The following is a 144,179-nucleotide window of genomic DNA, read 5'->3' on the forward strand; positions in this document are numbered from 1 at the left end:
GAGGGTAGAGGCCAGGGGTGCTGCTAAACATTCTACGAGCACAGGACAGCCTCCGGCAACAAAGAACGATCTAGTCCAAAATGCTAACTGAGCCTGTTTTCTACTTATAGCACATCACGATTCAGATTAGTGGCTCATCAAGTTCTCAAAAGCCACATGCAGCTGATAGCTGCCATACTGGACGGCACAGCTCTGTAACCTAAAACATCTGGACATGCACTTGGAAAAGTCAAGTTTTTAAAAACTTGGGTTTTAGTGAATTTGTTTCCCTACTCATCCCACAATAACTGACTGAAAGAGCTGTGGCTGGGTCACCAATCGCTGGCTGACTAAGGGCAGAACCCATCTGTCCCTAGCTGGTTAGACCCTTCTTAAGCCACCCACCCTCCCCAGGGAGACTGAGCCTGGAACAGACAGTGAACCCTGTTGTTCTTTTCTGGGGAGACAATGCTGCAGGCCCTGCTACCTGCCTGACAGGGCCATTGTGGCTAGAGGAGAAAAGGGCTTTGTCAGGACAGCAGCCGAGAAGCCTGCAGTTCAATGGGGCCCTTTATGTCTACACTGGCGAGATGCTCTGATGCCAGCCCTGTTGAGGCCCAGCCCCCTTTTAGAACAGATGGGGAGCCTGAGGCCCAGTGAGGTTGTGAAAGTCCCTGCAGTGGATCCTAGCCTCCTTCACCTCGTGCCACTGCCCTAAAACATGAGATTCTCCTGACTCTGAAAAGGCCCGTCTTGAAGCATAGGATAAACTCAATATTGCCCTTAACCCCTGACAAGAGGCCCCTGCCCTGCCCCTAAAATTTAGAGGTTCCACAAATCACAAACACCTACAAAAATAAATGTATTAAAGAACATATATGTGCATCTGTCTCTCAGGATCTGGGCTCAGCTCTGGCAACTACAATCTGAAACATCCTCTCTTGTGATTTAAAAAGTCAGGCCACTAAGAGAAGCCACTATTTAAAGTGTTCTCAACATACACGCATGTACACACATACACGCATGTACGCACATACACACATGTACACGCACACATGCACAATATAACTAGGTGAGGTGATAGATGTATTAATTAGCTTAATTGTCGTATCATTTCACGACGTACACCTATATCAAATCATTATGTTGTATATCTTAAATATATATAACTTTCATTTGTCAGTCATACTTCAATAAAGCGAGGAAGAAAAAAGGTTGGACCAGAGGGAAATACTCCAAATCTCTCACCCTATGTTCTTGGAACAAAAGCAGTCAAGTTTGAATGCAGTGAGGGTTTGAGGGCTGTACCACTCCAGGTTCAGTGCTGACTCTGTTTTACAGCACAAGGAGGAGCTGAACAGCAGAAATGCTTAGGGAAGAGAAAGATAAGTTGAATTCTCTTGTCAAATTCCCCCTTGCAGGTAGCATGGACACATATATTTTTTCATCATGAAGTCTCACTTTCAAATAGGGCCAATCTTCTAGTGTCTTGCTGCTCTGTGTTCAAATTCATACAGTCTTGGAGGTGTTCACTTCTACCTGAACGGTGGTACCACACATCTCCAAAGTTAGAGGTGAGCCTGGGCACACTCACCCGCAGACTTGGATATATTCTGTTGGCAACGGCTATGACTTGTGTCAACTAAAAGAAAATCAAGCTTTTAAGGAATTAAAGTTAGTTTTATTCAGAAGTCTTACTGAGGGCCTGTAATCCCAGCATTTTAGGAGGCCGAGGCAGGTGGAACACCTGAAGTCAGGAGTTCAAGATCAGCCTGGCTAACATGGTGAAACCCTGTCTCTACTAAAAATACAAAAATTAGCTAGGCATGGTGGTGGGCACCTGTAATCCCAGCTACTCTGGAAGCTGAGGCGGGAGAATCGCTTGAACGTGGGAGGCGGAGCTTGCAGTGAGCCGAGATAGAGCCACTGCACTCCAGCCTGGGCAAGAGTGAGACTCTGTCTCAAAAAAAAAACAAAAAACAGAAGTCTTACTGAGTACTAGAGACTGAAGACAAAAGTCTGGGAGGAGTCTTTCAGAGAGGTTCTGTCCCACTGCTCTGAAACAGTGTTTTAGCTCATAGCTGATATACAGGTAGCAGAAGTGCAGTATGGGCTCAAACATTACATCAAACTTGCTCAGAAGTTACAGTAAAGCAGAATCACATGAAAGTCTGTGTGCAAGAGTATATCTGGTTATAGATGATAGGGGCATAGTCACTAACCTTGTCAAACATTATCCTATGTGTAGGAATAGGCAAGGTCTAGGGTCGTTTATCTTTTAAGAAATACAGTGTCTCAGGCAAGAGATGTGGGGGCCTTGTGCTGTATCCTGTTTTGTTTTCAAAGCATTTTTACAGAGAGGTGCACATCATTACAGAATCAAGGGCTTGTGAAATTATGCAGCAAGTAAAATGAGCAAACGTGGCTTGTTACATTCACTGTGTCTCACATTTCCCTCTCTCTTTTAACCTCTCCCTTCCCCAACCCGATCCTGACCCCTTGGAGAAGGGGCTGTTGCATTTGACAAGGAAATTGATCCTTATGTAGAGTAAGCAACTTGTTTAAAGTCGTCCAGCAAGTTAGAGGAAGCCCCATGCTGGGGCAACCCATCCTTGGAGGCCCAGCTAGAGGTCTGCAAGTAGACAGTGGAGGGTGGTAGCTAGGAGGACAGGCTTGGGGTCACAGCAGCTCGGTTTACACCTGGCACCCTCGTTCACTAGCTGTGCAACCTTGGGAGCAAGTGTCTCAGAGTATTTAAAGGACAGTTTTTTCTATTCCTATACAAGAGGTTAACATTAAGAGAAGCTGGTGACAGGTATATGGGAACTCTCTATACTATTTTTGTAATTTTTCTATAAGTCTAAAATTATCTCATGATAAAATTTTTAAAAATAACAGTTTCCTCTCATCTGTAGCATGGAAAAAGTAAGGATGTCTGTCTCCTAGGAGGCTTTGATGAGACAGTGCCTGGAAAGGGGTTAGCACAGTGTCTGGCCCATGCTGACGACTCCATACATGACAATTCTTAAAAGCTGCCTCCTCCAGGAAGCCGGTGACCACCACTGGCAGAACCAATCACTGCTTTCTTAGTAGCCCCACACCCTCACTTCCCAGGAGCAGTTTATTTCAGTGTAAAATGCCAGGCGGCTTAATGTGACCACTGACAGCATGAGTTTGATCCTGGCTTTTCTGCTTCTCAGCTGAGATCCCCAGCAAGTTACTTGAGCACTTCGTGCCTCAGTTTCCTTTTGGTAAATAATAAAAGTCTGTACATTATAAGGCAGTCATGAAGATTAAATGAACTGGAATTTTTCAGCACTTAGAACTCTGCCTGGCCTATAGCAAACTCTACACACATATTTTTATGCTCCAGGTCAGAGTTTTTGTAACTTACTTTTTACTGTTACCCATAGTAATAAATATGCTTTCCATCACAACGTGTGTATGTGTGTGTGTGTGTGTGTGTGTGTGTAAATAATTTTAAAGTGGTAATTTCAAAAACATTGGTCTCTAAGAGATGATCACATTTTGTTTTCCCCATTAAAATATAAGGTACTTGGGGGACAGGGAATAGTCTGACTCATTTTGATCTCCAATCACTTCATTCCCTTCTTTCATTTAATTTACCAAGCTCCTATTATCTATTCATTAGACATAAATATATATTGAGCATTTATTACGCACTCACTATGTACCTGTTACCTACCAGCACAGATCAGACCTAGGTTGAATCAATGAATGGGTAAGGCAAGGAAAGGAGGTCACAGGGCAGAAGGAAGGGAGGAAGGGCAGGAGGGTGGAGGGGAGGAAGGAGAGGGGGAGGGTGGGTGGGTGAGAAGGAAGGAAAAGAAGGAACCCAGGTTCCCAACTGGCAGCAGTACCCACTTCCAACTCCTACGTTGCCACTTTCACCTCGGCAGGAAAGTTGCCCCTTCTCCAGCCATCCAGGTCCCCTGTACTCTTTCACTGGGGATGGAGCTGGGTGCCGGTGCAGGCATCGGAGGGCCGGTGCCGGGGAACCTGCCTCCTCACCTCTTGCCCCTGGCACGGGGCGGTGACTCCAGAGCTGGGAGCCTGGCAGCGTCCTCACCCCGGGAAGGCACGCGCCCGAGCCCTGGGCCCCCTGCCCCCGGAGTTGCCCAAGACGCCGGGTGACTCCTCCCCGGAGACTCGCCCACTCTGGGACGCGTCACTCTCCCCACCCCTGGGTGGGGACCCCGGCGGCTTCTCGCGCGCGAGCCACGCGGGGGACAAGTCGCGGCCACCTGCTCCGAAGCTGGGGAGCCCGGGCGCCGTCCGCCCGCGCGTCGGTTGGTGTGCCCAGGGCCCCATGGAGCTGCGGGTCAGCAACACCAGCTGCGAGAACGGTGCGTACGGCAGGGCTGGGGACCAGGCGGGCTCCGTGCTTCGCGCCTTCCCCTCCTTGCCACCCCTCTCCCTCGCATCCTGTCCTCCCTGGGGGGCCAAAGCTGGGGAGGGGCAGGGCCAGCACGAGGTGGCTCCCACCCAGCTTTGAAGATCAGGGTTCTGGCTGAGACTTCACTTTCATCTTCGCAGCTGGGGTGGCTGAGAGGAGTCAGGGAAGGAAAGTATGTCCCCTGGGTTGAGACGGGGGGTTAGTGGGGAGCAGGCATTTTGACGACAGCAGACACCCTGAGAGGTGGTGAGGGCGCGGGGAGGATTCTGTGTTTTTAATGTATAGTTGCTTCAGGTTTTAGTCCCTGCGCAGTTCGCGCTTTCTCTGTGGGTCAATGGGAGGACCACCACAGGACGGGCTTGTCTTTGGAAAAGAAAGAGAAAGAACCACAGGGAGGGGTAAAGAAAGACCTCTGGCTTCCTATTGCGTTCTGGCCATAAAGCAGGTAGTGGACTAGGCCCTTTACCTGCATTATCTCACTGAATCCTTAAAACAACTCTAGAAGGTAGGTAGGCATTATTATTTTACTATCGTGCTATCCCCATTCTAAAGATCTAGAAACTGAGGCTCTGAGCAGCTAATAATTTGCTCAAGGTAATACAGTGAGGAAATGGAATATAGATCCAGGGCTGGTGGACAGTAAAACCTCAACTCCTTCCTTGGTGTGGCTCCACTTTCCTACCTTGTCTTGGAACTGCAGGCTGTGGGATGTCCCTGTTTCTCTAACCTCTTCCCTTCTACAGTGAAGCTTTCAAAGTCAGCCTGTTAAGTGTCTGACTTTGGTTTCCTGAACAAGACAGGCATTTTCAACCTCACCTTTTCTCTAGGCCAGAATGTGTTCCCCAGTCCTAGCATATTCTGGAAGAGATGACAGGAATCATCTGTCCCATGCTCAGAATTGGATTACTTTGGCCATCAGCCCTCTGTCTTTTACTTTTCACTGCAGTGGGAGAACTTGACTCAATGGAGGGTGCTGAGCCCTTGGGTGCTGCAGGCTTTACTGTGACAGCCAAGTCCATCCACAGAGGGTTCTTTGGCTCCATCTGCTAGAGGTGCACTTCAGGGAGCAGGGGAAGGGCGTGGGGATGAGTTTGGTCTTCCTCTCAGGAGTCACCTCCCCTAGCCCATGTTCTCCCAGGTAGGTTCTGGCTCATTTCCTGGGCTCAAGGAACTCCCCAGATTCAGCTCTTGGGCAAGGAAGCCTGAGCTGGAGAAACAGGAATGAGCAGTGCAGAACAAGTCTGATTAGGGACTGAGATGCCTCTTCTCTCATCTTCCCTTGATTGTGACATGAGTTTTGGAAAGAGAGATATCACACTGCAAAAGACACATGGATGTGCCCTAGTGGGTGCTGGATCCAGATCTTTCACCAGATGTTGGGCTAACTTAAGCAAGCCCTTCCCTTTCTCAGGGCCTCAGTTTCCCCAGCGAAAATAAGAATTTAGACTGCTTTCTAAGGGCTCTTCAAGCTGTTATTCATGGGTCTGTGTCACGGAAGAAGGGTCAACATTGCCCTTAGTCTGTTCCACCAAGATGCCACTCTGCACTGCAGATGTGCCAGAGCCAGAGCTGCTTGATCGTGGACTTTGGGGCCCTTCCAGGCACTGGCTGGGAGTTCTAGGTTGGTAGGAGAAGTACTTGGTTGAGGCTTACATCCTTGGCATAGGGACCTGGGCCCTGGTGACACACAGCTTGAAAAAGGCTACCTCCAGAGGTCACAAACTCAGATGCCTACAAAGGCCAAGCACATGCTAGAAATTACTGAAAGGAGCCAGATAAGACTCTTGGGGAACTGCAGAGAATATGTCCTATTTTAGGGGGCAACACTGCCCAGCTTCAGCCAGTTGTTGCCTTAGAAGAGGGCCCAATATGGTAAGCAGATCTGATTTTTCACCGTAGCCTCACATCTGAATTTTCATGGAAAATCTCCCAATTTTTAAATGTTTTCTATTTTAAAATACCTCTTAGGGCCAGGCACGGTGGCTCACATCTGTAATCCTAGTGCTTTGGGAGGCTGAGGCAGGAGGATAGCTTGAGGCTAGGAGTTGAGACCACCCTGTGCAACATAGCGAGACCCCCATCTCTACCCCAAAAACAAAAACAAACAAAAAGCCTCTTAGGAGGCCACATGCTACCTGCTTTATTGAGGTGTGTGTGGTGGTTAAGAGCCTGGGCTTTGGCATCAGATAAGCTTAGACTCTGACGCTGGCTTCACTATTCAGTACCCATGTTTTGGCTTTGGGCAGGTTACTAAACTTATCAGAGCTTCGGTTTCTTCAACTAAAAGCCTAGAAAAGATTGTTGTGCCTGCTTCCAAGTGGTCATTAGAAACCCTCCTTGAAAACCCCAGAGCAGAGGACCATGTGAGTAGTAGCACTGGAGAATTATTGGCTATTCTTTGCTGTTTCATTAAACTTGTGTACTTCTTCTGACTGAGGGTCTGCCCTTGTGCCCAGGTTTGTTATCTGACACGTGGTGGTACAAATTTGTTGTGGTCATGCAAAGAAAGCCCCTAACTAGCATAAGCACTCACTGAACATAATTATTTTTAGGTGGGGGCACAGTATATGGGTATAGCCCTGCAGTAGCGGAAGCACAGGGTTTGAAACAGTGGCCAATTCCAATATTTTAAAAGTGTGCAAATGTCCCCAGTGTGACTCTCTCATTGTGGTCTTCCCATCCAGGTTCCCTGCTCCACCTCTACTGCTCCTCCCAAGAAGTCCTGTGCCAGATTGTCAATGACCTCAGCCCTGAGGTGCCCAGCAATGCCACCTTTCATAGCTGGCAGGAAAGAATCAGGCAGAACTATGGCTTCTACATCGGCCTGGGCCTGGCCTTCCTGTCTAGCTTCCTCATCGGCAGCAGCGTCATACTCAAGAAGAAAGGCCTCCTGCGACTCGTGGCCACGGGAGCCACTCGAGCTGGTAGGTTCCTGGGCCAGGAGAGGATAGGGCACAGGGCAGCTGAGCCCTCATAAGGTCCAGGGCTACAGTCTAAGAGGATGGCCTCAGCAAGGTACAAAAGGCTCATTGTCAACCCCGTCCGTAATCCCACCTGCCAACAGGGTTAGGGTTTAGGGTTATAAAGGAAGGCCTCCAATAGGAGGTCTCAGTTTAGAGAGCCAACGGGAGGCCTTCCTTTAGAATCCAATCTTTCCTGAGACCTTCATGATGTGTTTATTAGAGGAGGGACGGGACAAGTCTCAGGACCAAGAATCAGATATGCAGGTCTGGTCTTGGTCTTACTTCCCACCAACATTATCACAGGCAAGTCACAGCTTCTCTGCAAAATGGGAATAGATACTTCTGCTCAGAACAATGTGAGACACTGGTGTGACCTCACTTAGCATCCAGCTGAGCTCCCTCCTGGGCTGCCAAAAAATGGTGAAGTGTCGGACCCCAAGGGATTTGCTTGTTTGGAAAATAAGATGTTTTTCTGCGAAACAGTGCTTGAGAAAAGGAATCCTGTGCAAAATGACTCATTCATTTAATCACCATTTATCGCATGCCTGCTGTATGCCAGGGACAATGCTAGACATGGGGATTCAGTGTCCTCGTGGAACCTTCAGTCGAGTGGAAGAGACAGATGAGTCAATAGGCAGTTGTTTTATCATGTGTTAAGTGCCATCATGGGGAAAACACAGCCTGCTATAGGGGAATATTTTGGAGGGGTGTGTAAAGCCCAGACTTGGCGGGATTAGGGGAGGTTTTTCCAGAAGAGATGATCTCTAAACTGAGACCTGGATGATGAGGAGACAGCAAGGTAAAAGGGGAAATAGGGAGACAGTGTTCCAGGCAGAAGGAATAACATGTGCAAAGGCTCAGAGGTGAGAGAACTTGAGTGATACTAGAAATCGAAAGTCATTCAGGATGGCAGGAGCAGGAGGGGTGCACGGTGAGTGAAGGGCCAGCTCATGAAGGGTCTTGTAAATGGAAGCACAGAGCCTGAGTGCAATTGTTAAGTGACTGAATGGTTTTAGGCAGGGGAGTGACACAGTCTAATTTGCAATTTGAAAAGATCCCTGGTTGCTGGGTGAAGAATGGATTTAGGGGACAAGCCTGGAGCCTGGGAGGCCAAGTAGGTGAGTGAAAGGACAGAACTTGGGCCCGGGAGACGGAAATGGGAATGGAGACAAGTGGTGGATTCCAAAGCTAGTTTTTGAAGGTAGAACTTACCAGCTTTGATACAGACTGGCTTCAAGCTAGGGAGGAGGGGCAGGGGAAGGAGTCAAGGATGACTCATGCTTTTGACTTGAGCAACTGGGGTGATGAAGGTGCTATTTCTTGAGATGAAGAGTGTAGAAGGAGGAACAGGTTTATGGGAAGATGATGCATTCAAGTTTGGGCATGTTCAATTTAATGTTTCTGTGGCATGTTGCACTTTGGAAGCAGACTATTAGGGTTCTAATTCTGGCTCCTCAATTCCTGGTGATTCAATTCTGGGCAAGAAAACTATCTATTTCTATGCCTCAGTCTCCTCATCTATAAAATGGAAATAAGAACAGTACCAACCTGAAGGGTTATAAGAAAATGCAACATAGTTAGAATCATACCTAGCACAGAGTAGCACCAGTATTGGTATTACTGTTATCTCAGTGAGAGGTTCCCACAGTTAGGGGTACTAATGCACAGACTAGCACTAGTATTCGTATTACTGTTATCTCAGTGGGAGGTTCCCACAGTTAGAGGTACAGGTCTAGAGCCCATGTCTGCTGCAAAATGAATAGCTGTGAGGTGCAGAGATGAAGTCGGGAACAATGGTTATTGCCATTCCACCCTTCCCTTCTAGACAAGTGTTCGAAAGGCCAGAGACCTCCCAGAGTGCCAGGGAAATTTCTGCTTGTGCTCAGAGAAGGTATCATTGACCATTCAGAAAGACAACTTCCCTGGAATCCATTTTTTTCTCCAATCTGCTATTTCAGTATCTTCTGTGATTTCAACCCTTAGAGTAAATTGCTCTCACAGTTCTTAATTTTTATGGGAAATTCTGACCTTTTTAGGAACCTGATGAAAACTAGAGACCTTTTCCTTAGAAAAGTGGGCATTCCCAAAGAGCAATATAAATTTTTGGATTTTTGTGCAACTGTCTCAAACCCATCTATCATCATCCATCATTATCATCATCCTTGTTGCTAATGTTATTGAGTATTGACTATGTGCCAGGTCCTGAACAAAGCAGACACAATTCCTGGCTTTGTGGAGCTTCCATTTTACTGGGGGAAATGTCATAAAATAAGAAGATCAACTAAAATTATAAACAACAATGCCATGAAAGAGAAGAGCTGGGTGTTATGGAGAACCCCAGCTGGGCGCAGTCACTCACACCTGTAATCCCAGCACTTTGGGATGCTGAGGTGTCAGGATCACTTGAGTCCAGGAGTTTGAGACCAGCCTGGGAAACATAGCAAGACCCCATCTGTACAGAAATTTTTTTTCAATTAGCCAGGCATGGTGGCATATGACTGTAGTCCCAGCTACTCAGGAGGCTGAGGTGGGAGGATCCCTTGAGCCCAGGAGTTTGAGGCTTCATTGAGCTATGATCGTGCCACTGCACATTCCAGCCTGGGTGACCGAGCGAGACCCTGTAGTGGGGGAGTGAGGGAAGGAAAAAGGGAAGGAAGAAAGGAAGGAGGAGGGAGGGAACGAAGAGAGAGAGAAAGGAAGGAAGAAAGGAAGGAAGGAAAGGATGGAGGGAGGGAGGGAGAGAGGGAACTCCAACAGGAAATAATAGAAATCAGGAAGTCAGGGATGGCATCGTAGGGGAAGCAACATTCACACAGCAACCTGTAGAGTGAGTGTAAGTTTAGGCAAATAATAGAGTATTCTGGACAAAGGGAAAGCATGTGCAAAGGCCTCGAGGCAGAAAAGAGCTCATCGTTTTTGGAGAGCTAAGAGAGAGGAGAAGAGTGGCAGGAGATGCACTTGGACAGGTGAGCAGGGCCAAAACTATGCATGGTCTTGTTAAGGATTCTGGTCTTTATCCTGAGAGCACTCAGAAGCCATTGGCCAGCCATAAGTTGAGGAGTGACATAATCTGATTTGCATTCTTAAAAGACCACTGGCTGCCATGAAAAGAAAAATAGGTTATTAAAGGGCAAGAGTGGAACAGAGTAACTATGAAGGAGGCTGTTGCCTCAACCTGGAGCAGGGATGACAGTGCCTTGGCGTAGCAGGTGGCAGCGGAGTGGACACATGCGAGATGCTTTTTGGGGACAGAGTTACCAGGATGGACTGGATGCAGGAGGGAGAGAAGAGTCAAAGAGCAATACCCTGGTTTCTGGCTTAAGCAACTGGATAAATGAGAGTGCCACTTACTATGTTTCATTTGGCAGGTGGGTGGGGAATATTTAAAACCAAGAGCTCCATTTAGGACAGAAATTGAGATGCCTGTGAGAAATCCAAGAGGAGATGTGAAGTAAGCAGTTGGATACACACCTGGACTCAGAAGGAAGGTCCAGGCTACAGATACAGCGGCACCAGATATAGATGGTATTTAAAACTTTAGGAACAAATGAACCCACCCAGGAGAAGGCCCAGAACCAAGCCTCAAGGAGCAGCCCTTAGAGGCCGGGGAGTGAGCAGAGAGTTAGGAAAGGTGCCTGAGAAAGTGTGGCCAAGTTCCATCCTAATTTTGTGTCCATTCCCTCCACAGTGGACGGAGGCTTCGGCTACCTGAAAGATGCAATGTGGTGGGCTGGATTTCTCACCAGTAAGTGGGTTGTTTGCTACTAATAACAGTGGCCTATTGATAGCAGGGCTGGAGACAAAGGGAGGGGTGGGTGGGGCATTTTTGTCTCTAGTATGGCAAGTGTGAATCTGAGGCCCAGATTCCCAGGGGAAAACCTTGACAACCTTTGCAGGGAGAACATCTTACCATCAAAGCCAGTCTTCATCCATGAAGCGTCTACTCCCAGAGAGGTTTGCACAGAGCTGGCAATGATGAAGGTGTATTTTCGCAACTTCCCTTTAAACATAGCTCGATAATATCACTGCCTGTTGGTAGTGGACTCTTGACTTCTACATGGTAGAAGCTGGAACTCCTAGGCCAAATTCCCCCAGTCCACAGGCAGTTAATGTGTTGGCCCACTTAGAACATAGCTGGTCCGTTACTTAAAGTTTGCCCAAATTTGCATGAGTACTCACACATTTCCCCCAATTCCACCCACCCTCTCCTGCTATCAAACCCTGACTCTTTTAGGTGGAAAATTAACCAGGTTTCTATTCATAATCCCCCTATGTCAAGTTTTGATCCTCATCTCAGCCAGAGCTATCCCAGTGACCACCTATTTTTAAAGGGGAGACCCAGGTGGTTCTCTATCAGCAGAGAGATGGAAAAAGACACTTTTCTGATAACCACACACAGCTATCACATATTGAGGGTTTACTGTCTGCTAAACTTTCTAAGTGTTATCCTGTGTATTAACTCAGGAGTTTACAAACTGGAAACTCGGATAGGGAGAAAGAACTTAGACCCCTTGGGAATGTCAGGTTTTTCTTTTCCTGTTAATTAATTAATTTATTTATTTATTGAGACGGAGTTTCGCTCTTGTTGCCCAGGCTGGAGTGCAATGGTGCGATCTCAGCTCACAGCAACCTCTGCTTCCCGGGTTCAAGCGATTCTCCTACCTCGGCCTCCCAAGTAGCTGGGATTACAGGCATGCACCACCACGCCTGGCTAATTTTTTTTTTTTTCTTTGTATTTTTAGTAGAGACGGGGTTTCTCCATGTTGGTCAGGTTGGTCTCGAACTCCCGACCTCAGGTGATCCGCCTGCCTTGGCCTCCCAAACTGCTGGGATTACAGGCATGAGACACCGCGCCCAGCCAGAAATGTCAGATTTTTCTAACCACCTGCCTCTTAGTCCAGACTGTTGAAAATTCCCCTGGAAAAGAGGGGAAAAGAGGGGTCGATGGACCAATTGGTACCTGGAGAACCAATAATTGTAACTGTTTCTTCCTTTGATAACTAACACTTCCTAGAATTTAAATTAAAAATCTAGTCCAAAATACTGGAAGTCCCTGAGACAAATTTAACTGTGCCTGGACTAGAAGCCAAGAGGCCTAAAGAACAAGAGGGCTTCTACCCCATAAGCATGTCATGTGACCTTGGGCTCGGGGCCTTAGCTTCGCCATCTTTAAAGTGGAAGGATCTGATCTGGACAGACTGGGACTGACCTTCGATCAGACTCTCCAGAGAGAGAGTGTACGGATCAGGATTTTAAGGAATGCTGGTCTGGGATTCTCCAGCTGGTTGTACACGGAATGATTCGTCTGGAATGGAGATGGTGCTTCTGCGCCATGCCAGCCTCTTTTCTCCCTTCATTTCCTAGTGGCTGCTGGAGAAGTTGCCAACTTTGGAGCCTATGCATTTGCACCTGCAACAGTCGTCACACCTCTGGGAGCACTGAGTGTCCTCATAAGGTTGTTGTCCCCTCTCTAGCTCTCTCTTATTCTGTTCCATTTTCAGTTTGTTGAGGCCTGGAATTGCCAAGTGGGATCGACTGCCACTTGGCAATCAGGGACCTGGGTTGGTCTCAGCCTCCAGAAAGAGGCAGCGTGCTGTTCAGAGCTATAGACCCTGGGAATGTTTGCTGCCTCTTGCCCCAGCATCCCCTTGATTGGGTAATAGAGAGGCAGGCCAAGCCCAAACCAGTTGGAAGGGCTTCCACCGTCACCAGGGTGAACAGTGCATGTCACTACTTTGGTGCCACGATAGATGCAGCATACAAGTTAAGAGCATGTGCTCCGGATTAACGCTGCCTGAGTTCTAATCCTCGCTCTGCCACTTAGTAGTTATGTTACCATAGGCAAGTCATTTAAGCCACTTAGTCACTCGAAGCCTCATTTTTCCCATCTGCAAAATGGGGATGCCAATAATATCCACTGGGGGTATTGTTCTGTAGATTGAATGAGATAATGCACAGAAAATGCACAGTACAGAGCTGGGACCAAACAATAACCACGGCTATCACATAGTGGGGGCTTAGTATGTGCTGAACAATCTGAATGTATCATGCATATTAACTCATTTAATTTTCACAGCATCCCTAGCTGAGCCCAACATAGGTTAAGCAACTTGGCCAAAGTTACCAGCTTCTAAGAGGCCAGGCCAGGATTCTAACCCAGGCAGTGTTAATTCCAGAGTCAGTGGGCTTAATTGCTGTGCCACGTTGCCTCTCAAGTAAACACTCAACAAATATTTGATAGTTTTAAAAATAATTGATAGTAAATGTCTGTGCTTCCCACTGCCCCTAGTCCCCCTGAGCTACAAACACAGAGCCAGTTCCTCTGTGGGGGTCCTGGAGCCCCATTTGAAGGAGACTCTGATTGTTGGCCTAACCTTGGAACGCTGGTAAATAGTAGCAGACCACACCCAGTACCCATAATTTGTTTTACCGTCTTGATGAAAATTTTGCAACATTTACACACTCAAAAAACTAATAGAACTCATGCTGTACAACTCGCCTGATTCATGCTGTATAACTGGCCTAACACAGCTGATGTAGCTGTGATATCATAATTGCATATCTGATTAGTTTGCAAATTCCTACCCGGGGGAAGTTGGGAGAGCCATAAAATCCTCCAGTGTGTGGCCCCTGCCTGCATGAATAATCTCTTGAATGGGACATTGTGGCCAAAATGTTTTTGGTAGTTTCAGAGGAAAGATGGAAGACAGACAAGAGAGCTTAGATATCAATCTCCTCTCTCCTGACAACTCGAACCAGGATTTTTGAGGCTAATTGTGTCCCAAGATAGCCAATAGGTTTTTACCCTAAACTAATGCCACCTTCGTGAAGAGACAGACGCATGCCTCCGTGATCACACGAGGCTTGCCCGTGATTTTTTTCCCTTCCTTTCTCACTTCTGCTGGCTCGGCTCAAGGATGTGAGGGGAATGGAAATCATGTCACCACGGTGCAGCAAGGAACTGGAGATAATTTGCCCAGAAATTGAAGACTCAGGGAAGTCACAAGGATCCTCTTCAGTGAGGCACAGAAGAAAACCCATGAGCTTTATAATTAGAAAGGACTCAAGCTCAATTCCTGGTTCCACTGCTTGCTAGTCATTTGACCTTGCCAAGTCATTTTAACTTCTTTGAGATTCAGTCTTCTCATCTATCAACTGGAGATAGTATATTTCACTTTGCAAAGAGTTGTGAGATGCTAGTGTGATAGACGGGAAGTTCCTAGCACCATACATAGTAGGTAATAAATGCCTAAGACATGGTACCTGTAATTGTCACTGAGGTTGTTTACATTGGCTTATACAAATGAAATAATAGATGTGTTATGAATGACCTGAGGAGCAGAGATGGAGCAAAAAATAGAAATTACCAGAAGGCATATTTTTGGTAAATGATTAGAGCAAATCTACAACGGCCTCATTTGGCTTGTGAAGGGGTGGACTCCCTGCCACCAGAGGTATCTATAAGCCAAAGCTGACAGCCATCTGTTGGCAGTGCTAAGAGAGGATGTGTCCATTGGGAAGGCAGTTAGACAAGAGCATTTTGAAGTGTTCTTCCAACTCTTCTGTTTGGGAATAGTTTCAGTCTCTAAAATGGAAGAAATTCACCTGCATTTCTATTCCTCCAGCAAATATTGTAACACTCCCAGAAATGAGTTTCTATATCAAATATTTTTTGACCCCAGCTCAGGAGGACTGGGGGTGGCGGGAAACACAGATATTTCATATCAACTATTTTTAAAACTATCAGACATTTGATGAGTGTTTATTTGAGTGGCAACGTGGCATAGCAGTTAAGCCCCCCAACTCTGGAATTAGACTACCTGGGTTAGAATTCCGGCCTGGCCTCTTAATACCTGGTGACCCTGGCCAAGTTGCTTAACCTCTCTTGGCCTCAGCTAGGGATGCTGTGAGGATTAAATGAGTTAGTACACGGGATACATTCAGAATGTTCAGCACATACTGAGCCCTCCATATGTGACAGCTATGTTTATTCTTTGGTACCAGCTCTGTACTGTGCATTTTCTGTGCATTATCTCATTTAGTCACTGAGAACAATGTCTCCCGTGGATATTATTAGCATCCCCATTTTGCAGACGGGGACAATGAGGCTTAGGGTGGTCACATGACTTGCCCATGGTAACATAAGTTTTCTTGGAAGAAAAATTTCCACGTGAGAGAGTAGCAAGTTCTGGTCTGTTGTTCTCTGTGAGTGCTTGCTCAGGCCCCATTTTTCTTTGGGACTCTGGGACAGGCATGGCTACTCCAATCTCCTTCTCCCATTTCCACGTGCAGTGCCATCCTCTCCTCATATTTCCTGGGAGAGAGTCTGAACCTGCTGGGGAAGCTGGGCTGTGTGATCTGTGTGGCCGGCAGCACAGTGATGGTGATACATGCCCCTGAGGAAGAGAAGGTCACTACCATCATGGAGATGGCTTCCAAGATGAAAGACACAGGTAGACTCCAAGCCCCTGAAGAGCAGGAAAATACTTGAGGTTGAACGCTCCCCACTGTCCCATAAAAGTCAGATTGGGTTCTGACCATCTCAGGTGCTGCCACCTAGAGGAGAAGGCAAGCTAAAGCAGAAACGTTAATGGGCTGGTACTCGTTAGCAAGGCTAGCTTAAAGGCTTCCTGGCCCGTTATGTATGGGTACCATTAATAAGTGTTTATTATGTGCCAGGCACTGTTATGAATGCTTTATATACATTATCTCACTGAATCCCACAAAACAGCTTTATGAGGATGATCCTATTGTTGGTCCTCTTTTACAAATGGGGAAACTGAGTTTTGGGGGGTTTAACAACCTAACCAAGTTATTAGAAAGTCATGAAGCTGGGACTGGAACCCGTGTTTGTCTGACTCGAGAGCCCACGATCTTAATGCTACCTCCCACTGCCATGAGTCTGGGCCCTAGATACTGCCTGCACCCTCCACAGCCGAGTGATCCTTCTCCCTCTCCTCCCGAAGGGTTCATCATGTTTGCTGTACTTCTGTTGGTGTCATGCCTCATCCTCATCTTTGTCATTGCCCCACGTTACGGGCAAAGGAATATCCTCATCTACATCATCATCTGCTCTGTGATCGGGGCCTTCTCCGTGGCTGCTGTCAAGGGGCTGGGCATCACCATCAAGAACTTCTTCCAGGGGCTGCCAGTTGTCCGGCACCCACTCCCCTACATCCTGTCCCTCATCCTGGCACTGTCCCTCAGCACTCAGGTCAACTTCCTCAACAGGGCACTGGACATTTTCAACACTTCCCTGGTGTTCCCCATCTACTACGTGTTCTTCACCACGGTGGTCGTTACCTCGTCCATCATCCTCTTCAAGGAATGGTACAGCATGTCTGCTGTGGACATTGTGGGCACCCTCTCAGGCTTTGTCACCATCATCCTGGGCGTGTTCATGCTGCATGCTTTCAAAGACCTGGACATCAGCTGTGCCAGCTTGCCCCACATGCACAAAAACCCACCCCCTTCTCCCGCCCCAGAACCGACTGTCATTAGACTGGAAGACAAGAACGTCCTTGTGGACAATATAGAACTTGCCAGCACCTCATTGCCAGAAGAGAAACCCAAAGTATTTATAATCCATTCTTGAAGCTTGGAATATGTGAGTGAGAGGATGAGTCCGATGGTACAGCCTGACCTCCCAATTTCAAAACCACCCGGTTATTTTCCAGTGCAACTGTTACCAATGGGCTCTCTTTTCTTGAGAAGTTCATTTATACCTCATTACTGTTTCCAGGAGAAAAATCTCTACCTAAATAGCAGTGGTGGCAGAACTTCCTGGAAACAGACTCAGTGACCAAATACCCAAGGTTACATCAGTGCCTGCAGGTCCCCTGGACCTCCCTTCTCATTCATTCTTTCAGTGCCATCTCTATGCCATTGGGAAGAAGATGGAATCTGACCCATTGAATGTAGCACAGTCCAAGGACTTCCCTGAGATATTAGTCATTGGGAGTTCCTTCACACCAATTCTCCTCCTGAGATGGAATCTCCATTGTTGTTGTTGTTGTTTTCTAGCCCAAGGATGACATAGAGCTGGCTCCCAGAGGCCCAGAGAGCAATTGGCCATGCCTCCCTATCCAGAGCCGACATGGACACAACCAATGTAAAATATCCTGTTGCTCTTGTCACTTCCTCTTTGGAGGCAGAAGCAAGACCTCAGCTGACCTTCTTACTGTGAAAGCCACTTGATGTCTCAGGGAAAAATTTCAACCAGCTCATTCCCCGAGGACTCCAGCCTGGCAGTCAGCACCTTGGCATCCACCCAGTCCATCCTACCATCACCCCTTCCCCCTCTACTTACATCCTAAGGAGTCAGTCACTGAGACATAAAGGCAGTAATCGCAGAACTGGAAACAAAACAATAATAGAGCCACAGCCAAACTCTGATGGCCAAACCCAGTGTTTCATTTTGTCTGACTCTGAAAGAAGAACAGCAAATTCACTGCTTCAAAGTGGCCTGGCTGCCAAGCGAGAATTTGGCAGAATGCACTTTTCTATTCCTCAAGGAGTCAACCAACCTATGATCTGGGGAGGTGGGAAGAGGATGAGGAGCAAAGTCGGGATTTGGCAGAAGGCAGTCCCAGGCTCTCTGGATACTAGGGGCTAACTTTTGTGTTGACTCTGGTGCTCATCTGGGAACTTAGGAGAAAAGAGCTCAGGGGTAATTTCTGGGTTGCAGCCTTAAAGACTTGGACAGCTGTGAATCTCAATGGCCAACTGGAGGTGCAGACTTGGCATGGGGTGCATTCTAGCTGTTGACCAGATTGCTACCGAGTCCCCTGCTCCACTGATGAGCTGCCCACACTGGGAAGCAGCATGCCCTGACTGTTCCAACACCACCTGCTATGGGGAGTACCTTTGGTCCCCTCACATTTGGCCAGAGGCATACAAAACACCAGAGCAGCTGGAGAGAGAGATAATTACTATTCCTTCCCTTCCCATCTCCTTTCTAGCCACAAGAGTGTGGGAGTTGGAGAAGAACCATTAGAAAGGGAAATTAGTGGGCTGGTATATCTGGAAAGAGGGAAGACTTGATCCTCAGCCCCGAGGTTGGTGCAGGGCCTCCCCTGTGTGACTCTACCTGCACTCTGTGTTTATATCCTGTGCCCTAAGTGGGCCAAGCCCAGGTAAATTCCTGCTGGCCTTGGAGCTCCAAGGTTTGGCTGACCAGCAGACTGGCTCCCTGACTCTTCAGCCTCAAATCCCCAGTTTTTGATGAATGTGGATTTCCGTCTGTAATTAAAAGCAATGCAACAAGTTGGATCTTGAGAATGGCAGTAAATTGAGGGCCCTAAGAGTGTGGTCTGCAGGGTTAAGAATAAAGATTACAGATTATATTTATTTGATACTTGTGTCTTGACCTTCCTTGAGCATGGAGTGATTAAACTGATTTTTCTAGGGCTGGAAGGACAGTCTCCAATCTCTGAATGAATGTGACTGCCAATAAAGCCTCTACTGTGTCTGTGGTAGTTAACACCCTTGGTAGAGTGGGTAAGATACTTTTAGAAATAGAGTCAGTTCAAGACAACTCATCCCTAGTTAACACCTGAGCCCTTACCAGGCACCAGGCATAGTAGGTGCTTCCTGTGAATTCTCTTTAACTCCTCACAAATCCTCAAGTTGGATATGTTTTTATTCCCATTTATAGATGAGGAAAGGAACTCAAAGAGGTTAAATAATTGCCCAGGGTCACACAGCCAGGAAGAGCAAAGCTGATATCTGGCTTAACCGCCAGGCATAACGTGTCTCTCCAAGACTAACCTTGCCCCCAGTTGCATAATCTGTTTTGGTTTTTTGTGTTTTGAGACAGGGTCTGGCTCTGTCCCCCAGGCTGGAGTGCAGTGGTGTGATCCTAGCTCACTGCAGCTTCAAACTCCCAGGCTCAGATTTGGTAAAGATGAGGCCTTGCTATGTTACCCAGGCTGGTCTCAAAACTCCTTTCCTAAAGTGATCTTCCCACCTTGGCCTCCCCAAATGCTGAGATTTTAGGCCTAAGCCACAGTGCCTGGTGCATAATCTGCTACTACTTTATTCATTTATTTTCTTGTGATCTGTGCTCTTTCCCCATCTGGATATAAGCTTCATGAGAGTTGGCTTTGATTTACTGCTTATCCTCAGTGCCTAGCACATCATAGGCACTAAAAAAAAAAAAGAAAAAAAATTGAAGGAACAATATCACAGTCCCTCCTTGCCCAAACTCTCCTGGGGACCAGCACTCAATGCAAGGCAGATCCTAATAGAACTCTGCATGTTAAGCAAAGCAACTGTGAACTGATGTAGTCAGCAGTTTCTCAGCACATAGCCTGTGACAGGCACTGATGGGGACTTTCACATACAGAACTTCATTGATGATCACAACACTTTTGAGGCAGGTATATTATTTGTATAGTGAAGAGACTCAGAAATCTGGAACTTATCCAGGCCCACTTACCTAGTGAGTAGCAAGCAGAGTCTGGACTTCAACCAGGGTCTGCCCAACCAAGCTTTCTCCATTATGCTAGTGACCAACACGTGAGCATCACCCTAGAGACTGGCTGACAGCAGGGGAAGAGTGGCCTCTTAACCAGGTAGGGATGTGTGAGTGGGAATCAATTTCATGAGCAGGCATGTTAGTAGTGAAAGCATTTGTGTTTAGATGTCTTTAGGGTCCATAGGCAACCTCATAACCATGAGAGGTTAGAAAAATATAATCAGGCTGGGCGCGGTGGCTCATGCCTGTAATCCCAACACTTCAGGAGGCTGAGGCGAATGGATCACTTGAGATCATCTCTACTAAAAATATGAAAATTAGACAGGCATGGTGGTGGGCACCTGTAATCCCAGTTACTCAAGAGGCTGAGGCATGAGAATTGCTTGAGCCCGGGAGGCGGAGGTTGCAGTGAGCTGAGATTGCACCACTGCACCCCAGCCTGGGTGACAGAGAGAGACTCCGTCTTAATAAAAAAAAAAAAAAAAAAAGTATAATCAGAGAGCAAGAAGCCTCTCTCAGGGTTTTTGTGAAGATTAAATGAGATAATCCTTATTTGTAAATAGCATGCCGTGAGTGGCTCACGTATGTTAAATATAGCTGTTCTTCCGTATCTCCAGGGGATTGGTTCCAGGACCCCCATGGATAACAAAATCTAAGGATGGCCAAGTCCCTTATATAAAATGGTATAGTATTTGCATATAACCTACATATATCCTCCCATATACTTTAAATCATCTCCAGATTTCTATAATACCTAATACAATGTAAACGCTGTGTAAATCGTTGTTATACTGTATTTTAAAATTGTATTACTTTTTATGGTTGTACTTTTTTTTTTTTCAAATATTTCAATCTGCTGTTGGTTGAATCCATGGATTTGAAACCCACGGATATGGAGGGCCGACTATACTGAGTAACTGTTACCTTCGATCATGGTTATTAATCCTCCATCTCTCTGAGAGAACCTCAAAATTGAGGTAGGGATCAATGAGAGAATAAGGGTGGGATCCTTTTATGGACTGGGAAGCACTAATGAATACGAGCTGTGGTATCACGCAGGGTTCTGGAATCAGAAAGCACACCCAACCTTATCCCTGGCTGTGCCTGCCTACCCAGCCCAAGAGACCTTGGGCAAGTGTCTCCCCTCTTTAAAGTATGATCCCTTGCCTTATAATAAGATGAGGAGGTGAGCAGAGGCTCTCAGCTGTCTTCTATATGCAGTAGTGTAGGATGAGAAAAAACATACCCAAGAATCTCAGGATCCTTGAGGCCTTTAATAAGCAGCCTGCGTCCAGGTGCAAAGACAAACAGCCCCCTCTACTGGTCATAGGAAAACATAGGCTTTGCTGTGGCTCAGGGTCCACCATGATGGCTTTATAGGCTGAACTGACCATCCTTGTGGGAACTCTTTCTGGAGTGCGCGTCAAGAATCCTATCTAATCTGAGCGGTAGGACATTACAACAAACACACAATAAAGAGTTGCCGAACCAGATAACATTGCAAATGACAAACAATTCATTTTTAATTAAATACAAACAAGGAAAAAAGGCACCATGGCCCATTCAAGTATTTTGCATAGATGTACAAATATTGTAAACAATTAATAGGTGGACAAGAGAGAAGAAGATCTGTTTTCCGTGAACAATCTCCCAAATAAAAAGAAAATTCACATTGCCCTGGATCCCAGACACATACAAACGCACAGTGGACGGTGTGAGAGGACGCGCTGGGGGTGACTTTGGAAATGTGGGCTTGGATTCTACAGAACCTCTCCTTCGCAGGGTTCCCTCAGGAAGGGGACCTTTCCAGTTGGTGTTCCCATGGCTTTCTTGGGTGTCCAGCAGAGCTGTTATACACGTGGTTAACACAATTACTGACTTTGGAACTGGTCCCCAATTTTCAAATTGCAAGTCTTCCATACCCTCTGTCAAATAAGAATAAATTAGGAAGTAGGCAGGGAGAGACTTTATTGGAAAGGCGTATTGCAGGAGGTGGGGAGGGGCTACTGCTTCAGGGGGAAGGGACTATGGCAATACAAAAAAACACTCCAACCAGAAAATCAGCAAGTCTCAGACCTTAAGATCTGCAAGTGTCTCAGAGCTGGGGCAGAAAAGGACTTTACTTTTATAGGGAGAAGTCAGCAAGGCTGAAAGGAACCTATGGCTAGCAGGCAGTTACAAGATTGAGCCAGGTGCCCAGGCTAAGGCTTCTAGAGACAGGGAGACAGCGCACTAAATCCCTTGAGGTTTGTTTTAGAGATGGCTCCAAGGCCCTTAAAAAAAAAATTCTTGGGTTGTAAAATTGGCAGGAGGTTAATTTCACTTTTAAAAAGATTTACCTACATCCCCATCTGCACAAAGAGCTTGCTAACTCACTAACCCAAACTTGAGTTAAGCTTCCCTCCTCCCCACCAGACCCTGGACTTTGGGCCACCCTCAGCCTGAGCCAGCAAACAGCCCCTCCCCTGGGGGGGGAAAAAAAAAAAAAAAGGCTGGGCACAAAGTCATTCCCTGAACGTGGTTCTTTCTAGCCATGTTTACTTCTTCCAATAAAAGAAAAGGGCTTTTCTGCCTGGGCTTTGAGATGCTTGCAGATCTTGCCGTCGGTCGGTCTGAGCCTTTTCACTGTTCCCACAAGGCCCCTTCCTCTCCATTTTGCCATATTCCCTTTCCCCTTCTGCAATATTCCCTTTCCCCTTCTGCAGTCATGCTTTGGAATAAGGTCTCTCCTTCCCTAAGTCCAGATTTATTTGTATTTGACACCTCAAAACAGCGTACTGGGCACTGGAAAGAAAAGGGGATGCATAACGGCCAGTCTTTCTCCTGAGCAGCCTCCCTGAACAGAGCCAGGAGTGAAGCATCAGTAGAACTGGTTGCCGAAAGTCTATCAATTCCAAAACATTCCACCATCTTCCAGTTCACAGTACAGCTTTATGGGATGGAGGTGATATGAAAATAATAAAACAAAACAAAAAGCAAGAAAACAACAACCCAGGTCTCTTTCTGGTGTGGTTCCAGGGAGGGTGGACTGCAGGTTCAGACGGCTCATGCAGTCACTATGGCTGTGGCACTGTCACTTCAGAGCTATCTACCTCCTGATGTGAGGGAGAAAGGCTGGAGAAGCCACAGGAACCTCTGCGAGGCATGGGGTTGGGTTTTGAGGATGTTGCTTGTTTGTTTTGCAGAGGGGTGAAAGGGGATGTTTTCACCTTTACTTTCCAGGAACCAAGCCTTGAGGAAGAGGGTGGCACATTTAAATAAAAGGTTGGGCCACAGGAAAGGTGGGGAATGGATCTCCACAGCAAGGGTGACCCACGGCAAGGACATGGGGAACCTGTATCACAGCCACCCTGAGGGAAGAGAAACTCATTTTCCTGAGATCTTTCTAAACCCAACCCAGGCTTTTCCCCCAGGGGTATATCCCGTATTTTCCACTTATTTCCAAACTCAAGAACATCCAAGAAGCACCTATTGTGTGCAGAGAACTATAAGGAGGCCCTGGGGTGGTGAATCAGAAGCTCAGCCTCAGCCTTGCAGTGAGGTTTTCAAGAGCAAACAATTGCTCATGGCAGGACGGGAGGAGGCCCCAGGAAAGCCTCAGAGGAGTGAGATCAGGCCAGCTCCTGTCCAGAGAGCCACCCAGCACCTTTGTGGGGTGGGAGTCAATCTCCCAGAAAACATCTCCAGGTGCTTTGCAAAAACCGTCCTGTCTAGCAAAGCACCACATGGCCCTCCTTCCCTGCTGCAGGGAAGACAGCAGCCACCGCAGACCCCCTCACCTGCTCAGAGCTCTCTTTCTGTGAGGGTCAGGTAAGGGCAGTGACCAGAGAGAGAACAAAAGGAACGGAATGACAAAAAGCTGGGTTGAGGAAGAGGCTCCCAGCTCTGACTGTTCCAGCACAGCTGTTGCTGGCTGCCTTCTCCAGTGATCTCGGGCAGCTCCCAGAAATGGGTCTGTTCTCTGCTCAGAGGGCAACAGTCCAGCCAGAAGTCAATGACCAGCCACTAGGGCAGGCTGGCTCCCTCGTGTGTACTTTGTAAACAGCTGGGCTCCCTAAGGGGGGACCTCATCTAGATTTAGCTCAGAGAGTAAGGAGGAAGACCCCCACCATGCTGAGGTCACAAAACACAATGAAAAATAAACATATGACCCCAATGGCCATGCCCCGAGTCTACTCTGGTCACACTCCTGAGAGCCAATGAGGGAAATCCAGTGGCCGACTGTGAGAGGACTCTGACTTGTAGGTCACAAGCACCTGGTCACCCGAAGGTCAGGACTGCTGAAGGTTTGCTCACCAAAGCACCACACATTAGAGGGAGAATGAGAAGGGAAGGAAGAGAGAAAAGCATGGGGCACCAGGAAAGTGCGGCAGAGAAAACAAAGAGCAACTAAAAATTATCCAGAGTCAGGAGTCGCAACCTTTGGCATCACGGCTCAGAGGAAGCCCAAGCCCGGTGCTCCTCCTGCTGTCTACACTGCCTATGAAATAGTACCTGTCTGAGTCAGAGTGACCCATGTGAATACAGGGATGCAGGGGTTTGGGGAGAGGTGGGAGGGGACTTGGCTTGTCACATGCAGCCATACAGCCAGAAGCTGTTCCCTCAACCAAGCCCTGGGCAGAGCCACAGTAGTGGCTGGTTTGACCCTTCCTTAATCCCTAAAAGCTAAAAGGGGTGGGTAAGTACCAGCCTCCGTCCAGCCTGGGACCTCTGAGGAGAGCAGAAGCAATGGGAAGCTCTCTTGCGTGCCCTGCACCCCAGGAGTGAATGGATGGCTTCTGCAAGTGAAGAGCTGGCCTGAGGGGCTTGCCAGCCTTGAGCATCTCCATCAGCACCTCGGGGCTAGGAGTCTGGAGGAGAAGCTGCCATTCACCGTCTTCATACTCTCCCCTCCCTACCTGGGGCTGTATATTGCACAAAACAACACCTAGAAGCCATCAGATCGTAGTCCCTCTGGGCTTCCGAGGAAGCCGAGGAGGCACTGAGTCAACAAGGAGATTTTTGGAGATGTGGAGGTTCCTGGAGGAGGGTGGGAGGAGCTCAGAGGTGGCCAGACATGCTTCTTCAGGGTTCCATGGCCATGGGTCCTCTGCAGTGTCCAGAGAGCTCAAGGAAAGGGAGAAGCCCCTTGGACAGGTCTAGATTTTCGAGCTAATCATCCCTCCAGACCTCTGTGATCTGTATTCTGGAAACTGGGAAGAAAAAGAAGGGAGGGAGAGAGACATCAGCTTGATGCTGATCAATGGGATCAAGGGGGAGCCATCCTCCCGATTTTAGAAGGAAGGATGGACCACCCACTGAGAACAAAGGCTTCTTGTGAAGTCCATCCATGTGTCCGCTCATCCAGACCATCAGCCCTGCAGGGAGGGGTGTGGTGGGTGTCCCCATCTCAAGCTGACCAGTCACCCCTCCCTCTTCCCTTCCCTGCTACGGCAGCAGCACAGTCCATAGTTTTCCCAATGCCTCGTGGGAATACAGGGTGGTCAGCCAGCTTCTTCACCTCATCCCTTTCTGACCTAACTCCCAAGACTGGCAAACTGAGACTGTCAGCCACAGAGAAGAGGTACGAGGAGGGGCCAAGTGTACACAGCCTCCCGCAGGCCAGGTGGCTTCTACTAATGCACTTCCTTGCTCTTCACAGCAAACTGATGGGGCTGGTACTATGCTCATCATAGCCTCTGTACAAATGAGGAAAAAGACTCAAGAGGGACTTGCTCAGGGTCCCTCCGCAGGTCAGGTGCAGGGGCAGGACTGAAGCCACCACAGCTCAGGATTCTAAGCATCACCTTTCACATGAAGCCAAAACTCCACAGTCAAGCGGGCACCAAGAAACACGAATGTTTTGCCCTTGGCTTTTGTTCTGGAAGTTCAGTCCAGATCACAAGAAGCCTGAATTGCTGTTTTCTCAACTCTACACCTGCCCCCCTGGAGCCCTCTGGTACCAGGTTTCACCTTGAGGGCTTCCCGTGGACTCACCTTTGGGGCAGGTGCTGCCAGAGGCCGGGACTGCTGAGGGCCAGCACCAGAGGGCCGCAGTGGGGATGCAACCCCTGGCCTGGGGAGGCTCCTGCGGCCTGGCACTGGGTTCGCGGGGAGTGCCTTCTGGGGCGGCCGAGGCCTGGAGAAGTCCTGGAGAGAAAGCAATAAGCCTCACTTGAAGGCCAGAGGCCTGTTTGAAAGAAAATATCCCTGATATCTTATAGGTCAAAATCAGATAGGAAAAAGTTATATACTGTATGGTCCCATTTAGAAAGAAACTGTATGTATAATGTGTTTATATTCTCAAGAGGAAGTCAGGAGAGCAAGCTGGCAGTATCTATTAAAATTACAAATAACCAGTGATGATGAGCTTTTTTAAATATGTTTGTTGGCTGCATAAATGTCTTCTTTTGAGAAGTGTCTGTTCATATCCTTCACCCATTTTTTAATAGGGTTGTTTGTTTTTTTTCTTGTAAATCTGTTTAAGTTCTTTGTAGATTGGGGATATTAGCCCTTTGTCAGATGGATAGATTGCAAAAATTTTCTCCCATTCTGTAGGTTGCCTGTTCACTCTGATGATAGTTTCTTTTGCTGTGCAGAAGCTCTTTAGTTCAATCAGATCCCATTTGTCTATTTTGGCTTTTGTTGCCATTGCTTTTGGTGTTTTAGTCATGAAGTCTTTGCTCATGCCTATGTCCTAAATGGTATTGCCTAGGTTTTCTTCTAGGGTTTTTATGGTTTTAGGTCTTAAAACCATAAAAGTTTAAGTCTTTAATCCATCTTGAGTTAATTTTTGTATAAGGTGTAAGGAAGGGATCCAGTTTCAGCTTTCTGCATATGGCTAGACAGTTTTCCCAGCACCATTATTAAATAGGGAGGATCTAGAACTAGAAATACCATTTGACCCAGCAATCCCACTACTGGATATATACCTAAAGGATTATATATCATTCTACTATAAAGACACATGCACACGTATGTTTACTGTGGCACTATTCACAACAGCAAAGACTTGGAACCAACCCAAATGCCCATCAATGACAGACTGGATCAAGAAAATGTGGCACATATACACCACGGAATACTATGCAGCCATAAAAAAGGATGAGTTCATGTCCTTTGCAGGGACATGGATGATGCTGGAAACCATCATTCTCAGCAAAATAACACAAGAACAGAAAACCAAACACCGCATGTTCTCACTCATAAGTGGGAGATGAACATGAAATGAGAACACATGGACACAGGGAGGGGAACATTACACACCGGGGCCTGTTGGGTGGTGGGGGGCTAGGGGAGGGATAGCATTAGGAGAAATACCTAATGTAGATAACGGGTTGATGGGTGCAGTAAACCACCATGGCACGTGTATACCTATGTAACAAATCTGCACGTTCTGCACATGTGCCCCAGAACTTAAAGTATAATTTTAAAAAATTACAAATAACTGTTCTCTGATCTAGTAATTCTACTTCTTCTGACCTATGTTAGAGAACTATTCGCACACGTGCACAAAAATGAAATTGCAAGGTTGTTCCTTGCAGCACTGTTTGTAACAGCAAAGAAACTATAAATAAGCAAAATTTCATCAGCAGAAAAATAACTAAAATTATAAAGTGACAGATGATATAGCACTTAAAAAGAATGAAGTAGGTTGATAGGGGCTGGCGCGGGGAGACGTTCAAGAGTTGTTAGGTGGAACAAACAAGCTGTAGAGGATAGTTGACATAAAATAAGTCAGCACGCTCACCACTTAGTAGAAATTGTAACAGAAAAAAGGAAGGATACAGATCAAAGAGATTACACTGGGATGGGATGCGAGAGGGGAGGGGTGTGCTCCAGGTGAACATTCCATTTTTTTTTTTTTTTTTTTGTAATGGCGTCTTGCTCTGTCCCCCAGGCTGGAGTGTAATGGCACGATCTTGGCTTACTGCAACCTCTGCCTCCCGAGTTCAAACAATTCTCTTGCCTCAGCCTCCCAAGTAGTTGGGATTACAGGCGCCCACCATCATGCCCGGCTAACTTTTATATTTTTAGTAGAGACGGGGTTTCGCCATGTTGGTCAGGCCAGTCTCGAACTCTGACCTCAGGTGATCTGCCTGCCTTGGTCTCCCAAAGTGCTGGGATTACATGTGTGAGCCACCACGCCCAGCCCTTGAACATCCCATTTTTTTTTTTTTAACAAGAGCATGTATGTGTATTGCCTGTTTAGATTAAAACAAAATTTAAACAAAGCAGCTGCTACATTTTGTTCATGTTGGTTGTCCATGTGTGTGGCACATTTCATGGATTCTGTCCTTGCTGTGTTACTATTACCTTCATGTTCTCACCATCTCCACAAGGCTTTGCCCTGACTACCTTATTTAAAATTACAACAGCCCCCACCCTGACATTCCCTGACCTTTTTATCCTAATATACCTCTTCTTTTCTTTTCATATCACTTACCGCCTTCCAACATATATAATTTATTTACTTATCCAGTTGATTTTTACTTTCTGTCTCTCCATTCCCCTCTACAGTGGAAGCAGGGTGGGGTCCGTATCTGTTTGGTTCACTGATACATCTTTGGCTTCCAGAATAGTGCCTAGTATACAGTAGGTGCTCAACATGTGTTAGTTGATCCATTGTTTTTTAAGGGGCAAAGAATGACTGTCCCGCCCGCAGGCCCCCAAGCTGTTGGGGTTTAAGGGGAAGCCAATTGCATAGATGGGAGTTCCAGTGCCTGCTCTCCTTGACTTCCTTCCCTTCTCGAGAGGGTCACTACCACGTATTAAAGTGGACAAAAGGCAAGCACATAGAGAGGGCAGGAATAACCCAAAGAGCCGAGATTTTCCCCAAGAAGCTTCATGGCATCAGAAACTAAAGTAAATTCTTAGGGCCAAAAAGCCATGTTCTTCAGCTCCATCTAGAAGGACAATGCAACCTGCCCCTTTACCACTGCCTTCCCCAGCTCAGAATAGCTGCCAAGTTGCAGTGGTTGCTGGAAGCCAGGATAGAGACCTGGGGCAGGTGACAGCTGGGTGCAGATGTCAGGTTGCAAGTGGGAAAGGCTGTGCTCCCAAGGGAGCTGTGCGAATGAGCCACTGAGGGGCTGGAGTTTGGGCAGGAGCCTCATCAGCATGTCAGCGCTGGGCCTCCCAGCGCAGCAACCAGCCACAGGCCACATCTGCGATGATCCAACTCAGCCCTACCAGAGCCCTCGCCCAGCACTGTTTTCCTTTTTCTGAAGCAGAAACAGTCCCTCAGCTACTCTGGCCCACGATCCCTTCCACAAGGGACGGCACCTCACTCAATCAGATTGCACAAGCCTGACACGGGGCGTCATGCCCTGCCAAGCAATGGATCTTCAACTCCTATCTATTTTCTCTTCTGCACATTTCTCATCAGCTTCACTCCATCAACCCTGCCTACTCCCTGCTCCAAGCTTTTACCATCTTTCTTCAGGACAACCTTTAAATCTTCTAACTAGGACACCCATTTGCTTCTAGGGTGACTTTCATTTTTTAAAACTATTTTAAAAATTCAAATATAATATACACAGAAAAAGGTGAACAAATCATAAATATACAACTAGATGAATTATCACAACGTGAATACACTAAGTAATCCCCATGCAGGTTAAACAGTAGATTAACAGCTTCAGAAGTATCTATGGACCCCTGGCAGGAACTACACCTCTCTCCTGCCCAAAGATAACCCAAAGAGCGATCAATCCTTGTCAGCAGAGAATTGCATCATGTCACCACTGTCCTCTTCCTATGGAATACAGACCAAAATTCTGACCAAGGCTACGTGGCCTGGGCATAGACGGGCTCCTCCTGGCTTTCCAGCCTCATCTCATAGCTCCCTGGGCCCCAAGCACACAAACCTTTCAAGTTCCTTCAACTCGCAGGGCCCTCTCCCATGACAGAGCCTCCCTACTAGTGAGTCCTGGGACCAGGAAAGCTCCTTCATCACTTGCCCTCACAGCCTGGTTAAGCCCTGTTCCTCCTTCATGTCTCAGCTCAAATGTCACCTCCTCAGGGAAATCTTCCTGGATTTCCCAGACTAGGTCAAATCCCCTTGTTACTCTCTTCTGAGCACCCTGAGCCTCTCCTTCACAGCACATATAGCTGTTGCAGTGACACGTATCCCAGAGTCACTGCCCCAGCAGAATGTGAGCTCCTGGAGGCAAAGCTGCCATCTGCCTTCCTCGTCATCGCCTGGCCCAGAGTGCAGGTGCATAAGCCGGTTTAGAATAGCAGAACTGAAAAAGTGATGAGGTTTCATCCATCACTTCTCCAGGGGGTCCATGTCCCCCAGCTAGGAGGTGGGGAATCTTTGATGGCAGACTGGAGACTGTGAGTGGCCCCAGGGCAGGAGGCTGTCTCGCTCAGCTGGGTGAGACCTGGGTTCAAGTCCTAGCTCCTCCACTCACAGCTGTGCAATGTCGGGCAAGTCCCTTCAATCCTATGAGGCCTGGCAACCTCCAAGAGAAATGAGGGCTGCAGAAACTCCCTTCTTGGAATGGCTGTGAGGAGGCAGGTGGCAGCCCAATGTCATCACAGTAGCCCCCACTCAGAGCAGCTGCCTCCCACTGTTTGCTTGTAGAGAGACACCCACCTAGGCCCTGGGGCCCAGGAGAAGCTGTGCATGGGAGCTGTGTTTTGGGATGCCCGCCACTGGCTGGGCAGCTTCCTGCACCCGGGACTCCTGCCAGCAGTCCCAGGGGTGCAGGTGCAGGGTACGCACAGCCTCCACCACTTAACACACAGCTGGGTCCCCGCTGTCCCTGATGCTTCCTGACCTACGGCTCAGCACCTTGGGGTGACAGGGCTGAGGCTGGCCCCGTGTTCTCTGAACATGCCTCTAGTGTGGGTTTTTCGCAACAACAGTGTGAGTGGACTGCTCGCCCAACCCACTCGCTCCTCCCTCTGCTGGCACACCTGTTCTCCTGTAACCCCAAGTCTCTACACGCCTGCTTTCTCCCTTTCTTTCATCTCTCTGTTAGGGACTGAACTGTGCACTCATCATTTAAAAAAAGAAATCATATGCTGAAGCCCTAACCCTGAGTACCTCAGAATGTGACCATATTTAGAGATAAGGTCTTTAAAGAGGAGATTAGGATAGAATGAGGCCACCTAATCCAATCTGGTGTTCTCATAAGAAGAGCAGAGTTGGACACGCAGACACCGGGGAGGCAGCAGTGCATAGGAAAGGCCACGCGAGAACACAGCAAGAGAGTGGCCACCTGCAAGCCACAGAGAGAGGCTTCAGAAATCAACCCTTCCAGCACCTTGACCTTGGACTCCTAGCCTCTAGAACTGTGAGAAAATAAGTGTCTGTTTTGAAGCCACCCAGTGTGCGGTACTCTGTTACGGCACCCTCAGCACACAAGTACGCTCTCCACCTCTCTCTCCACTCCTCCCCTCTCTTGCTTTTTTCCTTTCCTCCTTCCTTCTCTCTCCCTGTCAATCTTTCCTCTCTCTTTCTGCATGGATTTTTCCATCCTACCTCTGCCCCACACAAAAGGAAGGGGAGAGCAGCGGTTTCACAGCAGAGAAACAGAATGGATGCCCTCAGCCTTCCCAAACTGTACCACTGCCACACATCCCAAGGACCCTCCAAAGCCTGCAACCAACCCCAGAGTCCTTAGGGTCAGAGATAGCTTGGGTTTCATGGAGCTCTCTGGATTACACCCAAAGAAAGCAGTCTCAGTTGAGGGGTCACACCCAAAACACACAGGCCAGTTCCAGAAGGCACCCCATCTGGCCGCCACCCAGGAAACACCTGTGTCTACACTAGGGGATCTCCTGCAGAAGGTGTGGTCAGAGCTATCAGAGCACACACACGCAGTGGGAACAGGCTGCTGGGCAGGCTCTGCCTCCAAGAGCACCAGGGCTGGAGGCAGAGAGTCTAGACCCCACTCTCACCTCCCAGAGGCACCTGCCCCTTGGGATGGGCAAGGCATCAGGATACATCCCTAAGACTTTCCAATCAGTAGAAGGTACCAATAGGTACAATTTGGTGGGAAGAGTACTATGATGAGAGAAGTACAGTCCCATCAACCTCAGACTTGAGGAATCAGACTAGGCTTCCTGGGAGAAGAGGCATCTAGGAGCAGATCTGAGGATGAGCAGGAGCTGGCCCCGCCAAGGGCAGAAGGAGTGTATCAGGCAGAACAAGCAGCATTTACAAAGACCTAGCAGGCAGACGAGCATGGGGAACTGACAGAAGTTAATTTGGGGGTGGAAGGTGGGTAGTGGCTTGTCATAAAATAGGCCAACCCGGGAGAAAATGCCACGTGGTTTAGGAGCTGCCTAGAGAGTCCATTTCCCCACATTCATTGCTCTAACCTGCTGTGCACCCCCGTATTGACTGAATTGCAGAAAAGGCAGTCAGCTCATGGCCCCACAAGTTTCACCTTCCCCACCTTTGCCATTACCCATTGAAAGTGGCCTTAAAAGCAATGTTCCCAGCCCAAGGTTGCTGACTATCCACTTACCTGGGAAACGATGCAATTTGGTGCGGGGGGAATTGGCCGGCTTGGAGGAGGCCTCCTGGATGACTCCGTCCTCTCTATTTGAGACCCGGGCCCTGGGGAGTTCCTAGCAGCTCTGCTCAGGTGTGCTGGCAGTGGTGCAGGTGGGGACCCACCGCGCAGATAATCTGGAGGGGGCCGGGGAGGAGGCTGGGAGGGCTTCCGCAGGATTTCCGGAGTGTTGATCACCTGTACGCACAAGTCAAGGAACACCTGAGACAAGAAATCACTCAGGGCTGGCCTTGTGTGTCTCTTTGAGATAAACCAGAGCCCAAAGGGAGAACAGACACACCAATCTATTAAACCCCTGAGGATCTCAGAAGTCAGATGCAACCTTTAAAGTCATTAGGGGATGTCAGAACCAAATAACATGTCTCTCCAGCCAATAAAAGGGCTTTTATTACCAATCCCATGGGCCCACAGAGGCTCTTAGAAAAATACAGCATGGCGGCCGGGCATGGTGGCTCATGCCTATAATCCCAGCATTTTGGGAGGCCGAGGCGGGTGGATCACGAGGTCAGGAGATCGAGACCATCCTGGCTAACATGGTGAAACCCCGTCTCTACTAAAAACACAAAAATTAGCCAGGCATGGTGGCGGGCACCTGTAGTCCCAGCTAATCGGGAGGCTGAGGCAGGAGAATAGCATGAACCCGGGAGGCGGAGCTTGCAGTGAGCCGAGATGGCGCCACTGTACTCCAGCCTGGGCGACAGGGCGAGACTCCATCTCAAAAAGAAAAAAAGAAAAATACAGCATGGCCCTGAGGGATAAAGGAAAAGTAGCAAAGTTCAGTGGTGCAAAGCTCTTACCTTTCGCTTGCCCTGGGGCGTCTGCAGCTTGAAAGTTGGGTTGGCATGACCAGTCCCGCTGTTCTGAGAAACCCTGAAGGGACAACTAGAAACAAGAAATGGGGGAGGAAAAGAAAGGGGAAGATGTTCAGCAGGGGACAGTGCCTGAGTTCCCTTTGACCCAAGCACGGCCAGCAAGCAGCTAAATCTTTCCCAAGTCTGCTCTGGAGGGAGTGGGATTAGGTCTTCTCAAACCACATCTTCCTAAGTAGAAAAACATGTGGCCAATGGAGAACTCTCAAGGAAACAGAGTTGGCCTTATACAAAGCAGAGCTCTCTCAGCACCTTATCTTCACCCTTTTAAGACTCTTCCCCTGTGAGGAGACACAAGGGTATCACAAGCCATCAACCAATCCCCATCAGGCATAGATCCAGAAAGACCTGGGACTTAAAATCCCCTCCAGAACAAATGTTATTTAATAGGTGACTCAGAGACTGTACATCTTCCATATCCAAAATAATAAATCACTTTTCAAATGGGACACCAAAAGTGAGCAGGAGTAGCTATTCTTATACCAGATGAAACAAACTTTAAAGCAACAGGGTTAAAAAGACAAAGAGGGGGCTGGGCATGGTGGCTCATGCCTGTAATCCCAGCATTTTGGGAGGCCGAAGTGGGCAGATCACCTGAGGTCAGGAGTTCGAGACCAGCCTGGCCAACATGGTGAAACCCCGTCTCTACTAAAAATACAAAAAATTAGCTGGGCATGGTGGCATGCACCTGTAGCCCCAGCTACTCAGGAGGCTGAGGCAGGAGAATCACTTGAACTCAGGAGGCGGAGGTTGCAGTGAGCCAAGATTGCACCACTGCATTCCAGCCTGGGCAACAAGAGCGAAACTCCATCTCAAAAATAAATAAATAAAATAAAATGGGGAACAAATCAACTAGACAAAGGATGGCAAATAAATTTTATTTTATATTTCAACTTGATTTGGTTGGGGATATTCTGCTGAGAAGAACTCAGGAGTGACGACCAGAATCAGTAGAGTACTTACAATAAGATCAACTAGTAATGCCTGTCACAGTCACAGCAGGGGAGAGGGCAGTGTGTCCCTTGCATTTGTCTTCCCTGAATTAGTCCCACTATCACCAACACTTTTGCTAAGTACCATTTATGGAGACCTTTGTGACCCATAAATTGACCCTGAGTCCTCCATCGAACCCTGTCATACCTGAACTGTTGCCTCAGCTTGGAAGGGAGAGCTGAGGGCTTGAGTTGGCCTAGTTTGTTGTTCTGTCTGCAGCAGTAGTACATCAGCATGAGGACCGCCAGCACGAAGATAGCCACCAACACTCCAGCTACCACAGGACCCACACCTTCCAGAAACAGAACCCAAGTGGGAGATTTAGAAGCTGTCTGGGCTACAGCAGATTTCAAAATAGGTATTCGTGCTTCTTCTTCAGGCATTTGATTTGCATTTAATTTGTATCACTTATTTTAACTTACAAATTATAAATAAAAACACACATTATGGGCCAGGCACAGTGGCTCACGCCTGTAATCCCAGCACTTTGGGAGGCTGCAGTGAGAGGATCACAAGGCCAAGAGATCAAGACCATCCTGGCCAACATGGTGAAACCTCGTCTCCACTAAAAACACAAAAATTAGCTGGGTGTGGTGGCACACACCTGTAGTCCCAGCTACTCAGGAGGCTGAGGCAGGAGAATCACTTGAACCTGGGGGGCGCAGGTTGCAGTGAGTTGAGATCACACCACTGCACTCCAGCCTGGGTGACAGAGCAAGACTCCGTCTCAAAAAAACAAAACAAAACAAAACAAAGAAACAAAAAGACTCAGACGGATTTAAGACTAGAACTCTCACCCATAATCCATAACTTAACATTTGGTTTCATCAAAACTACCCCAATATTCTCTCAAGTGGTTAATGTAAATATAGAGAATATATTTGTACTAACAAAACACTACTTTTTATCAGTTTTACATATTGGGGGTTCTTCCTTGAAAGATTTTGGTGCTTTTTTTTTTTAAAGTTATTTGCTATTTTTAAAAAAAAAAAAAACTTTAGAAACCATAGTGCTAGAATCCTTGAGAGATCCACTAAAATACTATAAAATTTTCCGAGTGTCTGGTTCTCCATTTCAACTTGTGTCCATCAGAGGAAATCTAAACCACCATAATGTGTCCCAGGTTCATGATTATTTTTAAGTGCCCAAAGAGAAATAGTCACCGTGTCCCCTAAAAAGAATGGGAACATTCAATGACCTGCAGTCTCTCTTACTCTCACTCTACTAAGCGGGCTCCCCCTCCTCAGTAGAAAGGATGGGAGAAGAGAGACTGAACCATGTCCCCACACCACACTATGGGCAGTTGCTCCTCTCTCGGTCTCTCTTTATCCTGATTTCCTCTCTACAAAATCAGGACAATGAAGCTGACTCAATGTGGATGCTCTGCAACATGCCACCTGCCCCTGACGCCCATTCTTCTCACAGAAGCGGGCAGTGGCCCCAGCAGGCTGGCACTCACTCTCAGGGGGCATAGGCCCACTGTCGATACTGCCCCCATGGCCCGGTGTGTTGCAGAAGGGCGGGGCCCAGCCCGGCAGGCAGTGGCAGTTCTGGTTGTTGTTACAGACCTGGAGCGAAGAAAGGGCAGAGGTATCAGCACCCCAGAGAGCATCAGCCACCCACAGGGCCTGCCCTAATGATGCCCCCATGACACAGAGAAGCCAGAACCCAGCACGCACCCCATGGCCATTGCACTTCTTCCCACAGCCTTCAGTTTCAAAGAAGGAGGTGTTCCTGCACTGCCCCTCGAAGCAAATCTGCACGGAGAGAAAACAGAATGATCAGTGCAGTGGGAGGGATGCTGGTTGGGAGTTAGGAGGCAAGATTTTGCACTTGGCACATATGAGGACCCATGGCCCGGCCTGGTGGCTCACGCCTGTAATCCCAGAACTTTGGGAAGCTAAGGTGGGCGGATCACCAGAGGTCAGGAGTTCAAGACCAGCCTGGCCAACATGGTGAAACTCCGTCTCTACTAAAAATACAAAAATTAGCTGGACCTGGTGGCCTGTGTCTGTAGTCTCAGCTACTCGGGAAGCTGAGGCAGGAGAATTGCTTGAGCCCGGGAGACAGAGGTTGCAGTGAGCCGAGACTGTACCACTGCACTCCAGCCTGGGTGACAGAGCAAGACTCCATCTTAAAAGGAAAAAAGTATGAGGGCCCAAAAAGGCAGCCCACTTCAGGTTACTATCAAAGTGAAAAATGGAAAACAGCCCACAACGCTAAGGACAGGACAACAGCCAACTAAATTCTGCTATTACTTTTGTGATTAGGGAGAAAACAACAAATATATTGTTAAAGTATCATATTTAACAATACAATATTAAATATGTGTTATCACATTAAAGGACTAGTATGTTGATTATGTTAATTACTTGTCATTAATATGTATCAATTTTAACATTATATTTAAAAATAATGATGGTGACAGTATTCTGTGCCAGGTGCTATGCTAAATGCTTCATGTTTTCCATAGTTTCATTAGTCGATTCCATAGTTTCCATAGTCGATTATCAGAATCGACTCTGTGGGATAGTTGCTATTATTTTGCTCAGGCTTCCCTAACTCCTAGTCCATTTTTAACTCCCATGATAATTAGCAATGAGGATGAAAGTGGCACTAGCTAGGCCACCTAAGTGCTTTACCAGGATGATTTTCTTTAATCCTTCTGACAGTTCTCTGGGGTGGGTGGCTGCTGTCACTATACACGCTTCATGAAGGGAGCCACCGAGGCTCAGAGGTTGGGGAGGTGGCATCTGAGCCCCAGGCATCCTTCCCTCAGAGCTCACTTCTTAATCACTCTGCTCTGCAGCTGGCTCCTAGGTGAGCTGGAGAAGGGGACTCACATGGTTGTATCCACACTTGGTTCCGGTCATCACCAGCCCTGGGTCCAGCATGTCACTCTCCTCCTCGGGACCTCGGTAGACGTGGGTGCCCCGGCACTGGATCTGCCTCCCATTCATGATGATAGTGGTGTCGATAGGCACCGCGTTGGACTCCAGGGGCCGAGCCTCAGAGCTCTGACACTGGATCTTCCCACACTTCGCATCTCTGGGCACAAGAGACAGAGAGGGAAGGAAGCGGAATCAGAGGCAGAGGAAGAGCTGGGGCACCAGAGAGCTTCAGTCTTTCTTGACCAAGACAGCAGGCTTGCATGGGGTGGGGCAAAGGTTTAGGGCAGTCATGTGCTTTGGAACCCACCAGGAGAGATTCCATGTGGACTGACACCAAGGGAAGAGAACAGGCTCCTTGACCCTGAGCAAATCTAGACCAGAGAACTGGCCTCGAAAAGTCCTTAACTCCAAGAACAGCCACCTGAGCTGAGCAATCTTTCCCTTTTTGCTCCTTATACCGCCATCCACCCAGGAGCTCCAGCTAGAAATCTGGGGTCATCTCCAACTCCCCATTCTCCCTCACTCCTGGGCTCAAGCCATTTTCAAACCCTATCAATCTTCCCTCCTATAAATCTACCTTAATTCACACTGCCCCACCCCCCTTACCTGGTCTGCAGAAGATTGATTTCCCTGCCTCCAGTCTGCCCCATAGAAGTCTAATTTCCACACTGCTCTCAAGCTAAAGTCCAAACTCCCCTAGCCATGCATTTGAGGCTTTTCATGATCTGGTCCATGCTAAACTATCCAGGCTAATTTCTCAGCAGACCTTCTTCTTTGCACCCCAACATCATACTTTAACTGTATCAAACTGTTCTCAGTTCTTTCAACCATCAGTTTTTCTCTATTCATCTCTCTTCCTGGATTACTCTCCTATGCACCAGCACCACTCTCCACCCTGTTCACTGAGGTAACTGCTCCAGATCTCAGTGTAGGTATAACTTCCTTTGGGAAACCACTCTGACACACTAAGATGGGTTGGATGGCTCTCTCCGCATTGCCATTAACATACTATATTGTTAATTAAAAGTTCCATGCACTCGGCACAGTATCTTGCACATGGTAAATCTTCAATAGATAGTAGATAGACAGTAAATCTTCAACAGATAGTAGATGGATAGATGGACAGACAGATGGATGGATGGATCAGTGGGTGAGTGGGTGGTGGAGGATGGATAGATGGATGGATCAGTGGGTGAGTGGGTGGTAGATGGATGGATGGATGGATGGGTAGACAGATGAGTGGATGGTTGGTTGGAATGAATGATGAATAAATGAATGAATGAGTGAATTAACGAATGAGGAGCTATTCAAATTAGGGCATGATTAGAATTTGGCAGAAATGACCCAAAAGGGCTGATTCCCTGCCCTACTGTAAGATGGTCCCCAAAGGAAGCCTGATCAGCTTTCTAGGAAGCACTGCCATCCACACCCTCCTCTGACTTCCTTAGAGCTGAAAAGTGCATGGTCAAACAGGGGGCTGAGAATAGATGACTGACTTCAACTGATTGACATAAAGGTGCAGCTCTAGGGCCAGTCACGCTGCTGAGCTGGGCAGCAGTGAGGACACAGCAGAAACTGCTTGTTCATCCTCATTTCATTGGGCCTGCCCTTTGGTCATCACCTCATGTTGCACTTCCTGTGTTCACCATTCATGTCCTTTCCACAGTTTCCAAAGGTGTCTCCTGCCACATTCACCTTCTCGAAGCAGAGGTCAGGGGCAGGTCGGGCTCCTGGGTGGGCAAGCAACATCTATCAGTATACTCGTCTGTCAGAAGCCCCCAAGGGCAAAGGTATCTTTGGTAAAGTCATGAAGTTAAGAATATTTTCTGGGAGGGAATACTCAGCCTCTTCTTCCTGTTCCCTCCAGGTTACTCCATCCCCATATTCTCATCAAGATCTACTCAGAGAATAATGTTTTATATAAATTCTTTTTTTTTTTTTCAGATGGATTCTCGCTCTGTCACCCAAGCTGGAATGCAGTGGCACGATCATGGCTCATTGCATCCTCCGCCTCTTGTGTTCAAGCAATTCTCTGCCTCAGCCTCCCGAGTAGCTGGGATTACAAGCGCCCACCACCACGACCAGCTAATTTTTGTATTTATTATTTTTTTTTTTGTAGAAATGGGGTTCCACCATCTTGGCCAGGCTGGTCTTAAACTCCTGACCTCATGATCCCCCCGCCTCAGCCTCCCAAAGTGCTGGGATTACAGGCGTGAGCCACCACACCTGGCCTGTTTTATATAAATTCTTCCTACCTTATTGAGGATTTATATTTGTGTGTGGGGAGGGTTGCATGCTAAGCCTGCTCTCTAATGAAGAAGCCATGTTCCGTTTCAATATTTTAAAAAATAGGTCATACATGCATAATATTTTAAAGATATAAGTATGTCTTGGAAAATTTTTCTTGTAGTCATCCAGTTCCTACTTCTCTACATCCTGGAGGAATAGCACTTATTAACAGTATATTTTCTAAAGATACTTATATCTCTAATTTCTATATCTCCTAGGTGTAGTTCTGTGTGTATCTTCTAGAGATAATCTATCTAATAAAGAATGGAAGCATATTTTTTTTTTTTGAGACAGAGTCTTGCTCTGTCGCCCAGGCTGGAATGCAGTGGCACGATCTCAGCTCACTGCAACCTCTGCCTCCCGGATTCAAGAGATTCTCCTGTCTTAGCCTCTCAAGTAGCTGGGATTACAGGTGTTCACCACCACGCCTGGCTAATTTTTGTATTTTTAGCAGTTACAGGGTTTCACCATGTTGGCCAGGCTGGTCTTGAACTCCTGACCTCAGGTGATCCACCTGCCTTGGCCTCCCAAAGTACTGGGATTACAGGCATGAGCCACTGTGCCCGGCCTTTTTTTTTTTTTTTTTTGAGATGGTACGTCCCTCTGTCACTTGGGCTGGAGTCCTAGAGTGGAGTGGCTCACTGCAGCCTCAAACTCCTGGGCTCCAGCCATCCTCCCACCTCAGCCTCCTGAGTAGCTAGGATTACAGGTGCAAGCCACCATATCAGCCTCCTGAGTAGCTAGGATTACAGGTGCAAGCCACCAAATCTGGCTAGAAAGCATATTTTATTTGCTGTTCTACACCTTGCATTTTTCACTTAATTTTTTGTGGAAGATGATTTTATTCAGTAAATATAAGGCTGCCTCCTTATTTAGCCATAAAGCACTGCATTATATGAATGTACCAGAATTATTTTAATTGGTCCTACTGAAGGACATACAGGTTGTTGTTGCTATGGCTAACAATGGTGCAGTAAACATCATAGTAAATATATCCTCACAAACACGTGCAAGTGATAGCTGCATTTCTAAGTATATCTCCAAATTGTTTTCCATAGCGGTTACATCTACCTGTTTCTTCACACCCTCCACAACACTATATCATTATTATTGTTGTTGTATTATTATTATCTTAACTTTCAGTCTTTGCAATCTGATATATGAAAAATCTCACCTCATCATAATTATACTTTGCTTTCCCTTAATATGACTGAGGTTAAACATCTTTTCAAAGCTTAAGGGCCATTTGCATTTGCTTCTCTGTCTCCATCCTCTGCTCATTTTTCTTTTGGATTACTCTTATTCAGTTGTCCACTCTGAGAAATAAAAGCATCAAGGGACTGGGAAGGAACACTGTCCTCTGGTTCTCCCTGAACATCTACCCTGAGTCAAGGGGATGAAAGAGGTAGTATCTAGAGGTGCCATTTGAAGCCAAGGTTCCAAACTACTCTGAGGGCCAGGGGAGGCTGGCTGGGAAGTGGTGGGCTGGGGAGAGCCGTGCTCCCCAGGAGAGGCTTACCGGGTCCCCATAGCTGCTGACACTGCTCCTGGTAGGTGAGGCACATGCCGTTGTAGCAGTAGGCCTGGCCGCCTTCACAGGGGGTACCATCCATCTGGTAGAAGTTGGTAGGGCAGTGGGGAGACTTGCCCGTACAGAACTCCGGGAGGTCACACTGCCGGGCCTGCTCACGGCACAGGGTCCCAGGAGCCAACAGCTGAGCCAAGGGATGAGAGGAAAACACAGTCAATCTCCTCCCCGCCCTCAACCCTGTTGCCCAAGGGCTCATAAGGATCACTCTCATAGAACGGAATTTTCCATTACCATGATTTCACAGCACTTTTTACATGACCTCATTAGCCCAAACCATCTTCAGCCTTCTCATGTGATTACTGACAGAATTTCAAGTTGTTTTCACAAATGCTAACTCACTTTCTCTTCATAGAAGTCTTAAGAAAGAGGCAAGAAATAATACCTATACAACAATTTACAGTTTCCTACATGCTTTAATAATAGCAGCTACTTTTATGCAGCTCCCACTTAAGTGTCCAGTACAAATATGACTTCATTTAGTTTTCATGACAGTCCTGTGTAATATAATTATCCCTTCTGCAGATGATAAAATCTGTAGGCTTAAAGAGGTTAGACGATGCATCCAAAGACTCATAGTAAGTCGCAGAGGAGCTAGGCCCACTAATACACACACACACACACACACACACACACACAAAACTAGCACTCACATAACATCTGTGAGTTTACAAAGCACCTCAGCAATAATATATCCCCACTATGGAGCCAGGCACTGGGCTGAGCGTGTGACATACACGTATCTCATGGGATCCTCACAGCTTCCATGGGATAGATACTGCTATTTGCCCCACTTTGCAGATCAGTACGTTGATCAACAGCACACCTGGGGCAAAGGGCGAAGAGTCTTACAGCCTCCCTGGGTAGTCGGTGTTACTAATACTCTTCGCATTTTATAGATAAAGAACCTAGACTCAGAGAGTTAATAGGTTGCCCCAAATCACACAGCCAGGGTTTGAAGTCAGTCTCGGACACCAGGGAATCCTTTCTGAGGCTCAAACTGAAATTCTTGTGTGGAATGAAGGGGTCCACTCCATGCTTATACTTAGGCCTTGGGCCAAGACTGGAAGAACTTGACCCAGCACAGCCTCCCTGGGGGATGCACAGCCAAACCAGATGCCGTGCAAATTCCGAGAGCCAGGCAAGGAAACCTGTGACTGAGAACAGACCCCCTCCCCTGCTCCTGGGCCACTCCTCCCATCCACAGGGTCCTCCCAGGAGAGAAGGCAGACAGGCTTCTCCACTGGCCACTCTCAGGCCGAGACTGGGCCAGCTGAACAGCTTGCTGAGAGTGGATGCCCAGTCGCAAGTGTGGGCAGGGGTGGTGTATGCAGGAGGAGGCTGCAGGACACACCTCTGCCACCCAGAGGCAGGTGGAGGCAAAGAGGACCTGCCCCAGAGCCAGCCTGCCTGGGCACACATCCCAGCTCCTTAACCAGCAGCGGGGCCTTGGGCACCTGCTGTGTAACCTGTGTGTGCTCACTCACCCACAACTCAGGATAATAACCCACTCATGGGTGATTAAACGTGAGTTAGAACGAAGTATCTGGCCCCTAACGAGCACTCAGCAAGTGCTGGGCAGAAGCCCAAGCCCACAGTTCCTGCCTAAAATGATGGGGCCAGATGGGGTTCAGGCTTTTCAGATTTAGAAAGCAGATATTGTAATACATAGGTCCATATGTACATGTGTGTACATATATAATTACACATGTGTATATGGATATGGATATGGATAATTACATATGTCCGCATATATAACTACATATGTATATTACATAACCCCCCAGCAAGGCTGGGGATAACACCTTCTGATCAAACATACTAATATTTCTGTAATGCAGTATAAATATTCACTTTAGGAGTGATTTTTTTTAAAAAGACTATAATTCGTCTCATGTCAATCCAGGTCAAGTTTTGCCACCAAATGTGTTTACATTTTTTTTCAGCTTTTAGAACTCCCTTAATTGCAGAATTGTGGAAAAGTGATTGTGGTTCTACAGTAACACTAGCAGTAACAGACGATTTATCTCTCACATCAATATTAGGAATGTGGGCGCCAGAGTCAGGGAAAGCTGGATTCAGTCCCTTCCTGACTGCCTGATTCCAGATAAACCTCTTATCCCCTATAAGCTCTAGTTTCCACATCTTAAAATGAGGATAATCACATATATTTTATGGGGTTTTTGTGAGGAGAGAATGAGATAACGTACATAAGATTCCCAGCACAGTGCCTGGCATCTACTAAGAGGTCCATTAATGTCAATACAAATTATGATAATTATTATTGTTTATGAGCTCAATAAAATCAAGCCCACTCTCTCTGGACATTTCTTTAAAAAAGAAAAAAAAAAGTACCATTTCCAAAGAGGCACCACCCTCCTCTGGGATGATCTGAATTCAGTGAGGCCCAGTATAGGAATAGTAAATTTTATTCAAGGCACCTCTCCTGCTCCATATTTCTGAAACTCTGTTGCCATCACTCTCCCAGGATGGAGGCAAATCCCCAGCCATCCACCCCAGCAGAGCAGTCCTGTGGTCCCACTGTCAGGCCAGGGCCCAAGGCATGGAGGAAAGGGCCACTTACCTTACACTGGTGGCAGCAGGAGCCATGAGCACACTCTGCCCCCGGCCTCAGGGTACAATTAGAGGCATTGCAGCAGGGGTTGTTACATTCCTGGGGAGGCAGTGGGGTGGGTGTGAGTGGGGGAGGGCCTTCACCACCCCCAACATTTTCCCCACCCTTGCCCACACACCCCTGGAACCCCAGCTCTCTAGCAACTCCTTTTTTTTTTTTTTTGAGATGAAGTCTCTCTCTGTCACCCAGGCTGGAGTGCAGTGATGCAATATCTCCGGTCACTGCAACCTCTGCTTCCTGGGTTCAAGCGATTCTCCTGCCTCAGCCTCCGAAGTAACTGGGACCACAGGCACACCCCACCAGGCCTGGCTAATTTTTTTATTTTTAGTAGAGATTGGGTTTCGTCATGTTGGCCAGGCTGGTTTGAAACCTGACCTCAAGTGATCCGCCTGCCTCGGCCTCCCAAAGTGCTGGGATTATAGCCATGAACCACCACACCTGGCCTAGAAACTTTTGACCTCAAAAATCATGTGACAGCTTCATCACTAAGCTAATGTGTACTTATCACAAGAACCATATATATGCACAATCATTAGTAACATGACTTGGACACAGCTACATCATTTTTTGAGACAGTCTGCAACCTTCTCCTAGGTTCAAGCAATTCTCGTGCCACAGCCTCCCAAGTAGCTGGGACCACAGGCGCACGCCACCATGCCCCGCTAGGACACAGCTACATTTTGAGTATGAATATTTTCCCAGGCATTTTCTACACACATACATATATATTTATACTTACTTTACAAAATCATAGTATCTAGTGTTTTTTACTTAATACAACATTTGTATTTCTCCCTGTAACCATTTATTCTTCTAAAATTGACCTTTTAGCAGAGTATATGGACATTTTATGATTTGTTTTTCTAATCCCCAGTAGAACATCCAGACCCTGCCTTTCATGAGTGCCCTCCTGCCCCCAACCCTCCTAGGCTTTCTTATCTCATGAAAAGGGGCTGCCGGTGCAAGGGTCTGCTGGAACAACCTCTCCGAACAGTTTATGTCAACTCCTGGGCCTGTTTCCTTAGATTTTTTTCTCCATCTGCTTCTCTTCCTAAGCCCTTCCTGGCCTGGACCTTTCTGGAACAGAAGATCTCCAAGGGTTCCTTGCTCTCCCGCAGCCTGAGATTTTTAAAAGATGATGAGGCGTTCCAGTGACCCTGAGCGTCCTCATCACACTCTTACAGTATTAACAGGCCAATCCATCAGCCATTGATGAAAAGTGTACAGGGCTCCACACATCTCTCCACCACAGGCTTATGAGGCAGCCTTGTCCCCATTCCACAGACGGGGACGCTGTGGCTCAGGCAAGTCCAGTAGCTGGCCGAGGGACACACCTGCCGAGTTCAAGTCAGGTCTGCCTGAGGCCTGCCTCATGTTTATCAACCTTATACCCCTAACCGTCTAGGGCTTTAGCATATGGGAGAGCCACATCCCATCCCCTGACCACAGACACCTGTCCACCTGTCTCCCCTAAGAGAAGGAACAGAACACTTTCCTCCCATTATTCTCCCACCATGTTTGGCTCCAGGAAGACCTGTATCCCTGCCTTCCTAATGTACCATATTTCTTTCCACGAAGGCACAGGCTCCCCTTCCACCTGAAATGTGCCTTCCCTCCTGTGTGCCTCACTAACTCCTAATGCAGCCTTCAGATATGGGCTCCAGGTCACCTCCCACACAAGCAAGGAGGTTCCCCCTCACATTATATATGTTCAGAGCACTGTGTCATTTGTCTTCCTAGCACTTGCCATGGACTGTATATATATTCTTTTGCAATTATTTCAATATGTGTTTCTCCCACTAGACTATCAGCTCCCCAAGGACAGGAACTATGTCATTTTTGCCATCCATCCTAACCCTAGGACCAGACACAGTAGCCCACACTCAGTGTGCCTGTTGAATGAGCAGCTGCTCAGAACCCAAGCCAACTGGCCACGCCCACTCTCAGGCCATTCCTCAACCCCAACGGCCCTCCATGTTCATACCACTCTCTCCTTTCTGATGGGTCTATGTTGATCTCTCTGGGCTCATGGTGGTGGGGGTGGCATCCTTGACTAGTTCTTGTTTTATTCTGAAAGTGACATACTGGCATTAAAAAAAGAAAATCACATCATAGAGGTCACAGGCAGGGTGCGGTGGCTCACACCTGCAATCCCAGTGCTTTGGGAGGCCGAGGTGGGTGGATCATCTGAGGTCAGGAGTTTGAGCCTGGCCAATGTAGCAAAACCCTGTCTCTACTAAAAGTACACAAAAAATTAGCCAGGTGTGGTGGCACACACCTGTATTCCCAGCTACTCAGGAGGCTGAGGCAGGAGAATCACTTGAACTCTGGAGGTGGAGGTTGCAGTGAGCGGAGATCACGTCACTGTACTCCAGCCTGGGCAACACAGTGAGAGAGAGAAGGCAATCAAATCAATTTTTTTTTTCCATTTATACAGAACCTCAGTCTCACCCCCATAATTTACTGTTACTTGTTATCTACCCCAAATTGTTATGCATGTATAAACATACATATTTTCAGCCTTCAAAAAATAGAGACGAAACAATCCAGTTCTGCTTTCTGCAGAAACCACATGCATTTGTTAAAAATGACTGGGCTTTGCTGGTGCCCTCCACACTCACTGTGAAGATCAGAAGGAAGGAGAGAGTTTACACATAAACAGTTCCTCCTAGCAGCCCTTTTGGGACTTGACAGCACTTCCTACATCCCCTTTCCATCATCTCTCCTCCAGCCTAAACAGCATGAGCTTGTTATTTTAAGCATCCTCATAAGGCCCCTGTTCAAGCCCATATATCTGGCTGTGTGGCCTCCAGAATAAATTCCGTGCAGCTGGAGGGCCAAGCAGGCATGTGCAGCTCCACCGAGGAAGAGAGAGTCAACACGCCACGTGATCGTGGTTTCTGGTTAGACCAGACACTCATAAGAAGAACTGATCTTGGACACTAGCGATGCTGGCCACAAACTAGGAGAGGCAGCACAAACACTCCATCTGGAAGGCTTCTTCTCCATATCTGATTTTTCATGGGGTACTGGACAGTTATATGTAGGAAATGCCTGTGACTAAGAAATTTTCAATTGTGTTCTCTTTTGACCTTGAGCTTTGAAACCAATGCAAATTCTTCCCCTCCCGCTAGCACCACTGTGACCCCTCACCTCTTCTTCTCCACAGTCACACTCTTCCCCATCTTCCAGGTACCCGTTCCCACACCTCCGGCCTCCATACAGCATCCTGGTGTCTGGCATGTTGGAGAGACACATTCCACCGCCTGACTGCAGATACCTGTCCAGCTCCCTCCTGTTGCATCCATTGAACACTTTGGGAAAGGGGTGACTGGCAGAGGACAAGGCTGGAATTAGTTGGGGAGTCTGAGCATCCAGCAGTCAGGCAGGTGTCACTCCTGCTGTCACTCCTGCTACCCACAGGGCCGACTCCACCTGGGTTCAGACCCCCATTGTCTCACACACATACATTCTGGCCCCTTAGAACATTTACCAATACATTAATTTAGAATTCTTTCATCCTTAGTGATGAGATATTAACCATCCCATAGCATTTTATTTTTCTCACTCTGCATGGAGGAAGCATTTGAGAATCAGGAGTAGCAATTTCTGCCCATTGCATGAGGGGGCTGCAATAAGTAAAGGGTTGTGTGTTACAATAGGTCTCCCGAGCCTTAGCTCGGTTGAAGGAAACACCAGCCAACCTAAACTTTTCCTGAAGCTGATATCAGGTGAATATTCTCTTGCAACAGAGGACCAGGCCAAAAAAAGGCCAAGATCATAAGTTTTATTTCTTTCTGGGCCAGTGATCTCATTGCTGTTCTAAGGATGCAGAGGGCACTCCAAACTCAACCAGCCAACTCATAAACGCATGCTCTTTATCACAGGAGTATGGAAGGTCCTGGGTCCCACTATTGGTGAAAAGGACAAAAAGTACAACCACCTGGGTCTACAAAAGGAGAGTTATCCTGCTCCCAATTCTCTAAACCAATTAAAGGTTAAACCCTCCAAGAAACTGGAGGTTTTCCTTCAGTGGGAAGGTATGCTACAAGGAATTTGTTACTAATAATTGTTAAACTATCCAAAGTTGTGAATAATTTAAAAATGAAAGGGAATAGTAATCAATATAACTCTCAATCATTTGTCTTCAGATATGCTTTTTAGATTGAGAGAGAAAGGGGTGAGCTTAACCATGGGCTTATAGGGATCCAGGCATGACTGTGAAGTTGTATCCTGCCTCATTCTTTTTTTGTTGTTGTGGTTTTGAGATGGAGTCTTGTTCTGTTGCCCAGGCTGAAGGCTGGAGTGCAGTGGCACAATCTTGGCTCACTGCAACCTTCGCCTCCTGAGTTCAAGTGATTCTCCTGCCTCAGCCTCCCTAGTAGCTGGGACCACAGGCATGCACCACCATGCCCAGCTAATTTTTGTATTTTTAGTAGAGATGGGGTTTCACCATGTTGGCCGGGCTGGTCTCGAACTCCTGACCTCAGGTGAACCACCCACCTCAGCCTCACAAAGTGCTGGAATTACAGTCGTGAGCCACCGCACCCAGCCAACATCATCCTTTCCATGTCACAGCTGAGAAGTAATTTTTAAAAATTGATACCAGAGCTCTAAGAAAGCTGCACTGTTTCTTGGAGACATTGAAACACCATTCTCTAAGAATCATAAGCAGGCCCTAATGGTTTGGGGTGAAGAAACACAAGGTCCCGTCGTGATGCCTTCCAAAGAGCCTGGAAGAACCCAATGCTTTGTGCTGCCTGAGTCCAGATGCTAGAAGACAAGTCCTTTGAAGAAACTCCCTAATTCTCTTCAAATGCTCTGGTTTTAAAAATCCCTCATGACCGGCCGGGCGCGGTGGCTCACACCTGTAATCCCAGCACTTTGGGAGGCCGAGGCGGGTGGATCACGATGTCAGGAGATCAAGACCATCCTGGCTAACACGGTGAAACCCTGCCTCTACTGAAAATACAAAAAATTAGCCGGCCTGGTGGCGGGCGCCTGTAGTCCCAGCTTCTTGGGAGGCTAAGGCAGGAGAATGGCATGAACCCGGGAGGCGGAGCTTGCAGTGAGCCCAGATTGTGCCACTGCACTCCAGCCTGGACAACAGAGCAAGACTCCATTTCATTAAAAAAAAAAAAAAAAAAAAAAATTCCCTCATGACCACAGGGAGATGCAGCTGCCTCGCCCGGTTCCTCATGGGTAACGTGGCCTGCAAACTCCCTGAGAAGTCACTGTGGGGTGTGTGGATGGCCCTCTTCTTCAACTTGTTCTGTTACATCCGAGCTTTCAATGAAGCCTGGAATTGAAACAGCACTGATCCAACTCTCTTGGGATAGAAGAATTAAGGGTTGTGGCTATGATCAAAATGTGTCCTCATCAAAAATTCATGAAATAAAAAAGACACATATAGCCAAGCCAATTTTATAACTCAACACCTTAAAACATAAATTAAATAAATCTAGGGTTACACCAGCACCAAACCTCCTGCTGGAAAGTTAAGTTCTTGCCGCACATTTGCCTTGGTCTTCTCTCAATTTCTTTGTTGTAAAAACCACATTTTTTGGCCCCATCAGAAGTTTAAGGGAGTCTCAGTGGGGCCAGCTGGGAGGAATCCCTGGGTCACACTGTCCAGGTGTGCCCACCCTCCTCCCCATCCTCCCTCTTCCTGTTTGACTCACCCAGTGGCAGCTGCCATGATGCACCCACCATCAGCCGCACTGGCCGAGCAGCAATCCGCAGAATCATGGGTCATGCCAAAGTTGTGGCCCATCTCGTGGGCCATGGTGGCAGCCACGCCAATGGCATTCTCGGAGTGGTCCTGCTCAGAAGACAGAGTTGAGGTCAAGGTCAAGGGGACAGATGCGCCTCTGCCCCCCATCCGTGCCTTATCCTTAGCCAAGTCTTGTAGATCTCCACCAATTCCACTGTCACTGAGCGTACAGACTCTCCATATGTGCCTCCGACAGCAAGGTTGAACCTCCTGTCACTAGGAGGAAATCAAATGTTTAAAAGTCCATGTTTCCTGAGTTCTCAAAGGTTGCAGACCACAACTGACCTATGGATGAACTTCCAGACCAATAAATGCTTTCTGAATAAATAAAAGAGGAAGATTTTTCCCCATTCTTCTTCTGAACATATATATCTCTCCAGACATAAGGAAATCAACATAGAAAACACCACCTTGATTCAAACATAGGGTGTACTTGGCTTAGTGTTTCCTGAGAAAGCCACACAAGACAGATACACTCCAGGGACAGCACTTGGTGTACTGTCTGATGACGCAAAAGCTAAGAAATCAAGAGGAAAAAAACCCAGCAGGAAAGAAGCAGCAGAAAGAGATTTACTAAACATGGAAGTGTGTTTCCTGCGTTATTTCATTTAATTCCCATTCCTATCCTATGATTATCAACTGTAAAACCATGTGTTTTTTACAGCTGAGAACACACATTAACTCACCCAAAATCACACAGCTGTTCTTTGAACCCAACAGGCTTAGACCCTAGAGCCTGTGGTTTGGGCCATTATGCTACTTTGTCGATAAATACAGAATGCATAGAGGGACAGACAAATAGATGGAGAGAAGTCTTCCTTGATATGCACTTCACAGGTTAGAAATGAAGAGTCAAAACAAATAGTCTCACGAAGTCAGAGTGAATTTCAAAAGAAGGCAGTAATTTCCTAACCATGACTTTGAGACAGGTTCTGGTTTCTTAATGACATATATAACAGCACACCACCTGAAATAAAAACACTTTTAACCTCTACTCTGTTACTATTTGCCAGTCCCTGGTTTGGAACATATGAGATCTAGTGACATATGCATGTAATCTCTTCAGGGTTCCTGAGCTTGAAGATAAGGAATGAACTATAATAAATGAAAATTCACCCTTCGGTACCTCCATCTGTTAGAATTTAATGACTTCATTTTAAACAATTGCCCTTCCCGATGTCAAAGTTTTTTCTGCTACAATAATAAATATCAACTTATTATTCAAAAGATGACCTCTGGTCTTGAAAGGCAGCTCAGCGCCTTCTGCAGCACACACACACGTGCTGAGACTCACCATGTTGACTCCTCCAGACTGGTACACAGAGCACATGGCCATGAGGGGGGCCAGGCCGATGGTGGTGCCGTGGAAGGACATGCCCCTGCAGGAGGCAAGGAGAGACAGTGACCGGGGAGGGGACTGAGAGGGCTGTTCCAATGTGCCCGGGAGTAGGTGGCCATCACGGGGTTCCCTGGCCCCGCTGACTTTCCCAGGTCATTCCCAAGGGGAGAGGCCCTTGTAACCAGGCCAACTGGACAACTTCCAGCTCACCACACCTCTCACTTCCTCTCACCTACTCCCTCACGACTCCAGAGGAACACAGAGAGAGAGAGAAAGGTCGTTTATCTCCCACAATATACCCAGAGCTGATTCCTTGGAAGGAAATGGGCAGGGTTTGCAAAGCTGCATTGCATTCCTGCTGCACAGGAAAAGGTCAGAAGGAGAGGCTGATGGAAGGGTGGCACAGATTCTGAGGCTGAAGTGAATCATGCCCACTTCCATCAGCTGCCGGGATCCAATACCTTATCCCTGGCTCTGTGGTGAGAGTCCCGCAGGGTAGGGGTGGGGGCATCGGGGCAGCAGCTGTGGGGCCGATGATGCTTCATTCCCACATACTCAGGGGCCAAGGAAACAGCTGTGCCCCATCAGGAGCCTCACAAAGTGCAGCTGGATGCAAGAATGAGCTGTTTTCTGCCTTTGTTTTGCAATGGGAGCCTAATCTGCCAGCAGCAAGCTGCATTTTCCCCAGTTGAATACATCCCTCTTTCAGTTATATACATCCAGGGTACGGGAGAAGAAAAAAAATACTACCAGTGTTTCTGTGCATGCCACAAACATGTAATGTATTGAAAGAATCTATATGGAAATTCATTATGTGGTATTTATCTCCACGTTTGCCTTCTCATCTAGACCATGATATCTTTGACAGCAAGACTATCCTAACTGTTTTGGGATCAGTAGAACCTAGCACAGAATCTCACACATAATGGGTATACAATAAATGTTTGCTGAATTACAGGCAGACTTATCTTCAGAGAAACAATCTGCAAAGAAATATGCAAATTGATATGAAGTCCTACTAGTTATTTTCTAAATGTTCCAAAGTTCAGGCCAAAAGTTCTAATAGCCAAAGACTCTTCCTAGGCAAATGTACCGTCACGAAGTAACTATTTACAGCCCAGGTTTTGGGGACAGTTATTTTTCCCAGTTTCTTTAAAAGGATAAGCCAAAGTTTAAATGATTATTAACTCAGCTATATTTAGGGAACAGAAGAAAAATGGTTTTAAGGCCAGGCATGTGTGGCTCACGCCTATAATCCCAGCACTTTGGGAGGCCGAGGCGGGCGGATCGCTTGAGGCCAGGAGTTCAAGACCAGTTTGGCCAACATGGCTAAATCCTGTCTCTATTAAAAATACAAAAATTGGCCGGGCATGGTGGTGCATGCCTGCAATCTCAGCTACTTGGGAGGCTGAGGCACTAGAATTGCTTGAGCCCAAGAGGTGGAGGTTGCAGTGAGCCGAGATCGCACTACTGCACTCCAGCCTGGGCAGCAGAGGGAAACTCTGTCTCAAAAAAAAAAAAGAAGAAGAAGAAGATAAATGGTTTTATTATCTATATGCCTTTTGTTGTAACTGCGTCAAAATACCTTCAGAAGTCAACACTAATAAATACCAAATAATCACCCTGGGGCACTGTCACATGTGACCCCCATCACTGCCTCTCTGGGGCTGATGAAAATCTAGCACAATCCCTCCTCAATGTCTCCCTCCAACCAAACCCTCAGTTCCTGCACTGTCTAACACTTGGACTCTCTCAGGCACTCAGCCCTGTGCCCCTTGGGAACCAAGTGAAGGACAACACAAGGAGCCCGCTCTCCTGTGCCTGTGTTGGGAGATCAGCTCATATATTAGAACAAAGTGTCAGAAATATTAAGATGAGCCTCTTAGAAACTCTAAGACTTGACCAACAGTCAGTCCCTTCCCAAATACATACGCAATTATTTCAGATGCTCAATGGAATATGGGTAAGTCTAATTTTCCCATTAGACTGTAAACATTTCTTAGGACTAATGTGACTCAGGCTTTTAAACATTCTCTGGTGTATGCTGGGTACAGAGCACATGTTTAGGAAATGCCTGATTCTCTGGACCAGGGAGTCAGAATGGCCTTGTACAACGAACACTCACCATGGGGCAAACTCTGAGCATGTGCTCGGTGGGCAGAGGCTTTGCAGGCAAGGACAACACAACATATGGAAAAAGGCTATTTACGTGATTAATTGGGCATTGTCATGGTACTTCTGGGCAAGCAGCTTGCGCCTCCAGCTGAGAAAGGACCAGAGGGTAGAGTATGGATTCTCCGAAACTTCACACATGTTCCCATGAGTCCACACTTCCAAGCCCACGAGAGCAATCCGGATGTTCAAGGATCGGTAAAACTGAAAGGACACAAAAAAACCACAGTATCTGTCAATACCACCTGAGATTTGAAAGCCCCTTCCTTTCATTCTGTTGGAGTTTGAGATTAAAAAGAAAAAAACTAAAAATAAAAAATAAAAATAAATTTTAAAAAAAAGCTCCTTCCTAGCCTAAGAACTCAGAGCACAGATACCAGATTTCTCTTCTGCCCATGGCTCCAAGGGAAGGAGGCACTGGTGTTATTGACATTTTTTAGAAAGGGAAAATGAGATCCTGAGAGAGAGCAGGACATTCTGGTGGCAGAATTGCAGTGACTTTGTTTAGAGATGACTGAGATAGGAGATAAAATTGCTTTCAGATATGAATAGGTCTATCATGTGGAAAAAGTTGTTCTGCATGATGTTCAAGTAGGGCTTAGGTCAATAGGTAAAACAGACAGGAACATAAATTTCATTTTAAAATAGGAAGAAGGCTTTCAAACAAAGCTGGTCATGAGATAGCTCAGAGCTGAGCTTTGCTGTCTTCTGTAATCAGTGCCCTTGGCCAGGCTGTCTGATACAATTTTTTTCTCCCAATTCCTTATGTGGGCCTTACCTTTCTTATGGGTATCTAAAAAGTTATCTTGTATATAGATTTTTTAAAGCCACTTCATTGAGGTATAATTTGAATACCATAATACCCACCTATTTTAAGTGTACAGCTCAATACTTTTTGGTAAATTTACCAAGTTTTAAAGCCATCACCAGCCAAGCGTGGTGGCTCACACCTGTAATCCCAGCACTCTGGGAGGCTGAGGTGGACGGATCACATGAGGTCGGGAGTTCGAGACCAGCCTGACCAACATGGAGAAACCCCGTCTCCACTAAAAATACAAAATTAGCTGGGCGTGGTGGCGCATGCCTGTAATCCCAGCTACTCAGGAGGCTGAGGCAGGAGAATCACTTGAACCCGGGAGGCAGCGGTTGCGGTGAGCCAAGATTGCGCCATTGCACTCCAGCCTGGGCAACGGGCGAAACTCCGTCTCAAAAAAATAAAAATAAAATAAAGCCATCGCCGTCATCCAGTGTTAGAACATTTTCATCACATCGGTGAGATCCCTCATGTCTATTGATAGTCATTTCCCATTCTCACCCTCAGCCCAGGCAACCATGCGTCTACTTTGTTTTTATTCTGCCTTTTCTGGACATCTGTTTTACAATATGTGGTTTTGTGTGTCTGGCTTCTCCTACTTACCATAATGTTTTTGCGATGTATCCATGTGTTAGAGTGTATCCATTTATGATTTCTCTTTATTGCTGAATAATATTCTTTTGTATGGCTATACCAAATTATATTAATACATGGATATTTTATTATAAAATGTCTCCCACTCATTTTGGAAGTAAATGAGTATAAATGACATAAAAGTGCATAGATACGCTTACTCTTCAAATTTTCTTCCCCATCCCTGGACAGTCTCAGGTTTTGTCAAGGATGGAATAAGCAGGTTGCAAGCAATAGACTACAGAGTTCCTTGGTAATCTTCAGGGTTTTGTCCAAACCAGAGATCCTGAAATTCTATATGCAAGATCTGATTCGACCTCCTCGAGGCTAGAGCTACATCTAATTTTTATGATGTGGCATTTTTCATCACATACAAATATAAGCAGGAGGAGGGTTTTCTTTAAAGCTAAACCACTGGAAGGTGTGGGTACAATGAGTTCTTTGATGGGTCTACCCTACAAATACTGAGCCAGTGCCTTAATAAAAAGCCCCATGTATGGAGAGGACATATGAGCAGGAGATACCATCTTTATCCAAAATTGGTAGGTACTGCCCCAGCTAAAAAGAATAATCATAGCACCAACATTTTTCCACCACTTTTTATATACTAGGCACTGAGGCTTAGAGAAGTTAAGGAATTTGCCCAAAGTCTCAGCAAGAAGATGGTGGAGCCAGGATGAAGGCCCAAATTACAACCTCAGAGCCTATTTGTGACCCTTTACTACTTCAGTGCTGCAGTATCTACACATCCAGATAACCCACTCGCTCCAAGAAATGCTGGTCAAGATGGGCTCCAGATTCAGTGAAATATCAGTTTATTTCAACGGAAATTTTGATTTTTCTGTTTTGTGCCAGTTCAATCGTTACAGAAAATAAAAGGTTCAGATTCCAGTTTGAATTTGCTTTACTAGGGAGCTTTTGAAGGAAGTAAACTTGGCTTTTTTTCACAGTTACAGAAAAACATTTTGGATTGGGTTCATGATTCAGCACGAGTCCAATTCACTCCAGTTTTAGTTCAACAATAGTTCAGTTCAAGTAGCTGGGTCAGCAAGCTCCAGAGAAGTGGGCGTGGCTTCTCTTACCCGCCAGGAGTGACTAACACCAGCCGCGAGGAGAGAGCCAAGACGGCTGCACAGGATGCCTGGGCCACCCAGGCTTAGGGCTTTCAGTAAGGACTGGGGCTTGCTGGTGCCTGTCTTCTCCCTTCACTTGTCACCAGCGCCCTTGGTTCCATCACATACCCCACAGAGGGGATACCCAGCCAAGTCCGCACCTGCCAGGTCTCCAAACAATAGATGTCACATGGGGGAAAGCAGGTCAGCCTCCCATATTCTCCCCAGGGAAACAAGCTTCCCTTGTTTTCCCAGATGTCGAGTGTTTGGGTTGTAGGATTATTTAAATGTTATTCTTGAGTGAGTCAGGAGCTAGAGAGAGGACTGGACTGTGTCCCTAGAGTCTGTCCTTCCAGGAAATGCCAGTGTTTGACTTTCACCTGTCACTGACCACTGACCTTTGTTTCCAGAGCCATCTAGGGCAGAAAAAAAACATGGGCATGGAAACTGCCATCTGATGACTTCAGAACACTAATACATTTGCCTGTTAATCCCTAAAACATATTTTAAGTGATCTCCTATATTCTCTAGTGTTTAGGAAAAAATGATTTTCCCTTTAGACCTGGAATTCATGAATCCCTAGCAGGCCCAAAGTTAAGTTTCATCAATGTTATGAGTATTCTAAAATTGTTCAATAAACGTTACCAGATTCTCAAAGAGACCTGTGATCCCAAACACATTAAAACCTACTTTTAAAAACAATATACTACTAGCCTACCAAGAGGCTATTGTCATCCTAGGTTACCTATTCTGCATTTTGTACTATAACAAATATCCTCTTTCATATACACAACGTATTTCCAAGTTCCAGACCAGCCTGTTCTAGTAAAATTCAAAAATGTAGGTATTTCCCAAGAGCATCTTGTAAAAGGTCCTGACCTAGGAAAGTTAACCACTGCACATCCTTCCTAAGAGACAAGACATAATTTTAGGATAATTTTACAGATGGAGACTTTATAGAGTAGCCCCAAGCAATCCACTTCTCAGACAATCCACTTCTCAAGCAACCCACTTCTCAAACAGCTCACTTCTCAAACAGCCCACTTCTCAACTTTTAAGGCTGTGTGTCTTTCCCACCCTGACCTACCTCAATTTCCTCCTAAGCCAGAGAATCCCTGGGCTTTGTATCTGGAAGGAACCTTAAAGAACCTTAAAGGATTCTTAAACTGGGCTCTTCCACACCCCAAGCTGCTCGGGAGCCACTGCAGGGGTAAGAGGAAGGGGTCAGAAGGACAGCGTTCTGGGTCCTCACCCCTGCTCCCGCTTACAGCAGTCTGTTTTCATCTAACTTTTATACTAGACATTGGCATAAGATTTCATTTTTTAAAATTCCACCAGGAAAATAAAAATAACAAAAAACACACACACACACATTGATTTATGACAGCCCTTCTATTTATAAGTTGAAAACAAAACAAAAGAAAAAAAATGCAACACAAATAAAATGAGTTACTTGCCTAAGGGTACGTAGTTCAGGGCTCTGTCATGACCGCCCTGGGCCTCTATGGCACTGCTCAATCCAGCAGAAGGCAGCTCCAGTGCCCTTGGAAGTGCTGGCACCTGGCACCTTTCCCACAAAGTACACACCTGGTCTCACCTTATCAACATAGTTGGCGATCTCTATGAGCTTGTGTTTGGTGGCATCCTGGTCTCGTCGATTCTTCTGAAACTAAATGGGACAAGCAGAACCACGTGAGATCCCAGAACCTCTCGCAGGATGCTTCCTGCGCCCCATTACTTGTCTTTGAATTTGCTCTTTATTGTCTTCTGTCTTCTATGAGTTGTCATTTTTATGCAGTTGTCTTCCCCACCACAGTAAGAGCTTTGGAGGGTAGGACCTATCACATCCATCTTCATATCCACAGCTACTAGCTCAGTGCAGCACACACAGTAGGCATGCAATAATTATGCATGGAGTAGAATTGCCTTCCTCTAACCCTTGAAGCACATCTTATTCTCCTGTCCTTCGAACTACAGGGCCTCTGGCAAACTCCCACTGGGGCTTAGGGGGACTGATCCAATCCTCACCTTGGTCATCACCCCAACATGAAGCCACCATCACGCAGATCTCACAAGGCTTCCCTACATGTGGTCAATCAACAATGGTCGAATTGTTGCTGAATGCCTGCTATGGGCAAGGCATCGTGCTTAGCACTATGTAGGACACAAAGAAGTGTGAGATCTTGGTTCTAGCCTAGAGGAGCTTCAATTAAAACAGAGAGGGCCAGAAATAACTGTGGCAGATCCTGAGTGACAGATCCTGTACTTAAGGAGTATACAAGTGAAATGGTTGAGAAAACCTGCCAGGAAAACGTGCACAGAAATAACCACAGTGGGAGGTCATGTGAATGACATGAGTGCCAACGAGGAGGACCATAAGACACTGGCAAATAGGCTTCATCTTGCACACCACTCAGATCCACTGGCAGTGCCTTCTACAGTGAGAAGAATGAGAAGAATTCTGAGACTGCATCGATTCAATCAGACATTTTTTTTTTTTTTTTTTTTTTGAGACAGAGTCTCACTCTTGTTGCCCAGGCTGGAGTGCAGTGGCGCGATTTCGGCTCACAACCTCTGCCTCCCGGGTTCAAGCGATTCTCCTGTCTCAGCCTCCTGAGTAGCTGGGATTACAGGTGCTCGCCACCATGGCCAGCTAATTTTTGTATTTTTAGTAGTGATGGGGTTTCACCATGTTGGTCAGGCTGGTCTCAAACTCCTGACCTCAACTGATCCATCTGCCTTGGCCTCCCAAAGTGCTGGGATTACAGGCGTTAGCCACTGCGCCTGGCCGCAATCAGACATTTCTAACAAAGCACAGGAAAGAAAGCTGTGTTCCATTAGAAATATCAGCCATGGGTACCAGGAAGAGGACATTTCAGTATGAATACCTCCTATTTACCATTCCTGCCTCAAAAAGATAGATCTCTCTGAGCTGCAATGATGAAGGAAAGCTTCACAGTGTAAAGAGAAAACCTGCTACAACTGCAAATTAAATTTAAAAATGATGGGCATGTCCTGTACACTGCCATTGTTACACAGAATCTGGGTCCTCTCTAATTTATCTTAGGTACCCACCATACATGTTATTTCAATTCAAAATCTTCACGTCCTTCCTCCACCCCATCCCATGAGAATGTCTAAGCAAGAAACAACAAGAACAGCCAAGTAAAACAACCTGGGGTATTTTTTTGGCCAGAGGTGTGTACCAGCCCTGATACAGGGAAGAAATCCACCATTTCCCTTTCACCACAGCTTATGGACATTCTTAGGCTTCCTTAAAACTGCCACTCACCAGAAGAGAATCTGTCACCGCTGCTTTCTAGAGTTAGATTCAGTGTGACACTGTAACTTAGACCTTTCCAAGGTGTTAATCCAGGAGTTTCTCATTATAGAGGCCTCCTGTTTCTAAATTGGTCTCTCGGTACAGACAGCGTTGCAGCATTTCCATTCATTTAGTAATATTTATTAGAACATCAGGGTCAGATTTCATTGTCTTTCAAAAAAATATTAATCTTCTCTTCAAAGAACTGCCCAATGAGACCACCATAATTTAAGGAGCGAATTCTGTTGTCCAGAGTAGTCTGAAGCAGGAGTCAACAAACCTTTTCTGCAAAGGCCGGATTAGGCTTTGCAGCCCCATAGTCTCTGCTACAACTCTTCAGCTGTGCAGGTGGCTCAGAAGCAGGCCTGTATAATACAGAAACCAATGGGCCTGGCTGTGTTCCAGTAAAACTTTGTTTGCAAAAACACAGGATAGGCTGGATGTGACCATGGGGTATAGTTTGCAGACCCCTGATCTAAAGAAAGGACTGTCTCAAGCTTACATTTTCTAGGGTGACACAGCAAGTACCACATGCAGCACCATCCTTTCCCAGCCACTTTGCACTGTGCCAGCATCGTGGAAGTCCTTTAGAGGCCTGTGTTTACAGCTATCCTGTCTACCCCTACAACAGCCCACCTTACTCTTTATCCCCACCTGGATTCCGTTCCACCTGGGGAATGAATAAACTGAGAACCACCCTAGAAGCTCCCACCTAGGCCCAGGGAGCGAAGAGCTGCCTGCTCATTTTTACCGCTGACAACTCTCTCTCTAGGCAGCAGCAGGGTCTTGCTCTCCCTATCTGTGTCTCCACTCCCTGCTCTGCATTCACCCCACGGTGAAGGCTGTCCTGTCTCTGCAGCAGGTTATAAATCATGGTAAAGCAGCCCTCCCCTTTCCTGTCTTCCCATCCTCTCAGATTAATTAATTAATTGTCAAGAATATATTTCTGTCTGCAGAGGATGGAGACAGGTGGAGAGCGGATGATTCGTGAGCCTGTGAACCCAGCCTGGCCTGTTACACCCCCACTCTAGTCCCTCAAATGAATCATTCAAAGCCTTCAGCAGAGGGGTGTCCAGGTCTCTGAGAAATGATCACATTCCCTTATCCGCCACGGCTGCATGAATCACAGCCCTGTTGGGAACCCAGGGCTGTTGCTGAGATGCTATGCTTTGTAAGAGAAAGATGGCTCTAGCTGACATCAGAGTCCTGGAGGCACCTTGAGTGGACGCTTTTTCTCTGGGGGTGTGCTGTGACTCTGGAGGTCAGGAGACAGAAGATGCCTAATCCCTGCCTCCCACCATGCTGCCCACTTCTCCAGCTGCTGGAGATTCACACCCAGTGGGTTTTAAACCTTGCACAGAGATTCCTCTGAGAACAGTGCAAGGTCAAAGGGGAGAAACACTCCACCTTTAAACAGAGCAGCTGGGCTCTATATTCTTAACTATTGGGATTCCCAGGAACTTCCATCTAACCAAAGGATTCTGTAGCTGAAAAAAAATGACTCAAGACCATTGTATTAGATGATCACAGATGCAGAACTTAAATGGAAGAATGTCCCAGAGTCAGAAGAGCTCAGTTTTCTTCCATCAGTCCTCCCACTACGGGCAGTCGGGCAGGGCAGGCCAGAGTCAGTTATCTCCTCCCACGACTATGGAGCCTCAGCTGGCTTTTAAACCAGCTTTGGATTTTGCTCCCCACACTATTCCCCCATCCTATACACACACTAGTCTTTGGAGAGGAAACAGAAAACATAGAACACATACACACACACACACACACACGCACACACACACAAACAGCTGTTGGAAAAACCAATGTCAACATCAATTAAAAAGCTAAACGCTTTTCAAAGCAGAGCACGATGTTCCCTCGGCCCGGAATGCCCTTCACCTCCACTCCTCTGCCCAGTTAACTCCTCCTTGTCTTTTAAGACAGCTTCAAGGGCCACCTCCTTCTGCCGCTAACTAACATCCAGTGACTAACACTCAAAGACCTTCTGGCCTGCAGCCTAGTGCTCTCCCCACTACCAGGTCCCGCTGCCAGGACACATGCTTTGGAAATGTGACTAGGTACAGCTGCCTTAGAATGAGCTCTTTGGGGAGATGGTAGCTAAACCATGTGGATGGGATACGGACAGACTGGAGTTGTGATGGGCTGTATCCTCAGGAGAGACCGAGGCCAGTGTCTGCCCTGCTTGAACACAGCGAGCGCTCAGCTCATAATGACATCCCATGCACGGAAGATGCACTTAGTACTTATATGATGGAGTCACTCAACAAAGTGAGAATTGGAGGTAACATCTGGCTAATTTAGGCAAATATGGGCTCTGGGGCCTAAACTCACTCTTTAGGTGTCTGCTTCAATGTCAGAGAAGCTTTCCCTAATTCCCAAAACCATGTTGAATCCCCCATTGTCTGCACTTTCATCCCTCCTAATGGTCCATCCTAGTGCTTATCACACTTTGGACCTACAGGTTTGTGTGCTGTTACTGCAAACTCTGCGATGCCCGGGGAGGGTCTGTCTTCTTGAGATCTGTATGTCCAGGTGCTCGGCACATAATAGAAAATCAAGAGATCACTGATGAATAAATGAAATATATGATGAGCCAGGTGAGGGTTCATCCAATCTTAGAATCTGTCTGATTTGAGGAACATGGAGTTAAAGGCTGAACTGCTATGCCTTTAGGTCAGTGGTTCTCAAACTTGACTGTGCAACCCAATCGCTCAGAGGCCTTGTTAAAACATGGATCTCTGGACCCCACCCTGACAGTCTGGGATTCAGGAGGTCGGGGGTAGGGCCCAAGAATTTGCATCTTACACAAGGGTGCTGCTGACGCTGGTGCTCTGGGGACCACATTTTGGGGACCATGGCTTTAGGTCATCATTTGGCACCGACATGATTATAAAAATGGACCCACACACATGGGCAAGAATACAGTTTTCAGTCGGATGACTGGGAATATATTTATTATCTTTGCAAAAAAAAAAGTTTTAGAATTTCCATAGACAATTCCTGGGTTCCTCAGAATAAACACCAGAATCTAAAGGTCTTCAGACCCAGTACAAGAAATGTTAATCAGACAACTGTCTTGATTTTCTATGTGATTGATGTATCAAGCCAGGAGAGGCTTAGCTGTGTGTGGGGGCGGGTGAGGAAGGGGTGGGGGGAGTTGGGGGAGTTCCCCCCAACTATGTTTAAAATGGCAAAATGAGCCTTTGGTCAGATTTTTTTTTCTTCGAGACGGAGTTTCGCTCTTGTTGCTCAGGCTGCAGTGCAGTGGCATGATCTCAGTTCACTGCAACCTCCGCCTCCCAGGTTCAGGAAATTCTCCTGCCTCAGCCTCCCAAGTAGCTGGGATTACAGGCATGCGCCACCATGCCCAGCTAATTTTGTATTTTTAGTAGAGATGGGGTTTCACCATGTTGGCCAGGCTGGTCTCAAACTCCTGACCTCAGGTGATCCACCCGCCTTGGCCACCCAAAGTGCTGCGATTACAGGCGTGAGCCGCCACACCCGGCCTTTGGTCAGATTTAAGGTCAAAATCATAGATGAACTGGAGAAAGATGAATGGGCAACATTTCCCCAAAGCAGTCTGGAGCCTGGAATGGAAGCTGTCAAGAGAGCAGTTTTTCTGCAAGACCCATTGCCTCCCCCTTACCTCTGCATAATCAGCCACGAGGTAAAGCTCCACATACTTCATGGAGTTTAAATCTTCCCTTTTCATCTAAGAAAGAGAAACAGATCAGTGCTGTAGAAATAGTGGACTTGGCCTCATTTTTAAAAAACTGCTAAGAAACAGGGCTGCTGGATAAGCAGCAGCTACCTCCGTAATGATTTTGTTATTGGGCACTAGAGATGTTCTTGGCTGTGGTGGCCGTCACTCACATAACACCTTCCACTGCCATTTGGTTATTGCTGGAGGCTGCTCTGGGACACTGGATTCAGTCCTTTATTCTCAGAAAATACTGAGATGAGCTGATGAGCACAGGCAGGACAGAGGCCGGCATATGAGAAGGAGTGTGCTAACCACCATGTTCCCACAGAACCTCGAAACCTCGAAACACCCTGTCGTTTTCAGTATGAATCAATATGAGGACTATGTGCATATGGTGTAGTGTCTACTCCAATAGGGAAGGCATACTTTTTTTTTCTACTTTTTAATTTTTATTTATTTTTCTGAGGCAGGGTCTCGCTCTGTCACCCAGGCTGGAGTGCAGTGGCGCCATCCCAACTCACTGTTATCTCAGCCTTCCGGGTTCAAGTGATTCCCGTGCCTCAGCCTCCCAAGTAGTTGGGACTACAGGCACCCAGCCATCATGCCCAGCTAATTTTTGTACTTTTAGTAGAGATGGGGTTTCGCCATGTTGCCCAGGCTGGACTCAAACTCCTGGCCTCAAGCAATCTGCCTGCTTTAGCCTCCCAAAGTGCTGGGATTATAGGCATGAGCCATGGCGCCCAGCCTTCTTTTCACTTTTTAAGCTTTCTGAAGTCAGCCTCTGAGTGTTTTAAAGGTAGTAGTGTTTTCCCCCAAAAGCAGTTATTCTATGATGAGGGTATTTCACACTCAACAATGACTCAGAATAAAAGAAAAACACTATTTCCTTCTTCTTAGGCATCACCCTTCAATTTAGAAATACTCCTGGATTCAAAGTAAGCAACCTCAGAGGGGACAAGCCTGTCCCCAGGTTGATTTCTGCACTGAGAGCCTCAAAACTCACCCTGCGAGGTCGCTTCTTGGTCTGTTGTGTAAACTGAAGAGCCCAGTCCCTGGTGGTGGGCTTGGAGTGCTCGAACCCACAGTTTCCCGGGGGCGGCTTGAGATGTTCAGATCTGTAAATAAGGTGTTGGCCCTCGCTGTCAGGGAGGGGCTCGATGACGTAGCTGAGGTTGCTGCTCACCGTAATCAGTCCTCTGTTGAGAGGAGGAATAGAATCTCTGGTCAAAGATTATGGTTCTGAAAAAGTCCCTTGTGTAGGTCTTAGTTTCTCCACATGCAAAACGACATAGTGGGTTTTGATCATTGGTTCTTAACCTAATTATGGGGCCATGTACCCATTTGTGAGACTCTGATGCAAGCTCATACTTCCTCTCTAGAGAAATGCACTTATACATAAAAAGTGGTGCATGGGCTCAGGGCACTTGGACCTCCCCCTCGACCCCCACCCCACCCAACCACCACCACCAAGCTCATCGTGAGACTCCAGGTTAAGAGTCTCTGGACTGGGAAATCTCAAAAAGTTCTAAAAAGGCTGTACCTGTGACACTTAAAACTTATGAAGGATGGTAGGTCCAGGATTCCAAAAAGCCTCCCAAACCAAAACACGGCATATGACAAATCATGGGTCACAACTTTAGAGACTCAGAAAAAGCAGTACAGTGGCCAGAGAAAGAACAGTGGCCTGCAAGTGCGCTGACCCAGGTTCCGGATTTAGCTCCAACATTCAATTGTCACATGCTCTTCAACAAGCATCTTAAATCTCTCCAAGCATCAGTTTCCTCATCCCTAAAACAGCAATGATAACTTATCGAGACTCCTGGATGATTAAGTGGAAAGACAAGGGTCTTTGTGCTTGGAAACCAGAGCTAGATGCATCAGTGATGACATGCCTACGTGTCCCACCTGCCCCACGTCAGCACGGCAGTTATTTGGTGAAGTGACATCCACCACCAAGCATGAGGGACTACTTTTTTTCCTCCCTTGATTATAGATACTAGCATTGAACTCAGAATAAACTCATGGAGTCCTTACTGTGTCCTAGACATAATCTAGACATAATCCTTGTCCTCGAGAAACTCACAGTCCTCTGGAGGACAGTCACAAATATTTACTGGGCTCCTGCTACGGGCCAGGTATAAGGCTAGTTGCTGAGGATGGAATAGTGAACAAGACACACCAAGTGCCTACCCTTGTGAAGCGTTGAGTGTAAACATTGGAATAAGTCACTCTAATGTATAACAGAGAGAGCAAAAAGTTTCATCACCCCTTGGACTGGAGGCAGCTGCTTCAAGTGTTACATCACCAAGGCTTCTGAGGGCTTTTCTAGCCTCAGCAAGAAAGAGGACCACGACTTATTATCAATTGCTGTTGCTAATGATCAGTGAAGGCCCAGGCAGCAGATATCTGCCAACCTTGATACAATGAGATAAACATGATTGTAAAGGTATGTAATCAAGGCTCAGGGGGAGGAGGAAGCCCAGGAGTAAGCCCCACAGACTCTAGCAGCATTTTATATGCTCTAAAACCTCAGGCAGGCTCTCATCCATGCAGAGAGCTCAGAACCTACAGCATCTCCAACCCAGTCTTTGCCACTGTAAATTGGCAGGACCTCTCTCTTAGCTCATCTCAGCTTCCACCTCCACCACAACTGCCACTTGGGATTCCTGCCCAGATTTTACCCTTCGGGAAGAGCCTGTGACGCTCTCTGGAAAATCAGCGCCAGGCTCTGATGGGCAGCAGCCTTTCCCGGATCCCATCCCTGGCTGACCTCATTCCAGATCCAGGAAGCCTGATGGCTTCCTGGCTGCCTCACCCAGTCTGACGCAGCAGTACCCAATCACCCCCTCTGACGGACATCTAAGGTATTCCCTGAACATCTGGGGGTGGGAGTGGGGCAAGGAGCAAGGGTCGCATCCACTCCCTAATCCAGCCAGGAAAGGGCAGAGGAGAGAGCTGCTACACGCATCCTGTTCCTAAGTTATCTTTTCATCCCAGCCAACCAAGGCCTCTCCCATCACCTCAGTTTCCCCTAATGGCTACACACTTTGGGAACACAGAGGGCTTGACCACCAACCAACTGATGGTTCTGTGTGCACCAGGTTGTGGTTGCCAAGATTACACCCAGTGAGTGGAAAGTTCCATAGAGGAATCAGGGAAAGTTCCAATGGAGGGTCACAAAACGCAATTGATCTGGCATCACTTGAACAAGCCTGTGAGCTAAACAGGACAGAGACTAAGCCAAAGTGTGGTGCGCAATAAATAAGAATCCTCATAGTGGCTGCAGATTATAGAGCCTTTGCTATGGACTTGGCACTGTGCTAAGTGAGCATTTTATTATTCCAACCACTTTCCTAGGATCCTTACAAATGTTGTCCCCAACTTACAAATGGGAAAACAAAGGCTCAGCAAGATTAATTAACCCAAAGTCACACAAACAGTAAGAGTAGGGATTTGTTTTTTGTTTCATCAACTTTTAAGTTCCAGCGTACATGTGCAGGATGGGCAGGTTTGTTACACAGGTAAACATGTGCCATGGTGATTTGCTGCACAGATCAGCCTATCACCTAGGTATTAAAGGAGTCGGGATTTGAATGGAAGCATTCTAGTTCCAAGTCCCACAACCTTACCCTGACCTTCCACTGACTCAGTCATGATAGTCCTGTACAGGCTGGGCGTCGTGGCTCACACCTGTAATCCCAGCACTTTGGGAGGCCAAGGCGGGTGGATTTCCTGAGCTCAGGAGTTGGAAACCAGCCTTGGCAATATGGTAAAACCCCGTCTCTACTAAAAATACAAAAATTAGCCAGACGTACTGGCGGGCGCCTGTAATCCCAGCTACTCAGGAGGCTAAGGCAGGAGAATTGCTTGAACCCGGGAGGCAGAGGTTGCAGTGAGCTGAGATCGCACCACTGCACTCCAGCCTGGGCGACAGAGCAAGACTCCGTCTCCAAAAGAAAAAAAAAATACCCTGTAGAGCAAATCAGAAAGATACCACCAGTCTACAGATGGCTCCAGTGTTGGTGCCAGCAGCTCTCCTCTTAGGGGTGATTGGCTTCACCTCAGTTTCCTACGAGAAAAGACAAAGGAGGTATGCAGCCTACTTTTCACCTTCAGAGGCGATTGATTGAGCTAACTGGATGCCAGGCACTGTGTTTACAAATGTTATTCTTATTTCATTCCCACATCATCATTATAAGGAGGCACCCTCATGAGTTCCACTTTATAGATGAAGAAACTGTGGCTTAGAGACATTAAATAACAAGCTCTCATGGTTAAGGGCAGTGTGGGCTCCAGGCATGGGGACTAGGTAATCTGAAGTCAAAGATTTAAGGTCCACAGACTCTGGACCCCATCCCCTTAGCCTCTATGCTTTCTGCCTCCATCAGTGAGTTCTAAGCCTAAGTGTCAGAGATCTCTAGGAACAGAGGTCTCAGGGATATCTATTAGAATATTCTACAGTGTATTGAAAACACGGGTATCCAGGTCTGCTGTGGATATGGTTTATTTGTCCCCACCAAGTCTCATGGTAGAATGTGGTCCCATTGTTGTAGGTGGGCCTGGTAGGAGGTGTTAGGCTCATGGGGTGGATCCCTCATGAATGGCTTGGTGCATGCTGGTAGTAATGAGAGAGTTTTTACTCAGCAAATTCCCATGACAGTTTCCTCAAGAGCTGGTTATTAAAAAGAGCCTGGCACCTCCTCCCTTTCTCTCTCACTTCCTCTCTCACCACTTGATCTCTGCACACACAGGCTCCCCTTCACTTTCTGCCACGAGTGGAAGCAGCCTGAGGCCCTCACCAGAAGCAGATGCTGGTGCCATGCTTCTTGTATGGCTCGCAGAACCGTGAGCCAAAATAAACCTCTTTTCTTTATAAATTACCCAGCCTTATGTATTCCTTTATAGCAACACAAATGGACTAATACAGGGCCCAGCCTAAAAAACCCGGAGCTGCAGGCCTGAGTGTCTGCACTGTTATCAAGGCCCATGAGTAATTCCCTGCCTAGCCACACTCAGGAACTCTGGCCTGCAGACCACCCTCTGCAGCAGGCACCTGCTTTTCACCAGGCCCCCAGTAATTCTGATTCAGGGAGTGGGCAGATTACAATTTGAGAGAAACAGAGGCTCAGAAGGACCCTGAAGGTTGTTCCAGCAATAGGATTCTGTGGCCACTTCCCTCCCTTCCTCCAACCGCTGTTCCTGGTTATTTGCCCATGTCACGATTGCAATCCTCTCAGACGGCCTGGGGATGGAGGAGAGGCTGGCACAAGCCCCAGCACTGTCAGCGGACTGCAGCTTTGTTGCTGGGGGAATGTCTGAGAATGTGGTTCCAGGGGCCATCCCCGCCCTCACCTCTAATTCCTTTAGCTGCCCTCTTCCGAGCACCACCAGTTGTTTATCCTTCTAGGAGCCTTGGTTGATTTAATTTGCTGAATGTTAGCCCTGGCAAAGGCAGACCTCAGCCAGAAGGCATGAGCCGGGGCCCAGGAGGCTGGGTGGCCAGCCTCACATGCCATTCTCCCTTCTGTTCTCCATCCTATTGCTCATCGTTAAGAGATGGATACAAATGAAATTGTATAGGAAAACCCGGGCAGGCCAGGCCAGGCAGACACCAAGCAATTCATGTCTAACCCCTGCATAACTGAAGGAGTCACCAAATGCATTCTTCAAGGAACTAGGCCAAGAACTGCTTCCTGGGGACTTGTCCATTCAGAGCTAAACCAAAGGGGACACATTCTACATCCCTATACCCAGAGGTGCCCTAAAAGGTAACTACCCTGCTACCCTTCTTTCCTCTCCCCTTCTCCGCAAATTATATCCATGCAAAAGGAGTTACAGGGAACTCCAAAGGCTGCAAAAAAGAGAAGAGAAGGCTTGTAGGTCATGTGCTTTCTCAAGGACAGGGTGCCCCCATATAGCACCTGGATTCAAACTCTGGCTGTGCTGTCTCCTAGCTGTGTGGTAAGTGATGTAATAACAGTGCCCATCTCACAGAGTTGCTGTGATAATGGACTGAATAGGCAATGTTTACTAATAACCAAAGCAGCATTTTAAAAGAACAGCTAAGGGTCATTGATTGTGTATTATACATCAAGCAAAGTGCAAAGTGTTTTATTCGATAGCCATTCCACACATCTGTACTGAGAACCCAGTGTGTGACAGGAACTGTTCTCAGCACGGGAAACAGCATGATCAAAGCAAAGTCCCTGCTGTCAAGGAGCTTGCACTCCTCACCTATTATAAATCCACCAGTGATGTCAATATTGTTATTCCCATTTTATGGATGAGAAAACTGAGACTTGAGAACTTAAGTAGCTTGGCAGGGTTTAAACCAGGAAGTGCCTGGCTCCAGAATCCAAATTCATCACAACTTAATAACACTGTCCTCTGAGGGCTTAATCTGTACAATGCCTGACACGAAGGTAGCGTTTATGATCCATTCTGCAGAAGGGAGGCAAGGAATCCAAAGGTGGAAAGGACTTGCCACTTCTTGTCCAGGGCTGGCTGTGTGTATATGAGCCACCTCCTTCTGCCGCAGGCTCCCACCTCCCTGAGACTCTGCCCAACCTGTCTGCATCCCAGGACTTCCAACACAGAAGGAAGCTTTTAATGGTCTGGTCTACTCTTGTTTTACAGAAGAGAGGAAAGCCCACCCAAAAAAGAACTTGCCCAAGCTCACCTAGTGAGTTAATGTGAGAGCCGGGGCAAATCCCAGCTCTCCTAATGTCCAGGTTCATGACTCTGCGGTATGCCCCTGACCTCACCCCCACTGACCACCCACCCCACTCCCAGGACTTAGCCACCTTTTGGATAGAGTAGGGCCTGTGGAGGGACCAGCCTGGCCACAGCAAAGACAAGGAAAAAATTTAATGGGGAGAGGAAAACACAGAGCTCCACACAGCCAGGAAGTATGTAGCTAGATCTTAAACGTGGATCCCTTGACTTTAAATTTTGAGCTTATTCTAGGCCATCATGCACACTTTCCTACACATTCTCCTGCATTCATTTTCAATCTCATGTTCTCCCACTCTCCCTCTCTCACAGAATCTGAGTCCAGGGACCACGGTGAAGGTATAATTACAGTGAGACTGAGCCCTGTGTTTTTGAAGGCAGGGCTGCTGTAATATAAGGGTGATCCATCAAATAGACCACTATGGATGATTTATTGTATACCTCTGAAAGACTTTCTATATAATGAAACGTGCCAGACATTAGTACAAACGATATTATGCAACCATTAAAAGAATGAGATAGATCTATGTATACCTAAAACATAATAAGTTGGAAAAAAAATACAAAACTGTATGCATAGGGTGACCTCATTTGGATTAAATATGTTCATATATATATATATACACACACACACATAATTATGTATTTCAATAAAGGATACCTCCAACAGTAATTAAGGATACCTCCAACAGTAATTAAGGATACCTCCAACAGTAATAACATGGAGAATGGGATTGGTGGGAAGGGTAGGACAAGATAAACAACTTTCACTTTTTAAAGCTTACACATTCCTGCATGATGTGAACATTTAACACTAAACCTGTATAGTTATAAAATGATAATTTTTAACAAAAAAAGATTTTAAAAAAAGTAAACAACTTACCAACCAGATACACCTCCTGCTGACAGACAGTGAGCTACAGACACACACACAGAGTTTCCCAGAACACACAGGCTCAGTCAGAGACACCTTAACCCAGTGTAGATATTTAGAGAATGTCTTAATCTGAGACAGGCTTGGGAGAATGACACTTGACATCCCCAGTGAAATGAGATGCCACATCTTTTTATTGGTGTCATTTTTTTTTTTTTTTTTGAGATGGGGTCTTGCTCTGTCACCCAAGCTGGAGTGCAGTGGTGCGATCTCAGCTCACTGCAACCTCTGCCTCCCAGGTTCAAACGGTTCTCCTGCCTCAGCCTCCCAAGTAGCTGGGACTACAGGCATGCAACACCACACATGGCTAATTTTTGAATTTTTAGTGGAAATGGGGTTTTGTCATGTTGGCCAGGCTGGTCTTGAACTCCTGACCTCAAGTGATCTGCCCGCCTCGGCCTCCCAAAGTGCTGGAATTACAGGCGTGAGCCAGCGCGCCTGGCCTATTGGTGTCATTTATAAGCACCCATAGCTTCCAATCAATTCTCAAAGGGTCCAGGGGCCCAAATAAGATTACAGACATTATATTCCTGTATTAGTCCGTTTTCACACTGCTATAAAGAACTACTTGAGACTGGGTAATTTATAAAGGAAAGAGGTTTAATTGACTCACAGTTCTGCATGGCTGGGAGGCCTCATGACTTACAGTCATGGTGGATGGCAAAGGGAAAGCAAGCACCTTCTTCACAAGATAGCAGGAGAGAGGGAGCACAAGGGAAACTTACACTTTTGTTTGTTTTTTGAGACAGAGTCTCGCTCTGTCACCCAGGCTGGAGTGCAGTGGTGCGATCTCAGCTCACTGCAAGCTCCGCCTCCCGGGTTCACGCCATTCTCCTGCCTCAGCCTCCTGCATAGCTGGGACTACAGGCACCCACCACTACGCCCAGCTAATTTTTTGTATTTTTAGTAGAGACGGGGTTTCACCGTTTTAGCCAGGATGGTCTCGATCTCCTGATCTCGTGATCTGTCCGCCTCGGCCTCCCAAAGTGCTGGGATTACAGGCGTGAGCCACCGCGCCCAGCCAGAAACTGACACTTTTAAACCATCAGATCTTGTAAGAACTCCCTCACTATCACCAGAACAGCATGGGGAAACTGCTCCCATGATTCAATCACCTCCTACCAGGACTCTCCCTCGAAACACTGGGGATTGCAATTCGAGATCACATTTGGGTGGGGACACAGAGCCAAACCATATCAATTACATATCTATGTTCTTTTTTCACAAGGAATATTCCTAAAAGGATATACAAGAAACTAGTAACAATGGCTGTCTCTAGGAAGGGGGGAAATCTGGAAATCTGGGGTGAGAAAGAGATGTTATCTTTCATTGTACACTCTTTTGTACTTTTTGAATTTATTTTTACTAAGATCATATATGACTTCTTCAATTAAAGTAACCTAAAGAACTGCTTTGGAGAGAAGAGGGGGCCTAGCAACCACCTAGAAGCTCAGCTGAATTCCTCCTGGTATCATCAGCTTGAAGATCTCACTTGATAGAAATCCTATTTCTCCAATCATGGGAGCATGTTTCCAGGAGAGAAGAACAATCACTATGGAGATTTTTCACTGCAGCAGTGCTTTATGAGCTTTGGGAGGCGCCTTGTGTTTTGACGACATGGGTTTGAATGTTGCTGCTGTTGCAGCTGCTCCTTCTCCAGGGTCCAAATGGAACCATCTGGCAGGAGTCTCCAGCTCTTAAATCAGTCCACCCACAGCCTTGGTTTCTTAAGGCGTGTGTAGTGAGAAGGCTGGGAAAGTAAGGCAGGTGGATCTCACCAGACGGAAGCATGCAAAACAGAAACACATGGACAGCTCACCCGGTATCCCCCTCCCTTTCAGCACTGCTGCTGGAATGATTTACAAGATGCCAAGCCAAGTTCCCACTGCTCCAGACTGAGGGGATGCAGGAAGAGGCAGACAGAAGCAGGTCACACCTGTATGTTCTTTTTCCTCCTTCTTGGGACAAACTTTGTTTACTTGCAGACTGCAGGTGGCGGTGGCTGGGCTTGTAAATACCACTGCGAGGCCAGTTAGCTTGGCTCAATCAGGTCACTTAAGCAGAGGGGATTTGGGGCCACTCTGTTATTGCTTCCGATCCAAAGCCCATTTCCTGCCTGATTTCCTCCAGCCAACTCACCATGCAGCATTCAAACAAAGTCATGGCCCAATTTATAAACAGACACTTGGGACCTGCAGTGTGAGAAACCTTCCATTTGTATAGGAGCCTGCATAAGTCTTAGCATGATTTCACTGATGTAAGATGAGGAAAAACCCTTATGTTTAAAAGTACTATAATTACAGCAATAATCTCTACCATGCCTAATATTGATGTTCACTTTATTGACAAGGAAACTGAGGGCTCCAAAATTACAATGCTGGTTTTCCCTCCACCTGTGTAGGGCATTGGCATTAGGAAGACACCCAATTTCTATTTGTGAATGAAAAATGCAATCATTGAATGAATCCATCAATCAGTCAAGAGAGGAAGAACACACAATGGAGCCACCTCCTATCAGCTCACAAGAGCCAATCAAAGGCATATCTTCCCAATTCTGCCTTCAATAACATCACATCGGTAGCTTGAAATTGATCATGTTGGGATTATCTTTGCCAGCATATTGGCAGATGCTACAAATCAGGGCTTTTTCCTTTTTGTCATAGAGCCAGTTTACACTGGGCTGAAGTGTCTCTCACTGAGCCTGTGTATTCTGGGAAACTGTAGCTCACCGTCTATCACTGCACAGAGGCACCACATGGTACAGACAATCAAAACCCAGGCAATTAGTATATGCAATGAGATACCAGGTTTTTTAGATCATCCTTCTTCAAAAAAAAAAAGAGAGGGGAGATTGAAAGTGGTCTACATAAATAAGACTTATTACGTCAACATACATGTGTAGATCCTACTGCAAGCAAGGCATGAGGGCAGGCTGGTGGAGAGAAATAGATATTTGAGATATACTCCATATTCTCAAGGAACACACATTCTCAGGTACAGACTGTAATGTGCACACAAATCACTTGTGAGTCTTGGTAAAATGCAGATTAAAATCCGGTAGGTCTGCGTGGAACCTGAGGTGCTGCATTTTGAACAAGCTCCCAGGTAAAGTTGATGCTGCCCATCCATGGAACACACCTAGAGAAGCAAAGGCCTAGGAGTTCACTGCATGCTGATAGTGTGCCACTGCAAGTTCCTAGGTAAGATAGCTATTCACAAGCTGAATCCTCACAACTGCAGGCATATATTCTTTTTATCCACCTTTTACAAATGAGACCATTGAGACCCAAGGTCACCCAGCTGGTAAACTGCTACCAGCTCAAAGCCAGGTAGTCTCACTCAGAGAAGGAAGGGTCACTCTCAAAAGCACATTCTGGTTAGAACTTTTCAGTTGATTTTCTGTCTTGAAAATTATCCTTGCCTCTCCTTTCTCTTCCTACTCTCTGTTCATTAACCATCCATTTTCTATTTCACTACCTCCAAGTACATCTCCCAGAGAAGAACTGAGGAGGTGTGGAACCAAATGCCCAAACTCATCCATCCCGAGCATATTAACCATGTGTCTTCTTTTTTATCTTCTGTTTCTTTGACATCTGGGTCTTACTGACCATAGAGGGACTGCCCCTTCCAGGGTTAGCCAATTCCTAGAGATGGTCAACAATTTCCCAGCCACCTTGCCTTTCAAATGCAAGTCAACCAATCCAGAGTCCATACCCTAGCCATTTATTTTATGGGGCTTTCACCCTCTGGGCCACTATCCCCCTTCCCTAATCACCCCAGAACCAGGTATAGGACAACTAAGGACAGAGAGCCCATAAACCCCAGAGCCTGCTGAAATGATGCAAACTAGCCAATCCTAAACCTGCTTACTCTGCCTCGCCCATTCCTTCCTGCAGAAACCACAAGAAGGGCTTCTGCTGACATTTCTCCAGGCTCCCTCTGCCCGCTGACCAACCCCAGTGCCTCCCCGTGCTGCCCCCAATGGCGCAGCTGGGCCCCTCCTTTTTCTGTGAGTACGACCATCTTTTCAATGGCAGTCATCTCCTGATTTTTTGGCCTTACCATACCTAAATAATAACAAAACCTATATTTTAAAACATCAAGTTCATCAGGAAAGTTAAATCCCAATGGATTTCTGGATTACCTAGGCTTTCCCTTGTCCATCCTCCCAGGCTCAGCCCCTCTCTGGGCTGGCTTGCCCACATTCTCAACAGACTCCTTCCCAAGGTCCTTGCCTTAGCCTTGTCTGTCTTGAAACTTCCATTCCTGGGGAGAGTGCCAGGTGCCACCTGCAGCCTCAGGGTCTCTTACCTAATTCCCCGGCAGGTGCTGAGCGTGACGCTGGACAGTTCTGTCTCCCTCACCGTGCCGTGGTAAAAGCAGTGATCCTAGCAAGGAGAAACGAGGTGGTCAGGCTAAAGAACACTGATAAGCATGGCAATGTTAATGTCTCAGGACGGTGATGGGTGACTCATGGCTTATTATATACCTACTCAACCTTATAGCACCTTACAACCTGCAAAGAGCTTTCCAAGCCACCATTTCATCTGATTCCCATAATAATTCTAGGAGATGGGGCAGGGCAGATGTCATTATCTCCATGAAGCAGATGAAAAGCTGAGGCTCAAAGGAGCAAAGAGATTTGCCCAAGGTCTCCCTGCTGATTGGGAAATCCAGAATTCTCCTAGTTCAGGGCTCTTTCAGGAATCGGTGTTTTCTGTGGCCAAAAGCATGCCATGGAAAGAGCCTGCTTCCCCACCAACGTTATCTTTGCAACCCCCTGCAATGAGTTGAATAGAATCCCCCTAAAATTCATGTCCACCTCAGAATGTGATTTTATTTGGAAATAGGGTCTTGCAGATGTAGTTAAATTAAGGTGATGTCATGCTGGGCCAGGCGTGGTGGCTCACACCTGTAATCCCAGCACTTTGGGAGGCCGAGGCAGATGGATCACCTGAGGTCAGGAGTTCCAGACCGCCCTGGCCAACATGATGAAACCCTGTCTCTACTAAGAATACAAAAATCAGCCGGACGTGGTGGTGCACACCTATAATCCCAGCTACTCGGGAGGCTGAGGCAGGAGAATTGTTTGAGCCCAGGAGGTGGAGGCTGCGGTGAGCAGAGATCACAGCACTGCACTCCAGCCTGGGCAACAGAGTGAGATTCTGTCTCAAGGAAAAGGAAAAAAAAAAAAAAAAGATGGTGTCATGCTGAATTAGAGAAGGTCCCAAATCCAATGATTTGTGTCCTTCTAAGAAGAGGGAAGGACACAGAAACACACACACAGAAACAGAAGAAGGCCATTTGAAGATGGAGGCAGAGAATGGAGTGATGAAGTCGCCAGCCAAGGAACACCAAGGATGGCCAGAAGCCACCAGAAGCTAGAAGAGCCTGGAAAGATTCTCTCCAGAGGCTTGGAGGGAGTATGGCCCTGACAACATCTTGAGTTTGGACTTCTAGACTCCAGGACTGTGAGAAAGTAAAATTCTACTGTTTTAAACCTTTAAGTTTATGGTGCTTTGTTACAGTAGCCCTAGGAAATGAACACTCCCTACTCTTCCACAGCTCAAGATGCTCTTTCACACGAATCCCTCCACACCTGGATCGTACTTGATTTGGTACCCGTGCCCGTGAGGTCTGCTGCGGCTCTCCAGCCACTGTGTCTCATGGCTGTCAGAATTCCTCCATCACTACAAACAGCTGTGAGCACTGCTCTGTGCCAGGCCCGGGGCCAGCCCCTGGAGACACCACAGCCAGCAAACAGAGTCACAGCTTCAGCCTCCATGGGGCTTATGGTCTTGTGAGAGGCAGTCATTAATGAGAAATCCAAACAGATATAATTACAAACCAAAAGAATGGGCTTGAAATAAACATCTCAGGTGCTGGCCGATTGTTTTATGTCAGGTAACCATAGAATTTAGGAAGCAAATACGCACTGTTGAGCATGCTAAAGTGCTAAACCAGACAGAAGGGGGCGAAATCAGGACTGTGTCCAACGAATCAGGGGTAACAACAAGAGACACATTCCCAGAGGCTTCCTCCCAAATAAGTCAAGAGAGATGCACTGGTCAGAACAGAGAGAAGGTAAAACCCGCAGGGTAGAGCCAAGTTCTGGAAAGATCTCAAAAGGGATGGATGCAAACCACACAGTTGCAGACACGGAAGCTTTCTCTTTTACCCCATCTCTAGGACCATGCTGCTTGCAGTTGCTTCTTTGTACCCACCAGACAGGGATGTGACCCAATAATCAGCTACCCCGTGTGTCTGTATTCTCTGGCTCCACCTCCCTCTCTGCTCTAAGCCTGAGTATAGACGAATAATTAAATTTAAACATTTTGGCATAGCCAGGCATATTAAAATCCAAGCATACGCAGTTCCACAACCTCTCTCTGACCTTCAGTGTCTTTAGCCTCTATACCCCAGAGTGGCGGTGAGAATATTGTATATAAAGGAGCTAGTAGAGTACCTGGCCCAGAGTGGCAGGCAATAAACATCGGCAACCAAATAATCATGAAATTCTCCTTTATCAAAGAATATGGCCTCAAGGCACCTGGAAGCCCATCAAGAGGCTGAATCCAAAGCCCTAGCTGTGCCAATGCTCCATCCTAACCAGCCAGCCATGCAGCCAGATCAAAGGATATAGGCCAAGCTGACACTCAACATGGCCTCGTTCTCCAGACCACAGGTGCCCTTTCATCTGCATATGATCCATCGGCCAGCGATGTGGCTCCTCTGCCCATTCAAGCTCCTACAGTCAGGAGGAGGGACAGAGCCAACCCCTGTCTTTGCATCAAACTCTTCTGGACTTTAAACAAATCAGATGCCACCCTTGAGAGGAGCACAAAGGAAAGCCACTGTGCTGTGATTATGAAAGAAGGTGTGGCAAGCAAAACCCTCCTCCTGGCCAGGATTCCAACTGCTTTCAAATGCCAGCCTGTCATGTGGCTTCTCAACCTATCCCTGGGATCTGGGATTTGGAGGCCCCTCATGAAGCACGCAAGTCCTGAACCTGGTCCTTAGAACTCAACAGGGGAGCCACAAACCCCGTAGCACAGGATTATTCATGGGGAGAAGAGGGGCCGGGCCTGTGTGGAGTAAATGGGGCTCAGAGAAGTTGGAATGACAGAGAATCAAGGAGTTCAGAAACGTGTATCAGCTACAGTTTCAAAACGCTGGTTAACAGAAAGAACTGAGGCCAGGCGCCGTGGCTCACGCCCGTAATCCCAGCACTTTGGGAGGTCAAGGTGGGCGAATCATGAGGTCAAGAGATCTAGACCATCCTGGCCAACACGGTAAAACCCTGTCTTTACTAAAAATACAAAAAATTAGCTGGGCATGGTGGTGCACTCCTGTCCGTCCCAGCTACTCAGAGGCTGAGGCAGGAGAATTGCTTGAACCCAGGAGGCGGAGGTTGCAGTGAGCCGAGATGGCACCACTGCACTCCAGCCTGGTGACCGAGCGAGAGTCTGTCTCCAAAAAAAGAAAAAAGAAAAAAGAAAGAACTGAAACCCAGGGATGGCTGTGAAGAATCCCTGCACCTCTTCCTATCTTTGAATGGATGCTAAGAGTGTTCACAGCCCTAGTTCTCTCGAAAATAGAGCACCTGGCTTCTGTAGCATGCTTTATAATTTACAGAGCTTTCATATACACTATCTCTTGTGATGATGACACCTACAACTTACTATTATTAACAGTAAGAGGTCGGGTGGGGTGGCTCACACCTGTAACCCCAGCACTTTGGGAGGCTGAGGCAGGCAAATCACTTGAGGCCAGGAGTTTGAGACCAGCTTAGCCAATGTGGTGAAACGCCATTTCTACTAAAAATACAAAAATTAGCCACGTGTGATGGTGGGCACTTGTAATCCCAGATACTCGGAAGGCTGAGGCATGAGAACTGCTTGAATCCGGGGGGCAGAGGTTGCATTGAGTCAAGATCACGTCACTGCACTCCAGTGTGGGCAACAGAGTGAGACTGTGTCTCAAAACAAACAAACAAACAAAACAATAAGAGCTAACATCTAACCAGGCATGGCGGCTCATGCCTGTAATACCAATGCTTTGGGAGGCCAAGGCGAGAGGATCACTTGAAGCCAGGAGTTTGAGGCTGCAGTGAGCTATGATCATGTCACTGCACTCCAGCCTGGGGGACAGAGTGAGGCTCTGTGTCTAAAATAAAAGAGCTAACATCTACCCCGCTCTTACTGCTTGATGAACAACTTAGACAGATTTTTTCCTTTTGATTCTGACCACAATCTTAGGAGGCAGATATTATCACTGCCATGTTTTAAAGGGGGGAAATTGAAAGAGAGGTGTTAAGTCATTCACAAGGTGACACAGGAAAGTGGATACTGGAACCCCAGCAGCCTGGCCCCAAGCTCCATCCTCTGCCTCTCCCAGCAGTAGCAAAGGAGGAACTTGGCTTGTCAGAGCTCTTTTACCCCCACCTTCTCTAGCAACAAAGGAGACAAGTTCTAGCCTAAGCCTTGCCACTTACTGGTTATCTGAACTTGGGCAAGTTGCTTTTCCCCTTCTCCTCTCAATTTCCTCATCTGTAAAGTGTGGGGTTGGAAGAGATGCTTATGAATTCCCATAAAAATCAGTGATTCATCTCACCCTTCCACAGCCCTGCGAGTCAGACATCAGCATATCCAATTTACAAATGAGAAAACTCAACACTAGGGTGGTCAAGGGGATTGTTTAAGGTCACATAACTAGTTAAAGCCAAGATAACAACCCTGGCTGCGGATTGCAAACCCTGTCATCCTTTCTGTTGGAACACATTCACAGACCCATTCCCCCAACCGCCTGACCTAGATGCAGGCTGTCGCCTAAAGGCCTGGCTGATGAGTCTTGATAAGGTTCCCAGAACTCCAGCTACCCCAGGCCAAGTTTGGTAGCAGAGTGCAGTCTCCAACATTCGGGTCAAGGGCAGCTGAGTAGTTTATTCCATTCCCATTTTTCATTGAGCTCTCAGCTCCCAAATGAGAAGTCCGACTGAGAACCCCATGGGCCTGGGTGGGAGCTTTGCAAGAGTCTAGTAGCAGGGGATGTAAGCAAACAATGAGTTGTCCACCCCAAGGTTCAGCTAGGATGTGCTTCAGTCAACAAGACCTTCTGGAAGGAGGGGATTCTGGGAGAGGGGGAGTTCTCTTCCAATCCTCTCTTTCTGAAAGGCCCTTACAACATCTCTGCCTAATGCACAAGCTGAGAGCACAAAGAACAAGTCAAGGATCAGTCATGAAGTCATTGCATTCCTCAGCTTCTCAGCCTGATGGGGCCACCCCGAGGGGGCTTTCATAGCAGGAAGCGTGAGCTCATGGCAAATTTGTGGACTGAGACTCATTCTTGAGCTGTGGGTACAGAAGTGGCAGGATCCAAACTCAGAGGAGAGTGTTTGAAGCAGGCTGTCATGGCTAACGGCTTTCTAGGCATGCCTGTTCCCCCATCCCACCCCTGCCCCTGGAGGCAGAGAACAGAGGTCTCAAGAAGAGAGGAAAAGTTTTGACCAAGGGGCATTGAAGAATATGAAGTCACAGCTGGACAGCCTCCCTGGGGATGAGAAGACACAGTCCAACTTTGCTGCAGGCACTGGCCACACTACCAACTCCTTCCCCATCCAAGAAAGTCTTGGTGAAGAAGGCAGCACTGGTCTTCACATTCAGCCACATAACACAGCCTCTGAGCTACCCAGTTACTATGCTCCAGGTCTCTTGGATCTATCAAAAACTGTGGCCGGGCACAGTGGCTCACGCCTGTAATCTCAGCACTTTGGGAGGCTGAGGCGGGCGGATCACCTGAGGTCAGAAGTTTGAGACCAGCTTGGCCAACATGGTGAAACCCCGTCTCTACTAAAAATACAAAATTACCTGGGCGTAGTGGATCATGCCTATAATCCCAGCACTTTGGGAGGCCAAGGTGGGCAGATCACCTGAGGTCAGGAGTTCGAGAATAGCTTGGCCAACATGGTGAAACCCTGTCTCTACTAAAAATACAAAAATTAGCCAAGTGTGGTGATGCACACCTGTAATCCCAGCTACTGGGGAGGCTGAGACAGGAGAATCGCTTGAACCCAAGAGGCGGAGGTTGCAGTGAGCCAAGATCACGCCACTACACTCCAGCCTGGGTTACAGAGTGAAACTCTGTCACACACACACACACACACACAAATTACCTGTCCTGTGTCCCTTTCCTCATCCAGGGGTAATCTGGTGGGTTACAGCCTGGGTTACAGAGTGAAACTCTGACACACACACACACACACACACACACAAATTACCTGTCCTGTGTCCCTTTCCTCATCCAGGGGTAATCTGGTGAACTAATCTGAGCTGTTAATGACTGATAGTGGTCAGTGTTATCTTGCTGGACACTTGCACTCCAGCAGGGATATTTTAAAGAATGGGCCTGGTAGAATACTCAGGTTCCATGAGAAGCTGCTGGAGGAGTCCTGATGCAGACGGACCTCTCCTGCTGTTCTCCACACCACAACTCCCAGTCTGTATGCCTCAGTAGTCCATTATGTCCTGCCCCAAAGGCAAAGGCCACTGCTGCTCCTGCCAGCATGGGTCTTCTCTTCTTCACCCCCATCTCACCAGCCCAGACTTTGAGAATGGTCATTCGAATCCAGGGTTTCTCAACTTGGGGACTACGGATATTTGGAGCTGGATAATTCTGTTGTGGGGGAGTGGTCAGTCTGTCCTATGCATTATAGAACATAGATGTCAGTAGATCCTCCCTGCCAGTCACGGCAATCAAAACTGCCTCCAAACATTTCAGGTGTCCCCTGGGGTTGGAGGAACGCCATTGGTTCTCCTGGTTGAGAATCAAAGTTCTGAGCCTACAAATTCCAATAGGCATCCCTGTAAGAAGAGCTAGGCACCATGAAATGTGTATCATTCACTACCTTAAATGTCTACCAGCGGAGTGTGGCAAAGCAAACTGACATGTAACCATCCGAAAGACCATTTTCTAAATGAAAGATCTTTGACATTGTGTAAACATCCCTACTCAAAAACAACTTTGAGGGAAAAAATGTCCAATATGGATACAGAAGCAACATAAGAAAATATTCATAACTTAAAAATCTCATTAAAATAGCAGACTACAAAATGTATATGCACAGTGATTACAACTCTGTAAATGTTATACATCCATTTAAAAAGGACTGATCAAACATCTAATTGGATGAGACGACAGGATTATGAGTAAGTCATTCCTTTTACTAAAACTTTTGTTAATATGTGGGTAATTAACATAAAGCAAAGAACATGTATGTTTCACAATAATTTGCATCAATTGTAATCAGATGCAATTACCCTAAAATAGTCTGTTTCTTTAGCCATTTTAGTCAGCAAAGGAGGAGGAGCACCTATGAAACATCAAATACATGTTTTGCTTCTCTTGTTTGCTCCCTTGGTCTTCACTTGGGGGAAACACTCCATTCAGAGGAGGGACCAACTCCATCTGGTATCTCCTGAGGTCCTAGGAGTGGGGCTGGGAGAGGACAGCTGCTGGATAGACATTTGTTGACCTGAACTCACCTCCGATTTCCGTGTGATGGTTTGAGGGTTACCACTTGAAGTATAATGGGTTTCTGTGTAGGAAGGAGCAAAAAGTTGCCTGCAAAAAATAAAAAGAGACATTTATATCATAAGTGGATGAACTCCACCCTCCTAGCAACAACAACCAGTGATTTTAACTGAACCAGGCAGGACTATCCCAAGCATCTCCATACAAAAGAAACTAGGCAGCCACAAGGGGCTAAGGAACAAAAAGGAAAACCAGAAGTTTGTTATTAATTTTATATTTAATGTAAATTAAATATAATTTATCATCACTATGGGAACATCACTCCAACTAGATGGAATTGACAGAACTAAAGCAATGATCTTAATATTTGTCTGGGTCGTGGGAAAACAGACATGCAAACACATGCAAAATTTCCCAGGGCCTATGAACCCTATTGTGTACCTTGGTTGATTTTTCCAGCACTGGATCTACCAATTTTTAGTATCAGCAGACCAATTTTTCTTTAAGGGAATACCTCTTCCCTGATGCATATTTTGGTGAGATTGTCAATCAAGGTGTCCTACTTGGCCCTGGCCAAGGGGTGACCTGTGTTTCAAGCGAAGCCAGTGGAGTGATACTGCCAGGTCTGAACAGACGGAAGCAACGCATCTGTTCTTCTGTTCCTGCTAAAAGGGTTCCCTAAGCTTCCGTTGCCTGCCCTTTCGGACACTTAGTGGTTCAGATTTCCTGAGACCTGGTAATTCTATGTTACTCTTCCAATAAATTCCTTTTTTTCTTTTCTAAACTTGGACATTGGTTTCTCTCACCACAGACCCCTTGAAGTACAGGTTAAGAATCCCCTCACCAAAGGCCAGGCAACTTCAAAAAGTGTTCTTAGAATTTTCTCTGAAAATTGAAAGAAAAATATAAGAGTCAAATGGATGTTTCAACTATTAATAGTTCAGCCACATTAAAGGCAGAACTGATCTACACAAAGTCAAAGTCGGCCAGGTGCGGTGGCTCACACCTGAATCCCAGCACTTTGGGAGGCTGAGGTGGGCGGATCACCTGAGGTCAAGAGTTTAAGACCAGCCTGGCTAACATGGTGAAACCCCGTCTCTACTAAAAATACAAAAATTAGCTGGGCATGGTGGCGAGTGCCTGTAATCCCAGCTACTCGGGAGGCTGAGGCAGGAGAATCGCTTGAGCCTAGAAGGCAGAGGTTGCAGTGAGCCAAGATCGTGCCATTGCACTCCAGCCTAGGTGACAAGAGCGAAACTGTCTCAAAAAAGAGACAAAAAAAAAGGAAAAAGAAAAGTCAAGGTCAAGGAGCAAGAAAAGTTTCTAAAGGAAGGCACCATTAGAAATTGGAATCTGACAAAAAGAGGATGATGTGGCTCTATATGTACTAATATGGGAAGATGTCTAAAATGGAGTTAGACAGGAATAGTAAAGTTCTGAAGAGTATGTATTTTAAAAGTCCATTTCATTAAAAATCAAATACTGCACACTCTAAAGCAGGCATCAAAAACAACTAGAGGCCAGGTGTGGTGGCTCATGCCTGTAATCCCAGCACATTGAGAGGCTGAGGCAGGCGGATTGCCTGAGGTCAGGAGTTCAAGACCAGCCTGGTCAACATGGTGAAACCCCGTCTCTACTAAAAATACAAAAATTAGCCAGGTGTGGTGGCAGGTGCCTAGCTGGGAGGCTGAGGCAAGAGAACTGCTTGAACCTGGGGGGCGGAGGTTGCAGCGAGCCGAGATCACGTCATTGCACTCCAGCCTAGGTGACAAGAGGGAGACTCTGTCTCAAAAAAAAAAAAAAAAAGAGGGAGAGAGAAACAAATGCCCTTTGTTGATGGTGATTATCTCAGGGGTTGCAGAAGATGTTTACAATATAAGTTGCATATTTCTGAAGTTGACTTTTGAATTAACTGTCAGAGAGGTGTTTTGAAAACTGAAATTTTAATTTAAAACTGCTCTTAAAAAGAAGAAAATGTAGGCTGAGGCCAGCACAGAAAGCCAAAGGAATCTGCAGGGATAACGCAGGTTTTGAAAGAGGTGACATTTCCCAGCAAGAGAGGGTCATCGCATCGCAGAGGGTCTCTAGAATTCCTCTAGAGTCACTTCCAGCTCTAAGTTCTGGGATCGCTCAGATTTCCCTCCATCCCCAGTGTGTGGTCAGAAGGCAAATGCCACAACAATTGTCTCGTGTACTATGTCAAGGCCTTCAACTTCTCGCCTTGAGCAAGAAGAAAAGAAGCCCAACAGGAAAATGTAAAAACAAAGCAAAGCACAAACCCCAGCTTTGTGAAGAGAAATTCTCACTCACATGGAAACCTTGGGTCAGTGGCTAACTTGCCAGAATCTGTCTCCCAGTCCTTTGTCTTTCTCCTTAGCATCTAACTAGCCCAAGATTTGAGGGAGGAGTCACCCATTTGCCTGAGGGAGAAAAGCTGTAAGCCTCATGAGGGCAGAGGCCAAGCAGTTTTGCTCACTGGTTTATGTCAGTGCTTAACATTTGTTCAATAAAAAACCACTTAACTGGTTACTGAATGAATGGATGGATAGAATGAGTAGTTCAGTGTACTAGGAGCTTAGAGCATGGTCTGGACACTGGAAAACTGAAGTTTTGATTCCAGCTCTGACATTCACTGCCTCTATGGCTGTGAACAAGTAAATGTGCGTCTCTGAAACTTTGTTTCCTCTTACACAAAAAAGAGGATGATATACTCATTTGATAGGGCTGTGATGAGGATCAAATGACATAATAAATGTAGCAGGCTTAATGCCATGCCTGGCACAAAGTGGAGCTCGGTAAAAGTTAGTGATAATCATTATTGCTTTCAACAGGGATTATGACAGAAGAACCCAGAAAGTTTCTCTCTCTAACTTTCCCCAGCCATGAACTCTCCAATACATCACTTAAGAGAGGTAAATCGCAATGTGCTCATTCCTGCAGCCCATTTCCTGGGTTTGCTTTCACAGACTGTGCCATGTACAGCTGGTCAGGAGCTCAGAGTTTAATGGTTCATTCCAGGTGCCAGTGGGGAAGTGTGAATTTTCCCACAGAAAATGCACTCCTGGTAAAAATATTCTCAGCCTCTTCTGAGACTTAGCAAGGGGGGAAAAATCATTCATCCAGTGACATTCCCCCATCATCACAGGACTCTCCAACCCTCAGCACTGAAAGGAACCCTAGAAATCATATAGTCAAGCCCCAATTACACTGTGAGCTCCCCAAAAACAGGGACCCTGTGTCTTTGAAGCCTTCTCCCCGGCCCCCGGCACCTAGCAGGCAGGCAGTACATGTGCATTCTGTGAATGAGTGAATAAACTCGCAAACGAATGAATGAACCTTTTGTCTCGTGTAGGAATCTGCCAAATGGCCATTCACCACTGGACACCTCCAGGGAGAGGCTACTCCTGAGACTACCCACTCCTTTTCTGACCACATACAGTAGTTAAATGTTTTACTCCGGATTAAAAACTACCCCTCTGTCACTGGCACCCACAGGCCTTCATTCTGGCCTCTGAATCTACATAAAACAATCCACTTTCATTTTCCACCTAATCACCCTTTCTGAAGCAGCAGTATCAGCATCATCTAGAAACTAGTTAAAAACGCAAATTGTCGGGCTCCACCCAGACTCATGAATCAGATAGAAACTCTAGGGTTAGGGCCAGCCATCTGTTTGAACAACTCTGCAGCTCCCCCAAGCTAGGTCCATATACGCCCATGTGTCCAGGTGCTGCTCTCAGAACCAAAGGACGCGCTATCCCACAGAGAGGAGGGCACACGGCCACTGAGCAGCCCAGCCCAGCCCAGCCCAGCCCAGCCCAGCCCAGCTGCCCCATTCTCTGACCACATCTTGTTCTCATCTCCTCCCTGACAAGGGGCTGGCTCAGCAGACCGGCAGGAAGCCGTCTCTCACCATTGGATTGCATTAGGATTTTCAGGAAACGACTTGTGAGTGATGTGCATCCAGGAAGAGAAAGGACTGTGCAAGATTTCCCATTCCGCCCACTCCTTTTTTCTAGCTTTAACAGAAAAGCAATTTCTGTTCTACCCTGCTGCCTCCTGCTCTGTCTGCTCTGTGCTCAGGAGCCCACGGACAGGCAGAAATCAGTAGGACACTCTGCCATGTCTCGGCACCATCATAACAGTAGCCAGCACTAGAGTTGAGCAAAATCTGGGTCATTTAGATTCCAAAGTCCCTGAGCAAAACCTGCATCTTCAGACTCCCACCTAGGAAAATAAGCTACCCCCAAATACCGGACATAAAACATTAGGTCACTCTCTAGGGAAGAAGAACTGGAACCTGTACAAGCAGCCAGGCCCTGAAAGTACACTGCAGCCTGAAAACAGCTCAGACCCGTCTTTCCTAAGGCTCAAAAGCTTCAAACTCAGGACAATTCCTTTAAGCTCTATTTATCGTCAGACAAATTTCAAATGCCTCTCTATGCTAAACCACCCTCTAGAGAGGAAGGAGCAGTGACACTAAAATGAATTTGCAAAACATCTTCTGGGAGCTCAAACCTTCTTCCTCCTGCTTCAGATAAGCAAACCAGTGTAGATAAAGTGATAACAATTTCCAAATTACCTTGAAAAACACCCTCTGCAGACGAGCTCAGCATAGGCGAGCATCACTCTGCTCATCTCAGTAGCAAGTTTTGCTGACACCTCCTTTCTCTGGGTCTTTCTCTATCTAATTCTTCCAAGAGTCTCCAGGCATTTATACCCTGATGATGCCTTGGGAGGTCCTGCTTTTCTGGTCTCTCTTATTTCACCCAGAGGGTCTTCATCCTGCCTGTGTTGTAATAATGTCCTCACCATCCAACTTAGCCCAACAACTGCACAACACCTGGAAAGACTGTTCAAAAATACACAATCCCCTCCCTTTTCTAGGGAAGGATTAAGAAATCTGTATTTTTAATAGTTTTTTTTTTCAGGTAATTTATGTTTTCGGGTTCTGGGAATTATTCTACTCCATTTGAGCAATTTTGACATTTTTAATTCTTTTTTTCATTTCTAGCCTCCTAATCACCTTCCAAAAATCTAAAGATGGTGCTAGCCCAGCATAGAGGGAAAGCCGGAATGCTTCAGTTTAAGCAGCAGCCGCACTAGGCAACTGCCCTTCCAAAGCCTGGAAATAAAGGAAAAGATGACTATGGTTCCTCTCAATGTCACACAAGCGTACAGCCAGGGCTGGCCGCAATGGCTCATGCCTGTAATCCCAGGACTTTGGGAGGCCGAGGCAGGTGGATCACACGAGGCCAGAGTTCCAGACCAGCCTGGCCAACAGGGCGAAAGCCCGTCTCTACAAAAAAAAATAGCCGGGTGTGGTGGCACGCACCTGTAATCCCAGCTACTCAGGAGGCTGAGGCAGGAGAATCGCTTGAACTCGGGAGGCGGAAGTTGCAGTAAGCTGACATTGCACCACCACACTCCAGCCTAAGTGACAGAGCCAGATTCTGTCTCAAAACATTAAATTAAAAAACACTAAGGGAGCACAGCCAAGCCTTAGACTCTCAGATGCCTGTCTACGGTTCTCTGGACTTTATGGGAAGAATGTGGCTTTGAAAGATGTACTATTTACAATTAATTAGGGCAGCCCTTGTTCCACTCTGTAAAATCAGATGTTAACTTGTAAAAACTTAATAAGATACAACAGAAATGCAAATATTTCCATCTAGTAGAAAAGATAACCCCAAAGGTTATGATTTTACAGCCCCTAGGATATTAACTAGTTTTGTATCTAATTTAGCAATCTTATCTCAGCATTCCTTTTTTCACTATTAAATACACACACACACCCACACAAATACGTCTTAGTTTCCCTTATCCAATTTTAAACCAGTTTTATCATCTTGCTGGTTAGCCCATTAATTAGATAAATAAAACTTCGAGAAGTGCTCACTATGTATTTGTATAAAAATTGTTTTCACGTGAGCCACATAAACCCCCTCCATTTTCTAGACTGCAAAATGAACAGACTAATAATCACCATCAGTATCACAGCGATGCTGAGGATCAAATGAGAAAATACATTCAAATTCTAGCTCTTATAAGTCGTGTGAATTCAGACTGGTCAGTAACTTCTCCGTGCCTATGGTTTCTCATCATAAAATGAGGAGAATGACAAAATCTACTTCATAGTGCTCCTGTAAGACGTTAGAATAGTGCCTGGCATATAGGAAGATCATATGAACAAATGTGAAAGAATTATTTGTAAAGTAGAAAGTATTTGTGCTTTACAGATATTGCTATCATTTTCTCCAGCACTAGCTCTACATGTGGCAAAATCTTGATCATTGTTAAATCTAGGTAATGGGCGTCTGGCGTTTATAATACTAGTCTCTCTCCTTTTGGGTTTGTAAATTTTGACAATATTTTTTAACTGGCTAGGTGATATGGTGCAAGTCACAAACTACTCAGCCTCAGTTTCCCTTTCTATCAAACAGAAATGGCAATGCCCAGGACAGACAGGTACTGGAAAGTGTCTCTGAAAAGTAGAGTGCTATTCTAATGTCATGGCCTGCACTAGTCTAGATTTGGGACAAAATAAATTCAGTGAGTACTGTTTTGTTTTCTAAGATGCTGAAAGAAAAGCAGGGAAGAGACAGCCAGAGCTGCTTCAGAACCAAGATTTCTGCATCAGTACTCATTCCACCTCTGACTCCAAAGGAATGGAAACAAACCAACGTGCCAAAGGCATAGCCCCAAAGCCAAATAAGGGACTGATGAGTCCAGGGGGCTGCAAGCAGACACATTCCTTTATGAGGGAACAGAAAGGCAAAGGAAGGGGGAACTTTGGAGGTTGCTCCTAGAGTAAAAAATTGGGACCTCCTCCTATCCCAGGGACTCCCTTGAATAAGCACCATCGTTGCCAGAGGACCAGCTTTGGAAGCAACACTCCGAAGGCAAAAATGGCGCCATCCAGAAGCCTGGCAAAAGGCCAACGCTACTCAGTATGTTTTCTTTAACTTCCTATTAAGGAAGTTTCCAAACAATGCGTTAAGTCAACACTCCCTTTCACCAACCACTTCCCATGACATCTTCTCCCAGTCCCCACAAGACCTGGCACCCTTCCGACCAGTTTCTGGTCCTGTGTTTTGCTTTTACATTATATACCAAAGGATGTTTGGATGAGCACCACTGACTCCTTTGGCCAGCAGGGTCTTTACTTAATCCTCTTCAGGCCTCCCTCATGGCTGCCTCTATGAAGATGGGTAACCTCTCTGCACAAATAGAGCTGACTTCTTGAGATCAGACAACTTAACTGGCAGGGACCTGAGGGGCCCTCAAAATGGCTCACCCAAGAAGAGTTCACAAATTTGTTTTCCAGTGTCCCGAATAGCCCATTATGTGTATTTGTTGGAATTAGATAAGAACAGTTCGGGGAAATGAGGTGCTACCTTTACTATTTCTGAGAAAAATCTAAAAGCGAAAATGGTGAGTAGGAGCAACTTCTCTAGCAACCAGTTTTTGGTAAATAACCACAGTGTTTATCAGATTAGCCGATACCACAGAAAACCTGAAGGGAAAGACGAATGTAAGAGGGTATGAGGAAACAGCCACATCATAAAGAAAAACGGTGTGGATAAGACACAGGGGAAATGAAGAGAAGGACCCTCTGAGATCACTGGAGCTGTGAGAATGTGCTTAGAAAAAAGGGAATAAGTGGACCACTCCCTGAAACTAACAAACAAACATAAAACAGGTAGGTGAGGACCACAAACCAGCCTGCTAAATGTAGGTGCTTAGCCCTTTTTAGGCTCTGATTAAATATCCCAGTAACTTTCATAAACTTGCCCAATGTTTCTTAGCATTCTAAGACACAGACCACACCCAAAGCATAAGTCAAGGATGTCAGAACTTGGAAAGCCCTCCTAGATCATAGTGGATACCTACTGTCGGAGCCTGCCCAGCATCCATGCCACCTTCTCGAGATAACAGTGTCCCTATTTGCATCTAAAGAAATACTCCCCTCTCGTTGCATTGCTGACTAGGGCACCTGGAGTTGGTCAAGGTCCCTGCCCTTGCCTGGCCAAATGAATGCTTCATGATACGCCTGGACAGTCAGATCTCATCTCGGAATTTCAAGATGATAGTACATGAAGGGACCGTCTATTCATTCTGGGATCTCAACCTTTCCAGACCTTAGTTTTTCAATTTCTCCCTCATTCTATGCGTTGCCCCATATCCTTTCCAAAAAGATTGCTTAGGAGAAGCGAGGGTTAGTGTGTAAGTTACAGAGTCTACCGCAATGAAACATTATTTATATACCACCCTCTCTGCCCAACCCTGACCTCCATTTTTACATATGAAGAATCTGAAAAAAAGCAAAAGCAACTTGCCCAGCATCACACAGTTTTTGTTTCTAAACCCATCATCTCAATAAACTAGAGTAAGCTTAAATGTCAGTGGTAGACAAGCCAAGAGTTGGGCCATCCAGACACACCCAGAAGGCAGAGAGAAAGGCTATTCATGCAATCTCATGAATAACTGCATATTAAGGGGTGTAATGTGGTACAAACTGCAGGCCACCTGGCATCGGGAGGCCAGAGTTTCTCACAGCTTGATTTCATCACTATTTGCTGGGGGTCCTTGGACAAGATGCAGCACCTTTCCTGAGCATCAGGCCCTGCAAGCCCTGCATCTGCAAGTCCACTTGCACATTCCACAAACATTTATGGAGGTCTGTGATATGCAGGCACTATGCTAGGGGATGGGGCTTCAGCAGCCGATGAGGCAGGCCTAGGTTTCCTGCACCTCTCCTGGCTTGGCACCTGCAGCTCCCAAGTGCTTGGCAAATGCTGACACCATGCAGAGGGCAGGTGTCACTGTCTGGTCCCCAGAAGGCACTGTTTCATAGCTCATCTTCCTTCCTGGAACAGCTGCAAACCAGTGTGGTAACCAATTTCTAGTTTCTCCTAACAAGCTGTCTACACAGTTATGGAGAAGGGATGTGTATGTGCACGCACACGTGTGTGCATGCGTGTGAGTGTGTTGCGAGCAGAGAGCAAGGCCAGTCTAGGGATCAGGAATTAAGGATACTCACTCAACATGGCTGCCCTCCTTCTCCAAACCCATATTCCTATCACCATATCCCTGAGAGGCCAGTTTGACCTTTGCATTCTTACCCAAGCCCCAAATCTAGCATCAGTGAGTCAAGAGATAAAAAGCTTCTAGAATACAAAGAGCCTGACATTCTTCCCAACACTTAGATCACCCTTTTCCCCAGCACTCCAGTCTCCCTCCAAAGGAGTGCCTTTCCATGACTTGCCCTTCCCTTCCCCAGAAGGAGGGCCTTGGAAAAAGAAACCATGCTTGATATAATGCAGCCATTATAGCTCCTTGGCCCTTCTGGCCCTCTCCCCAGGGAGACTGATGCAAGAGGAGAAAATTTGGAGACTGCCAGTTTTCTGCAAGGAGGAAAGGGGGGAAGTGAGACACATGGGAGCCATGGAAGAGGCTGGAAAAGAGCCACAAGTACAGAAGTCATAAAGACCCCATTTCTCCTTCAACCGGCTGAGGAAAGTCCGGCCCAGCTCCACCTACTCAATGATATCATTGTTTTCAACAAAAGCCGGTTTCAGAAACCCTAGAGAGGTCTCCGATGAAGCCTCAGCTGCTGGAATGGGCAGAGGTCTCACCAGTTCCTAAGAGACCAAGTGCTTAGAATTTTAGATAAGGAGGAAAAAACAGAGAAAACCAGGAAAGGCAAAGATTTTGCTTCTGCTGGGCCTGTCAGCATTATGGAAAGAGTACAGGACGCTGCTTTTCACATAGGTTTTATTATTGCATCCCCACGATGATCCTGCCAAGTTGGTGACTAGGAATTATTACCTAGTCTAATTAGTCTATTGAGTCTAATTACCTATCTAATGAGAAAACTAAAGATCCAAGGAAAGAGGTGGCTTGTCCAAGGTCCCACCACAAGCTAAGGAAAACTCCGGGGACAGACACCACCATTGCTGTGGTTTGAATGTGTCCCCCCAAAAGCCTGTGTTGGAAACTTAATCCCCAGTGCAACAGTGTTGGAAGGTAGGCCTGATGAGGAGTGATTAGGCCATGAGGGCTCCACCCTAATGAATGGATTAATGCTGTATAAAAGGGCTTGAGGCTGCAAGTTTGCTCTCTTGCTCTTTTATTCATGTGCTATCTTGCCCTTCTGCCTTTCACCATGGGGTAGCATAGCAAGAATGCCCTCACCAGATGCTGGTACCTTGATGTTGGACTTCCCAGCTGGCAGAACTGTGAGAAACAGATTTCTTTTCTTTATAAGTGACCCAGTCTCCAGGATTCTGTTTTGCCAATGCAAAATGAATTAAGACAACTATCCTGCTACTTATTCAAGCTAGAAATTTTGGACTGTTCCTTGAAACCACCCTCTCCCTCAGCCCACATGCAACCCATTTCCCAGTTTCCATGATTCCACCCTATAAATATCTCTGGAATCTATCCTCTTCTCTTTATATCAGCTACCTTTTCCCTAAATTAGTCCTTCTCAAATGCGTTTTGGATGCTGTCACTCTGTGACTTTTAAAATATTCTTCATCCGTTTCCCATTGCCCTAGAGATAAAAGCCCAAACTTTTTAAGGTGCCTACAAGGCCCTTTAAGGACTCACCTCTGCCTGCCTCACCAATTTCTTCTCTCATCATTTCCTTCCTCCTGCTCTCTGTTCTAACTATAGAGAACTTTTCATTTTCAATGTCATTCTTGCCTTTGGGCCTTTGATCCTGTGATTTGTGCTGCTTGGCACATACTCCCTATGGTATGAGCCACCTCTGTCACACTCTCCACCACCACCACACTCCCCCTTTTCTTTACTTCCTCCTATCAGACTTCCCGTGCCCCCAATCCAGGGGAAGTTCCCCTTCCCCATGTGCCTACAGTACCCTCTACTTCCTCCCTCCTAGCAGGTCCCACGTTATTCTGTAACTGTTTAATTATCTGTCCCCTCTACTAAGTTCTAAGCCCCATGATGGCAGAGACTATTTTGATCACCATTGATTCTCCCGCGAATAACCAGGACCTATCCCAGTGCCTGCCACATAGTTGGCACTCACAATATTTGTTTAATGAAGGAAGAGAAGAAAGGAATGACATAAATTAGGAATTCTCAATGAGTAGTCCAGAGCTCAAGCCCAGTACACTGGGGAGAGACTTGCCAGAAAAGCCAGGGATTCTCTGACTCAATACCTGCCCCAGTTGAGTTTGTGCAAGACCTAGCAACTTGCCCCATAGTATCCAGAAGACTATTCACTTAGTTTATTCAAGGGGTCAGCCAAAGGTCTGTGTATGTCACTGAGTTCTAAATAAAGAAAAAGCAAACCTTAATTGCTCAAAATCAAAAACATCTCCTGGGTGAAATGTAAATGTAGTTTCATTTTCAGGCCAGAATCTGTCCAGGGGCCACATTGTCAGCCTCCTCTCATTTTTCTCCAGCATAGTCATGCTCCATTGCCCAAGCACAAAGGGTAAAGAGTAGGAAACACCCTCCAATTTCCAGAGAGCCTAGATGAAGAGTTTAATCCATCCTCGGAGCTGGGAGAAAAGAGAAGGCTGAAAGGGCCTCTCCCAAATCCAAATGTATATCCATAAATCCTTCTGCATCCCACCCACCAGCCTTGCATCTCAGGAGGCTTCCCCATCTACAGAAGTTGTGAAGAAGCCATCAATGCCTTGTGCTCAGCCCCTTCCAATCCATGGGCTCCATCCACCAAGTACACCTCCATCCTCTTGGCTCAGCCCAAATTGTTCTTCAGTGGGGAGGGGTGGGAGGAAAGCTGCTTCTCTTCCAAGGTGTAGAAATACAGCCTAGCTTTTAAGTGCACTTCAAGTATGTTTCCTAGAAGTAGCTCACCTACTTCCCTGACCACATGGGTCTACCTGAGCCAAGAGAATGCAACTCAAAGTCAAAAATGGGAGAATTAAAATATTGAGCTCTATGCCACTCAAATCCTCTGGTAGCCCACCAGTGGAAGAAAAAGTAACCCGTTCCTCAACCTCAACATATCATTCTTCTGAATTCAAATGATTTGGCTAGTTAGGGATACTAAATTCCCAAAAGATTAGTAGCACTACAGTTTTACGTTCCCTTTGATCCAGACCAAACATTTACACATTATTTTCTCAGTCTGAATTCCTTTCTCATTCTCCATTCATCTCATCTCCCTCCCTCATCAAAAGCCTCCCCTCATTCTGCAAGACAATATTCCAAGTAACCCTCATTAGGGAAGGCTCCCCTCTTCCCCAGTAACAAATTCCCATTCCTCTTGCCTTCGCAGTTCTTTACTTTCAATTCTATCATGTAAATTTGTAATCTGTCTTAGATTATTCTGTTTGCATGTTGTTTTCTCTCCCACAGAGTCTAAACTGCCAGAAGGTAAGAATATCCTGTTTTCATGCCTAATCTCTACAGCACCTAGCACAGGACTCTACATAGAGGTGTTCAATCAGTATCCCCTGAAATCAAACTTGTAGAATGGAGAAAAATTAGCTCCAGCTTAAAAGGCAGATCTATCAACTAATGAATGGATTAACAAAATGTGGTATATCTATATAATGTAATACCATATAGCAATAAGAAGAAAGACTGATACATACTGCAACATGAATAAACCTCAAAAACTTTACCCGAAGTGAAAGTAGCCAGTCAAAAAGACCACATATTGTATAATCCCATTTACATGAAACATCCAGAATAAGTAAATCTAGAGACATCAGATTGCCAGCTTCATAGGACTGACGTGGGGTTGGGGAGAACGAAGAATAACTGTACTCGTTTTCTAGGACTACTGTAACAAAGTGTCACAAACCAAGTGGCTTAAAAATCGGAAGTTTATGTCACACAGTTCTTGAGGCTAAAAGTCCAAGATCAAGCTATCATCCTCTCTCTGCAGGTGCAAGGAAAGGGCTTATCCCAGGCCTCTCTCCCAGCTTCTGAGTTCCTTCGCCTGTGGTGGCATAACTCTAATCTTCACAAGGCATTCTCCCAGAGTGTGTGTCTGTTTCCAAACCTCCCTCTTCTAAAAGGACACCACTCATGCTGGATTAGAGACCTGCCATACTCCAGTATGATCTCATCTTAACTAAATACATCCACAACTCAATTTCCAAATAAGGTCACTTTGAGGTACTGGGGATAAGGACTTCAACATATGAGTTTGGGGGGACACCATTCAACTCATAACACTGCTGATGTTTTCCTTTTGGAGTGGTGAAAATGTTATAAAATCAGATTATGGCGATGGCTGCATGACTTTGTAAATATACTAAAACAGATGAAATTGTATACCTTAAATGAGTGAACTATATGGTATGTAAGTTATATCTCAGTAAAACTGTTTGGAAAAAAAAAAGACAAGAGAGCTTGGGTTTAAAGAGTCTGCCCAAGCTCAATAATCAACTCAATGGTGTGTTTGGGAAAACAGGATCTCTCAACAAGGGTAGTGAGATACAAACTTGCAGAGAAGCCAAGGGCAACTTGCCTTTATATATCCACGTTACATGTAAATTCTCTTTGACTCAGTTGGGTATACAGTGATTCATAACATCATTCTCTCTACTCGGCACGTTTGATAATTTTTCATCATAAGAAACTGTAAGAGTTAATCATGCATACACATAGAATATAATATCACACAGCCACGAAAATGATATGATAGTCTCTTCAATAAATGATGGGAAAACCATATGCAGAAGAATAAAACTAGACCCCTATCTCTCATTGTATACAAAAATCAAATCAAAACGGATTAAAGACTTAAATCTAAGACCTCAGGCCAGGCACAGTGGTTCATGCCTGTAATCCCAGCACTTTGGGAAGCCGAGGCAGGCGAATCACCTGAGGTCAGGAGTTTCAGACCAGCCCGGCCAACATGGTGAAATCCTGTCTCTACTAAAAATAAATTAATTAGCCGGCGTGGTGGTGCATGCCCGTAATCCCAGCTACTCAGGAGGCTGAAACAGGAGAATCAATTGAACCAAGAAGGCAGAGGCTGCAATGAGCTGAGATTGCGCCATTGCACTCCAGCCTAAGCAACGGAGCATGATTCTGTCCCCCCAGCCCCCCCCAAAAAAAAAAAAAAAAAAAAGACCAAAAAAACTAAGACCTCAAACCATTTAACTGCTACAAGAAAACATTGGGGAAAATCTCCAGGACATTGGTCTGGACAAAATTTCTTGAGCAATACCCCACAAGCACAGGCAACCAAAGAAAAAAATGGACAAATGGGATCACAACAAGTTAAAAAGCTTCTGAACAGCAAAGGATACAATCAACAAAGTGAAGAGACAACCCAAACAATGGGAGAAAATATTTGCAAACTACCCATCTGACAAGGGCTTAATAACAAGACTATATAAGGAGTTCACACAACTCTATAAGAAAAAAAACCTAATAATCCAATCAAAAGATGGGCAAAAGCTTTGAATAGACATTTCTCAAAAGAAGGCATAAAAATGGCAAACAAGCATATGAAAAGGTGCTCAACATCACTGATCTCCAGAGAAATGCAAATCAAAACTACAACGAGCTGGGTGCCATGACTCATGCCTGTAATCCCAGCACTTTGGGGTGGATCACTTGAGACCAGGAGTTTGAGACCAGCCTGGTCAACATGGCAAAACCTCATCTCTACTAAAAATACAAAATACAAAAAAATTAACCAGGTGTGGTGGCGTGCACCTGTAGTCCCAGATACTCAAGAGACTGAGGCACGAGAATCGCTTGAACCCAGAAGGCGGAGGTTGCAGTGAGCCAAGATCGCACCACTGCACTCCAGCCTGGGGAACAGATCAAGACTCTGTCTCAAAAAACAAAACAAACCAAAACAAAAAAAACTACAATGAGAGATCATCTCACCCAGTTGAAAGATAGGCAATAATAAATGCTGGTGAGGATGTGGAGAAAAGGGAACCCTTGTGTACGTTGTTGGTGGGAATATAAATTAGTACAACCACTATATCATGCTACCATATGATCCAGCAATCCCACTGCTGGGTATAGACCCAAAAGAAAGGAAATCAGTGGGCCAGGCGCGGTGGCTCATGCCTGTAATCCTAGCACTCTGGGAGGCCGAGGCGGGTGGATTGCCTGAGCTTATGAGTTCGAGACCAGCCTGGGCAACAGGAGTTTGAGACCAGCCTGGGCAACAAGGTGAAACCCTGTCTCTACTAAAAATACAAAGAGTTAGCTGGGCATGGTGGTGTGTGCCTGTAGTCCCAGCTACTTGGGAGGCTGAGACAGGAGAATTGCATGAACCTGGAAGGCGGAGGTTGCAGTGAGCCGAGATTGAGCCATTGCATTCCAGCCTGGGTGACAGAGCAGGACTCTACTCAAAAAAGGAAATCAGTATACTGAAGACATATCTACGCTCCTGTGTTTGTTGCAGCAGAGTTTACAATAGCCAAGATTTGGAAGCAACCTAAGTCTCTATCTGGGATGAATGGATAAAGAAAATGTGGTACATATACACAATGGAGTACTATTCTGCCATAAAAAAGAATGAGCTCCAGTCATTTGCAACAACATGGATGGAACTGGAGATCATTATGTTAAGTGAAATAAGCCAGGTACAGACAGAAAGACCAACATCCCATGTTCTCACTTATTTGTAAGATCTAAAAATCAAAATAATTGAACTCCTGGGCAGAGAGTAGAAGGATGGTTACCAGAGGCTGGGAATGGTGTAGTGGGGAGATGCAGATAGTTAATGGGTACAAAAAAGAATAGAAAAAATGAATAAGACCTATTATTTGATAGCACGACAAGGTGACTACAATCAATAATGATTTAACAGTACATTTTAAAATAAAGAGTATAATTGGACTGTTTGCAATGGAACAGATAAATGCCTGATGGAATGGATACCCTTTTCTTCATGATGTGCTTATTTCACATTGCATGTCTGTATCAAAACATCTCTTGTACCCCATAAATATATACACTTACTATGTATGTACTCACAAAAATTAAAAATTAAAAAAGGAAAAGATAAAATTACTGAGATTTGTTTTATGGGCTAAAAAGTAAGTAAAAATAAAACTTCTAATTAATTTTTTTAAATATGATAAAGGTACATGGAGACATATTTCTAATATACTCATGATGTGAAATGGTACATTCAACCTTTGGGGAGGTATCTGTTGTTGTATAAATGCAAAATGGTACATTCAGCCTTTGGGGAGGTATTTGTGGAGTAAGAGGTACAACTTGTCAAAATTTAAAAGCGTTTTAATTGTGTACTCCATAGGATCCTGTAACTCTATATCTAGGTATCAGTCCTACAGAAATACTTGCAAATGTGCTTAAAGATTATGTACAATCCTATTGCTAGGATTATTTGTAATAACAAGAAATCAGAAACCTAACTGTCAGTTAATAAGGAAATTAATAAATTTTGATCCATCCATTCAGTGGAATCCTATGTCACCATTAAAAAGAACGAAACAGGTCTATAAATGTGCTCATGTGGAAAGACACTGAAGACAAAAAATAAAAAAGCCAATTATAAAATAGTATATAAAGTACGATACCATGCATTTAAAAACTCTGTAACTTGTTTAATTTTTCTCTGAAGTTTTATTATGAAAAATGTCAAACATTCCAAAAAGTTCCATGTAAAATCTTTTAAATGTTTTTATAATGCCCATGCTATATTTCCAAGTGAAAAAAAATAGGTTACAAAACCAAGAATACAGTATGACCTCATTCGTATATAAATATACATAGGGATTTTTTAAATCTACATAAAATATTAAGTTCATGGTAAATGCTCACTCCCTGAATGCCAGCTATTGTTGTTATCTGAAGGTAAGCAGCCTGATGATAAAGGGATCCCCAAACCCAAGCATCCTGACTTCTTCCAAGTCCACAGCTTCCCTTAGTTCGGATAAGGGTCCATCTAAGGCCAACAGGGCAGTTGACAGCTTCCTCCCATTCATTTTACCCCGTGCTTCTGCTGAAGAGCAGCCAGGAGAAATAAGCTTGAGACAAAAGAAAACCGTGGACATCCTTCCTGGCTGCACAGGCAGCCCTGGCTGCGGGTCCCTGGAAGGAGAGCCGGAACCAGTGAACAAATCCCAACCTCATATTGGACAGTTCAGAGCCTCATCTCATTCTGCAGGCACAGAAAAGAGGTACAGTTTGGCCCACTGGAGAACACTGCAAAGCAGTGTTTTCGAGATACAATTAGGTCAAACTGGGCATCGCTGGAGAGCAGAAGTAATTTCCTCCCAGGGGCAATGGGTTTTAAGGTCAACTCTTCTTAATTACATTTGGAAACCAACTCAGGGGAATTCCCTCTGACTTCATTCTTAAATGTTTTTCTGACCCTGCAAAACACAAATAACAGTGTCTATTTATTGTGCTCTCATAGTGCACCAGGCACCCTGTAAATCCCTTAAGAGCATTACATTATTGAATTCCACACACATCCTATGAGATTATTATCCCCATCACGTAGAAGAGAAAACTGAGACTCTCAAAGGTTGAGCAACTTGCCAAAGCTTACACCTCCAGGTAGTGCAAAGAGCCAAGCTCGGGATGCACACCTGCCTGGATTACACTATCACATTACACTGACACGCAAATTCTAACCAGGGCCTGGGAAAGGTAGGAGGAAAGGGAAGGGGGAGAGTAGAACAACGGAGCAGAAATGCCAGTGCTAACTAAAGAAGAGCCCAAAGCATACTGAGCCGGGACTATGCATCTGAGAGGCAATATACTGCCTCAGTTAAAAGCCTGGACTTGGGAGTCAAACAGATCTGGCTTCACATCCTGGCCCTGCTCTTCCTACCCACATGACTTTGAGCAAGTCACACTGCTCCACACCTGAGGGTCCCCAATTGCCAAACAGGGCTAATATACGAATCTACTCTTCATTGGTTGGTTGTGACAAGTGAAGTAGATGACCCATGTAAATACCAGAGTACGATGCCTGTTATACAGGCATCTCCTACTTTTTAGCTATCACCATTTGTTAATATGTGACAATCATTCCTAGTTATCCTCAGCCAGAAGTTCCCTAAGGGCAGACAGAGCATCAGAGAACATGACCCGGAACTTAGGTAATGTAGATAAGCAATAACCACACAGATTATTGCTCAATATGTTTTTTTCTCTTGTCATTTTCATGCTTGAAGAAAGCTGCAAGAGCCACATGTCACGGCTTGCATCCCCAAAATACTTGAAAACATTTGTTCTGGACTTTGCATTAATACAAATTAAAATGTATTGAAAACCTGCTCGCTATGTGCCAGACGTTGTACTAAGCACATTGTAATACATTATCTCCTAACCTCACAAACCCTGTGTGTGTGTTTCCTGGGGCTAGTGTGTAATAAATTGTCACAAATTTGGTGGCTTCAAACAACAGAAAGTTGCTTTCACACAGCTCGAGAGGTCAGAAGAATGAAATCGGTATTACTGGGCCAAAATCAAGGGGTCAGCAGGGCTGCACGCCCTCTGGGAGAATCTGTTCCTTGCCTCTTCCAGCTTCTCCTTGGCTCGTGGCTACACCACTCTAATCTCTGCCTCTGTGGTCACATCACTGTCTCCTGTTCTGTCTATAGTCAAATCTCCTTCTGCCTCCCTCTTACAAATATATTTGCCATTGTATTTAGGGCCCATCCAGGTAATCCAAGATAATCTTCCCATCTCAAGATCTTTAACTTTGTTGTTGTTGTTGTTTGAGACAGAGTCTCGCTCTGTTGCTGAGGCTGGAGTGCAGTGGTGTGACCTCGGCTCACTGCAACCTCTGCCTCCCAGGCTCAAGCAATTCTTCTTTACCGCAACCTGTTTTATCAGCAAGGTTTTTATAACCTGTTTTTGTTTTTTTTTTTTTTGAGATGGGGTCTCACTCTATTGCCCAGGCTGGAGTGCAGTGGCACAATCTCAGCTCACTGCAACCTCTGCCTCCCAGGTTCAAGCAATTCTTCTGCCTGAACCTCCCGAGTAGCTGGGATTACAGGGGCGCACCACCACACCCAGCTAATTTTTGTATTTTTAGTAGAGACTGGGTTTCACCATGTTGGTCAGGCTGGTCTCGAACTCCTGGCCTCCGGTGACCCACTTGCCTTGGCCTCCCAAAGTGCTAGGATTACAGGCGTGAGCCACCGCACCCAGCCTCAAGATCTTTAACTTAATCACATCTGCAAAGATTCTGCCACATGTTCCAGGGATTCAAATGTGGTTATCATTGGAGGGGAGAGGGTGCATTTTTCAGCCTTCCACACCCTGCAATGAAGGCATCAATGTCTCTATTTTCTATGCAAGTGCTATAATGTAGTAAGAGGCAGGCAGGCCTGAGTTTGACTCCTGGCTACGCCCAATACTGGGTAAATTACTTAAACTCCTCATGCTTGAGTTTCATTATAAAATGCAGACAACAATATCTCATTCAAAGGGTTGCCATGAGGATTCAATAAGACACTGTGTGAAGTGCCTTTTCCGAGGTATCCATTCTCAGCAAATGCTCACAGAGCAGTGAGTATTATTACTATTATTTGAGACAGCGTCTGGCTCTGTCAACCAGGCTAGAGTGCGGTGGTATGATCCCAGCTCATTGCAACCTCCACCTCCTGGGCTCAAAAGATCCTCCCACCTCAGCTTCCTGAGTAGCTGGGACTACTAACAGTAGTATTACTATGAATACAGATGAAGAAGTAAAACTTAGAAGGCAAGTGACTTACCAAAGACCATCCAACCAGGAAGTGTCAGTATCTGGAATTGAATCAGGGTCTCTGAGACCGAAGTCCAAATCTACTCTACTCTGTGGAATAGGATGTTTAAAGCTTGTGTGCACAAGGCTTTCAGAATCAACACATCTAGGCTATTTCAATTTTGGATGCTCTCTGATACCTTAGGCAAGTGTATCATGAAGCTGCATCCCTTCAGATCACCAGACTTATTACTGAGTCTGAGCTTAAGCAATGGACCCTAAGAAAGTGATATCATGTTTCCAACAATTTAGAAACAATGGCGTCTTAGTCCATGCTGGCTGCTATAACAAAACTGCATAACCTGGGTAGCAAATAAGCAACAAATTTACTTCTCACAGTCCTAGAGTCTGGGAAGTCCAAGATCAAGGGATCAGCAGATTTGGTGTCTAGTGAGGGCCCTCTCTCCGGTTCATAGATGGTAGCTGCTAGCTGTGTCTTCACCTGGGGGAAAAGGTGAGCTAATTCTCTGGGGTCTTTTCTATCAGGGCACTAATCCTATTCATGAGAGCAGAGCCCTCATAAACGAATCATATCCAAAAGGCCCCACCTCCTAATACCATCACCTTGGGGACTAGGACTTCAACATAAGAATTTGAAGGGAGACAGAAACATTCAGTACATTGCAAATGGAGACCCTGCTTATGCTGGGGTGGGGTTGAGAGTTTGGCTTATAAAAAATCACATCAGACTGGCTGGCAATCCATTTGTTCTGCAATTCCGGGCATTTGGGACAACATGGGAATTGCAAATGAAATCATTCTCAGTCTACAAAGCTACAATTAGAAACTACATCTCAAACAGGACTACCAGGTCTCTCTGGGACGGCGTGCCTAGCATAGCACTTGGAATTTAAATCCACTCATGCATTCACTGCCTTCAGCGTCAACACAGCAGGGTTAAACCAGTTCTTGATACTTCCAAAGAACATGTGAAGAAAATTTCAGACACCACAGGCAGCTCTCATCAAATTCTGGTGTCCCGACCCATTCATCCAACTGTTTCCTCAGCACCCATCTCCCTGGGTTATACAACCTTAGCCACGGGGAATGGGGAGTCCAGCTGTGAGTAGAGTTTGGAAAAACATTTTGAATACTTTAGGTCTGCCAAATACTTGGTTAAAGAATGATATCCTTTAATTTCTCGAGCCATGTGTATTTTAAGTGCAATGTAATCCATATGTCTATGACTCATTTAAATGCAACTCAGTGAAGCATGGTTTACTAAGAGCACTGGGATACCATCTAAGCCTTTTGAAGCTGCTCTTTGATCCAGGAAATTGAATTTTGCCAACAACAAATGAAGCTCCTGACAAGAGAGGGTCAAAGAGAGCTGTCCTTTATCCTAGGTAAGATGTTAAAGTCTACTCTTGACCCGAGAGGAAGCTGGGAGGGTGGAGGTGGGGAGAGCTCCACTGCCTAAGTGGTATTCAGCGTTTTGCTTTGGGTCTGCTACTATTTCTACCAGGTCTTCTTGAAAAAGAAGTGCAGGAATAAGAGATGGCAACTAATCTGCCCCGTGAAAAATTCCTTTCTTGCCTGCTAATTCTGCCCTTCTTCAATTCCACCAGTATTATGCAATCCCAATTGTATAATGGACTTGAGGAAAAACGAGAATATTAGGGAGCTAGATTACTCCATTAGCACTGAATGACTGTTAATTTTCCAGATTGTAGCTTGATTTCCAGGACAACAAAAGCCTTCTCCTTCCCTATGATATCACTGAAGGACTGATAAGAAGTTAGGGATAGGAAGAAAGATTAAAGTTGGAAGTAATGATGGGTATTAAAATCAGTAAACCTCTAAATGCCCAAACTCTGCCTTGACAACTGCTGTTCCCCAGGTGGTTTGGAGGTAGACATACTCACAAAAGAAAACAAAAGCCCATTCTTATTAACCAAACTTGAGCAAACAGGATATCTCTTTAGCTAACTGGGCTGAAGCACAAATGGATGGGGTGACACCAAAGGACGTCTCTCCCTTTCTCAAGCCATCATCATTTGGACTTGAGGAAGGACAGTATATTGAAGAGATGAGAGTCCTAGAATGTGTTTAAGATACTAGAAGACAGAAGCATATGGCCAAAGAGCCTCTGGGCAAAGTGCCTACTAGTTGAGCCATTCATTTGCTTTTGAAGGTGATCTTGTAATAGAGTGATCCTGCTCACTAGTAATGCGGCCCAGTGAGCATCCAGGAATCTGGTTGAGCAATTCAGTGTGCCCTCCTTTTGGGAAAAAGCCAAGAAAGGACAGGAGATGGCACTGGGGCTCACACAGCCCTGTTCATCTCCCTGGATGCCTGTAGCTAACTAAGGAGGATTCCATTTGATTTCAGCAAACAAGTTTTTGTCAAATATGGGTTCCTGGGTTGGTGAGGTAGCCTCAGGACATGGGTAAAAGAACATGGAGAAAAAATATGGATTAATGCTCAAATCTGTGGGTTGTGCAAACAGCAGTCTATAATTTCTGCCCTGTAGTTTCCCTTCTTGTATTTTCTGTTGCCTGAACCCGCGGGTTCTGACCTAGAAGTTCGTCCCCAACTTCAACGTCCCGTGATTTGGGGCACCTTTTTCCTTTACCCCACTGCCCACTATTTCCCAGGATGTCTCCACAAGTAGAGCAAATTTCCTGAGGCAGAGACTTCTTTTGCATTTTTATACTCACAGAGCATCCTGTAAAGAGGTAGTACAGGAAGAGCCTTCAGAGCCCATCCGGGGCCAAAATCTGCATTTTACAGATGAGAAAGCTGAGGCTCAGGGGAGCTGGCTGGCTTTTTGACCAATTCCACATCATCTGTCTCTGAGGTCAATGCCATGTCCACTGTACCACACTGCCTCAATCACAAGTTTCTCCAACAGCAGCTATGTACCAATCTTTGCAAACTATGTGATTCCAAGTGTGTATAAATATTAAACAATGTAATATATACTTTATTAGAGCAGAAGACTGTCTTCATGACATCCAGTTGAGTTCAAAAAAGGAAATGCTGGAGCAATATGTCTGACACAATCTCATTTCTGCTCCTCCCTCCCCAACAAAAATAGCAGCTTCTGTGTGACTGTGTCTGTATGTGATTGTGTCTGTAAGGATTCATGTGCATGTTCTTGTATGCATAGAAAAGGTCCAGGGTTTGCTCACCAAACAGCAGTGGATTTTCCTTGTGGGAGGGAAACTTTCATTCTTTTGTTTATTTGGAATTGCTACATGTTTTACAATGAGCATGCTTTGCTTTTGTTGCAATTTAAAAACAATGAGCAAGAACTAATCATAGCTACCTTGAGCTTGGAATACAAACAAGGCACTCTGCTAAGCCCTTCACCTGCACCATCTCATTTCATCCTCCCCGTGGCTCTATGACATGGGACTATAATTACACCCCAGATGTACAAACTGAGGCTTAAAGAGGCTACAAGGTAGTAAGTGGCAGAGCCAGGATCTGAACACAGGAATAACTGACACAAAAGCAATGCTCAGATTATCCCTAAAGGGTCACTGTTTTCACCTGCACTCAATAGAAAAAAGAATGTGTGCTTCTCACGGATGTAATCCATGAGTTGCTGAGTTGCTTCAAAGCAGAGACAGGCTGCCGGCTGCCGTGCTATTGTAGGACACCTCAGTGTGTCTGCCGCCTGAGCTGAAGCTCCCTTTGCTGTGTTCCCCCTCCTCTCCTGGCCCATGCCCCATGCCTTTCCATCCTCACCATTCTTGGCGATCTCTCCATGTATGAATTCCATTAAAGGCTTGCTCACTGCTATTTTGGGCCATGCATTAATACGTGGGCTTTGATTTGATGGGAGAAGGCCAGACACGGCAGGATGATGAAAAAGAAATTTAAAATGTCCTCTCCCTCCCCCCAGAGTCCCAGAAGCCCTTGCTCACCGCTCCTGGGAGACCTGAGAACCCAGTGTATGGGGAAATGTACAGAGGGAGAGTGGAAACCTTCATCATCTATTAGGGCCTTTGAACGTGGCTGTTCCCTCTCCTTGGAATCGTCATCTCTCAGCTGCCCATATGGCTCACTCCATCACCTCCTTCAGGTCTTGACTCAAGTATCAGTTCACCTGAAAGGCCTTCCCTGACTGCCATTCAGAAACAGCAGCTCCCTTTCTACCTCCACACTCCCCTGGCCCCACTCCCTGTGTTCCTCTGTCTCCTGCACAACACCCATCACCTGACGGACGGTGCTCTCACTTGTCTGCTTACCGTTTCCCACTAGAATAGAAGCTCCATAAAGCCTGAACTGTTTTATTCACAGCTTTATCCCCAGTACCTACACTGGTGCCTGAAATGTCACAGAGGCATGTAGATTAAAAAATAATAATAATAAATACGTTGATCGAGGAAGTTAAGAACCAGAGGCTGAGAAATGGCTTGGCCCAGGGCCTAGTTTCCCCCAAATATCATGAGATTATAGAAACTTCAATACAGTGATTTGAAAAATTAGAAAATCATCTCCCCCGCTCCAAAGCTGTTTTGAATCCGGACTTGCACGCACCATGAATGAGAAGGTTTTGGGAAATAAACACACTAGGAAGTCGTGTGCAGTTGGAGTTCCGCTCACTAACACATGTTCAAAACAAAAAGCCCAATTTGGATGAAAATAGCAGGAAGCCGTCCCCCAGGGACACCTGGTGAGGTCATATTGCTTGGCTCTGCTGCTTCCATTTTTACCAACTCTGCTGCCTTCTGCCAACTCAAGGAGGCCAGGAACCACATCCAGCCTCATGCGGCTCAATGGGAAACGAGAGTCTCTCGGAAAAGCAGATGCTAGAACCACAGCCCCGGGCTCTCCTCTGGAGCCTCAGTGTGGGACAATAAAAATCCCAACAGTGGCTGGCCACTCACCATGCACTGTGCAAGCACTTCCTGCGCTTCACCTCATTTATCCTCACAACCAACCCATAAGGCTGGCCTTATTACCCTCATTTTACAAACAAGGACACGAAGTTCCAAAAGATTTAGCCATTTGCCCTGGGTCACATTCTGTAACTCCAGACTCATACCAAGAATACACATGATCCTAGTTTCAGCTCTTTCATTTACTTGCTGGGTGGCCTCAGACAAATGCCTATCCCTCTCTGAATCAAAACTTCTGCATCCATAATTTCAGAGTTTTCTAAGATCATTCCATTCAGTGTTTTCTAAGGCATCTTGCTGCTTTAACTTCCTATGGTCTGTAGCAAATGTTTCAAAATAGGAGGGAAGGATAGAGACTTGAGTCCTGGGACTCCTGCTTGGCCAGTCCAACTCCTAAAGATTTTCCCACAACACCAACACTATCACTTGGGCTGACCAGAGGAAGCTGAAGGGCCACAGGCTCTACTTGGGGCAGAACAGGAGAGATTAGACACAGGCAGCAACAGGGAACACTTAGACTAGAGTTAATGGGAACAAAGCTGCCATGAGAAACAAAGGCAGATCCCCAAGAGACACAGTCAAGAACAAACCCTCTAAGGGCCTTTTCTTGTAGGACCAAAGGAAGACAACGCAAGGAAAAATCCAGGGCCAATAGATGCTGCACTGTCTAGGGATGCAGCTGGCCAGGTCTATTCCAGGGACACAGGAGAGAAGACACACAGCCTAAACTGGCTTTACTCTCAAGAGGAGAGGAACAAAAATGACTGTGACCCCCATCTTTTTGGCTTCCCGAGGCCACCATGTCCTGGAGGCAGAGGAAGGATGTGGATGAAGCCCTACCACTGCGCAAGCTGTGAGTTGTATTTTAACCACACTCGGGACACCACTCATCCTCCTTTGCAAGTGCCCAAAAAGCCCAAATTTGGAATAAATTATATTCCCCCTTTCCACCCAAGCCTAAAAGCTATTCCCATCCTTTTGTATACAGGAAGGTCCTTCTTCATCCTTTTCTTGGCAGTGATGCATTTGATTACTCATTGGCTTCCAGGGGGTTCTGGAGGCTGCCAAGAGGAGAAAGGCAGCTCTCCAAGCCATGCAGCCTTATCTGCGACGTCTGTGTGGCAGAACGAAAAGTGGGACGGTCGGTGGGGAAATACCAAATGTTTTCAGAGTCCCTTGGCCAAGTAAGGAGAGCTCTTCATGGCTAAGTAGATGGGGACTGGCCAAAGAATGAGCCACAGACATAGCCATGCATCGTGCCCATTCACCTCCTCCATTACATGAATCCAGATATGACTGCGTCTGATGGCAAATCAATGTGCAAGTGCCTCTGAGCCAGGCTGCCACCCAAGATGCATGAGGTTAGGAAGATGGAAGAGCTGGGCCCGATGAAGCCAGGAGGCTGTTGCCGATGCCCTGTTGACAAAATCTCAGATGCGGCTGAACCAGAACACATGGAACAATCTGAGTCTGAGGCTCCAAGCCCCAGCACACCCTGCTTTGCTCGCTCCTCTCTGCTGTTTTCCTCTAATCTCCTTCATTTCCTGCCACGCACTGAGCTGGCACTAGTAAGGCAGCTGCCAAAGACCTCCGGTCCATCCACTCCCTTAATCTCACACATACACAGACCTCTGTGTGCCTGCAGGGAACTCCAGCGGCCCCTGAAATACTGCCTAAGGAAATTTTAGCAACACATTTAGCAGTCCAGCAATCTCACATCAAGTCAAGAGGCTGTGGAAAGGCTCTGGCTTTGCAAGATGCTGCCTGAAAGGAACCAAGGACTGAGAGCTTGGGGTCACTCCATCAACTGCTTCCTTCCAGAACAGCGACACCTGCGTCCGGCGTTGACACAGAAGTTATTTGTTTCATTTTAGACAAAGGAGGAGTCCACTTACTCATTCTTCTCCAGGTCCAGGATCAGTTCTCGCCCTTCAGCCATTACCCTGAGCTCAGCTTTGAGTGGATGCTAAAAGTAACAACAAAACAATGTCAGTTCCTAAAAGCCGGCACCCAGGCTCCCAGGGTCGGGCACAGGATCTAGCACAGCGCTCCGACATTGATCCACAGGAAGTGAATGACCAAAGGTCAATTGCATTTCCAGCCCACATGTAAAATGACCTCAATCCCAGAATGACCCAAATCCTTCCCCCATCTGCTTTCTTCTGAAAGGCATAGGGAAGAAACCCTAGGCTGCAATGTGGTGTATGTGTATGTATGTGGTGCGGTGAAGGGAAACACTGGAAAACACAATCTCCAGCAGTAAATGTCCTGCAGAGTCAGATCTGGATTCAAGCACCAGCTCTGACACCCGCAGCTATGTGAAGTCGGACATGTTGCTGAGCCTCCCCACATCTCAGTTTCTTCATGTATGATACAGAGATAGTAACAGTCAATTTGATGGGGATCTTGTAAGGATTGAGTGAGATAATGAGCATAAATAATGTATCACAGTGCCTGGCACATGGCAAGCCATGATACATGTTGCCTATTATCTTGTAAAATACTGGGGGATCCTCTTCGTAGTGGGTTCTTATTTCATTTTGGCTCTCCGTTTGAAAAAACCCAATCATCTCAGAGGAAGCAACTAAGAGATCCTCAAATTAAGGCTTTATAGGCCAAAAAGTAGATACATTTTACACATAAGCAGTTTGGTAGTGGCCACAGGTGCTACATATCCAGAACGGATCACTTAACATATACCGGTGGTTGATAAGCACAAAAACTATGTTCAACATCGCTAATAAACCACCTCCCCACCTCCAGAAAAAAAAAATTAAAAATAATAAGGTAACTTGAAAAAAATCAAAGTGCCAGAGGTTATCTAAAACTCTAAATCACAATGCACAATGCCCACTGTAAACTGGGCACTCGCAATACCTACCACTGAAAATTTAAACTGACGGCAACTCTCTGAAAGACAACATGACAGTATGCACCGAGAGTTTAAAAATGTTTAGACTCGACCGGGCACAGTGGCTCACGCCTGTAATCCCAGCACTTTGGGAGGCCGAGGCAGGCAGATCAGGAGTTTGAGACCAGCCTGGCCAACATGGTGAAACCCCGTCTCTACTAAAAATACAAAAATTAGCCAGGCATGGTGGTGGGCACCTGTGATCCTAGCTACTTGGGAGGCTGAGGCAGGAGAATTGCTTGAACCTGGAAGGCGAAGGTTGCAGTGAGCTGAGATCGCGCCACTGCACTCCAGCCTGGGTGACAGAGCGAGACACTCTCTCAAAAGAAAAAAAAAATGTTTAGACTCAGGAATGTGAGGCTGTTTGAAAGGAATAAATGGAGGCATAGGCAAAGGTTTGTACATAAGGACATTTATTACTTATAATAATGAATAATGGGCCAGGCGCGGTGGCTCACGCCTGTAATTCCGGCACTTTGGGAGGCCGAGACGGGTGGACCACTTGAGGTCAGGAGTTCGAAACCAGCCTGACCAACATGGTGAAACCCCGTCTCTACTAAAAATACAAAAATTAGCTGGGCGTGGTGGTGCACACCCATAGTTCTAGCTATTCAGGAGACTGAGGCAGGAGAATAGCTTGAACCTGGGAGGCAGAGGTTGCAGTGAGCCGAGATCATGCCACTGCACTCCAGCCTGAGCGACAGAGCAAGACTCTGCCTCAAAAAAAAAAAAAAAAAAGTAATGAATAATGAAATGTAACCTACCTGTCCTAAATATAACCTGTTAGAGAATGGTTAAATAAATGATGATCCATTCATATAACAGAAAACTGAATGACCATTAAAAGCAGCAACTTTAAGTAGTTGTTAAATTACTGACAAAATGTACACAATAATCATTAGTCATAAAGCTCAAAATACAACACTGAATATTTTATTTAAATACACTTTGCAAACAGGAAAATGTAGGGAGAAATAAGCCTAAAGGTTACCATAGTTAATGGGATCATGAGTTAATTTTGTTTTATTTTGCACATCTTTCCACATGTTTATAATTGCTTTCATAGTTTAAGAAAAGAACTTTTTATTAATCTCTTTTTACTTTATTATTGTGGAGAATTTCAAAGAAATTTAAAAACCAAGTCATAATAAATCTCCATGCTTCAACAATTCAACTTAAGGCTACTGAACTTTTTTTGAAGAAATAAATTATTTATTTAAAAAAGGATATTTACATATTTAAAACAGAACTGATTCTTTGGAGTGTTTTAAACATAAGCTCTCTATTTTGGGACTAAGGAACTGACAACTTTTTTTGAGACAGGGTCTTGCTTTGTTGTGCAGGCTGGAGTGCAGTGGCACAATCACGGCTCACTGCAGCCTCAACCTCCCAGGCTCAAGCATATTGAGTCGCTGGGACCACAGGTGCATGCCACCACACTGGGCTAATATTTTTAAATTTTTTGTAGATACTGGGGTATTACCATGTTTCCAAGGCTGATCTTGAACTCCTGGGCTCATGTGATCCTCCCAACTCAGCCTCCCAAAGTGTTGGTATTACAAGTGTGAGCCACCTCATCCAGCAGATAAATTCTTGAAGTCCCTTTCAATCCACAAAATCATTGCTAGCATAGAGCTTCTAGCCCTTCTAAGGTTGACCTCAAAGCTTAGTTCTTGCATGACTGAGAAAGTAGGTCACCTGTTCTGCCACCTCTGGTTAGAAGCCTACCTCTTCTAAGCACATTCCCCTTCCTCGCTGCAAACCCCACTCTGCATTAGGATTTGGGCATTTCTGAGACTTTGAGGTCACCAAGGGCTCTGATGAGATCTCAACATTCCGATCAAGGGCTCTTGGGCAACCCTGGCCATTGCCTAATTAATCGTATTACTTCATCTCAAGAAGGAACATTTCAAACCCACCGGAGTAGGAAGCTGGGGAGATGTTTGACCAACAACTTTCACTAAGAGATTCACTTCTCTGTTTGTCATGCCCTGATTCAGCTCTGCCAACACCTATTCTGGTTGCAGATCCTTTGCCACTTTATGGAGTTTTTGAGGCAGTGCCCTGCCCAATCACACTGAGCATCAGGGACCCCAGCCCCAAGTGGGCATTTAAGAAAGACCACACAGACCGGGCACGGTGGCTCATGCCTGTAATCCCAACACTTTGGGAGGCCGAGGTGGGCGCATCACTGGAGATCGGGAGTTCGAGACCAGCCTGACCAACATGGAGAAACCCCATCTCTACTAAAAATACAAAATTAGCCAGGCATGGTGGCGCATGCCTGTAATCCCAGCTACTTGGGAGGCTGAGGCAGAAGAATCGCTTGAACCCAGGAGGCAGAGGTTGCGGTAAGCCGAGATCACACCATTGCACTCTGGCCTAGGCAAAAAGAGCGAAACTCCTCTAAACAAAAAATAAATAAAAAAGAAAGAAAGACGACACAGCAACAGAGCTACAGCAATTCCCTCACACAAGAGCTAGGTAACCATGTGACTGCCCCCAAAGAAAATGAATACCGCCCCAAATCAAAGCACTATCTTCCCCTCCCCCAAAGAGACACAAGCTGCAGCAGGAATAGTAATCTTTTTTTTTTGACAGAGTCTTGCTCTGTCACCCAGGCTGCAGTGCAGTGGCCCAATCTTGACTCACTGCAAACTCCGCCTCCCAGATTCAAGCCATTCTCATGCTCAGCCTCCCAAGTAGCTGGGATTACAGGTGTGCACCACCACGCCTGGCTAATCTTTGTAATTTTAGTAGACGGGGTTTCTCCATATTGGCCAGGCTGGTCTCGAACTCCTGACCTCAGTTGATCCACCCATCTCAGCCTCTCAAAGTGCTGGGATTACAGGGCGTGTGCCCCCATGCCCCGCCAGAAGTAATAATCTTTATTTTTATGTGGGTGATCCAAAAATAATCCTCTCTATTCTGGAAGGTGCTCAGGCACTGATATTTAAAAAAGGATGTTCCTTTTTTCTATGGGGCATTTCAAGCAAAACAATGAAACTGCATTTTAAGGATCTATGAAGCTTTTCTGTCCAGCTCTACTGATGAGCTTTTCTGATGAAACTCCACTCTGTATTAAGAAGAGGCACCATCAGCTCTCCTCTCCTAGGAAGCACAGTAAGCTGACCCACTATTTATACCTCTCCTAGGGATGGGTTAAAAATTCTTTCTCCTTCAGTCTAGATTAAATAGATCTTTAGCTCCATAGGGTATTGGAAATCTGTCCTATATTTGCATTCTCCTTAAGATCTAGTATAATATTTAGTATACAGTATAAGTATTCAGTTAATGTTTAATGAATGTGAGCTTTAAGTCAGTGATGAGAAAAAGAGAAGAAAAAAATGTTTAATGAGTGAATTAATTATATAAATGAGAATGAGAGGCCCAAGTGAAATCCAGCCTCTAGTCTCTCTCTCTTCAACATTCATTCATTTGTTCATTCAACAAATAGTTACGGTGCCAGGCACTATGCTGACTATTCCTACAGAATACAATGACCCATATGCTGGGCAGACAATGGTTGGGAACAAAGACAGGATCTGGTCCTCTGCTTTGTTCTCAGGCCCTTCCTGAGGATGCCCGGCATCCACATCTGGAGAGAACAAACAGCCTCTATAAAAAGTAGCAGGTCCATTCCTCGGGGGGTATGAATAGGTTGCAATACCCAAGATCTTAATTGTTAAAAGTAATCTGCTGTAGGATGACCATCCATTAATTTGTCGAGACTTTTCCTGAAGATATTTTCAGCTTCTCCTACTTTTTGATGAAATGAATTCCATGTGTTTACTGCCTTTAGGACAAAATGTTACTTGCTTTTATTTGTCCTGATTTTTTTTTTTTTTTTTTTTTTTGAGACAAGGTCTTGCATTGTCACTCAGACTGGAGGACAGTGATGCGACCATATCTTACTATAACCTCAAACTCCTGGGCTCAGGCAATTGTCCCACCTCAGCCTCCAGAGTAGCTGGGACTATGGGCACACACCCCTAGGCTTAGCTAATTTTCTTTCTTTCTTTTTTTTTTTTTTGGTAGAGATAGGTTCTCAGTATGTTGCCCCAGGCTGGTCTTAAATTCCTGGCCTCAAAAGATCCTCCGGCCTCAGCCTCCCAAAGTGCTGGGATTACAGGCTTGAGCCATCGCACTTGGTCTGTCCTAAAATTTACACTGTTAGGTTCCCTTGGTAAATCCAAGTTGGAGCCTTTCTGGACATTGTATTATCCTGGCCAGAGTTTCAAGGATCCTGGACATTGCTCCTTTCCATTTATCTTTCCAGATTCAACAGCCACAATGTCTGAAGTCTTTCCTGACACATCTCTTTCCTGCTATAATCTTGCTCCTATATGTTGCCCAATAAATCACAAATCGTTTTAACCCAAAGAGATCTTAGAAAATAACCCCTCTCCCCAGCTTTCTTTTCTCCTTATTCTCTCTAAGCACTATTTTATAAATGAGGAAAATCTACCACTTCAGCAAGTGGCAGGTCACATAGCTGGTTACTGGCACACAACAACCACATCTTCCTTTCTTGCTCTTTCACGTCTCACTTGGGCTGGAAAAACCAAAATCACAGTGGGGCACAGTAGCTGATGCCTGTAATCCCAACACTTTGGGAGGCCGAAGTGGGCGGATCACTTGAGGTCAGGAGTTCGAGACCACCCTGGACAACATGGTGAAACCCCGTCTCTACTAAAAATACAAAAATTAGCCTGGCTTCGCAGTGTGCACATGTAATCTCAGGTACTCCGGAGGCTGAGGCATGAGAATCGTTTGAACCTGCCAGGCGGAGCTTACAGTGAGCCGAGATCATGCCACTGCACTCCAGCCTGTGCAACAGAGTAAGACTCTGTCAAAACAAACAAACAAACAAAAAACAAACAAACAAACAAAAAACAAAAATCAGAATCACAAAGAATATCCTAAATGCTCAGGTCCTCTCTGCAAGAACAGGACAGTGTTTTTTGTTTTCTTCCCAATCTCTTTGACAAAGCCTATGCATTTTCCTGGTGTTCTGGCCAGGAGCGCCTACTGGATTTTAAGATACATTCCCCAGTACTAGGTCTCTATGCTGCGTCTTATTAAAATAGTTTATGGTTTATATTATTATCCTTTTTCTCTCCAAGTACATTATTCCTTCAAGAAAATGAAGTATGTATTATGCAGAGCAAAAATAATGACAATATTTAATGAATTAATGAATTCCAATCAAGACTAAGTGATTTCTGTGACACCAACACATCTGCACTTAGCTTGTGTCAGCATTAATGTGAATTTTCATTTCCTCAACTAACAGCATTTGGAAGTGTTCTAGAAGTTTGTCATACAAGGAAGGAAAGTCCCATCTGTGATCTCCAAAATGGGCACCCAGAGGATAGAGTGGGCCGGAAACAGAACTAATGGTGATGATTGGAATTCTAAGAAAGTTGAGTAGGTAGCCCAAACCTCAGTTGTCAACTCCTGCCGGTGTAAATGAGGTCTTTTGAGTCTTACCTTTTCTCTCATGGGGCTTTCTGAAGTCTTCCACTGAGGTATGATAAGTTCATGCTGCAGCTTGGGGCTGCCTTCCCCACTTCCTCCTGCCAATACAAGATGCAAAACCATTGGAATCCCAGACCTCTATACCCCAGCTAAGCCACACATGCACTTTCTGTGAGCTGCCCCTGCACTGGGTCATTAGAAGACTTGCTGAATTTCAGGCTCTTGGCACTTCCTAGGAACTAGGCACTCTAGGTGTCGGTGATATTGTGGTAAATAGGACATATAAGGTCTCTGTACTTGTAAAGGTGGGAGACAGACGATGAACAAATGTTCTCACATGGTGCTAAGTACCCTGAAGAAAATAAGTTGGGGCCATGGAATAAAGAGACATCTAGCAGGAGGTGCCTATTTGAAACAGGATGATTAGCATAGATGGCATTTGAGTCCTGAGGAGCCAGAAGGCAGCCATGCAAAAACTTGGGGGAAGAGTGCCCCAGGTAGAGGAAACAGCAAGTGCAATGGCCCTGCCTGAGCAGAAGTGAACTTGGCCTGTTGAAGGAACAAGCATAAGGTAGGGGTAGCTAGTAAATGAAAGAGGAAGTTGCTATGAGATGTGGTCAGCAAGACAGCCATGGGTCTGATAATGCAGAGACCATGGAGAGTGTCTGGATTTTCTTATAAATAGACTTGGAAGGCATTGGGTGTTTTAAATACAGAGCAATATGATCTGTGTTAAGTTTAAAAAAGATCACTCTGCCTGCGTGGTGGAGAATGGGGGTGGGGTGAGGCAGAGCGGTGAGAGTGAGAGCAGAAGCAGGAAGGCCAGGCTACAGATATGCTGGAGCCCTGATGAGAGATGATGGTGGCTCAGATTAGAATGACATCAGTGGAGAGGAATGAAGTGGTGGGATTCTGGGCATATTCTGGAGGTCAAGCCCATGAATATTGCTCCCGTGGAGCTTTAGTTTTCTTGCCTGTAAAACGAAGACAATGATGCTACCTGCCCATCTCACAGCTTTATTGTGAAGAGTCAATATGAAATTGCCTCCTACTCCGCAGAGCATCAAGTTACATTAATTGGAGCTTCCTAATGGCAAGTTTGCATTTGTATTCCACTTTCTGCTTCCCAAATCACTCTCCCAAACCAGTTCTCCTTCATGCTCAGGGCAACCCTGGGAAGTAGGAAGTAGGAGTCCTGTTTTCTTGTTTTTTTTTTCTTTCGAGACGGAGTCTCGCTTTGTCGCCCAGGCTGGAGTGCAGTGGTGCGATCTCGGCTCACTGCAAGCTCCGCCTCCCGGGTTCACGCCATTCTCTTGCCTCAGCCTCCCGAGTAGCTGGGACTACAGGCGCCCGCCACCACACCCGGCTAATTTTTTTGTATTTTTAGTAGAGACGGGGAGGAGTCCTGTTTTGCAAGAATGAGAATTTAAACTATAGGAGAGATTTGTTCAGGGCACTGCAGAACTCAAATACTGGCTGCAGACCATCTTGACAAAATGGTAATTTCCCGACACCTAAACAGACTGGTCTCCGTAGTGCTCCTGAGAATGGGGCTGAGTACTCCAAAATCTATTCTGTCTAAACTAACTACATCAATCATACAGAATATGAGTGATAAAAAGATGGCCATAGTTGTTCTGTTAGAGTGGTGATTATGAGTACTTAACTATGTGCCAAGTATTATGCTATGAATAGTTGCTTAATATTCATGGAGGAACAAGACAAGCATTATGGCAGGACAGGAACGGTGGCTCACAACCTGTAATCTCAGCACTTTGGAGGTCCGAGGTGGGCAGATCACCTGAAGTCAGGAGTTTGAGACTAGCCTGGCCAACAAGGCGAAACCCTGTCTCTACTAAAAATATGAAAATTAGCTGGGTGTGGTGGTGCATGCCTGTAATCCCAGCTACTCAGGAGGCTGAGGCACAAGAATCCCTTGAATCTGGGAGGCCAAGATTGCGCCATTGCACTCCAGCATGAGTGACAGAGCAAGACTCCATCTCAGAAAAAAAAAGAAAGACAAGATCGCTCTTGCCCTGGTGGCTCTGATAAGTCTAGATTATTTTAAACAAAAAGGAATTCTATAATATTTAATAGAACATTTAATGGAATTAAATGATATCTATGATTGTAAAAAAATAGTGAAAGCAATCTAAAGTCACACCAAAAGAGGAACACAGTACACGTTAAGAAAAGGTCTCCAAAACTTGGAAATAAGGCAAAGAGCAAGCAAGATGTCTTCTCAATGTCATATCAGAGCATTGTTTAACAGACCCACCCATGGATTATTGCATTATCTAGGGGAATGTACCATTGACTTTTTATTTACCATTGATTAAAGGCTATACTCTGTGAAGTTATATAATCTATATATATCTATAGATTTCTGTCTGACAGAGATGTAAGTGATTTCAGCATAGTAGAAAGATAACCTGGCCAGGCACAATGGCTCACGCCTGTAATCCTAGCACTTTAGGAGGCCGAGGCGGGCGGATCACCTGAGGTCAGGAATTTGAGACTAGCCTGGCTAACATGTTGAAACCCGGTTTCTACTGAAAATACAAAAACTAGCCGGGTGTGGTGGCACATGCCAATAAACCCAGCTACTCAGGAGGCTGAGGCAGGAGAATCACTTGAACCCAGGAGGCAGAGATTGCAGTGAGCCCAGATCGTGCCACTGCACACCAGCCTGGGCAACAGATAGAGACTCTGAAAAAAAAAGAAAGAAAGAAAAGAAGGAAAGAAGGAAGGAAATTAAAAAAGAAAGATAACCAAGAATTATGGTTTTGCTTCATGGGACATCCACCATTTCTGCATCTGTCCTGGGCCACATGATTTCAATATTCTTTCTCCAATGCTTGTATCACCCCTTTCTAATGCCCCCTGAATCAGCTTTACTCTCCTGTTTGCTACCTCATTAATGAGTTGAATAAACCTTGGCCACATTTGTATGAGTAGTGTTTTTAACTTTTGAAAACTTTGTATAGAGTCATTAAAATCATGTTTTACAGAGAATTTAATGATGTGGAAAATGCTCACGGTGTGAAGTGAAAAATGCAAGACACGAAACTGTACTTATGGGTGTGGTTCCAATTTTATCAATATATATCCATAGGAACACACAAAGAATGGAGAGGGGGGAAAAAACAAAATATCAATAGCAACTGTGGATTTGGGAGTTGCAGATCATTTTCTTTTACACTTTTCGTTATTTCCCAGATATTCTACAGCAAGTGGTCTCCAAGGACTCAAAACTCAGAGAAGGCGCCTGTGCTAGGAGCAGTAACTTGCTTTCCTTGTCTTTCTTCATGCTTTTCTCCTGCACTAAGCACTGACACAGGCCTGGTGCTACCTAGAACCTCCTGTGCCTCAGTTTCCCCTTCGGTACAATAGCTTAAAGGGCGGTTCCTTTGAGCCCTTTGGGAGGACCGCCCGACCTCGGCCCCTGGAAGTTCCGAACTGTCGGAAGAGCTCTCAGCCTCTGGGTTTGAGGCGGCCCGGGGGTCCAGCCAGCCCACCCTCGCGCCGTCGGTGCTCGCTTTATTTGAAAACGCTGACTGTTGGTCCCCCAGGCAGCAGTCTGGAGTCAGCCCAGCCCGTCTGCAGCGGTGGAGCCAGGGCTAAGCCTTCTCCGGTCATAATGACAGAACCCGGGCACCGCCCCCCGGGACCATTCCTTCCGCGAAATCTGCGTAGGGCCCCCAAGGGATGGAGCCGGGGAGGGGGTTGGTGTCTGGGAAACTAGTCGTGAGAAATACGGACATCACCCGGCATCTTAGCTGGAAACATCGAGTCAGACCCCTTCGCTTCACAGAAGGGGAAACTGAGGACCAAAGAAGGCGGCCGTCGGCTTGGCGTGGAAAGAGAGCCCTGGTCTCCTGTGCCACCGCGGACCTCAATCCGTGGCGTGGCCATGGGCAAGTCCTTTCCCTTTTGTGGGCCTCGGTTTCCCCATCTGTGAAATGGGTGCGTTTGACTTGGCCTTCAGTAGGGCTCCTGCCAGCTCGGGGATCCGAAGTGTGTGGCTGCAGATACCCAGCGAGCCATCCCCCAGCCAAGGCTACCACAGTCTCCCGCGGGCATTTTATGTCCTACCCCACCAGTGTGGCAGGCACCGAGCCTGGTCCCAGGAAGTCGCTCCCAGGCCACACGGGCAGGGCGCTCAGGATGCTCGGCGTCGGCGAGTGCAGCGGGCGGTAGAGAGAAAGATAGAGAGAGAGGCGGAGCGGACACGAGGGACCGTGAGAAAACCGAGGAGGATAAGCCCCGAGAACGGCGGAAAGAGAAGCCAAAAGCAGAAAAACAGAGGAAGGAGAAGGCGAGAGGGGAAGGCAAGCCAGTGAGCGGACCGGCTGTTTTCTGGCTGCGCCGGGTTTCCCCGACCTCCGCCACCTCCCAGGGCGCACAACGTGGGAACAAAGCCCGGGCTCCCAGGCTGGGGGCGGCGGGGGCGCAGGCCTCGCGGAGTTGCGGGAGGCGCAGGGGTCGCGGTCCCAGCGCTCCGGTCCCGCAGGGCTACTCCCAGGTCTCCGGGCCACCCAGCCTCCATCCCCCCGCGCCTGGCCACTTACTTGTCCATCCAGGCTCCCGCGCCGCCCGCGGCCGGAGGAGCTGCAGGGCAAACGCCAGCAAGCAGAGCCGGGCGGCGCCTGCGCCCCCTGGCATGGTGGCGGCGGCCCTTAGCTCTCGGCGCTCACACGCCCTCAGCCATGCCTGCCCCCGGCCAGGCGGTGGAGGCGCGTCTGGAACCCCCCGGCTCGCCCCGCGCCTCCCTACCCGGCTCCCAGCCCTCGGCCGAGACGCTCCGCCCCCAGCCCCGCGGGGCTCCGCCAGGGGCTGGAGGAGGGGAGGATCCAGCCCGGAGGGCCTGGAGGGAGGGGCCGGGGAGGAGCTGGCGAAACTCGGGGGAGCAGGGCTGGCTCAGGTGAGGGAGACCGCGGGGAGGAAGAATCCGAGCCCCCAAGGAGGAGGGATTCGTGGGGGACGCGGCCTGTAGAGGGTCGGGGACTCGGGCTTCTAGGAGTTAAACTGGACCCCTCTCCACACAGCGGCCCGTTTACTGTCCCGCACTGTGCTAGACGCCTTGGGTGACACTCAGAGGTGACTCACCCAGTGCCGTCCCCCAGGGGCCGCCACTCTCGGAGACAGGCTCAGAAAGAGTTAACCCAACCGCCAGGCACAAAGAACTAAGTGCTATATGGACTTCTTTTTTTTTTTTTTTTTTTAAGCAGGACACAAATCCAGGAGCCATTCCTTCTGCCTGGGAGGAGGGAGTGGTGAAGACCAGAGGAATCCCAGAGGAGAAGACATCTGAGATCGGGAGGAGGAGAAATGGAACATCAGGCGGAGGAAACAGCCCAGACAATCGCACTGGGACGTGAAAACCCTTGGGCTGCATGGGGGGAGAAAACCAGAATTGGAGATGGTTAGGGTTTTGGAGGGAAACACAGGGAGATGTGACCAAAAATAATAACTACTGTTACTTATTGAGGACTTTCTATGTACTAGAATAAGAAGATCATGATAGCTAAGACTGATAAAACGCTGTGTCAAACGCTGTCTTCAGCACTTTACACATATTCACTTATTTAATTAATCGAAGAAAATAACTTTTATTAGCCAGGGACTCTGCATACATTATCTCTTTTCATTAGCCCAACAATCCCATGGGGTAGGTACTAGTACTATCCCTGTTTTAGAAATGAGGAAATCAAACCTGAGAGGCTAAACCACTTGCCCAAGATTACACAGCTAATGTCAGCGCCTAGATTCAAACCCACATCCGTATAACTCCAGAGCCTGATGCAACACACCTTATTTTCCAGGTGGAGAAACTGACAATGAGAGAGAAATGACTTGCCTAAGACCCCTCAGCAAGTTTTAGCAAAGCCTCGTTGTAGAAACCCAGCCTCAAACCTCATCCATCTGTTCCTTTTTCTGAACCTCTTTAGTCAAACCCAGGTTGACTAGAGAAGTGCTATGTGTTGGAGAGGGTGAGGCACTCCTGAAGATGATGGGTAGGTAGGTCTATCAAACCCTACTCATGGGCACCCATGAAGGAAATCAAATAAGTGGTTCTGGCCATTAATGTCGTTTGGGACTCCATTAGTCTCCTCCAGCTGCCGTAAAATTCGTATCTTTCTGTGAACCCAAAATATCTGAGATAGGTCTCAGTCAATTTAGAAGGTTAATTTTGCCAAGGTTAAGAACACGCTCATGACACAGCCTCAAGAGGTCCCAACATGTGCCCAGGGTGTTCGGGATACAGCCTCCTTTTATATATTTTGGGGAGACATGAGACATCAATCAATATGTGTAGGATGTACGTTGCTTCCGGTCCAGTAAGGCAACACAACTCCAAGCTGCAGAAGGGGTGGTGCTTCCAGGTTATAAGTAGATAAGAAACAGAAGATGTTACATTCTTTTGAGTCATTGATCAACCTTCCACTGAATACACAATTTAGTCTAGCTCAGTGCATCTGCATTTTTACATAAACAATAGGGCAGAAGAAGCAATCAGATATGCATTTGTTTCCGGTGAGCCTCAGAGGGATGACTTTAAATTCTATCTGTCCTTTGTCCACAAGGAATTTCCTTGTGTGAAAATTGTGAGGAAGGTATGTAGCTGTTTATCTTTGTAGCTATCTTATTTAAGAATAAGATGGTGGCCTGGCACTGTGGCTTGTGCCTGTAATCCCGGCACTTTGGGAGGCCAAGGCGGGCAGATCACCTGAGGTCAGGAATTCAAGACCAGTCCGACCAAGGTGGCGAAACCCTGTCTCTACTAAAAATATGAAAAAATTAGCTGGGCGTGGTGGCACACCTGTAATCCCAGCTACTCAGGAAGCTGAGGCAGGAGATCGCTTAAACCTCGGAAGTGGAGGTTGCAGTGAGCCAAGATCACGCAACTGCACTCCAGCCTGGGTGACAGAGTGAGACTCCATTTCAAAAAAAAAAAAAAGAAGAAAAGAATAAAATGGGAGACAGGTTTGCCTGACATTGTTCCCAGCTTGACTTTTCCCTTGGCTTAGTGATTTGGGGGTCCTAAGTTTTATTTTCCTTTCACACTTCTCACGTGCAGAATATATCCACCCCATCCCAGCAGCCCAAACGTCTTCACTCATTCCAGCATTAATTCCAAGTCTGAAGTGTCATCTAAACTTCATCTGTATTAGATATGGGTAAGACTTGAAGTTTGATTCATCCTGAGGCAAAGTTCCTCTCAGCTTCCAAATACAATGTGGTGGGACAGGCATAGGATAGACATGCTGATTCCAAAAGAGAGATACTGAAAAGAACAAGGTGACAGGTCCCCAAAAGTGCAAAACCTAGCAAGGCAAATTCCATCAGATCTTAATGCTTTACAACAATCTTCTTTGGCTGGATGTTCTGCCCTGTAGGCCCACTGGGTCAGCAGTGTCACCCCCACAGCACCAGGCAGTGGCCAGCACCATAGCTCTTTGTCACATTCCCCCACCCCAAGGCACTGGGCAGGGGCAGCCTGGCCTGCTCCAGAGAAGGAGACGCCACCCTTTCACTCCCTGCCTCCCCAACAGCTTGCTGTGGTGGGAGTGGCAACCCTGATGATCTGTGAATCATTTTTCTTAAAGAATGAAGCGAGCTGTATTGTCCTGTCCTGTAGAACAAAATTCTAAAAGGCTTCCTTTGTTTCATCCTGTCTTTATTCCTTTTGGTCTAAACTGGCAATGTCTTTGCTGGTAAAACCCATCTCTATTTCTGGCTTCTAATGAGATGGCTGACTAGCTCCATGGGTTATTGTCCAGCCACACCCTTAGTGTCCTCTCCAGAAAATCCTTTTTCATTTTCTGCAATATGAATAGGCCTATAATTTTCCAAATCTTCAAGTTCTGTTTCCTTTTTGCTTAGCAATTCCTTCCATTTATCTCCGTCCACTCACATTTTACATAAGTACCGAGGAGAAGCCAGGCCTCATCTTCAACACTTTGGAAATCTCTGCAGCTAAATATTTAAGTTCATCACTTGCAATTTCTACTTTCCACAAAACACTAGAACACAATTGGTGGTGGAGAAAACACAAACTCAAAGTGCTTTTTCCTCTTCTCTCACTCAACACAACAACAATCAACAGAGAAGACTTCTGTGATCAAAGATGTGGGGGCTTTCCCCACACACCAATCAGCAATCAATTTAGACACTATAGATAGCATCAGATCCCACAGGTTGAGGGCTTGGTTTCCAAGACTGGGTCCCCTTCGGACACCAGACTTGTGTTCTTCCAGAACTTCTGACCGACTGGCTTCCAGTTGGGGTTCCCAGGATACCTCTTTGGGTTCAATCAGTTTACCAGAGCAGCTCACAGAACTCAGGGAAGCACTTGTTAACATAAACCCAGCAAGGCCTGTGTCTTCAGATTCTTCTTGACCTCTCTGTGCAACATTCCTTCCTCAAGAGTATGGGGCAGCTTGCTTCAGCACTATGTCTATTAAATTGGAAAGATACAGAGATTACCCTGGCTCCTGTGCAAGGATGACATGAAAATTCATGACGCATTCTATACTTTAAAAGTAAAACATAAAGAGTATAGGGCAGGATCATCTCTGCAATGAAGGTCTATGACCCACAATTATATTACAGTCCTGCTGTAGGCATGTGAAAGAAGGGCAGAAGAAGGTCAGATTCTGTTTCCTAAACACCTGTTTCTGAGGCCTAAAGTGCCCCAACATCATAACAAAAGACTATAATAAGCGCTATGGGAGATATGAGCCGGGAACCATGGATGAAAACCAATATACATATATATCATAATATCACAGCAATTCAGCTGAACCCTTTGCCACGTTGTAAGTAGTATTGGGGTTCAGAAACCAATATCGCAAGATATGGCACTTTGACACATTAAACTAAAGGAGTCTTAAGGTCTCTTTGACCTTTCCCCACACTCTCCTGTCTCTCAATCCTTTGTCTCTCCCAAAGCACAGCATGAAGTTGTTCTCTGAAGTTCCCTTATCTGCCTAAAGTCTGGACCTGCCAAAGAAGACAACAGTCTCGGGTGCCTTCCCTGTGTTTTCATTAACTGCATTCATATCGCAGGAAGACTGAAGTCTGTCAACACACCTGAACAGACTTTTGTCACAAACCGTTGTCAGGTCTGTGGGCCAAAAGACTCTGTCCTAGGCCATTGTATATTCTTCAAGCCCACCAAATTCCCCTAAAAATCATGTACTATCCCCCTAAAATCATCCGCACTCCCCTATCTCCCTTTCCCCTAAGAAGTAGGGTACATAAACGTCCGTACCCCAATGGGATATTGGACAATCACTCTGTGATTCTCTCCCATGCATGCTAATAAATTTGTATGCATTGTCTCCAGTTAATCTGCCTTTTGTGAGTTGATTTTTTGCTGAAACTTCAGAGGGCAAAGGGGAAGTTTTCCCTTAGCCCCTGCACAAGAATCACCTTTCCTCCAGTTTCCAATAACGTGTTCCTCATTTCCATCGTAGACCTCACCAGAATAGCTCTTAATATTCATATTTCTACTAATATTCTGTTCCTGGTGATATATGCATTCTCTAAGATGACAGAAGCTTTCTCTATAGCTCTCCTCCTGTCTTCCTGAGCCCTGGCCAGAATCACCTTTAACATCTACACTTCCATCAACAGTCCTTCAAAGCAATCTTGGCTTTTTCTAGCATGCACCTCAAAGCTCATCCAGCCTCTACCGATTACCCAGTTCCAAACTCACTTCCGCATTTTTAGATATTTTGTTATAGCATAGCCCACTTCTCAGGATCAAAACCTGTATTAGTCTGCTAAGGCTGCCAAAACAAAATAGCACAGACTGGTGGCTTAAACAACAGACTTTTTTTTTTTTTTTTTGAGACAGAGTCTCTCTCTGTTGCCCAGGCTGGAGTGCAGTGGTGCGATCTTGGCTCACTACAACCTCTACCTCCCAGGCTCAAACGATCCTTCCACTTCCCAAGTAGCTAGGACTACAGGCGCACACCACCACACCTGGCTAATTTTTGTATATTTTTGTTGAGATGGGATTTTGCCATGTAGGCAAGGCTGGTCTCAAACTCCCAGGCCAAGCGATCCTCCCTCCTCAGCCTCCCAAAGTGCTGGGATTACGGGCGAGAGCGACCACACCTGGCCAGAAATTTATTTTCTCACAGTTCTGGAGGCTAGAAGTCCAAGCTCAAGCTCCCATCAGGCTTGCCTTCTGGCAAGGCCTCTTCCTGGCCTGTAGAATGGCCACCTCGTCACTGTGCCCTCACATGGCCTCTTCTCTGCACATGCAGTGAGACAGAGAGAGAGTGGAGGGGATGCGCTGGTGGGTCTCTTCCTCTTATTATTTTATCTTATTTTATTTTATTTTTGAGATGAAGTCTTGCTCTGTCACCCAGGCTGGAGTACAGTGGCACAATCTCAGCTCACTGCAACCTCCACCTCCCGGGTTAAACAATTCTCCTGTCTCAGCCTCCCGAGTAGTTGGGATTACAGGTGTGTACCACCACGCCCAGCTAATTTTTTGTCCTTTTAGTAGAGATGGGGTTTCACCATGTTGGCCAGGCTGGTCTCGAGCTCCTGACCTCAAGTGATCCACCCGCCTCGGCCTCCCAAAGTGCTGGGATTACAGGTGCAAGCCACCGCGCCCAGCCTCTCTTCCTCTTATTATAAAGACATCAGTCCTATCGGAGTAGGGCCCCACCCTCATGACCTCATTTAACCTTCATTACCTCCTTAGAGCTCTATCTTCAAATCCAGTCACATTGGGGGTTAAGGTTCCAACGTATGAATTTGGGGGTGGGAGAGACAAATGTAGTCTATAATTATGGCTATAACCCTAGAGCCATGAGACTCAAATTCTAGTCCCAGTTTTCTCTCCAACCACCTCCGTGACCTTGGGTAGGTCACTTCTCCTTTCTGGGACTGAGTTTCTGCTGAATAACTTGGGAACGGGAATGGCTGCTGCCAGTGCATCTCACCCAGGAGCTGTGACGAGCAATTGAGATGATGGAAGTGAAAGTTCCGTGACAAGTGGAAAATGCTGAAGTGCCATGCCTAACTGACTTTGTAGACAGGTCTCCTTGAAAAAGACATACAAACTCCATACTCAGAGTTCCCTTCCCTTTACTGGCACTCAGCTGATCAATATTTAATCAGCACGTAGGCCTGAAAATTAGGAGGTAGCTCACAAGACAAAAAGTCCAGTGATTCATGCATGACCAAGGAGTCACAGAGTTCCCAGTGTAGTCTCATCCTACTCGTCCTCCCCACTTATCCACAGGAACGAGTATATATACAGCTTTGACCTCGTAGAAGCCTTCCCATGTATTTGTAAAGAACGTATATGTTATTTATAAAGAATATTAAGTCACTACATAATCTCTGAAATATTCATGACATTTAACCTAGTAATTACATTTCTGGGAAACTATCCTAAAAAAATAATCTGCAGTGCACACACAGATTTATGGACTAGAATGCTCATAATGGTGTTATTTATAATAGTGAAAATATTGGAAACAACCTAAATATTCAACTGTGAAAGAACAGTTCATAAATTATAGAATACCCATAAGATGGATTATTATGCAGCCACTTAAAATGATGGGAGTTTCTGCTCCGATGGTAGGTGAAAAAAAGCAGGGTCCAAAATTACATTTAAGTCTGATCTCAGCTATGTAAATAAAAGACATTTTTAAAAAGACTAGAAGGAACCGTGCCAAAATGTTAACAGTGGTTACCTCTGCATGGTAAAACTATGGATGACAGGGTTTTTTTTGTTTGGTTTGGTTTTCCTGTTTGTTCTTTCTCTCTCTTTCATTTTCTACAATAGTGAAGTACAGTCATGCATTGCTTAATGACAGGGATACATTCTGAGACACATCATTAGGCGATTTTGTCATGGGAACATCATAGAGTGCACTTACACAAACCTAGATGGCATAGCCTACTATACAACCAGGCCATATGGTATAGCCTATTGCTCCTGGGCGACAAACCTGTACAGCATCCTACTGTACTGAATACTGTAGGCAACTGTAACACAATTGTAAGTACTTATGTATCTAAACATAGAAAGTACAATGCAGTGTGCTACGACGGGCTATGATGCCACTAGGGGACAGGAATGTTTCAGTCTTATGGGATCAGGCATCTGTCTGGTCCCTCGTTGACTTAAATGTCATTATATGGCACATAACTATATTACTTTAGTCATGGGAGGGTGGGTAAGGGTTAAAAACAGAAAGGAACACAAAAGGAAAAAGATTTTTTCCTGGTATGTTAAACAGAGAGTTTTGCAAACTTGACCTCTGTATATATGGCTGACTTTCTCCTCTGACGATGGGAAAACTGGGCCGAAGTTACAGCAACCAGTTCCAGAATGTGGGAGTTGAGGTGACACAGGTCACTGTTTATCTCTAGCTAGAGTATACTATTAATATTATGCTTAGGAAGTGGCCATCCTACCAGGGGTTAAATCCCTTTTCTGTCCCTTCGTAGCTGTGTGAACTTGGGCCACTAAATTTTTCTGTGATGTTGTTGTGTCATCCATAAAGGACAATGATAATGACAGTTTTTGTGAGGCTTAAATGGGTATTTAGAATAGCACCCATCACATAGTAGGCAGTCAATGAATGCTAGCCAGAATTACCCTCCTTCTACTGCTAATGAGTACTAAGAGGTGGGGTGTTATTTATAATTCCTAGCTTGTGCTTTTAGTTGTATAATGTGTGAAGAGTCTAATTATACTTGTTCTCTAATTATTATCAATGATAATGGTCATGTTATACTATTATTGTCTTTTTCCTATCCCCTCTCCCTAGATTGTGAGCCCCTTGTGAATAAGAGTTGGACCTTGTTCTTCACTCAGCCCTCCAGCATTTGGGAGATACAATCAATGTTTAATTAAACAAATTAGAAGTTAAACAATTAATAATAATTATCTCACCCTGGCTCAGCACAAACTTTCAAGCCCCTCATTGAAGAATCATATTTGTTGAGTCCCTGTTATGGGAATAATGTTGGACCAGTGATAACTTTGCTTTGTGAACCATTTGCTCAGCAACTTGCTCTTTTCTTTAAAGTTCCATTTACTTAGGTATAATTTACATATATTAACATTCTCCATTTTTTAAATCTATGGTTCCATGAGTTTTGACAAGCACACACAGTGGAATAACCACTTACACAGTCAAGACCACACCAAAAACTTTCCTCCTATCTCTTTGCAGTCAGCCACTCCCCTCACTCCTGGAATCACTGGTCTATTTTACATCCTTCTCAAGTTGCCTTTTCCAGAGTGTCATATAAATAGAACTACACAGGATATAGACTCTGGATATGGTTTCTTTCACTTAGCATAGTGTATTTAAGATTCATCCAGGTCTCTGCATTATCAATATTTCCTTCCTTTTTATTGTTCAGTAGTACTCCATTGAATAGATGTATCATTGTCAGTTTATTCAGTCACCCGTGAAGGATGTTTGGGTGTTTCAGTTTTTGATGATTATGAATAAAGTCACTATATATATATATTCAGGTTTTATGTGAACACAATCTTTCATTTCTGTAGAGTGAAAGCAATTCCACTGGGTATTGTGGTTAAGTGTATGTTTCACTTTACAAGAAACTGCAAAAAATATTTTCCAAAGTGGTTGTAAAATTTTGCCTTCCCGCAAGCAGGGTATGAAAGTTCTGGTTGCTCTGCATCCTTGTCAGCACTTGGTATTGCCAGTTCTTTTGATTTTAGCCATTGTAATGGATGTGTAGCTTCTTAGCAATTATCTTGCTCTTCAAATACTCCATGATGTAGCCAGGTAGGATGATTATATCCATTTTGATGAAAGGAATTAAAGCCTAAATAGAGTCTTTTACTCGAGTTTTATGGATATATTAAAGACTTTAGTCTTTATTTCTGTTTTTTTAAATAATTCACAAGAGAAGCAAATCTCCCTAAACCCTGGATAACTCACAAAGCTCTTGAAATCATTCATTCAGCAAGCATTCAATGAGTACCTATTATGTGCCCAGCATCTGCTAAAATCTACAGAGTCTGAGATAAGGTTTCCACTATAACAATTATGGTAGAGGGAGGGGCATAAAAGAAAGGAGCTGATAGGAGCTGACAAATAAATTAAGTGACCGATTACAGAGGAGGATCAAGTTTCTTGACATATGGCTTGTGTCCTTTGATTTGTCAGCATTAGGTACTGTCCCCAACGTGGTGCATAATAACTACTATCATATCTGGAGCACCCTGATTGTTTCCAAGCACAGTGCCTACATTATCTAATTTAATGCCCATAATAGTCCCATGAAGAGATCTTAGGTTAAACTATGAGGAAGTGTTGATTTTGTAGGTCAGAAACAGTTAAGCGTTGGTAATGTCATATGGTTCAACTGAATAATAATAGTTACTATTGACTGGACAAAGCTTACAATGTGCCTAGTGCATTATCTCATTTTATCCTCTCTGGTAGGTACTACTGATACTCCTACTTTACAGATGAGGCAACTGTGCCTGGAGGTAGTGGTACAATGGGAACTAGAAAATATTCATATGGTAGCCAGGTTGGAGCCGAAGCCTGGATTCAAACACAATGTAACATTAAAGTCACTGTCTATAACAACAGTGCTACTCTGATATCACCATAGATGAGCAAACTGAGGCCTGAAGAGGTGATATTGCCTGAGGTGGCCATGGACTGTCATGCCAAGGTTCGTGGGTCATCCCAGCTTCAAACTCCTGGCCAAATAAGTTTTTCTCATTGACTCCTTGTCACTCTGGAAATTGGGCTGAATTCAGGAGGCCTGTCCTTGGAAACACTTACATCTGAATGATGCCTCCTCAGCTCAAAGAACAGCCAGTAATGAGTCACCAGTGCATGTTCTCTCCCATATGACCCTGATAGAAACACTTTTTTAATCAATAAACTTTATTTTTAGAGAAGTTTTAGGTTCATAGCAAAATTGAGAAGCTTGTACAGAGAGTTCCCGTGTATCTCCTGGCACATATAAACAAAACCTCTCCCCCAACTATCTATATCTCGCACTGTAGATTTGCTACAAATGATGAACTTATATTGACACATCATCACCCCAAATTCATAGTTTACCTTAAGCTTCACTCTTGACACATTCTATGGGTTTTAATAAATGTATGCCATGTATCCACCATTACAGTGACATATGGAATAGTTTCACTGCCCTAAAAATCCTCTGTGTTCTGCCTATTCATCCCTTCCTCCCCACTAATTCCTGACCATCACTAATCTTTTTTACTGTCTTCACACTTTTGCCTTTTCCAGAATGCATGCAGTTGGAATCACACAGCATGAAGCCTTTTCAGACTGGCTTCTTTCACTTAGTAATTGGCATCTAAGTTTCCTCTATGTCTTTTCATGGCTTGATAGCTTACTTCTTTATTCCATTGTCTATATATACTGCAGTATATATATTAATTCCCCTATTAAAGGATATTTTGGTTGCTTCCAAGTTTTTGGCAATTATGAATAAAGCTAGATTATGAATAAACATTAGTGTGCAGATTCTTGTGTGGACATAAGTTTTCAATTCATTTGAGTAAATACCAAGGAGCCTGATTGCTGGATGGTAAAATAAGAGTATGTTTAGTTGTATAATAAACTGCCAGACTTTGGTGGGATGCAGTGGCTCATGTCTGTAATCCCAGTACTTTGGGAGGCCTAGGTAGGTGGATCACCTGAGGTTGGGAGTTTGAGACCAGCCTGGCCAACATGGTGAAACCCTGTCTGTACTAAAAACACAAAAATTAGCCAGGGGTGGTGGCACATGCCTGTAATCCCAGCTACTTGGGAGGCTGAGGCAGGAGAATCTCTTGAACCTGGGAGGTGGAGCTTGCAGTGAACTGAGATCAAGCCACTGCACTCCAGCCTGGGTGACAGAATGAGACTCCCTCTCAAAAAAAATAAAAATTAAAAATTAAATAAACTGCCAGGCTGTCTTTCAAAGTGGCTGTGCCATTTTGCATTTCCACCAGCAATGAATGAGAATTCCTATTGCTCCACATCCTCATTGGCATTTGATCTTGTCAGTGTTTTGGATTTGGGCCATTGTAATAGCTATGTAGCGGTATCTTGCTGTTTTAATCAACAATCCTCTAATAACATATGATATTGAACATCTTTTTATATGCTTATTTTCCATCTGTGTATCTTCTTTGGTAAGATGTCTGCTCAGGTCCTTTGCCTATTTTTCATTTGGGTTGCTAATTTTCTTATTGTTGAGTTTTAACAGCTCTTGATATTTTTGGATAAAGGTTGTTTATCAGATATGTTTTCTGCAAATATTTTCTCCTAATTCGTGGCTTATGTTCTCATTCTCTTGATATTGTCATCACACAGCAGAAGTTTTTATTTATTTTTATTATTATTATTATTATTATTTGAGACAAGATCTGGCTCTATCGCCCAGGCTAGAGTGCAATGGTGCACTCTTGGCTCAATGCAACCTCTGCCTCTGGGCTTAGGCCATCCTCTCACCTCAGCCTCCTGAGTAGCTGGGACTACAAGCACGTGCCACCATGACCAGCTAATTTTTTTTTTTTTTTTTTTTTTTTTTTTTTTTTTTTTTTTTTTGGAGAAACCAGGTTTCACCTTGTTGCCCAGGTTGGTCTCAAACTTGGGAGCTCTAGCGATCCGCCCACCTTGGTCTCCCAAAGTGATGGGATTACAGACAGAAGCCACCACACCTGGCCAGAAATTTTTAATTTAATGAAGTCCAGCTTATCAATTGTTTCTTGCAAGAATCATGCCTTTGATGTTGTGTCTAAAAAGTCATCACCATACCCAAGATCATCAAGGTTTTCTCCTATGTTGTATTCAAAGAGTTTCACAGTTTTGCATTTTATATTTAGGTCTATGATCCATTGTGAGTTAATTTCTTAAAGAGGGTAAGATCTGTGTCTAGATTCTTTTTTTTTTACATATGGCTGTCTAGTTTTTTTGTTGTTGTTGTTGAAATGACTAGCTTTACTCCATTGTATTTGCCTTTGCTTCATTGTCAAAGATCTGTATTTTATGAGTTATATTTTTGGGTTCTACTACCCTTCATTGATCTATTTGTCTATTCTTTCTCCAACACCACAGTCTTGACCGCTATAGCTTTATAGTAAGGCTTGACAGGTCCTCCACCTTGTTCTCCTTCAATATGGAGTTGGCTATGCTGGGTCTTTACCTCTCCATATAAACTTTAGAATCAGTTTATTGATATTCAAAAAATAACTTGCTTTTTTTTTTTCTAATACAGTTTCACTTTGTCGCCCAGGCTGGAGTGCAGTGGCATGATCTCGGCTCACTGCAACCTCTGCCTCCAGGGTTCAAGCAATTCTCATGCTTCAGCTTCCCGAGTAGCTGGGACTACAGGCGCTCACCACCATGCCCAGCTAATTTATTTTTTCTTTTGTATTTTTAGTAGAGATGGGGTTTCACCATGTTGGCCAGGCTGATCTCAAACTCCTGGCCTCAAGTGATCCTCCCACCTTGGCCTCCCAAAGTTCTGGGATTATAGGCATGAACCACCACACCCCACTATTTTTTTTTTTAATGGAATTATGTTAATTCTACAGATCAAGTTAGGAAGAATTGGTATCTGGACAATAATAAGTCTTCACATTCAGAACATGGAATAGCTCTCTATTTATTTAGGTTTTTTTAGTTTTTGTAGTTTTTCCCATCTAGATCTTGTACATATTTTGTTAGATGTATACCTAAGTGCTTCATTTTGGGGAAGGTGCTAATATAAATGGCCTCGTAGTCTGCTTTCTGTTGCCTGCAACAAAATACCTGAAAACTGGGTAATTGATAAAGAAATGCATTTGTTAGAATTGTGGAGGCTAAGAAGTCCAAAGTTGATGGGCGGCATCTGGTGCAGGTTATCTTGCTGGTGGGGACTGTCTGCAGAGTCCCAAGGTGACACAGGGTAGCACATGGTGAGAGGACTCAGCATGCTAGTCCAGTTCTCTCCTCCTCTTATAAGCCACCAGTCCCTTCCCATGATAACCCATTAATCCATTAATCCATGAATAGATTAATCCATTCCTGAGGGCAAAGACTCTTAAAGGCCCCTCCTCTCACTACTGCCACATTGTGGATTAAGTTTCAACATGAATTTTTGAGGGGACAAACATTCAAACCAAAGTCATATGTTTTTAATGCAAATTCCAATTGTTCATTGATGGTATGTAGAAAAGTGACTAACTTTTGTATATTAACCTTGTATCTTGTAAACTTGCTGTAATTACATATTAATTCCAAGAGTGGTTTTGGTTATTTTGTTTGTTCTGGTTAATTCCATGAAATTTTCTTTTTTTTTTTTTTCTTTTGAGATGAGTCTTGCTCTGTTGCCCAGGCTGGAGTGCAGGAGCTCCATCTTGGCTCATTGTAACCTCTGTCTCCCAGGTTCAAGCGATTCTCCTGCCTCAGCCTCCGGGGTAGCTGGGACTACAGGCATGTGCCACAACGCCCAGTTAATTTTTTGTATTTTTAGCAGAGACAGAGTTTCACCATGTTGGCCAGGCTGGTCTTGAACTCCTGGCCTCAAACGATACATCTGCCTTAGCCTCCTAAATTGCTGGGATTATACAGGCATGAGCCACCATGCCTGGCGAAAGTATTTTTTTAAATCTCCAAGTATCTGGGGATTTTCCACCTATTTTTCTGTTATTGATTTCTAATTTCATTCAGTTGAAATCTGACTGCAGCCTTTGTATACTTTCTATTCTTTTAAATTCGTTAAGGTGTGTTTTATGGCTCAGAATGGGGTTTATCTTGGTGAATGTTCCATGACATCTAGAGAATATATAAATCTGCTGTTGTCAAATGAAGTACTATTGGGTTCAACTGTGCCCTTACTGATACTCTGCCTGCTTTATCTATCTGTTACCAACAGAGGAATATTGAGGTCCCCAACTATAATGGTGCCTTCATCTATTTCTCCTTTTGTTCTATCAGCTTTTGCCTCACATAGTTTGATGCTCTTTGTTAGGTGCATACACTTTAGGACTGTTAGGTCTTCTTGGAATATTGACACCTTCATTATTATATAATGTCTCCCTTTATTCCTGATAACATTCCTTGCTCTGAAGTCTGCTCTGTTACACTACAATCGCTTTTGATTAGTATTAACAGAGTGTATTTTTCTCTATCCCTTTCCTTTTAACCTATATGTGTCTTTATATTTAAAGTTGAGTTTATCACAGACAACAAATAGTTGAGTCTTCTTTTTTGATCAACTCTGATCTGTCTTCTAATTGATACATTTAGATCTTTGACATCTAAAGTGATTGTTGATATAGATGAACTATTACCTATCATATTTGTTGCTGTTTTCTATTTGTTGCCCTTATTCTGTGTTCCTATTTTTGTCTTTCATATTTTCTCTGGCTTTTGTGGCTTTGAGTATTTTTATGATTCTATTTTCTCTTCTTTTTCAGCATATCAAGTTGTCCTAGGGTTTGGAAAATACATTTACAACTAATACAATTCCACTTTCAACTAACACTGTACCACTTCCTGGGTAGTGTGAATACCTTATAATAACAAAATAGTCCTAATTCCTCCCATTCCTTGTATTATTGCTGTGATTCATTTCTCTGACAGATAATCATGCACAAGTATATATAAACATTTATAATTGAATACATTGTTGCTATTATTATTTTGAACACAATGTTATCTCTTAGAAGAATTAAGAATAGGAAAAATAAAAGTTTCAATTTTATTGTCATTTATTTATTCTCTGTTGCTCATTTTTTCTTTATGTAAACCTAAGTTTCTGACCCTATATCAGTTTCATTCTCCCTGAAGAACTTTTAAAAAATATTTATTGGCCGGGCGTGGTAGCTCACACCTGTAATCCCAGCACTTTGAGAGGCTGAGACGGGAGGATCATGAGGTCAAGAGATCAAGACCATCTTGGCCAACATGGTGAAACCCCATCTCTACTAAAAATACAGAAATTAGCTGGGCGTGTAGTCCCAGCTACTCAAGAGGCTGGAAGAATCACTTGAACCTGGGAGGTGGAGGTTGCAGTGAGCCGAGATCACACCACTGCACTCCAGCCTGGGCAGCTGAGCGAGACTCCATCTAACAACAACAACAAAAATGCTTGCAAGGCAGACCTATTAGCAACAAATTCCTTCCATTTTTGTTTGAGAAAGTCTTTATTTCTCCCTAGCTGTTTTTTTTTTTTTTTTTGAGACAGAATCTCACTCTGTTACCCAGGCTGGAGTGCAATGGTACAATCTCAGCTCACTGCAACCTTCACCCCAGGTTCAAGAGATTCTCCCACCTTAGCCTTCCAAGTAGCTAGGATTACATGTGCGTGTCACCACTCCTGGGTAATTTTTTTTTTTTTTTTAGCAGAGATGGTGTTTCACCACTTTGGCAAGGCTGATCTCGAACTCATGACCTCAGGTAATCCACCCACCTCGGCCTCCCAAAGTGCTGGGATTACAGGCGTGAGCCACTGCACTCGGCCTCTCCTTTGTTTCTGAAGAATTCTATACCATGGTGTACAGAATTCTGGATTGGTGGGATTTTCTCTTAACACTTTAAATATTACACTCAATATTACACTCAATTCTCTTCTTGCTTGCATGGTTTCTGAAAAGCTAGGTCCAATTTTTTGCTCTTCCTTAAGTAAGGTGTTCTTATTCCCCCTGGTTTCTTTCAAGATTTTGCCTTTGTGTTTGATTTTCAGAAGTTTTATTATGATATGACTAGGTGTAGTTTTTCGTTTGTTTGTTCGTTTTAACATATTTCTTGTGTGTGACTAGGTGTCCCTGTTTTTTGTTTGTTTGTTTGTTTACTTGGCATATATCCTGCCTGGTGTTCTCTGAGCTTTTTGGATCTGTGGTTTGGTGTCTGGCATTAATTCGGGGAAATTCACATATTGCTTCCACTCCTTTCTCTTTTTCTTCTCCTTCTGGTATTTTCATTGTGCATATCTGTACCTTTTGCACTTGTCTCACAATTCCTGGGTATTCTGTTTTATTTTTTCAGTCTTTTCTTCTCTTTGCTATTCAGTTTTGCAAATTTCTATTCTCATATCCTCAGGCTCAGAGATGTTTTTCTTAGCCATGTTCAGTCTACTCATGAGCCCATCATAGATTCTTCATTTCTGTAGCAGTGATTTTAATCTCTAACATTTCCTTTTAATTCTTAGAATTCCCTCCTCTCTGTTTACATTATCTATCTGTTCTTGCATGTTGTCTCTTTTTCCATTAAAGCCCTTAGCATATTAATCATATTTAAAATTTTGTTCAGTTGGTTGGGCGTGGTGGCTCATGCCTGTAATCCCAGCACTTTGGGAGGCCAAGGCAGGTGGATCATCTGAGGTCAGGAGTTAAGACCAGCCTGGCCAACATGGTAAAGCCCTGTCTCTACTAAAAATAACAAAAACTAGCTGGGCATGGTGGCGCATGCCTGTAGTCCCAGCTACTCAGGAGGCTAAGGCAGGAGAATCGCTTGAACCAGGGAGGCAGAGGTTGCAGTGAGCTGAGATCACGCCACTGTACTCCAGCCTCAGCAACAGAGCAAGACTCTGTCTCAAAAATAAATACATTAAGTAATTAAATTAAATAAAATTTTTCAGTTGATAACTCCAACTTTCTTGCCATATCTGACTCTGGTTCTGGTGCTTGTTCAGTCTCTTCAAACTGGGTTTTTTTATTTTAGTGAGCCTTTTGTGTTTAAAAGTAGACATAATGTACTGGGTAAAAAGAACTACAGTAAATAGCTCTGTAGTAATGTCGTGGTAAGGTATGGGGAAAAGAGAAATGTTCTGTAGTCCTATGATGAGGTCTCAGTCTTTTGGTGAGCCTGTGCCCATGGACTGTGAACTTCACAAGTGCCACTCGGTCCCCCTCCCGACCTTAGGTGGGATGAAATGGCTAGAAGGAGTCAGAGTTGGATATTCTTCTGTCCCCCAGGTAGGTTAGGCTCTGTTAAAACCCCAGCAGGTTAGGGGTCTGGTGAAATAGTTTCTCCTGAGGGCAGGCGTTAAGAACAGAATGCACTGGCCTGTTTCAAAATGATTCCTTTTGACCTTCTCTTCCCAGAGTACAAGGGGATTTTTCTTGGATATTCACTGTGAAAACCTAGTAGAGTTTCTGGAGGTAAAACCCACAAAAGTGTGGGGACCACCTATGACTGGGTCCCCCTAGAGTTTTAGCTCTCAGAATTATCCACACTGAGTCTTTAGCAGTTTGTCAATTACAGTTCCAGTTTTCTTCCCCCAGCACCTCCCAGGAGGTTCCTGCTGATGGGTTGCTGCTCTGATGTTATGATACTCTGTGTCTATCTGTTTCTCCAATTTTGTGGGCAGCAGCTTGCCATATAATCTCACTTCTCCGCTGGACATAAGAAGAGCTGATTTTTCAGTTCGTTAAGCTTTTCACTTGTTGTTACTACAGAGTGGTGACTTCTAAGCTCCTTTCATGCAGGACTAGAGACCGGAAGTCAAATATTTTTAATAGATAGTGATGCAAAATGTATCATAGGAGCCAGCTTCCTGCAGCTGTTTCCCCTCCTCAGCTAGCAGCCACCCTTCCCTAGGTGCTTTTTCCCCTTTCTAGATAAAGCCTCAGTGGGATTTAGAGGTTACACCAACCTTTTACCGACATTTCACTCCATTATCTTATTTGATCCATTCAAAAAGCCATGTGAACTGGGTGTTAGGATCCCATTTCACAGAAGAGAAAATTGGCATTTTAGGGGTAAACAACTTCCCCAAGGTCACACAGCCAGGACACAATTCCAAGAGGGAAAAGGAGGAAAAAAGATAGAACCCTACAATGGGAGTTTTCTTCCACAGGGATGATGTGGGGATACAGATTTCAGAGCAACAACCTTTTGCATTTATAGCCACACCCAAGGGACATCTGGGTCCATGAATTTTTCATTCAGCTGTATTCAAAGCGCTATGACTTGCCCTGGAAACAGAGGTTCCTGGGTAAGAGCCCCCGCCTTCTAGAGCCTCACTAGCCCAAGTGTGGTCCACAGACAAGCAGCGTCAGCAGAACCTGGAGCCTATTAGAAATGCAGACTATCAGTTCCCACCCAGACCTCCTGAATCAGAAGCTGCATTTTAATAAGATCCAAAAAAAGAACCAAGGTGATTTGGCTGCTACTTAAAGGCTGAAAAGCATTGCTAGGAGACAGTCCAAACTTGATTTTACATATGGTAAGAGAAAACAAGTGTTTTCCTGGAACGGAAGCTAAGGATTGGAAAAGCCCGGAAAAAGAGAGATTGGGTATAAACAAGGATTGTAGGAGGCGTCATGAAGGAGGGGTTTTGAAGTTGAGCCTTGAAGCAGAAAAGTGCATATGAACAAAGGTACAGAGATGGGAAGTGTTTAGTGTTTGGGGAAAGGCAAATGGCCTCATGTGACAAGAGGGAGAGAGCGGGAGGTGAAATTAAGAATAATAGGAGCAAATGGTCAAGGATGTTTTCTGTATGGATAATAAGGCAGCTGGAATCCTCTTGGTGAGAGGTCATGAGCTAGTGACCTGTGGGCCAACACAGTGTTGTAAAAATAATTTGGATTGTAGTTGTGTCCAAAATATTTTCAAAATGTTAAAAATTTAATTATCATAAAAATACATAGTGAGCATTTTCCAGGTTTTAATTAACTAATCAGAGAACCAGCAAGATCACCAAGGTGGTTCAAAAAAGGACAGGAAAAACTGGACAAAAGGAACTCTAAAATAAGATTGAGATCCAAACTGGTTAATGACCTACAGGGCCATAAAACTACATTCTTTGGGGTTATCTTCTCTACCAGACGATAATCATTTACAGCTTTACTGGACAAAAAAAAAAAATCATTGACAATTTATTCGTTTTCTGTAATTTAACATCCAACTTTGCAGAGTTATAAAATGTCAGACCCCTAATTAATCATAAACAGTAAACAGCAGGTGAAACAATCCTGTGTTCCCCTGGAGTTAGACAATGCCCTGAACAGAAAAGACAGTGAGTGGTTAAGGGCAGTGATTCTCGAACCTAAGCTTAAAGCAAAATTCCCTGAAGGGCTCATTACAACACAGAATGCTGATCTCCAACCTCAGAGTTTCTGATTTAGTACATCTGGGGCAGACTGATGATTTTTTCTCAGTTGATGCAGATGTTACTCACCAGGGAACACCCTTTGAGAACTACTGATCTTAGATGCCACTGAATGAAAGAAACTGCAGTCATTCTTTTGCCTCATTTCCAAATTTTGGATATTTTTTCTGAACAGTTGCCAAATGTTCAAAAATCAGAGAAAAAAAATTCCTGATTCTGGCTTCTTATGAAAAATTAGAAAGTCAGACAATAGTAAGTCTAAATTCTCCCGTGGTGACAATTGCTTAGAGCTCAATATCAGCTGCTCCTTTTTTTTTCAGCACTGCCCCTAATCTACATCACTCATTTATTTTGCTGGCATTTGATTTTGATATCCCTGCAAAACATGGTGGAAACACAATGCAGAATTTGGAGGAGGAACATGAGCGCAGCTGGTTAGCGCCTATCTCTGTGTCACATCTGATCAGCTCAAGCACCCAGGGCTGGCTTCCCAGAAGTACAACCCAGGCAGTTGCACAGGGCATCATTCTCAGGAGAGCCCCACACTTGATTTAATGCTCTGGTATTGCCATTTTGCAATTCTTAATAATTTTTGGAGAAGGGGGTCTCACATTTTCGTTTTGCATTAGGACCCATATATCATGTAACTGTTTTACAGCCACCTCAAAGTTTGGAATCCACACTTAAAGGTGACCCTCTCATCACCAGATTGCTAAGGAGAGGAGGAGGTAATTCCAGAATCAGAAACCTAGGGGACACTTTAGAAACCATCTTGTCCTGAAGATAAGGTCACCATTTCATTTTATAGCTAGGGCTACTAAGGTCCAGAAAGAGGAAATTGACTTCCTCAAGGTCATGGACAAATCCTGAAAAGGGAGCCAGATTAAAAGTCTGAAGTGTTGAGTCTGCAAGGCTGTGAATACTAAGGCTGCCAGCAAGTTTATGTATCTGATATACCCCTGCATACCAATATGAAAATTCCTGTTTTTCACTTAGCTCAACTTTGGATTGATCTGGTTGAAGCAGGAGAAGGATGTGGATAAAACGGGAAGAGTGGGGGTGTGATCTTTAAACAGATCAAGAAAATTGTGTAAACAGACCCATTTAGAATAAGGATTGTGAAGGGAAAAAATCTTATATATGAACTCCACCCCTACGTTTGTTACAAAGGACAGACCTCCACCTAAACCCCTAAATAAACTGTAGAGGCAAAAGCATTCAGGAAAAACCCAGCAATATACTACCTAATTAAAAATGGCAATCAGCTCAACATCCCTAATCATCAGAGAAATGCAAATCAAAACTATGATGAGATACCATACTCTAGTCAGAATGGCTATTATTAAGTCAGAAAACAACAGATGCTGGCAAGGCTGTGGAGAAAAAGGAATGCCTATACACTGCTGGTGGGAATGTAAATTAGCTCAGCCACTGTGGAAAGCAGTTTGGAGATTTCTCAAAGGACTTAAATAGAACTACCATCAACCCAGCAATGCCATTACTGGGTATATATCCAAAAGAAAATAAATCATTCTACCAAAAAGACATATACGCTTGCATGTTCATTGTGGTGCTATTCACAATAGCAAAGACATGGAATCAACTAACCTAGGTGCCCACCAGTGGTGAATTGGAAAAAGATAATGTGGTCCATATACACCATGAAATACTACGCAGCTATAAAAAAGAATGAAATAATGTTCTTTGCAGCAACATGGATGCAGCTGGAGGCCATTATCCTAAGCAAATTAACGCAGGAACAGAAAACCAAATACTGCATGTTCTCATGAACAAGTGGGAGCTAAACACTGAGTGCATATGGACATAAATATGGAAACAATGGACAATGGGGACTACTAGAGGGGGAAGGGAGGGAGAGGGGCAATGGTTGAAAAAAAAGCTATTGGATACCATGCTTACTACCTGGGTAAGGGGATCATTCATATCCCAAACCTCAGCATCATGTAATATACCCATGTAACAAACCTGCACATGTACCCCTGAATCTAAAATGAAAGTTGAAATTATTGTTTAAAATGGCAATCAATAAAGCACTTAATTTCAGCTGGCTCCACTTAGCCGGAAAACAGCTCGATGACTTGTAGGTCTCGGCTGCCTAGTTTTAGGTCAATGGCTGCACACTCAGAAAGTCGAGTTCCTGTAGCTAGTTGAGTGGTAAGTTGAAGTGAGAATTAGGCAAATAAGTCAGCCCTTGCTCACATCTGCTTTTGTGGTCTGAGTGGGTGGATCTTCCTCTCCTCCCCAACCACTGCTCAGGAATAGTCAAGGACACAAGGCCTGGGTGTAGAACTGCATCATTAAACCCGCTGTGCTTGGCTCAGTGATGGGTATATGGCCCTAAGCTGGACCAATGGGCATCTTCCCCAAGACTCTTGACAGCTCTACCAAAAATTTGCTTTCTTCTCGTCTGAGATGGTAAGCAATGTAAGTTTGGGGCTATGAGTTGTCTTATTGCTGCCATGTCAGGAAAGAACCTGCCTAAAAAATGAAGTCAAACAGTGGTAAGAGATATGGAGAAAGAGAGAGACAAGGTCCTAGTATTATTATTTGAACCTGTGGATTTAGTCATGCCTGAAGTCAGCCCCCTCAACTTTTCAACTACATGAGCCAATAATTTTCTTTTTTGCTCAAGCTAGTCTGAGTTAGAGGTCTATCACTTGTGACTGAAAATATCCCACTCATGCAAAGGCCTCCTCCATTCTAGGCACTGTGCTAGCTGCTGGGATTATAAGAGTGGACAAAGACACATGTCATTCCTATCTTCATGGTACTTAGCGTCTAGTGGGAAAGATGACAGTAAGCAAGTGAGCAAATACACAGATAAGTAAAATATAATAATTACACATTGATATTTGCAAAAAATTGATGCTAAAAGAGAGAATGAGAAAGGAGGACCAGTTTAGACAGCATGGTGGGGTAAGGCTCCCTTGAGTTGTTTTTTGAGCTGAGAGTTTGCCGTATGAAGAACTAGGGTAAGAAAGTTTCAGGTGGCGGAGACAGCAACCGTTCTCAGACTTGAAAGGCCTATATTTATTCCAGGACCTGAAAGAAGGCCTTCATTCATTCACCCATTCAACAAACATCTGTTAGACGGTGTCAAGTGCTAAGTACAAGGAGATAAAAGCAGCCCCTGGAGAGTTGATAAGAGACATTGAAAGCTATACAAATGTTTGAACCATGTTATTCAGCAATTCCACTCCTAGAAATTTAGTCAAAAGAAAAAAACAGGAATTTCTGCAAAAACATAGCTATCAGGATGTTCATTGCAGCATTATTTTTTTTTTAACTCTAATTAAAGTGCCACAAACATACTAAAAGGGTGCACATAGACCGGGTACGGTGGCTCACGCCTGTAATCCCAGCATTTTGGGAGGCCGAGGTGGGCGGATCACCTGAGGTTAGGAGTTAGAGACCAGCCTGGCCAACATGGCAAACCCCGTCTCTTCTAAAAATACGAAAATTAGCCGGATGTGGTGGTGCATACCTCTAATCCCAGCTACTCAGGAGGCTGAGACAGGAAAATTACTTGAACCCAGGAGGTGGAGGTTGCAGTGAGCCGAGATCGTGCCACTGCCCTCCGGCCTGGGTGACAGAGCAAGACTCCGTCTCAAAAAAAAAAAAAAAAAAAGGGTGTACATATCACAGTAAACAGTTCAACTATTTCCATGGCCTGAACACACCCACATTATCAGAAAAGAGAAGAGAACATGCCCTGCACTCCAGAAGTCCCCTTTTGCCACCTTCTAGTTACAAATCCCCCTTCAATCAAGGGTAACTACTAGCCTGACTTCTAATAATATAGATTAATTTTGCCTCTTTTTACTTTAAATAAATAGAATCATCCAGTATGTAACTTGGGGGAAAGGGATACGGGAAGGTCTTGGCTTCTTTTGCTTAAGTTTTGTGTTTGTGAGATTTCACTATATTGTTTATGTAGTTATAGATTGTCTGTTCTGCATAGTATTCCATTATCAGAATGAACCACAGTTTATTCATCTGTTCTACCATTTATAGATATTTGGGTTGTCTCTAGACTGAGACTATTACAAACAGTGCTATTGTGAGCATTCTTTTGATTAACATATATTTGCATTTCTTTTAGGTATATACCTAGGACTGACATTGCTGAGTCATAGTATATGATCAGCTTTAGAAGATACTGTTAAACACTCTAAGAAAATGGTTGTATCCATTTACACCTCAATCAACTTTGTAAGAGAGTTCTGGTTTCTTCACATGGTTGATAACACTTGACATTTTCCATTTTTTAAAAAAGTTTAGCCATCTAGTGGGTTTGTGTTGGTATTGACTTTTGATTTAAACTTTCATTTTCCTGATGGTGAATAACATGATTAGTGAAAACCTTGTCATCTCTTTTTTGGCCATTAGATATCCCCTTTCCTGAGGAGCCTGTTCAAGTCTGTTTTCCATTTTTCAAGTGGGCAAGCTGTTTTTTTCTGTTGGTTTGCAGGAGTTCTTTAAATATCCTGGCTACAAGACTTTGGTCAGTCATATATATGAAAATATATCCTTCCACTTTACAGGGTACGTCTTTACTCTCCTTTGATACAAAGCAATTCTACATTAATATCTTAGAATTCATCATTTTTATGAGCACTACTTTTTGTATCCTATTTAAGAAATTGTTGGCCAGGTGCCGTGGCTCATGCCTGTAATACCAGCACTTTAGAGGCCAAAGCAGACAGACCTCTTGAGCCCAGGAGCTTGAGACCAGCCAGGACAACATGGCAAAACCCCGTCTCTACAAAAAAATACAAAAATTAGTTGGTTGTGGTGGCCCAGGAGGATCACTTGAGCCCGAGAGGCAGAGGTTGTAGTGAGCCAAGATCACACCACTGCACTCCAGCCTAGATGACAGAGCAAGACCTTGTCTCAAAAAAAAAAAAAAAAAAAAAAAAAAGAAAGAAAAGAAATTGTTTCTCACCCCAGGAGCAGAAAAATATTCTATGTTTTTCTCAAAAAACTTTACTACATTCATTTGACGTTTAGATCTATAACCTATCTGAAATTTATCTTTATGATGTGAGGTAGAGATCAAAATATTTTTTCCATATGGCCGTGTTTCCCAAACGGTGCACCAAGTCACCCTTGGGCACTGCAGTAAACTCACAGAGGGGCCATGGGACATTTTACCTTTTTGAGGGAAGCACAGTGACAACTGTTGGATACCATATAAACTGTTAGCTGGAAATCGTTCACAGTTTCAATGTTAAATCATACTCCATTCCCTTCAATGACATGATATTTTTGCAAAGCAGGGTTTTTTGAGGTTGCTATGATAAAAAGTAAATACCATGTGAAATCAGGAAATGAAAATGATGATGTTGTCTGATTCCAAGACCGGAGAAGCTGTGCAGTGCTCAACAGGAGCACAGTCTACAGTCTATTGGTCA

The 144,179-nt window shown here is 45.4% G+C and overlaps 2 protein-coding genes and 1 pseudogene across 4 annotated transcripts; 2 read left to right on the forward strand and 1 right to left on the reverse strand.

The window, feature by feature from the left end:
- Positions 1 to 4,144: 4,144 nt before the first annotated feature.
- On the forward strand, positions 4,145 to 18,711 carry NIPAL4 (NIPA like domain containing 4). The gene is made up of 6 exons (XM_024247701.3): positions 4,145 to 4,346; positions 7,081 to 7,320; positions 11,048 to 11,104; positions 12,724 to 12,814; positions 15,652 to 15,812; positions 16,326 to 18,711. The coding sequence occupies exons 1-6, from the start codon at positions 4,310 to 4,312 to the stop codon at positions 16,952 to 16,954; spliced, it is 1,215 nt and encodes a 404-aa protein (XP_024103469.2). The 5' UTR covers positions 4,145 to 4,309; the 3' UTR covers positions 16,955 to 18,711.
- Positions 18,712 to 21,335: 2,624 nt separating this feature from the next.
- Positions 21,336 to 119,472, reverse strand: ADAM19 (ADAM metallopeptidase domain 19). 3 transcript variants are annotated; one of them, XM_002816129.6, is made up of 23 exons: positions 119,220 to 119,471; positions 114,661 to 114,746; positions 108,152 to 108,222; positions 81,701 to 81,779; positions 74,472 to 74,548; positions 63,498 to 63,690; positions 62,438 to 62,503; positions 57,055 to 57,126; positions 52,936 to 53,102; positions 50,682 to 50,766; positions 49,296 to 49,435; positions 46,768 to 46,945; positions 43,564 to 43,653; positions 40,911 to 41,106; positions 38,724 to 38,832; positions 37,055 to 37,259; positions 35,891 to 35,968; positions 35,671 to 35,779; positions 34,359 to 34,503; positions 33,147 to 33,231; positions 32,302 to 32,526; positions 25,814 to 25,966; positions 21,336 to 25,029 (listed from the first exon to the last, which is right to left on the reverse strand). In XM_002816129.6, the coding sequence occupies exons 1-23, from the start codon at positions 119,311 to 119,313 to the stop codon at positions 24,976 to 24,978; spliced, it is 2,757 nt and encodes a 918-aa protein (XP_002816175.2). In that variant the 5' UTR covers positions 119,314 to 119,471; the 3' UTR covers positions 21,336 to 24,975. The 3 variants fall into 3 exon arrangements, with proteins under 3 accessions (XP_002816175.2, XP_054412117.1, XP_024103448.2); XM_024247680.3 differs by lacking the exon at positions 21,336 to 25,029 and having other exon boundaries at positions 25,691 to 25,966; positions 119,220 to 119,472; XM_054556142.2 differs by lacking the exons at positions 62,438 to 62,503; positions 63,498 to 63,690; positions 74,472 to 74,548 and having other exon boundaries at positions 119,220 to 119,472.
- Positions 119,473 to 123,090: 3,618 nt separating this feature from the next.
- Positions 123,091 to 123,191, forward strand: LOC112133587 (U6 spliceosomal RNA; annotated as a pseudogene).
- The last annotated feature ends 20,988 nt before the right edge of the window (positions 123,192 to 144,179 follow it).

This window comes from Pongo abelii, chromosome 4 (assembly GCF_028885655.2).
Source record: "Pongo abelii isolate AG06213 chromosome 4, NHGRI_mPonAbe1-v2.0_pri, whole genome shotgun sequence".
Taxonomy (NCBI): Eukaryota; Metazoa; Chordata; class Mammalia; order Primates; family Hominidae; genus Pongo; species Pongo abelii.

Bases quoted from the DNA above. Each gene is read 5' to 3' on its own strand.
- NIPAL4 (XM_024247701.3), top strand. From the start codon at position 4,310: ATGGAGCTGCGGGTCAGCAACACCAGCTGCGAGAACG. The intron at 12,815-15,651 runs GTTGTTGTCCCC...TTCCACGTGCAG, and splicing joins GCACTGAGTGTCCTCATAAG to TGCCATCCTCTCCTCATATT. The intron at 15,813-16,325 runs GTAGACTCCAAG...CTCCTCCCGAAG, and splicing joins TTCCAAGATGAAAGACACAG to GGTTCATCATGTTTGCTGTA.
- ADAM19 (XM_024247680.3), bottom strand. From the start codon at position 119,313: ATGCCAGGGGGCGCAGGCGCCGCCCGGCTCTGCTTGCTGGCGTTTGCC. The intron at 46,946-49,295 runs GTGAGTCAAACA...GTCCTCTGCCAG, and splicing joins ATCATGGCAGCTGCCACTGG to TCACCCCTTTCCCAAAGTGT. The intron at 37,260-38,723 runs GTGATGACCAAA...TCTTGTGCCCAG, and splicing joins CACAGGAAGTGCAACATGAG to AGATGCGAAGTGTGGGAAGA.